The sequence below is a fragment of the Nomascus leucogenys genome, chromosome 6, assembly GCF_006542625.1.
Source record: "Nomascus leucogenys isolate Asia chromosome 6, Asia_NLE_v1, whole genome shotgun sequence".
Taxonomy (NCBI): domain Eukaryota; kingdom Metazoa; phylum Chordata; class Mammalia; order Primates; family Hylobatidae; genus Nomascus; species Nomascus leucogenys.
In genome coordinates, this window is record NC_044386.1 from 114,268,642 (window position 1) to 114,412,820 (window position 144,179).

Below are 144,179 nucleotides of genomic sequence, written 5' to 3' on the forward strand. Positions count from 1 at the left end.
CATTCCTTTAATTTTTTCACTTCAAGAAAATTGCATTTTATTTACTTTTTAATAAGTATCACATTCACTTATTTTTTGAATAAGTATCACAGTCATTTGATTCAGATTTCAAAAGCTAGTACAATAAAAATTACCCTTTTAGCCCGTGTTCATTTCATTCTTTTCTCATCCTATAAATATTTTTGTGAATCTTCTAGAGATATTTTTACTCAGATGCAATAACCAAATGTATATATGTATATGTAGAGTATATGTGTGTATATGTATATTGGATACATTGTTTTGCTTTAACAACACATATTTAAAATTATTTTGTATCAGTAATAAAGAGGCCTATTATGCTCTTAATTAGCCATATAATAGTTTACCTAGTTTTCTTTCAGTCCTCCGTGGTATAAAGGGGAAAGTATTGGTGCAGTGTCAGTATTTCTGAAGTGACTTTTTAACATGTCCCAATCTCTCTTTCTTTTATACAAAAGTAAAGAAAGATGAAAAGAAAAGAGACGGCAGAGATGTACATAATCTTAAGAAAATTAAGGCAAAGCTCTGCCATAGTGAGATAAGTAGCAGCCATGAAATTCAGTAACATAAGATGTGGGGTTATGTTATGGGGAGGATGTTGAAGAGATCCAGGCCAGCATGCAGAGTGATTCAGCCAGGAAGTCTCAGAGTGTCACTGTGGGATTCCCATCCACCCACGTTCCAGATGCACTTTGGTACCACCTGATCGCACTTGGCTACTCTGGCTTAAATATCAGTGAGGATCCTCCATCCTTCAGCTGGCTGGAATTTCCAAGACAGTGGCCATGATTCCAAGACCCTCCCACTTAATTGGTATCCATATTATTCACCTGATCCAGAGAAATTAAGTCAGAAGACTCCTAGGAGAGCTGCTCTCTGTGTCTTAGCTTCCCAAGACCAGATAATTTGCTGTTTATCTTCCCTGTCTTGCCCTTGGCAGCATATTTCACTACCCACATCTTTGAGGTAAGAACTGTTCAAATTGCATAGGTCCACCATGAACAGCAGCCCTGCACAAAACTATATTCTCCATACAAATTGATTGTGCATGCTCTGTTGATCAAATATTCTGGCGTAACTATCTGTGTTACTACCTTCCTTAGGCCTGTCTAGAGGACACCTTGAATGAGGACTATAAGACATGGAGATGTGGTGGTGTTTACAGATGAGATGCTACTAGATTCAGGGTACCCAGACTCCCTGTGCCATTGCCTTTCGATCCCCATCTTTTTTAACATTGTTAGGTGTCTTTCCTCAACCAGATGAGGAGTTCAATGTGATTATATCTTCTGTTTCTTCTGTAACCATATCCTAATGAGCTTGACCTAAACATATTTTTTAAATGCTTATCTAATGCATCACATATAGTTGGTACCAAATAAATGTGTGCCTCCTGTGTGACTTACTCCCTTCCTTCAAAGCATAGGTTCTGAAGCTAAAATCACTCTTACTAGATAAACAGTCTCCTCGTTGGCATGCACCAGTGCCTGACACACAACAAGCACTCAATACATGTTTGTGGAACCCAATGATTTGAAAGTGAATCCAGAGTTTACTGGTCTTTACTAAGACTCTGAATCTCAATCTCTCACACTATGAAAGGGGTATTATAAATACTTTGGGAAGGGAGGAGAGGGAAGGGAAAGGGAGGGAAGAGGAAGACACAGGAGGGGAGTGGAGGGGAGGGGATGGGATACAAAAGGAGAGGAGGGAAGGTAAGAGGAAGAAGAAAATCTCTTACAGTAACTGATATATATAGTAGGTGCTTAACTAAATGGGATTCACATTTTCACTTTCTTCAATATCCCCTCTATGTGTTAAGCCATCTCCCTTTTTTCTCTACTCTTTTATTCATAAGTATGAATGATTATCCTAAGAAAGCCCCAGGGGCTCATGAAGTCCTACAATTAACTAAATTCAGCATTTAGTAAGCTCAAATATGTTCCTAGGTAGCAACAGGGCAGTCAACGAAAAACCCCAAGCTCAGGGGAAACTACATTTTTAGTCATACCCATGAACCCCATTTATATCTTCACTACTACTCAAGGGATCCCAAAATCTGGCATAACATTTTGGTTTGTAATAGTCAACAACACTGAAACTCATAATCACCAACAGTAGAACATCTGCTTGCCTAGTCTGTCTTCTATAAATTAGAATTTTAAAACTGTTATTGTCAACACTGATTACAAATGAAGATATAGGAAAGTCAGGAGTTAGGAAAGTTGGTTCCCTGGGTCACAGTGGGTGGACTAGAATTTTCTGTTATCCACAATGAACAAAAGTTACCGCTACTACCAGCTTTTTATTTTGGAAATGTTCAAGTCTATGAAAGTCGTGAAAGATTAGTACAATGAACACCTAAATACCTAGCAGCTGGATTCACCGATGATTAATTTTGCTGAATCATGTGAAAGTAAGCTGCAGATATCAAATTCTGCACATCTAAACACTTCATGGAGCATCTCTTCAAGTGCAGAGCCATTCACTACATCAAGTAGTTATCCCACCCAAGAAAGTTAACATTGATGAAAATGCCTTCCAACTGCATTTTTAAACCACATTCCTGTGTGTGCTTGCCCTGGGGGATTTTACTCTTGGAGAATTCTGCTCTATTAACTCTGATGATAGGTGCTCAGAATCCCACCCCTTAATAGAAACAGAAGGGCAGGGAATTCAGAGGAAAGAACAGTCTTTGAAGGTGCATCAACTTTGATCTGAATTCTAGCTTTGCCATATGGTATCCATGAACTTGACCAAATTTAACCACAACTAGCCTCCCATAATAAAAGACAGGGATAAGAACACCTACGTCATTTGACTGCTAGGAGATTACATGAGACAAGGGTTAAAAAGAGGCTGACCCATCGCTGATCCTCAATAAATATTGGTTATTTTCTTATGTGGTCCATACGAACAACAACAAAAGATGACCACACCTTGGAATTTTCATAGAAAAAGATATCAAAAAGACAAAGGCAAAAACAGAAAAAAAACAACAACAATAAAGCAAATTCTTCCTGAAGTTTCAGACAGATCACAGGAAAGGGGCTGAATGAGAGAGAATACTTGGGAATTCTCCATTGACGTTCTCCAGCTTGTCTGAAACAAAATGACAGCAATTGTGCCGGATCTCCCCAGTTGGAGAATGTGTCAGGATTTTAGGAATAACTACATATATATATATATATATATATATTTTTTTATTTTCCTTAAGGAGTTTATCTAAATTTTTAAAACTTTTATTTTAGGTTCGGGGTACATGTATAGGTTTGTTATATAGGTAAACTCGTGTGTGTCATGGAGGTATGTTGTACAGATTATTTTCTCACCCAGGTACCAAGTCTAGCACCCAATAGTTATTTTTTTCTAATCCTCTCTCTTCTCCCACCCTCCATCCCCCAGTAGGCCTCAGTGTCTGTTGTTCTCCTCTTTGTATCCGGGAGTTCTCAACTTTTAGCTCCCATTTATAAGTGAGAACATGTAGTATTTGGTTTTCTGTTCCTGCATTCGTTTTTTTAAGGATGATGACCTCCAGCTCCACCATGTTCCTGCAAAGGACACAGTCTCATTCTATGCCTGCATAGTATTCCATGATGTATATGTACCACATTTTCTTTATCCAGTCTACCATTGATGGGTGTTTAGGTTGATTCCATATCTTTGCTATTGTGGATAGTGCCACATATGTTCATACATATGTGTGCATCTAAATTTAATAAAACAATAATGTAAGTAGTGGTGGTAGAAATTAGCAAGAAAACCTACCTTCTACCTATTCTATTTCAGTCTGAATCTTGCCAGACAACAGAATGAGCTCCAGCTTAGGTAGTGTTTTATTGATGTCTCTAAAAATCCCAGTTTGTTAAAAAGTATCAGGCCTACATTCTGAGGTGAGTAACCAAAAAGAAAAAGGCATCGATAAAGGGGTTCACATTTTCTAACGCATTTTCGGGACCAGCCACCATCTAAACACTCCATACATATTTTCAATTAACCCTAATTAGACAACCTGTACACAAAGGAACCACAAATAAGGAAAGTGAAGCTGAGTATTAAGTATTTCTTTTAGAATGCCTTAAAAACACACAAGGTCAAGAATTCATCTTTAAGCTTTTTGAGAAGACTGAGTTATCTATTTCTTCCTTCTTCCTTTGTTTAAATACATTACGTTCATCAGAGAAGTTATAAGACATTGGGTTTTATATGGGCACAAGAAGTAACTGAAGCCAGTGGTAATGACTAATGTTGTTTTAATTAAGCCCTCAATTAAGAATTTTAAAAGTTCCAACCTCAGGTCTCTCTGTGGTTGGGTACCTGACCTTGGGCAATCTTTTCCCATGTAACAGGGATCCTATTCTTTTAAATAAAAATGTATCTTGAATAAGGAACTGAAGTAGTAGCATAGTTTTAAGTAGATAATAGCTGATATGGACTTTTTTTCCCCTTTAGGACCACCAGAAAATTAAATATTTTTGAAAGTCAAAACAATGTTGCTGTGACTTTCAACGAGTTTCCATTTCCATGCTGCCTCCAAACTTCCTGATTCCAGCTGGGATTGTGATCAAAAATGCAAAAACATATGTAGAGAAGTTATTCTTCTGGAACATCTGACCGGAAGCAGGAAATGCAAGATATCTCATGGGACTGCCTGTTATCAAAATATACCCAGTCCAGCACTGCAAAGACAAGAGAAGTTTGTTTGTTCAACACCCAGATAAAGAGAATTATAGAACATTCTGCTATAGATGCAGCACTGGGAAATGATATGGGACACAAATGCCCCTTGTAAGTTCTAGTCCCTGACCCACATGCTGTATCATTATGTGATCTTTCAAAGTCCCCCTTAACCTCTGCCTGCCTCATTAAACACGTCTACACAACAGATTTTTACAATAATAACTTTAAAGCACATCCCCTTTAACACATCTTGTAAATGGGAAAATCCTATTATTATCCATGGATAAAATGGAGATTTACACTCATAGTAACTGCTAAAGGTTACCGTACACTCCATCCCAATGCTCAAAAAGCAAACTGATTTTGCTATTTGAATTTAAAATTACACATTTTGTTTTTCCTGTAAGTCTTGAAAATATTTACTTGAGCTTTTCCAATAAAATCAATTTTCATGAAAACATGTATTTTAACTACATGGTAACTAAGTTTTATTCTCTTTTTAAAAAATAGAAGAAATTGAAGGGAAATATTCTTCGAGAATTCTAGCCAGGTATTCTAAACCCATCCATCATAAAATCATTGGCACACAGCAGGCAACTGGAAAAAGGATACCTTTTAACCTCAACTGGCATAAACGTGTGTATTTATTTTTAAGAAGTGAAATATAAACAGACATGCTGAGAGCCAAGTGTTTTATGAATAAAAAAGAGATTTCACACACACACACAAACACACACACACTCACACACATACATATAAAACTTTCCCCAGTGGGCCACCGAGGATTTATGTGGATGTGAACTCTATTTACTGTTAGTATTAAGGAAATAGTGGCTTTTTAACAAGTTACTCATGCCTGGAAAAAATCCCAGTTTTGCAAGTTATCCAAGATTCTTTGCCAACTGTCCGTGGGAATCACTGGGATGGGAAAAGTTCAAATTTGTTTTAAAAGAATTTGCTTAATGGAAAATTTAAAAAAAAAGTAGAAGAAAACCAGTAACCCACTGTGCTAATCTTTTGGTTAAATAAGAATAAAATATGGTCTAGTTACTTTATTTTTCTTCGGCATTATTTTAAGAAAACGAAAAAAAATAAAAATTTTCCATTTTTATGTTATCTCATAAAGTCACATTTAGGACTTTATTTCAGTTATCCAAGGGTCTGATGACTTGTTGGCTTTGATTAGCCTAAGATTATACCAAAAGGGTCCTGGGGACTCTGGTCAGAGGCATTAAATCAGATGACTTGACATGGCTTTTCTTATGTCATTTTCTTTAAGATTTTTTTTTCTGTTCCAATCAAACAGCACAGTCTAGTTACATTATTGCTGTCAATTTAAAAACTACAAAAGACTAAAAAAGCCAACATTAAAAGTTGTGTCATTTACAATTAGAAAACAGGAATAATTGTATCTTTTCTGGAACTTAAAAGGTGCCCAGCAGTGTTCCAAGTTCTTTTATATATATAAACGCCTTTCAAGTTTCCTTCCAACCTTATGGTTTTACTCTCCTTTCACAGGTGTGGAAACTGAGGCCCAGAGAGGTTAAATAACTTCCCCATGCCACACAAACAGTAAATGGCAAAGCTAGGGCAGAAACCCAGGTGGTCAGGTTCCAGAGTGCTTGCTTTAACCTCGTAAATTATACCACTTCTGAGAAAATATAATGCACAATTTTTTTAACCAAGAGATTTTATTAGAATATATCACAAGTTAATGTGATTTTAATTTGATATGACAGAATCCATTTTTTATAGAGTAAGAAATGATAAAATGGAAACTTTGCTTTTCCACTTATGATACAACAGATGTGAAATAGATTCTCTTGCAGCCATCCACGCAATGGGTGTACTTGTTCTAGTTTTACTCTGCAAAAGGACCCTTGGGCAGAAGCATCAAATATAACTGTGCTCATGTAGAGAGACAGTTCTCAACTAAGTAAACAAACAAAGAAACCCTTCTTCCTCCCCCCAAAAAATCATAGTTTCCTATCCAGAAAAGCAAAATGGTAAAGGAAAAATTCTACATATTTTCTATTTCAAAAATAGTGTTAAGAAAGGCGGCTCTCCTGGGTAGACATTTGATTAAAAAGAGTTTTCCACTCTCTTAATATTTATATTTTTCAAAGATACGGTTGAGCATATTCTAGAGATTCTGTCCATCATTTATTTTTAGCATTCATGCTCTTAGAAAGAAATAGTGCTTCGGGTTCTTTTTTTCCGTGCATTTATATTCTTTGATTTTTTTCAGAATTTAATATCTAGGTGATTGCTTTTACTTGGCACGATTGGGAAACACTGCCAGTCCAGATCTAAATATTTTCACACACAATAATAACAACAAAACTGTACTCTGCTGAGCTCTGCTGATTTATAGAGCTTCAAAAAATGGGTTTCAGATGTGATTTTGCCAAGTTGTAAACCAAGAAGTCTTAATTTAAATTTTTCCTGACAGGAAGCTAATTCTTCATCTGAGATAAAGTATTTTAGTATTTTCACACACATAAAATAAGGTTTATAAATTGCATTCAAGCTGGTATTATTCGCACTATGGCTTTTTTAATACCTTGATATGCAACATAAGTGTACAATATTTTCACTGGGTAGAGTCCCATTGGAATGACTAGGACAAGGTTTATGCTACTGATTCTAGATATAATTTTTACAGTAAAAATACTAGTCAGCATTATTTTATATTATTCGGTTGAAATTTACACACACTTGAGAGTTGAGATTGCAACTTAAGTTATAAAAGAAAGCCTAAGTTTCTAATTAATATCCATGAACTTCTCTAAGAACCATACTATTAATGGAAGTAATAACCATGTACGCATATTTTTAAAAATTAAAATTAACAATATTGTCTTCACAAGTCACAGAAGAATGTCTGTGTGCCACAATTATTTTGCATTTTGCTGTTAAAATATGCATAATAAAGGTGGCATTCCAAATCCAATTTTGAAAAATTGAATTATTCACCAAATCCTGTTTTATTGGCTATCACTGGGCAAAAAATAAAGTTAGATTCCTTCTTTACGTAATTTACCAAAATAAAATATTAAAATTTAACTAAAAAGAAGAAAAAGCGAAGAAAAAATAAATGAATAATTATTTTCACTCAGTGAACATGTCTCTTGGCACGTAGTAAACTTTCAATAAATGCTATTATAATTATTGCAAAAGTAAATTCTTTCTAAGCAGAAAACCAAAGGAACAATGATTGATAGATTTCACTACACTAGCAAAACAAATTTTGAATTAAAAGATCACTGTAAGAAAATGTAAGGCAAATAAAAACCTAGGTGCAGTGTTCAAAATATTTGACCCACCAAAAGATAACATCCTTTATAAATAAAATGGTATTACAACTTAATAAGAAAATGATCAGCACTTGGTCAGTACAAGTCCTGGTCAGTACTCGGCAAGTACTCAGTCAGTACATTTATGAATGTAGATAAAATTTCATAAGTCAAAAAAGGTAAATTAATTTGTTACAATTTCTACTTTTTCAGATTGGCATTAGCGTAAGACAGTGAGGTTTTGTGTGTGGTGATACAAAGTGATAGAAGCTTTTCAGAGCACAACATGCTTTAACCTAGAAATTTCACTTTTAGGAATTTCTATATTTAGGAATATCCTATAGAAAAAAAATGGGGGGTATTCACTAAAACGTAGATCCAAGAATGATCATTGCAATAGTACGTATAACAGCAAAAGTTTGAAAGCAACTTAGGTTTGCAGAAATATTAGATTACATGCAGAAAATACAGAAAGCATACAATAAAGTATTATCTAAACAAAAATAATATTTAGAAATATATTAAATGGCATAAAAATTTATTCACATAATAATGTAAACTGAAAGATCTGGTTGCAAAACAATATGAACATGATTTTATGTGCAGGTGTATACGTGTGTGTAGGAGAAGATAATCCCTCCTCTAACCACACCCAACTATGTATGAGAAACAAAGTAGAATGGCTGAATTCTCTTCCTCTTCTTTCTCCTTTGTTCTTTCATGTTTCTGCACTTTCAGTTTTTCCTCAATTGATCATATATTGCCTTTGTGATTTTAATGCAAGATCTTAAGGCTATTGCTTTATTAACTCAGTTTAAAACACTCCCCAATTGTTTACTATTTTATAAAAACGAGTACCTGAATACTTTGAAAACTCAACAGGTATGAAAAGTTTTAATTACATTAAGAGTCAGAGTCTTACAAAAACTTTATATTACATGAATTAACAATTTAAGACACACGAAGGTGCAAATCCAGGAGTCTACCTTTAGTCTTCTTGTTTCTCAGCTCTTAGAAATTAGAAGCCAATGGTATTTTTAATGTTGAAAGCGACATGTTTATGGAAACCCAGGGTAACCTTTAAGTTATGAACTACTACTTTTTTTGTGTTTTCTTTAGAGGGTCACAGTATTATTTTAACCAAGGTTAGTTGGGTTTTTGTTTTTGTTTTTAGTATTTTTTTCCTGGTCTTACTTTGTTGATGTGGAAAGTAATTTAAACTTTACGGCCCATTTGAAACAAGATTATTTATATCTGTGTGGCAATGTCTGCGTGTGCATGTAATTTATACGCCACTGCTATTGCTTCTCAAATTCCTCCTACTTGGTTGGATTTATTTCCATTGTAAGCTTGTTATTTTTCACTTTAGTTAGTTAGAAATTAGAAAGTCGGAAGAAAAGTTTCCTTAACTAAGGATGCACAATTGTTTTTTTTTTTTGTGTGTGTGTGTGTGTGTGTGTACTAGTTTCCTGCTTAACTTTTCTCTTTTTCTTTAGTGTTTGAAACTTAGCTTTTCTTAGGTGAGAACTGAAAACTCCAGAGTGAGTATTATGATGTTAAAGATGGCTTTAATTCATCTACTTAAACATTAGTTTAGAAAATTCTGCCAAGAATATTATGATGGAGAATACACCAGCAAAATATTCCCTTGAAAAATTATCTATTTAATCAACAAGGCAGCAGAATATTTATAAATCAAATCGGGGCTTTGTATCTTTAGTACAAATGAGAAGTCCTTCATATTAATTTTAATTCCAGAACCTTGAGTTCTACGATTCTAACTTATCATACTACAACATAGAGACATTTTCCCCCAGGAATTAAAATGTCATGCTTAAATAGAGTCATATTTCCAAACATAAGAGCATTAAAGATGGCCTGATACTACATTTGAGAAAAGAGAGGTTTGTGATGAAATGTTCACCGTGGTCACTGCATTTTTCGATGCTTCCTGACAAAATTGTTTGTCATTTCCTTTGAGCTGGTATGCGTGATCATGAACCATTTTTTAAACGTTTTTCTATTTTTGGTGTCTGTCATTACACAACACGGTTGTCTGAGGAAGAAATTTAACTGAGCCTCTAGGCCTTTAGGGATGCACACCATGACCTAAAACCCTTTTCACACTTTCTTCCTCCCTACATCTTAAATGTATCAAACCAAGTGTCTCCAAATGGTGTCTCCAAATGGTGGCCTCAATATAGGAAACGTGAACACTGATAAGAGTAGGCCTTTATTTCTTCAATTTTATGTCTCCAAATGGTGGCCTCCATAGAGCAAACATGAATATTGATCAGGGTAGGCCTTTATTTCTTTAATTTTCACATTCCTAACTTTTCCATAATTTGAAAATTTCATATTCGGTTTCTCCATGCCCCTCTCTGATCAGGCCTGAGATTCCAATTTCACGGAATTATAAAGTTTCCATTACAAGCACCCTCTAATCTTTTTTGTTCATGAAACATAAAGAAAAAGGGTTAACTGTTCAAAAGGAAAGTTGAGATAAATTCCAATATTCAAAAAAACGTTAGAGGAACGACCAAAAAAATAAATGGCTTTTTCTCCTCCCACATCCCCCACTAAACCTTGAATAAAATGGGATTATTCAAAGGTCTAGAGATTTCCATCTAAAGGCATCTCTCCTCCCATTAGGAAGAAGAACATGAGTTTCAGTGGCTTGTAGAGAAGAACAACTCCAAGAGTTGGCTGCAGCATGGGGTATTGGAAAAAACATTCCTTCTGCAGAAATACTAAAGGGCCCCACTGTGTGGTTTTAAATCAAACTTATTATGGAAGAAATCTCTTTTGTTCTTCTAAGTGGCACCTGATCCATTTAAGAGAACAGCTTGATCTAAACAAGTTCATTGAGCGTGGCATTAATTATTGGCCTTCATTTTTCTATAAACTTACATAAAACTTGTAGCTTTATGTGTTTTGTTCCTATTGACGACTGAATCAGGCTAAACTTCTAAAGAAAAGATGAAGAACAAAAATAGAACACAGAATATAAAACAGTGAACATTCATCTTTTTGCTGTAGAGAAGCTGTTGCTTCCAAGTTCTGTGACTGCATTTTACATAAGTGTTCATGGTTTAGGGTTGTAATCTTGGATTTCAAATGAGAAAATTCCTTCCTAAATCTGATTCAACCCCTCAACTGCTTTCATTATTATTATTTGCTGAAAAGCTGAACACTTGGCTTCTCCTCCTCCCTACTGCTTAGAACTGTGCAATAACATTTCCACAGGATGAATTAATAAATAAAACCATACAGTATTCTGTTTTCCAAAATAAGGTATAGCAGCCATTTTAGTATTTAGAGAGAGACAGGTTCCCAAAATAAACTCAACGGGGGAGAAAAAAAGCTCTCACTCTACAAATGCATTTGCGAGGCATTACGATTAATATTGATATAATGCCTCTATATATCTACTTGGCACCTGTTGAATTGTTGTACTTACCCATTAGCCCTCCATTTAATACCAGAAGGCAGTTAATAAATTCTTCCTTCCTGTGCAGGAAATTGACTAAAAGACACAAAATTAGCTTTTAAATTTTAAAGAATTAAGATCTCTACTGCTGACTTTTTCCTTTATTCAGTTACCTTGAGAAGGAGCGTTCAACTTTATTCTTTGTGTAGCTAGAACCTGTTAGATCCTCAGACCTCAGACTTTGCTTCTAAAAGGCACAATTTGTGTCCTTTCTCAGATCTTCCCTGCATCAGTTTGCAGGAAAGATCTAGGCTTGGACGATTGTCTAGGCCTTAGGCCCCAGAGGCCAGAGAGGTCAGGCTTTTGTACTGAGAAGTTGCCTGGATTTCTTTACATTCTTTGATAAAAGATAGTAATGGCTTTTTGTACCATGCACACTCCACCCCCAACTGTAAGCACAACGGCATGCCAACCAAAAAGGGGATAAGCCAAAGAGGTACATCTTTATGGCTTCCATGGAGATTTTATATGGCTATTTTAAATTTCAGAAACAAAAAGGCAAACTGTCAAAAAATTAGACTGCAAGAGTTTTGATTCTTTACAACAAAGTCTCAATATAAGAAAAATGCATATTTTGAAGGGTAAAAGTAGCTCCTCCTAATTAATAACATTCTTGTAGAGAACAGCTTATACATTTTTTAAAAATATAAGATCCACATAAATCTCTTGAAATGGTATTACAGACACTAACAGGAAAAACTGCTGGTATCGGAAGGATGATGTTAGAACAGTAGTGGGTTCTCATTTTTGTTTGTTGTTTAACAGTTTAAGTGTTTATTTGTTTATGATGTCTGTTTCGTTAGCAAAAAGAGATATTTATTATTCTTTTATGCATTTAGAGGAAAGTCTGAATTATTTTCCTCCACCATCTCAACATTCTTCAAAACTTTGGAAAAAATGCTTATGTTTAGAAAATCCAAAAGAATTCATCGCTTTTTTTCCTCCAACGTCAGGAGTCTTACCATCTTTCCCAGTGTTCTTCGATGGTAGTAAAAATCTACAGGAAAAAAAAAAATAAAAAAAAAAACAGCCTCTACTTTAGAACAGGAGAATTTATATCTTCCAAACAAGAATGCCCCCATTATTATCGGAAACACCCATAAATTGTGAGGGTGCCACAGAAAAGAAGGGCAGGTGTTTACGTTAAGCCTTCCTCAAGGCCGCCTTTGCCCATCTGTTGAATATTTGTCTATTTTGCTTTTGAAAAAACAAATCCGTGTAGAGACTAGAGATAGATGGGGATAAAATAACAAATAAATCCGTCTTTATTCTTACATTTTAGCTTCATCTATCCTTTCTATTTTAAAAGTACTATAACAGAAAACCAATTCTCTTTTTAAGACTATCTCCCAGAAATTACTGATTGCTACCTCTATGACTCTGGAAATTTCCTTTCACATCATAGTGATGCATACATTAAAAAAATAAATTTCTCTTCAGTAGTGATAAAAGATTTTTCAAATATTTAAGAATGATCAATTACCATTAACTGCCCGAAAATCCTTGGCCTTATTGCATTAGACAGGATTTGAGCATTCAGTCATTCCTTGCATCTTATTTCTTTAGCTTATTTTTTTTGTTTTATTTTATTTTATATTTATTTATTTGTTTAGAGATGGAGTCTCACTCTGATGCCCAGGCTGGAGTGCAGTGGAGTGATCTTGGCTTACTGCAGCCACTGTCTCCCAGGTTCAAGCGATTCTCCTGCCTCAGCCCCCCGAGTGGCTGGGACCACAGGCATGCACTACCATGCCTGGCGAATTTTTGTATTTTAGTAGAGACAGGGTTTCACTGTTTTGGCCAGGCTGGTCTCGAATTGCTGGCCTCAAGTGGCTCGCCCACCTCAGTCTCCTAAAGTGCTGGGATTACAGGTGTGAGCCACAGCACCGGCCAAGCTTTTTAAATCCCATTCCTCCAAGTTGGTTTTTATAAGGTAAGGGAAGCACTATTTTCCAAAGCTAGAACCACTTAACAACCCTGCAGTAAGCATACACTACAAGAATTTTCCCGAAGATTTTGGGGAAGCTTACCAAGGTGCCTATGCCATTGGGCAGCATTTCCCAAGTAACTATCTGAGCAGGAATGAACAAAGGTGGGGCAAAACCAAATCTTCAAGGATGGCCCTTCGGAGGGTGGTGCAGAGCTTTCAGCGGCTGCCACGAATGCCTGGCATTTACCAATAACACTGAGCTCTCTGTGGACTTTCTGTCTGAGGCCTTAAAGCAAATGGACTGTCCAACACTGAAATATTGCCTTGTACTGATCCTAACTACAGCCAGGGAGTTGTCACGTAACGCATACCATGCCATCTAAAGGAAATTCTGGTCTTTTCTTGGGCAACAGCCTAAATGTTTCTGGGTCATGTTCACAACTGCTCATATGCATCCATCATCAGGGTTTCCAATGTGCCATGGCTCTCTTGCCCTGGCCTGAGGAATCTCAACCATTCACCCATTTGACAAACATAGTAAGTTCCTACTTTATTCCAGGTACTGTGCTAAATGATAAACCTACAGTACTTAACAAAACTGATGTGTGTGTTACACCAATACATAAGTAATACATATCAATCATATGCCTAGGAGTGTGATAGATACAAGAGAATCCAAAGGATTCCTCTGCCTTTGTGGATTTTATAGTCTGATTGAGAAAAAAAGATGTTTACATTAGAAACCATTATGAGACAACACAGGATGGTATTATTTTCCCCATTCTACAAATGTTCGCTTCCTTCCACATGTTACAAGAAAAATCCTATTCCATTTTTGTGAAATTATACATTTCTAGGACAATGCAGAAAATTAATGTGTCATAGATCCAAGGAGATTTTAGAGCATTGTCTTTTCTCTGAATCCCAAGCTTCCTTGTGCAGCTAAGAGACCGAAAAACCTGCTCTTACTCCGGCTGTTTATTCCCTAAATGTTAAGCCAAAAGTGTAAATTACCATCTTCCTAGTTCACGAATATGCTTTCAGATTCTTTTAAAAAGCATAGCTTTTGTGGATTGAGCAAGTTTTAGAAGAGCCCTCAAAATTCAGATTAGCTTAGTTTGTGGCCAAGAAAGAGGGTATCCTAAATAGTATGAGTTCTTTGCTAACAGACAAGCTCTGGCTTGCCACTGGACTAGAGGCAGCATTTGTATCTTTATGAAATGTTTTATGTTGTCCTCAGATTTAACAGACATACTATTTTTGGGCTTATCTTGGACTTGTTTTCACTCTCTCCTCAGAACCTACCCCTTACTTTCATCTGTGCATCTCACAGGAGTTTCATATTCTCTTCAATTCCCTTGCATTTTGGAAATAGTTACTATGGCCAGTCTACAATGAAAAGCTGGAAGCTCTAACTCCCAAGGCCTCTTTAAGTCAAAGCTTATTGGACAATGTTATTCCACTTGATCATCATTTTCCTGGACATGGAGGAGAGGAGATCAGGAATGTTCATCTGGCTACCATATATACACACACACACACACACACACACAAACACACACATACATATATTACACATATGTGTATGTGTATATGTATGTATATATACACACATATGTGTATGTATATGTATACAGATATATACACATATGTGTATGTATATGTACATATGTATACATATACATACACATATGTGTATATATCCCTAGATATATATATATATATGCGTGTGTGTACATATATCCCTATATATATTCGTGTTTGTGTGTGTGTGTGTGTGTGTGTGTGTGTGTATATATATCCCCTTCTATATATATAGATAGATAGATGGGGATTTCTTGCTTTCTTGTTTTTAACCACTAAACTCCTGCCCACAGTCCACTCTGAGACTTAGGGCAAATTTGAATCCAGAAAACATTGATTTCCTCACTGCCATGTTGTTGAAATCATAAAACTACATAACAAGAGTGCAGAAAGCCATATTTTATAAACACCCTAATGTATGGCACATGACTAAAGTCATAAATCTTGACACGTTTACCAAAGTACAAATCTTCATTTGTCTTACAGAAAGAGAAGTACTCCCATGTGTTTGGACATCTGCACAGTCAACATGTGGCAATTATTGTGCGAAAAATAGAATCACTGTAATTGCTGTTGCAAATTACGGCCTCATTGATTAGTATCTTACTCCCTCTCAAACTCTCCACCTCATCACAAATAAGGAGACACACACACTCAAGGCCTTTGAGGAGATTTTCCCCAAACCGTTTTAGAATAGATTTACTCTCAGCAGGCTCTCCTACACCATTACACAGTCTTTGCTTTTTGTTTAAGGATATCTTCAGAATTTCTTACATACCCTTCCTGTATGTTTACTTAGGCACTAAAATTAAGTACACATAATGAAGCCATCTGCAGCAAACAGAATTAATAAATGGAATACCATATTGCTGTGAAGATGTATATTCAACAAATATGTAACACACCGTTCTCTGCGGAACTTGGCATTTCTCATGTGTTACTGAGAATATTTGAAAGGGTCCCAAGTTATTTTGGTGTCTGGGGATTGCATACTGAGGCTGGAAACCTCACCAATAAGTTCATCCTATAAAAAGTTTCTGACTCCTCGTACCAGACTTTCTATCAGGAAACTAATGTGATATACACATATCATAAAGTTTGGGGGATTGAGCAAATGAATATTATAAAATGCCAATCGTTACTTACTCTAAAGATGTTTCTTCTTAGATTTCCACGCTGTTTTTCCTTCATACTCACCAGATCTGATTTGGGGCTGATTATTTTTCAAGATATCCATGAGGGACACATCCAGATGATGTCGAACTGCCCCACTACATCCATCAGAATTTCTTGGAAAAGCAAAGAAATAAAGTATGAAGCAATCATCCACAAGCTGCTCTTGGCTTCTATATAAATATACCAAGGATTGATTATGCCATTTCTGTCAAGCTTGTGTTTGTCTTTATTTCACAAGCAAATTTTGTATTGTGCTGGAGATGCTACAAGACCTAGCTAAGGTAGGGAAATGGAATTTAGCCTTTGAACCAATTGCAGGGGGGAGTCAAACTGAAGTTCAGATTCATTTCCTTCATCCCACCCTTAGATAAAAGAGAGCACAAGCTGAGATGTGTTCAACAGTGCTCCTGGTCTTGGAAGGGGAGGATATCTCTGACAAGGAAGATGCACGCTATGGACCAGCTCTCAATAAGCTAATTTGTGCTAACCAGGGCTGACTTTCTCTCTGCTTGCACAGTACAGCCGTCCTGTCATGGCAGCTCCACCGGAAGATTTGGTTGGGGGAGAAGGGGAGATGTCACTAGGACATTTGCCATTGTCGTGCAAATTTTTTCATCAAGCCATCCTTTGACTTGCAGAGCAGATTCCTTAAGTCCATAAATACAGATTCTATAAATAACACACAAAAGGGAAACCCTGGGCTAAATATTTGCAACCTTAACCAGAATATGGCACACTTATTTTCTAAATTGCATAAGGATCTAGCCCAAAATCAGCATTTCCTTGGGACAAGGCTTCAGGTTATGTTTTGTTGTTGTTGTTGTTGTTGTTGTTTTTATATCCATCTTCTTTCAGACACTTGGGTAAAAATCCCAGCCTGCAGCCACCTGCTTTTTCCGCACCACAGAAGAATTCCCATGGACACAACAAGTGACACCAGTTGAAAGGCCGGCCTGCTCTAGAAACTGACCCCACCTGCCTTCCTTCCCCTCCCACCCTTGAAGCTTCAGCCCAGCTGGCCAAGTTCCAGGGGAAGTTTCCCAATGGCTTCTTAACAGTGTGGGTCTCACTATAGGAAACACTGGAAGACAATTTCTCTCTAGAGGTGACTGAGGTGAAGAACTTAAAGTCTTCATACTTACCATCTATTATTACAAGATGGAAGGATAAAGAGGAGGAAGCAGTCACTTGTTGAACACTCACTTGTACTACACTGAGCTAGGCACTTAGAGAGAGTCCTCATTTAATCCCCTATTACCCTGTGGGGAGAATGTTAAATTTACAGATGTTAAAACTGAGGCTCATAGAGACAGCCAGTGAAAAATCTTGAACTTGAATTTTATGTTTTTCTAAATCCAAAGCTTGTATTTTGTTTGTTTGTGTGTGTGTGTGTGTTTTCTTTTTTCCTTTTTTTTTTTTTTTGCTTCAGATGGCTTCTTAGTGTTTTAAATTATTTTTTAAATAGCGCTACCTAGACCTCATCATTGGAGAGTCTTACAGTACATTTGAAGGTTAATTATGTGAAAAATCTGCTGTGTTATGACAAAATGCCCTAATGCCAGAAGAGAGGTTGGCATTCAACACGCTAGTGAAAGATCAACCCAGCTGGCAAAGAGGTATACAAATTGCTCCATAACTGACCTTCTCCATGGCTTGCTCTTGTATGATCTAAATGTGATAAACTGTATAAAGGGCTAAGCTCAGTGCTTGGCAACCAGAAGATGCTTCCTTGTAGTTAGGGTCCTAGATGTAGCAAATGAAAATTCAGGACAGCCAGTGAAATTCTAATTTCAGATCAAAAAGTGAATAACATTTTATTGTAAGTATGTTCCATGCAACCTCTGGGATAGGCTTATACTAAAATCTCATTTAATGTTTTAAATCTGAGATTCAATTTGAATGAGGCATCCTCTAGTTTACTGTCAAGACATTCTATAGTTTACCATACCAGTAGCGAGATGGGTATTAAAGCCCAGTGTGGTAATCATATTCTCTCTAGAGAAAGATAACTTCCTTAAGTAATGGGGATAATAGTGCCTACTTCACAGGTAAATGGAAAGATTATAGGTGAACCTATACATAAAACACTGAATATATAGTTGGGATTTAGCACAGAAAACTAAATTGTTTATTTACCCTTTGTTCAGGGAGTTTAAATATCTGAGGTCCTCTGAAGCTGCACCTAATTTGGGATTCCTAGGGGAGAAAAAGGAGAGCTGGCTGCCCCCCCCAGGGTCATCTCTGGTATACTATGTAAATCTCAGAATCTCTGTAGCAGTTCAAGACCACAACTTTTAATAACGGAAACCTAGTAAAATCTGTCTCCGATGCTGTTCTAAATGAATTACCTGTATCAAATTATTTAGTCCTCTCAACAACACTATACGTTTACCATCTTTAGTTTTACAAATTGGGCTTGAGACACAGGGTGGTAAAGTAACTGGCTTAGGGAATCCCTGACTGTACAGAACCAAGGCAGCCTGGTTCCAGAGTATAAGCTCTTAGGCCTGCACTAAGACCCAGGACACTGACCGATGCACATGAATTGGGACTTTCTCATGCTTGACTGCCTGGGGTTCTGTGGTGGTCTGGCATCTGCTGCTTCCCACAACATCTGAAGACAAGAGTTGAAAAAAGGTGAGTGGGGTGTGTGCAATTGTGGAATTGCCCTTGGATGACATCTTAAATCTCCTCTTGTAGAGACTTGTCTTAAGGGATTAGCTGGGGACCTATTTTCTGTGTGCTGAAGAGAATATTGGTTGTGTGCCTGGGAAACCTGTTCTTGGACACGGGACACCATTGTGGTGGTAGAGCCAGCACCACTACTGGTGATTCGCTACATCTCATGCTGAAACATGTGTGTTTCAGTTGGTTCTTCCGGCTGCTGAGAACATCCTGACATAGCGAGGGCCACAGCATTGCCAAGTGGGCATCTGCTCAATGAGACATAGCCATTCAGAGGCCACTCTGCAAGAGAGCAGTCGCAATCCACTGTGCCAATGATCGGCTGATTAGCTAAGCATTAGGGGTCTGAAGAGCCTCCCTGAATCCAAATGGATTTCAATTAGGCCCCATTTTAAATACTGTTAAAAAAAATGTTTACTTAAAAGCACCATTAAACTACAAATGCTGCAAGAAAATCAAATCAACTCTTTAAACAACCACAATACCCAGAGGATAGCTGATGGATCACTGAGGCACTGTACTAGGCGCTAGGAGAAACATCCTAGCGTAACCTTCCAGTTACGCTTCAGGGTGGAAGGGTGATGTTAAGTGCTTTCTTTGCCATGGGACCAAAGGTAAATCAGGAAGGAATGGGAACTGATGAGTGCCAAAGTGACTTCATCATGAGCCTCCAATAGAGTTTACACTTCCTGATGGAAAGATTCCAAGATTTTTAGTTGGAAAAGCTGCATTTAGAAAACAAATATGCGTAAGCTACCACATAGATGTATCTTGAGCACATTGTCATTTAACAATTACAGAAAGTCCATCGGGGAACGTTTAGAGAACACACAGCTTTCATTCTCCCCAAATTCTATATTATATCTATCCTTTGGTCAAGCCAAATAAGGTGACCACTGGTAATTAAATTACACCATCTTTCTCTCTTCCCTAAGATAAATTCTCTCAACCATCAGTGCACACTGGGAATCTCAGAGAAAGCAGCCCAGCATTGCTCTTGCCTCATCCGTCAAAAGGTTGCCTTGAATATTGTTCACTCAAGTGTACAGCTTTCCCCCATGAGACTCCCAGGGAGAAACACCTGTCTGAAATTAGTACCAATAATAGTTGAAAATCGCCAAAGCTACTGGTGATTACTTATTTCATGGATGCTGTAAACTATGTATCTGAGAATATTTCTCTTCACTTCGGCTTCTAGGAAGCTGAAAGCTAACACTTAAATCTGCCCAGAGGAGCAGTAAATACATTGTGGCCAATCTTACTGGTATCACTTTTTCACTATACTTTTTTTTCAAGTTAATTTTAATTCATTTACTCATATTATTTTAAGTACCCTTTAAGGCAGACACAATACTTTTCAAAAGACAACAAAAAAGGTAGGAAGGGAAAGGGAGAATAGGCGATAGTAACTTCAGAATGGTGATGTGTGTGAGAGAGTATGGTGTCAATTGTAGACTGTTGTGCAAAAATAATATATTTACACTCTTAGTAGTAGAAGTCATATCTAACAATAATGGTGTTAATACTATTATCAGCATTAGTATCCCTATTTTGGTAAGACAGTGACGAGTGGCAGGAAACAGAAGAAGAGAACTGGCATTAAACCAAACTTGGTGCTAGCTGCTGAAGGCAGATGATAGCATCCATTCCTCAAGAACAGCCCACGAGAGGAGGGTGTTCACATGCTCACTGTATAACTGAGGAAAGGGAGGCTGGTGGAGCACCAGCATTAGTGGGGCTCAGGACACACCGCTAATGCTGAGGCTGCTGTTGCTGTCCAGGTCTATCTTCTTCCGCCTTTGTGCTCTTCATAGCACCCTATGGACAATAAGGCCAACATTCAGCCCTGTTTGTCTGCATACCTCATTTGTCTCAGAAAATATTTCAGAGGGCAGCACCTGTTACTGATTTTACGCTGAAAGCTCCAGAAAAGATTTCCTTCCTTGCAGAAGTCTTTCCTGGCTCAGTCACTTCCCTTCCATGTTCTCCCACTGTCACCGCACACATCATGGTGTGTTCTTACCTTGACTGCCCACTGGCTGGGAGCCTCCCAAGGACAGGATGGCTGTCCTCTCCAGCACTGTATTTGTGGGCCCCTAGCAGACTACCTGGCTGATGGCTAGTGCTACTCAATAAATGTTAAATAAACGAGTGAGTGGCGACTGGAAAGTCTGAGGCTGCCAAGGGGTGTGTGTCTCACAATGTCTTCTTTGTGTCATCTTCTCGTCCATTGCAGATGAAGAGCCATCTTCTTTCTTTTTATGACTAGACCACCCACCTTCCCATTGACTGACTGTTATGTTTTCTGCCTCTTTAAATATTTGTTACTTTCCCACCAAACTTTTCAACCTCTCACCCCTTTATACTAGGCCCTCTACCAGTGACGAAGTATTCCTGGGTATCTCGTGTCCAGTTGTCCCTCACCCTAGCTGATCATCCAGACTACCTGGAGAAATGTTGAAATCTGAGCCTCACCTTGGATTACTAAATTGGTATTTCCAGGATTAGGCCTAGGTATTAGTCTTTTTTTTTTTTTTAAAGTAAAACAAACCCCACCAACAATCCTTTACTCCCATAAATAAACCTCCTTTGTGGATGTAGAATCAATACTCGATAGCAATAGCTCACTCCAGATAACACTACTCATGTTCTGCTGTGAATAATTTTCTCTTGCTATTATTTCCTTCCAGATTGAAGCTTGAAGACACAGTTTTTCTTTTTCACATAAACAGTGAGTTTATCATCTGGTCCCATCCCATTCTTCTGAATGTGCATAGACAAAGGTGTCTAAAAAGGTAGAATGCTGAATACTTTCTCAACTGGCAATCTGAGAGAAAGAGAAACAGGCAGAAAGGGAGACAGGGCAAAAAGGAAGGGCTCATGCTACACAGATGAGCACATTTATGCCCCATATTTCCCAACCTCTTCAGGGAAGGTTGAAGTATGAGATTCTTGCCAATAGTGAGTAAAAATAAGAGTTTCACTTTCAGTTGGAGGTTTATAAGCAAGGGTGTGAGTTCTCCATACCCATCCTTCTCCCACCACAGAGACCTTGAAAGATGTGTATCCCAGAAGCTACATAACCAGGTATAAGGCGAATGAGTCCCTCAATCCTCACGGAGAAGTGTTCCACCCTGGAGAGCTGCTTCTCTTCTAGAGGACTTTGAACAAGCAAGAAACTATCTTTCATGTGATAGGCCACTGAGAGCTGGAAGTTTATTACCACAGTACAGCCTTTCCTGTTCTGATTAATATAGAAATTGGAAACAGAAGTGAGACTTGCTCACAACAAAAACTAAGAATAATTGCCATTGGCGGAGCAGTGGGGCAAGAAGGTGAGACAATGAATATCATATTTGGGAAATATTAAAATATGGAGCTGCTTGTCATGCAATGCTCAATATATTATACATTTCAAAACTGCTTAAAGAGTGGATTTTAAGTGTTCTCAACACAAAAGATAAGTGAAGTGACTGATATGTTAATTTGCTTGATTTAATAATTTCTAAATGTACACATATATCAAAATATCACATCATACCTTAAAATGTATACAATTACTGTCAGTTAAAAATAAAATAATAAAAAAGAAGTAACTTTAAACATTTCAAAACATATGTATAGAAAGCCTGTTACCCATGTTCATTTGGGAGAGGGACGCTACCTATTGAAATAGGAGAAGACTTTGAGAAACAGAATATTTCGCTGCTCTTAATTGAATTTGGCAAGATATTATAAGAATGAGATGAGCTCAAGAGAAAAACCATGCCAGTTTGAAGGTAGCAATGCAAAGGAATAGGGTGATTTCAGATATTCCAGGCCCTATAATGTTGGAGAATATGAGGACTTGTAGAGATGAGGTTAACAAGATTTGGAGGGACAAGTGCTAGGTGAACATTTCATTTGATAAAAAAAGTTCCAGGGCAAAGGTCAAATTAGGTGTATGGAACCCTCTTCATTGATTAAAGTACCTGATGGCAAAAGTCATACTATAGTTATGTCCTCCTCTGTGAAATCAAAAGGCCACCAAGTAGTCACCATAGAGTAGAAAGAGGAAGGCCTAGGAGAGAGGCAGATGAACAGGAAAAGAAAGAAAACTGTGAAGATGCTTTGGAGAAAACTTTGGGTATGATTTGGGCACAAAAAACAGTGGAGGCAGGCTGGGCATGGTGGCTCACACCTGTAATCCCAGCACTTTGGGAGGCCAAAACAGGTGGATCACCTGAGGTCAGGAGTTCAAAACCAGCCTGGCCAACATGGTGAAACTCCATCTCTACTAAAAATACAAAATTAGCTGGGCATGGTGGTGCATGCCTGTAATCTCAGCTACTTGGGAGGCTGAGGCAGAAGAATCACTTGAACCTGGGAGGCAGAGATTGCAGTGAGCTGAGATCGTGCCATTGCACTCCAGCCTGGGTGACAAGAGTGAAACTCTGTCTCAAGAAAAAGAAAAAAGAAAGCGGTGAAGGCACCACTGGGTACCTTGGCAGGCCAGGAACTCAGCAATGAGATACACGGTAGAATAAAGCACATGGTAGATCCCTTGGGATCCATCCAGACATGGACATAGAATACTAAGAATTACTAATGTATATTAAGGGCTTACTAAGTCGCAGGACCTGGACTAACTGTATGTATTTATCCTCATTTTATCCCTGTGAGATAAGCATAATTATTCTCATTTTAGAGGTGGACAAAATGAAGGCTTAGAGGAATTAATTTCCTGAAGACCTGTTAACTATGAAGCAGCAGACCTAAGATTCCAATCTTATTGAAGACAGACAGCACCAGTCATGTATTAAAGGAGGCAAGACAGATTTTATCCAGACTACTGCAATAGGAGAGAGAGAGTCCAGTATAAGCTGAGCTCAATGTCAACTAAGATAAAGATGACGAAGGTTATTAAAGGGAAAACAAAAAGAAAACAAAAAAAGGTTACGAGGAAATTTTAAAAAGAGAAACAAAAAAGAGACGGGGAGCCAGGTGTAGGGGGAATGGAAAATGATAGAAGATGTGCTTTGCATGTTTTGGCAGCATGTATTTCCACGAGCAAAGACTCAGCATGGGGTTTGGGAATCTCTGTTATGGACATAGTCTAGTGCAGGTGGAAGCCAGGTGAAATTTGGTCCAGTCTCTTAGAACAGTGTTAGGGCAAGACCTTTGTGCCATGTGGGAGTGCACAGTTCACACTCTTGCCTGGATGACTTCAAAAACCGTGCTTTTAACCTTAATTACATACCATCTGTGGACAAATGGATAGTTGCCAAACAATTTGAAAAATGATGCAATGCTACAGTAAGGTAATACTGGATTGCAGGAGAGCATCAGAGGGCGAGGCACGGAAGTAGAATCTAAAAAAAATGCATAGTTGGTGTCCAGTGGTTTAATATGTGGCTCGAGATGAGTTTGGCACAATAAGCAGAAACTAGAGCTAAAAGGTACTTGAAAGTCAGGCCACAACATTTGAGTTTTCTCCTCAAGATCATGGAAACTGCTGTTCTCTAAAATGAATGAAGATTAATTAATTACATCAGCCAAAATTAGGTACCATGTTGATCTAAAATTGCCATCCCAAAGTAGAAGTTGCCACTGACCAGAGGCCATAAAGAACTCACACCACTGTAGGAATCTTAGATAACTGTAGAGGTTAATGGAGAAGGCAGAATTCTGTTCAGAACGATTTTTGCACACCTCAAAAGATTTGCCCGTGAATCTCACATACACATTTCAGGCTGGAAAGTGATTTTCTTTTTAGACCCATTCGTCACACCAATTAATCAAGTCAAAGAATATGAGATTGATCATTATCGGTCCCTTTGTCTCAAATCCAGAGGCTGGCTCTCATTTTATTCCTCAGGCCACCCATCAAGCCAGAGAGGAAGCAGGAATCATAACGCTCAGGATCTCCTGATGCTAACCTCTATCCTGAGACCACCAGGCTAGGCTGCCTCACCCTGAAAGAGCTATTTTATCCAGAGGAGGCCAAGCCTCAAAAAATTCTATGCTGATCTGTTTTCTATGAAGTTCCCAACATCGTGGATGCTTATCTGAATGCTATCTGAACTATTCACGTCTCCAGGGAGAGCGTAATTGGACTGGAAATTTCCTAAAAACAAACTTTCTTGTAAACGTTTCAGGCTGCCCTGGGTTGGGTCAGGCCAGAAATATCCCTTCTCTAGCCCTCTGGCCTGAATCTGCACCTCTGAGGGTGAGGACAGTTGAGACAGAAGAAGGAAGGCCCTGGTGAAAAATGACAGGGTGGCCTCAAGTCCCCCAACACTCCTACAACGTTTTGATAGTGGGTCCTATCAAGATCTGGAAGTTTTCTCATCATCTGAAACAGAAGTCCCAGGTCCTTTGGGCACATCTCCAGGTGGCCTCATTAATGGTAAATTAAGTAAAAGCATTTTCTTACTTTTCCCCACAGAAAGTAATGATATTTTAATAATGCTATGCCATTACTTTCTTGGGATAACAACAGCGAGGAGAATAGTGAGGAACATTAGGCCTGGAAAATTGCCCAGAATATAGCATTAGGTGGTTAAGCCACAGAAGAACCAGAGAAGGAAAAAGAAGGCAAAGAAATACTTCAAACACCAAGACAGGAGCTGAAGAACAGCTATGCGTATGTCACAGTGTTAAGTGTTAAGTCATTATTTCTCAACATTGGCTATTTGATGAATGATTGCTGTTGGGCCATTACGAACACACACCTAAGATACCTTCACTTGATTTTTTTTTTTCTTTTTCTTATTTAACTACAGACAAACAGAAACGGCTTCTCAGGGAGCCATTCTCCTCTTAAAATGTAGATGTCAATTTTTGTTTTATACAAGGTTTATTGATCACTTTCTAAACAAAGATAATTCAGAGAAAATTGAGTCAGCCTCATTTCACTAATAGTTGATATTTTCTTTGCGGTGGTGGCATGCAGCTGGAAAGTGTGTGGAGGTATGAATTTTCACATTATTGCATCTGACTGTTGAGTGAAGTCTGCTGGGATTGTTGGTGATTTGTGACAAGCTAAGGAATTCCTTTCTCAGCCTGCAGTAAGCGTGAAGCACATTATTTAAAACCAACCCAGATCATTGATATATTGTCATCTTATGCTTTTAAGAGGGTCCTTTCCCCCAGAACATATAATTTTCTGTATGGCCTTTAGCTTTTCTGTTTCAAATCTTACTCTTTGGTGTTATGTTGCTGTTATCAAGATAAAGGGCCTATTTAAAATAGCTATCTATTTAATAATTTGATTATAGGTGACTTTTTGCTTTCTGTTGTTGTCTACTTTATTTCAATAAGCATTTACTTAACTTTAATAATGAAAGTAACAAGTATATAAGTATTATAAATGACTCTTTCATCTCTTTTGCCTTGTCTTACAGGTGAAGACTTCTAAAAATGTAGCTCACACTGATTCTATTCTTCTTTGAACTCTACAGTCCTTATTTGTGTTTTTTCATTTTAGCTATTTTGTATACCAGTGACACCCCCTGGGAGAGTAATCATGCTTTCAAGTGTTCCTGGCCTTGTACAGTAGCCTCCTGCACCAAATGGAAGCTGAGCCTTCAATTAGTGTGAATCAGTAGTGAGAGGTGCTTAACTAGTCTTGAGTCAGTGGACAAGGCCAGGCAGATTTGGCTGCTGCACTTTTGGGGGACTTGAGAATTGAAATCTGGCTATGCTGTGGCTATTTTAAAAAACTAAGTTTTGAGATTACTGCTCACGTAGCAATGGATGCATTCATAGATGCCAAACTTTCATGTCCTTATGTTTTGTCTGAACGTCAGTGACTTTTTTGTCCATTTCTGTATGTTAGTACACAGCTGAGTACCACACACATAACAAGTTGTAAGTAAATATCAGAAAAACAGATGATCTAATGAGCATATAAATGATTGAATACTATCGGAAAAAGAAGTCAATCACAGAGTGACAGGCGGTTTTATTTGAAATATCTAAACACATCGTTCAAGTTCAAATCTTATTTTATCATTGTGAATCCAATCCAATAAGAATAATGTAACTTTTACCTCCAAGGTATCAGTCTCAACTCCTATTATTCGCACTATGGTAGGGGATTCAAAGCTTCCGCATCATCTGGGACCTGAGGAAAACTGCGGAATCTCAGGCCCCACCCCAGATCTGCTTAATCAGAATCTGCATTTTAGTAAGACCTCAGGTAACCTGTGTGCTCATTAAAGTTTGAGAAGTGGGCCTCTAAGGCACCTACTTTTCTGTGTTGTTTGTGAGTCAGTCAAATGAACATGCTAAATAAATGCTTAAAAACATATGACAATAAATATGATTCTTTGAGGAAGGTATCATTTGTGATTGACCGTGTTTCACAAACAAGTGCATTCTGATGTCAACAACATCCACATTCTCTAAAGCCTCCCAGCGCAGCCACAGTGTCACCCAGCTGTGACAGCCTGAGTGATTTCAAACACTACTGATTGACATCTTAAACGTTGCCTGGAAATGCCGCGCTCTGCAAAATCCTTCATCACAAGAACACATCTGCCTTAAAGTCGGCTGTCCAAATGGAGGGGCATTTCCTCCAGAAAGCAAAACACCAGGCTTTCATCTCTTCAAAGCAAATCCTCGTTTTTGGTACAAAGAGGAGTTTTCCCACCTCTTTCCAGTCACTTGAGTGCCCCTCCCGGGTGAGCACCAGCCCTTTGCTTTGGGCCCTGACCTAAGAACAGCTCCACCATGCAGATGATAAATCTCAGAGCTACCAAGCAGTTGCCATATTTCCCGGGATCATGTTGTGTGAATGGCCGACGGGAAAAACCCAGGGGTATCGCGTTACAGGAAAGAGCTGCGATTTATTTATTTATTTTCTTCCTTCTGTAACTAATTCCAAAAACAGACCCCTGCTTGGGAGCCAGAGTACAAGAGAACAAGATAAATTCTGCAAAATTCTAATTGGGGAACAGTTGACTTAATTGGTGTCCGTTTGGCAGACAATGGGAAAGGGTCCCCAGCTGGGCTGGGAAAGGACTCTGGGGGAATATAGCCTTGCGAGAAGACTCAAAGCTCTGGGGACCGATTGTTTCCTGAGGTGAAACCTGGAGACCAGAGCTTGGATTAACTCTACAACTGTCAAGCCCCATTAGGGGCAATCAGAGGAGACAGAGCATGGGTTAAACACAGGAAACGGAGCTGACAATAGAGGCATATGTCTCTAAGAGCAGGGAAGGGAGGCAGGCATATCTCCGTCTAATAACAAACATAAACATTTTTCTTTCAGGTTCAGATGTAGCACTGATGGGTCAAAGATATTCCTCAGCATGGGTGTTAAATGTCAAATATTCAGAACCTAAGCAGTTCAGTTGCACGTGCTTATTTTGTGCAATCTGATGGTGGTGAAGACCTTTCCTGAGCATCTCAAGTCTATGGAGAATTAGAGTGGGTTGCTGAGTGTTAAGAGCTGAGGGTTGGCTGGAGGAGGACACAGGAGGACCCCAGGTTCCACTCCCTGCATTGTCTTTATCCTTCTGTCAGCCACTGGATGAGTTTTCTGAGTCCTCTAATGCTGGTTTGGTCATTTTAAAAATCGGGGGACTATTATCCATCATTTCTGAGGACCCTTCCACCAGTAACATTTCATTAATTTATATCTTGCTTGATTTCAAGAAACACAGAATCATTTTCTCTTTGTGTGTGTGGGGGTGTGGTTATGTAACAAGCATGTACCATGTGTCTTTTAATATATTGCATATTGATAATACAGCCTAAAAGCTTGTGTGTTGTTATTCTGTAATATTTTAAGTATTACGTATAATTGTAATACATCACAAAAAAATCACAAAATACGCCATATTAATGTATATATTATGTAAATACTTCAAACATCGTAACTAAGAGTTAAAACTCACATTAAATGCTAGCATAAAGAGAGCATCTATAGAACAATTAGGTCAAAATTCAAACAACCCTTATCTATGAAGGATCTGAATGTACTTAGATTCTGTGCTTATGAAAGGTGTACTTTTTATAACTTTACACAAATGATTCATATCCCCCAAAGCCCCAAAGACAGGAGACCTAAACTCATCTTTTTTTTTTTTTTTTTTTTTTTTTTTTTTGAGACAGAGTCTCACTGTCTTCCAGGCTGGAGTGCAGTGGCGCCATCTCTGCTCACTGCAATCTCCGCCTCCCGGGTTCAGGCCATTCTCCTGCCTCAGCCTCCTGAGTAGCTGGTGGGACTACAAGCGCCCGCCAACACGCCCGGCTAATTTTTTGTATTTTTAGTAGAGACGGGGTTTTACCATGTTAGCCAGGATGGTCTCGATCTCCTGACCTCGTGATCCACCCGCTTCGGCCTCCCAAAGTGCTGGGATTACAGGCGTGAGCCACCCCGCGCTCGGCCTAAACTCATCTTTTTACAAGGAATCCTCCTAATCGGCCATGCACTCCTCAAGAGCAAGAACTGTGCAGAATTCTCATTGTATGGCCAGGATGCAGGGTGTGAACAGAGCCAGGCCAGGTATGTGCACATCAGTTCAAGACGGCAGAGGCAACACCTTGGTTCATGAGACAACACAGAAACTTTTCACTTGATCTTTAAAGCACTCCAAGAACAAACCAGAGTGAGTACATGGTTTGACAGGTGAAAGCAAGAAGGTGGGAGCTGAATTTTACCAGAAGGTGAATGTATAATCACTGAATGCAATGGACCATTGCAACCCAGAACAACATAGAAAGGAAGGGCGCCATTTTTTTCAGAATTGTCCGAAATTCATGGATTAAATTAAACATCTTTGCTCCACCTCTAGAAGAATAGAACACATGATAGAAAGTCATTTGACTGTCCTGCACTCAAGGCATCCACCCACATATATTTGAAGTCCCAGAGAGAGCAGGGGAAGAATTCTCTTCCTTTTTTTCTCATGGGCATTTCCTGGATGTTGGAAATGAAGTCGGGAGCGTTAGACGGAAGACGCAATGCTAGTCTGCAACAACCTTGACCTTTAAAATGGAAGGTTGGCAAAATCCATTTTGATCTCACTTCAACTGTCTGCCTTCCCTCCTCTTCTGAAATGTCAATCTTACAGAAGAATTTGTTTTTGAGAGATATGAAAAATCTTTATAGGCAAAATGGATATTTCAATGCAAGACTTTTTTCCCCTTTCCTATTAGATTGACCAGCAAAAGAGAGCTGTGAAATTGTTTTATTTTTATTTTTGTTTTTATTTTTCTTTTTATCCTGCAAGTCTAACTTTGAATTAAGGAAAGTACCTTCACTGTCCCATGAGGAGTAATTAATTCAAAAGAGGCTTTTCTTATTTGGGTCAAGATATTTTTAAAACAGGTGAGCTTTTACTGGTGCTGATATGAGATGAAGAAAAAGGAAGAAAACCTTTGTGACTGTAGATGGATTAAACTGAAATAGAAAAGCAACAGTAAAGTGAAAGTATAGCATTCTGTGGACCAATTAAGTCTTGATTATGCAATAGAATCATCTCGATTTTCCTCCTAATATTGGAAGGAAAGGCTGATTTCTTGTTCTCTCCAGTTCAAGCACTTTTTTCTTTCCATTTTGTATTTCGATTTTGCATTCTAAGTACAGCATTCTGCCTCGCTCCTCCCATTCAACAGCTACTTCTGTTTATCTTTCATTCTCCGTGTCCTGTGTACCTGTTATGCACCTTTATCTTTGTCCTTTGCATCTCTTAGACCAGGCCCATGCCAGCCCCAGGGTTTGTCAATTTTATGATTCATAGCTATATTTTTCCCAGCTTCCTACAAAGAAGGTCTTGGAGTAATTTAAAAACAGATATTTCCATTGGCAAGCTGGACTGGGAAAAAAAAAATCCCTTATTGACTGATCTTATCTCGTATAATGTAATCTAATAATAAACCTGTTATCAGAGGAAATATTCAATAGATATTATACTGTTAAAGCAGATTTTAGACAGTGTGCTCAAACACATTAAATACAATAGAGCTGTCCAGTTAGTTTCTATTTATCAAACTGCTTAAAAAGAAAAGTTGTGAATATATTTTTCTCAAAGTCTAAGGGAGTCCCCCCATATGTTAACATTCCACAAGTCTTTAATCCTAGGACATGCATTATCTTTACACACACTTTTAGACCATAGTCAAATGGCCACTCATATAGAAAGTTCTCGGCAGTTGTTCCAGTAGTTAAATGCAGAATAGCAACCCAATTTATGTATAGCAAATGGGTAAGAGCGGCTTCCTTCATCTGCCAGTAAGTTCTTTCATCAACACCATTTTCTGAGTGCTTAACATTTTGAAAAGCACTATGCAAGCATGATTTCCTTCAACCGTGCTACCCTATGAACTGGCACCATGGCTATCTCCATGTTACAGCGGATAATAGAAAGGAAAGCATGTAGTTGGTGCAGGTACATGGTTGATAGGTAATAAGACTCAGGTTACGTTTTATGCATTCAGGCTCCATAGTTTATGCTCTTAATGTCACCCTATCCTGGCAAGAATCTTAGACCTTCAGTCTTTCATTAAATTCTTTTTTCTTTTTTGGCTGCTTTTAAAAATTTTTTTAATTTCTTATTTTATGGGTACATAGCAGGTGTATATATTTATGGGATACATAAGATATTTTGATACAGGTATACAATGTGTAATAATCACATCAGAGTACATGGGGTATCAAGCATTTATCATTTCTTTGTGTTACAAACAATCCAATTATACTCTTTCTGTTATTTTAAAATGTTCACTAAATTATTTTTGACTGTAGTCACTCTGTTGCACTATCAAAGACTACATCTCATTCTAACTATATTTTTGTACCCATTAACCATCCCTACTTTCTCCTCCCCTCCCCACTACTTTTCTCAGCCTCTAGTAACCACCATTCTACTCTCTAGCTCCATAAGTTCAATTGTTTTAATTTTTAGCTCTCACAAATGAGTGAGACATGCAAAGATTATCTTTGTGTTTTCACTTAACATAATGGCCTCCACTTCCATTCATGTTGTCGCAAATGACAGGATCTCATTCTTTTTCATGGCTGAATAGTACTCCATTGTGTATATGTACCACATCTTCTTCATTGATTTATCTGTTGATGAACACTTAAATTGATTTCAAAGCTTGACTACTGTGAATAGTGCTGCAATAAACATAGGAGTGCAGATATCTCTTCAGTATACTGATTTTCATTCTTTGGGGTATACACCTAGCAGTGGGATTGCTGGATCATATGGTAGTTTTACTTTTAGTTTTTTGAAGAAACCTTCATACTGTTCTCCATAGTGGTTGTACTAATAATTTACATTCCCCCAACAGTGTACAAAGGTCTCATTTTATCCACATCTTCACTAACATATGTTATTGTCTGTCTTTTGGATAAAAGCCATTTTAATTGGAGTAAGAGGATATCTAATTGTAGTTTTGATCCACATTTCTCTGATGAACAATGATGTTGAGCACCTTTTCATATACCTGTTTGCCATTTGTATGTTTTCTTTTAAGAAATGTATCTTCAGAGATTTGACCATATTTTAATCAAATTATTAGATTTGTTTTCCTATTGTGTTGTTTGATCTTATATAATCTGGATATTAATCTCTTGACAAATGGATAGTTTGCAGATATTTTCTCCTATTCAGTGGGTTTTCTCTTCCGCTTTTTTTTTTTTTTTTTTGGCGTTATAATTTCCTTTGCTATAGACTGATTTTCAACTTGACATGATCCCATTTGCCCATTTTTGCTTCGGTTGGCTATGTTTTTGGCATATTACTCAAGAAATCTTTGACCAAATCAATGTTCTGCAGGGTTTTCCCAATGATTTCTTATAGTAGTTTTATAATTTGAGGTCATTTAATTCAGTCTTTAATCCATTTTGATTTGATTTTTGTATACAGTGAGAGACAGGGGTCTGGTTTTATTCTTCTGCTATGGATATTCAGTTTTGCTAGCGCTATTCACTGAAGAGACTGTCCTTTCTTCAATGTATGTTCTTGGCACCTTTGTGAAAAATGAGTTCACTGTATACATATAGATTTATTTCTGGGTTCTCTGTTCAGTTCCATTGGTCCATGTGCCTGTTTTTATGACAGTACTATGCTGTTTTGGTTACTGTAGCTCTGTAGCATATTTTAAAGTCCAGTAGTGTGAATCTTCCAGTTTTGTTCTTTTGGCTCAGGATGGCTTTGGCTACTTCTTTTCTGGTTCAATATAAATTTTAGGAATATTTTTTCTATTTCTGTGAAGAATGTTATTGGTATTTTGATAGGAATTTCATTGCATCTGTAATTTGCTTTGGGTACTATGAACATTTATAACAATACTGATTCTTTCAATCCATGAACAAGGATTTTTTTCCCATTTATTTATATCCTTTTCAATTTCCTGCATCAGTGTCTTATAGTTTATATTTAAGAGATCTTTCACTTCTTTGGTCAAGTTTATTCTTAGATATTTTATTTTATTTGGAGCTATTGTAATTGAAATTACTTTCTTAATTTTTTTGATTATTTGTTGTTGACATATGGAAATGCTACTGATTTTCGTATATTGATTTTGTATCCTGTGACTTTACTAAATTTGTTTGTTAGTTCTTTTAGATTTTTGGTTGAATCTTCTGGATTTTCCAAATATAAAGTCATATTATCTGCAAACAGGATAATTTGACTTTGACTTTTTCCTTTCCAATTTGGATGCCCTTTATCTCTTTCCCTTGTCTGATTGTTCTAGCTAGGACTTCCAGTACTATGTTGAATAACTGTAATGAAAGTGAGCATCCTGTCTTGTACCAGATCTTAGAGGAAAGGGTTTTGCTTTTTCATTTAGTATGATACCAGCTGTGAATGTGTTGTGTATGGCTTTCATGTGTTGAGGCATGTTTTTTTCTATACCCAGTTTTTTGAGGATTTTTATAATGAAAGGATGTTGAATTTTATCTAATCCTTTTTCAGTATTAATTGAAATAATCATGTGGTTTTTGTTCTCCATTCTATCGATATCACATTTAATTGACTTGCATATGTTGAATCATCCTTTCATCCCTGAAATAAATCCTACTTGGTCATGATGAATATTTTTTAAGGTTTAGTTGAATTTGGTTTGCTAGTATTTCTGTTGAGGATTTCTGTATCAATGTTCTTCAAAGGTATCGACCTGTAGTTTTCTCTTTTTGACATGTCTTTGGTTTTGGTATCAGGATAATACTGGCCTTGTAGAATGAGTTTGGAAGCATTCCTTCCTCCTCTATTTTTCAGAATATTTTGAGTAGTATTGGTATTGTTTCTTTAAATGTTTGGTAAGATTCAGGAGTGAAGCTATTGAATCCTGGGCTTTTCTTTGCTGGAAGAGTTTTTATTCAGCTTTGATCACATTACTTGTTATTGGTCTCTTCAGGTTTTGGATTTCTTCATGGTTCGATCTCATTAAATTCTAAACCTGAATATTTATCCTAGAACTGGTACTTGGAAGTAAAAGAGAGAAATGTAGCATTTACTGAATATGCACCGTACACCTGACACTGTGCTCAGCACTTTATGTGTTACCTTGTTTAATTCGTACACAAAATGTCTAATTTTATACATTTCACAAGCAACAAAACTCAGACATAAAGAGCTAAAGAACTTGCTCCAAATAAAACAAAATTATTTATTAATCATTAAGATTTAAACCTAGAAATATTTGTCTCTAGATCTCATTCTCTGTCCACGAGATCCTCATGCGCCCACCTGCTTTAGTCTTCTCCAATTTGATTTCATGAAATAAATCCTTGTTTGTAGGGATATTATCTTACTCTATGACCAATATTCTTAATTGATTCTCTTGTTTTTATTATTTATTTCTTTCATTCAGTATGTCTTTCCTTGGTCCACTTACTGTGAACCACGCGTATATGTTTGCCAAAACAGAGATGGTGGCCATTTTCAGAAATCCAAGAAAACTATTCTGTGCTGTTGATTAAAGAGAAGACTTTTTTAAGTTAATTATCTCCCACCATACTGAAAGGTAGTCAGTTTGTAGGTATTAATCAAGACCCCACAGTGTATGAACTGCTGTGCACAGAGCTTTCATTAGTTATAAACAGAGGTTGTTCTCATTCTCCCAGACATACATATTTTCTAGACACTGTGTGCCTGCCATAATGATCTTTAAAGAAGTCCCAAAAGCTGATACAGGCTTGTGTCAGGGGATGAATGGTTTTCTTCTTCCCATTCCCTTACAGACCATGATCCAGGTACATTAGTAACTACTTAGTAAAAGCTGAATTCCCAGCCTCCCAATCTAGAAACCTTGAGGTATTTGAACCTCGAAACTTTAAACTACCATTTTTCATACTTTTGTTGTCAAGTCCAAAAATGTTTCTCTTTGAAAGCTGGTTAAATCTATCCCTCCTTTTTCTTTCCTTACACTACTGTTTAGTCCCTACCATCACTGAGCTCACACTCCAGCTTTCTAACTTATCTTCTGATGAAGGTGGTACCCTCCATCATCCATCCCTCCAGATAGATTGAGCTATACCTTTTGATATTTTATCCAAGAAGCCACAATTTCCCACTGGCGAACTTGTGAGGATATGTCTATTTCCTCACAGTACAAAATGGCAGTCATAGAATGGTAGTTAGGTGAAGAATCACTTATGATTCTAAAATAATGGAAACAAAGCATAATACCCATCAACAAGAGACTATTGGATAAATTATGGTACATTCTTACAATGAAATAGTGTCCAGCAATTAAAAAGAATGAAGCTGTATCATAAATGAAGAATTTCCAAGATTTCTTTTATGAAGCAGGAACCTCCACAGACTTAAATGTCCTTGTCTGACTGACAGCTTTGAAGAGAGTAGTGGTTCTCCCAGCACGCAGCTGGAGATCTGAGAACGGACAGACTGCCTCCTAAAGTGGGTCCCTCACCCCTGAGCAGCCTAACTGGGAGGCACCCCCCCCAGTAGGGACAGACTGACACCTCACTCGGCCGGGTACTCCTCTGAGACAAAACTTCCAGAGGAACTATCAGACAGCTGAATTTGTGGTCTCATGAAAATCTGCTGTTCTGCAGCCACCGCTGCTGACACTCAGCCAAACAGGGTCTGGAATGGACCTCTAGTAAACTCCAACAGACCTGCAGCTGAGGGTCCTGTCTGGTAGAAGGAAAACTAACAAACAGAAAGGACATCCACACCAAAAACCCATCTGTACATCACCATCATCAAAGACCAAAAGTAGATAAAACCACAAAGATGGGGAAAAAACAGAGCAGAAAAACTGGAAACTCTAAAAAGCAGAGCACCTCTCCTCCTCCAAAGGAACGCAGTTCCTCACCAGCAACGGAACAAAGCTGGATGGAGGATGACTTTGACGAGTTGAGAGAAGAAGGCTTCAGACGATCAAACTACTCTGAGCTACGAGAGGAAATTCAAAACAATAGCAAAGAAGTTAAAAACTTTGAAAAAAAAATTAGAAGAATGGATAACTAGAATAACCAATGGAGAGAAGGGCTTAAAGGAGCTGATGGAGCTGAAAGCCAAGTTTCGAGAACTACACAAAGATTGCAGAAGTCTCAGTAGCAGATGCGATCAACTGGAAGAAAGGGTATCGCTGATGGAAGATGAAATGAATGAAATGAAGCAAGAAGGGAAGTTTAGAGAAAAAAGAACAAAAAGAAATGAACAAAGTCTCCAAGAAATTTGGGACTATGTGAAAAGACCAAACTTACATCTGATTGGTGTACCTGAAAATGACGGGGAGAATGGAACCAAGTTGGAAAACACTCTGCAAGATATTATCCAGGAGAACGTCCCCAATCTAGCAAGGCAGGCCAACATTCAGATTCAGGAAATACAGAGAACGCCACAAAGATACTCCTCGAGAAGAGCAACTCCAAGACACATAATTGTCAGATTCACCAAAGTTGAAATGAAGGAAAAAATGTTAAGGGCAGCCAGAGAGAAAGGTCAGGTTACCCACAAAGGGAAGCCCATCAGACTAACAGCTGATCTCTCAGCAGAAACTCTACAAGCCAGAAGAGAGTGGGGGCCGATACTCAACATTCTTAAAGAAAAGAATTTTCAACCCAGAATTTCCTATCCAGCCAAACTAAGCTTCATAAGTGAAGGAGAAATAAAATACTTTACAGACAAGCAAACGATGAGTGATTTTGTCACCACCAGGCCTGCCCTAAAAGAGCTCCTGAAGGAAGCACTAAACATGGAAAGGAACAACCACTACCAGCCACTGTAAAAACATGCCAAATTGTAAACACCATTGAGGCTAGGAAGAAACTGCATCAACTAACGAGCAAAATAACCAACTAACATCATAATGACAGGATCAGATTCACACATAACAATATTAACGTTAAATGTAAATGGGCTAAATGCTCCAATTAAAAGACACAGACTGGCAAACTGGATAAGGAGTCAGGACCCATCAGTGTGCTGTATTCAGGAAACCCATCTCACGTGCAGAGACACACATAGACTCAAAATAAAGGGATGGAGGAAGATCTATCAAGCAAATGGAAAACAAAAAAGGCAGGGGTTGCAATCCTAGTCTCTGATAAAATAGACTTTAAACAAACTAAGATCAAAAGAGACAAAGAAGGCCATTACATAATGGTAAAGGGATCAATTCAACGAGAAGAGCTAACTATCCTAAATATATATGCGCCCAACACAGGAGCACCCAGATTCATAAAGCAAGTCCTGAGTGACCTACAAATGGACTTAAACTCCCACACAATAATAATGGGAGATTTTAACACCCCACTGTCAACATTAGACAGATCAACGAGACAGAAAGTTAACAAGGATATCCAGGAATTGAACTCAGATCTGCACAAAGTGGACCTAATAGACATCTGCAGAACTCTCCACCCCGAATCAACAGAATATACTTTTTTTTTCAGCACCACATCACACCTATTCCAAAATTGACCACATAGTTGGAAGTAAAGCTCTCCTCAGCAAATGTAAAAGAACAGAAATTATAACAAACTGTCTCTCAGACCACAGTGCAATCAAACTAGAACTCAGGATTAAGAAACTCACTCAAAACCGCTCAACTACATGGAAACTGAACAACCTGCTCCTGAATGACTATTGGGTACATAATGAAATAAAGACAGAAATAAAGATGTTCTTTGAAACCAACGAGAACAAAGACACAACATACCAGAATCTCTGGGACACGTTCAAAGCAGTGTGTAGAGGGAAATTTATGGCACTAAATGCCCACAAGAGAAAGCAGGAAAGATCCAAAATTGACACCCTAACATCACAATTAAAAGAACTAGAAAAGCAAAAGCAAACACATTCAAAAGCTAGAAGAAGGCTAGAAATAACTAAAATCAGAGCAGAACTGAAGGAAATAGAGACACAAAAAACCCTTCAAAAAATTAATGCATCCAGGAGCTGGTTTTTTGAAAAGATCAACAAAATTGATAGACTGCTAGCAAGACTAATAAATAAGAAAAGAGAGAAGAATCAAACAGATGCAATAAAAAATGAAAAAGGGGATATCACCACCGATCCCACAGAAATACAATCTACCATCAGAGAATACTACAAACACCTCTATGCAAATAAACTAGAAAATCTAGAAGAAATGGATAAATTCCTCGACAAATACACCCTCCCAAGACTAAACCAGGAAGAAGTTGAATCTCTGAATAGACCAACAACAGGTTCTGAAATTGTGGCAATAATCAATAGCTTACCAACCAAAAAGAGTCCAGGACCTGATGGATTCACAGCCAAATTCTACCAGAGGTACAAGGAGGAACTAGTACCATTCCTTCTGAAACTATTCCAATCGATAGAAAAAGAGGGAATCCTCTCTAACACATTTTATGAAGCCAGCATCGCCCTGATACCAAAGCCTGGCAGAGACATAACCAAAAAAGAGAATTTCAGACCAATATCCTTGAGGAACATTGATGCAAAAATCCTCAATAAAATACTGGCAAACCGAATCCAGCAGCACATCAAAAAGCTTATCCACCATGATCAAGTGGGCTTCATCCCTGGGATGCAAGGCTGGTTCAACATACGCAAATCAATAAATGTAATCCAGCATATAAACAGAACCAAAGACAAAAACCACATGATTATCTCAATAGATGCAGAAAAGGCCTTTGACAAAATTCAAGAACCCTTCATGCTAAAAACTCTCAATAAATTAGGTATTGATGGGACGTATCTCAAAATAATAAGAGCTGTCTACGACAAACCCACAGCCAATATCATACTGAATGGGCAAAAACTGGAAGCATTCCCTCTGAACACTGGCACAAGACAGGGATGCCCTCTCTCACCACTCCTATTCAACACAGTGCTGGAAGTTCTGGCCAGAGCAATCAGGCAGGAGAGGGAAATAAAGGGTATTCAATTAGGAAAAGAGGAAGTCAAATTGTCCCTGTTTGCAGATGACATGATTGTATATCTAGAAAACCCCATTGTCTCAGCCCAAAATCTCCTTAAGCTGATTAGCAACTTCAGCAAAGTCTCAGGATACAAAATCAATGTACAAAAATCACAAGCATTCTTGTACACCAATCACAGACAAACAGAGAGCCAAATCATCAGTGAACTCCCATTCACAATTGCTTCAAAAAGAATAAAATACCTAGGAATCCAACTTACAAGGGATGTGAAGGACCTCTTCAAGGAGAACTACAAACCACTGCTCAATGAAATAAAAGAGGATACAAACAAATGGAAGAACATTCCATGCTCATGGGTTGGAAGAATCAATATCGTGAAAATGGCCATACTGCACAAGGTAATTTATAGATTCAATGCCATCCCCATCAAGCTACCAATGACTTTCTTCACAGAATTGGAAAAAACTACTTTAAAGTTCATATGGAACCAAAAAAGAGCCCGCATGGCCAAGTCAATCCTAAGCCAAAAGAACAAAGCTGGAGGCATCACGCTACCTGACTTCAAACTATACTACAAGGCTACGGTAACCAAAACAGCATTGTACTGGTACCACAACAGAGACATAGATCAACGGAACAGAACAGAGCCCTCAGAAATGATGCCGCATATCTACAACTATCTGATCTTTGACAAACCTGACAAAAACAAGAAATGGGGAAAGGATTCCCTATTTAATAAATGGTGCTGGGAAAACTGGCTAGCCATATGCAGAAACCTGAAACTGGATCCCTTCCTTACACCTTATATAAAAATTAATTCAAGATGGATTCAAGACTTAAATGTTAGACCTAAAACCATTAAAATCCTACAAGAAAACCTAGGCAATACCATTCAGGACATAGGCGTGGGCAAGGACTTCATGTCTAAAACACCAAAAGCAATGGCAATAAAAGCCAAAATTGACAAATGGGATCTAACTAAACTAAAGAGCTTCTGCACAGCAAAAGAAACTACCATCAGAGTGAACAGGCAACCTACAGAATGGGAGAAAATTTTTGCAACCTACTCATCTGACAAAGGGCTAATATCCAGAATCTACAATGAACTCAAACAAATTGACAAGAAAAAAACAAACAACCCCATCAAAAAGTGGGCAAAGGACATGAACAGACACTTCTCAAAAGAAGACATTTATGCAGCCAAAAAACACATGAAGAAATGCTCATCATCACTGGCCATCAGAGAAATGCAAATCAAAACCACAGTGAGATATCATCTCACACCAGTAAGAATGGCCATCATTAAAAAATCAGGAAACAACAGGTGCTGGAGAGGATGTGGAGAAATAGGAACACTTTTACACTGTTGGTGGGACTGTAAACTAGTTCAACCATTGTGGAAGTCAGTGTGGCGATTCCTCAGGGATCTAGAACTAGAAATATCATTTGACCCAGCCATCCCATTACTGGGTATATACCCAAAGGACTATAAATCATGCTGCTATAAAGACACATGCACACGTATGTTTATTGCGGCACTATTCACAATAGCAAAGACTTGGAACCAACCCAAATGTCCAACAACGATAGACTGGATTAAGAAAATGTGGCAAATATACACCATGGAATACTATGCAGCCATAGAAAATGATGAGTTCATGTCCTTTGTAGGGACATGGGTGAAATTGGAAATCATCATTCTCAGTAAACTATCGCAAGGACAAAAAACCAAACACCGCATGTTCTCACTCATAGGTGGGAATTGAACAATGAGAACTCATGGACACAGGAAGGGGAACATCACACTCCGGGGACTGTTGTGGGGTTGGGGGAGGGGGGAGGGACAGCATTAGGAGACATACCTAATGCTAAATGACGAGTTAATGGGTGTAGGAAATCAACATGGCACATGTATACATATGTAACAAACCTGCACATTGTGCACATGTACCCTAAAACCTAAAGTATAATAATAAAAATAAAAATAAGAAAGAAAGAAAGAAAAAGAAAGAAAGAAAGACTACCATTTGTGTTAAAGGAAAACAAATACTTGTTTAAATACTTGAATGTCTTGGAAGGCTCTACCAAAAACTGCTAATGATGCTGCCTCCAATGAATAGAGAACTAGGAAGAGAGAGAGGCTTAAGTTTCACCACGTACCCTGGGGGAAAATTTGCATTTTTTATTATATGCATGTATTACCCATTCAAAAATATGGTAGTTTTTTTTTTGTAAAAAAGAAATATTTTGCATAGCTTTTAAAACTTTTCTTGCTTTGCCTCTATCCTAACTTGTTCTTACTAGCAAATGTATCAGTGAAGAATTTACCAGAGCATACATTTCTTCAACTGAAAATTAGCTACTTTTTATTGTGACAAAATATATAACACAAATGTTATCATTTTCATCCTTTTTAAGTGTACTGTTCTATGGCATTAAGTATGTTAACATTATTGTGCAGTCATCATTTGCATCTACCTCCCAAAATGTTTCATCTTCCCCAATTGAAGCTCTGCACTCATTAAACAACAATTCCACATTCTCCCCACGCCCCAGCTCTAGGCAATCACCACCACCCTACTTTCTGTCTCTACGAATTTGACCACTCTAGGTATCTTATACGAGTAGAATCATACAGCATTTGTCCTTTTGTGTCTGGCTTATTTCTTTTAGCATCATGTCTTCCAGTTTCAACCATGTCATATAATTCCCTTCCTTTTCAGGGTTGCATAGCCTTCCATTCTATGTATATGCCACATTCTGTTTATCCATTTATCCATCAGTGAACATTTGTGTTGAGCATCTGTTTTACCATAGAGCATCTTTTTGATTAACTACGTTTCTAGGTGGAACCCTTTTAAAAAGTTGGAAGGTTATGAGATCCAGATAGGTGTCAATGTTGTGCTGGTATGATTCTTTCCTGGCCACATCTAAAACATCCATTAGCATTGTGTGAGTGAACACCCTGAGAATGATTATTTTTAATCTTGTTCATAATTAACATTATCATCAAATTAAGAAAACCTTTCTGAATGTGAACACTAACTACAATAGTTAAAAACATTAGCTTAAAATATTTAACACAAAATACGAAATATAATTGAAACAGTGCTTTAAACTCACAATTTAGATACCTTATGGGCCTTATAAGCAGAAGTATTTTAACCTGTGAAATATTTAAGTACCAATCTTAATAACTGACCAAGAGTTTAATGTGAAAATGCAGCTCTTCCAACATAAACATATTTTTATTATATTGTACTTTTAAATTGCCAAAATTTAGTTACGGCATTTTATAAATGTACTGTGCATATAAAAATTATGCCATTAATTTAAATGAAGCTCCTTTTGGAAACTTACTTTCTTCATTACCGTAATTATTATCACGATTATACATATTTTACCTGGAAAAATTCTGACATGTTTAACCTATTTGGGTCAAAAAATTTAAATAGAATAGGTCTTGATATTTTAAAAATATGTATTTGGAGACTAACTAAATTACAGAGGCATTGGACATCAGAAAGAATCCAGCCTTTGGCCAGACATGCTGTTGGATATGAAACAAATGAGGAATTCTTTAGCTATTTTGTTTGTCCACCAATTTCTATTAATCATTTCAGTCCGTAGTTATCACTCCTGGTTTTAATAATTAGTTATATGTCATATACGTGTTGTTTCATACATGTAGCTTCTTGAATAGGAGCTCTGCTGGCTAATTTTACATTTTTAAATTGCTGCACGTGTGAAATGAAATCAGCTTTAAGTGAAATCTTGGTATAGGAGAAAAAGCACAAGCTCTTGCATCAGAGAAATTGGTATTTCAAGCACAGCTCTAATACTGATCAGCTATGTGCTTGGGAAAATCACATAAGCTCTGATTCTTTGTAAGCTGGGAATAAAATCAGAAAAAGTAAAACGGTCCACACAGAATGGTTGTAAAATGAGATGAGGCATGCAATGTGTCTACCACCCGGTGAAGGTAAGAACACAGCAGGCATTCAATAAATGTTGCTTCTCTTCACTTGCTTATTGTTATTTTCATGTAATTTTATAGTAGATCCCCTTAAAGAGTTACTTTTATTAAAGTCCAGGATATTTAAGGGCCTGGAAGTGCCCCTTGTTTCACCAAATTCAGTTCTTTGCAGTGGAAGTTTCTGAAATTTTCTACATTGATTTATAACCTTAGAGGGAAAAAAAAAATCTTAATTCTCCATGGTTTCTGATCACTTAGGCTTTTCTGGACTGGGGTAACACAGCATGCCACATGTTTTCCTAACAAATTGCATTCGGACACTTTCCGACACTTTCATTATTTTAACTCAGGTAATAATTAGTCACTGTCAGAGGAAGGACTTAGGTTGTGCAAATCAGAATAAATTTACCTTGCCATAGCAGCAGTCACAAATGAAGCAATAAATTAGAAATAGCAAATTGTTACGGACTTAAGAGATCACAAATCAAAATTGCTCCCTGAAATCCAGGAAAAGGTAGAAGACTGCCAAGATTTCTTTGAGAGCTTAATTTTTCCAGATAAACTTTTGAGTTGGATCAGTTTGTGACAAATCGCAGAGAGGTTTCCAACACTGATCACAGACCACAACATCCTGGGATTCCACCACGTCACATAAGCTATATTATAATGTTGCAAATTAAAGAAATAAAGATTTTAAAAACATTTTATAATATTAGGAAATTATTAATCTTTATAGAAACATATGTGTATATATATATATATAAATATATGCACACACATACATACACACACAGCCCTATACACACGTGCAGACACTAACACACACACAGACTTACAGAAAAATTAAGAACTCTTCTTAAAAGTCCCTTTGAGGATACAAAGTGTTTTCTGGTTTACCCGTGATCAAAATGACAAAATTTGAGATCATGAGAGAGTTCTGGACTTAGCAGAACATCTGTCACCAGAGGTGGCTAATTAGTGAATTGCGGCCACCGAGGGGATACAGTTCTCAGGGATGTCATGCATATTGTGTGCTCAGCCTTGTCTTGCTTCACATTTTTATCCAGGATCAGAAGACAGTATAGAAGGTGTACTGATGAAATTTTCTTACATGGAACCAGAAAGGAGCTGGAGTGAGTGCAGTGAATGATAGAATGTGAGTGGATATGAATGATGAGCAGAAATCTACAGTAATGTCAGTGGAGCAAATGTAAGGCCCTGCACTTTCATTCAAAGAAGTAAAAGGCCTAAAATGGTTGGAAGAGAAACCTGCAGCTTAATCAAAGTCTCTCTGAAAAAGATTAGTGGTTAAGATTTTTAAAAAAGAGCAGTATGTGGGTGGGGCATGGTGGCTCACACCTGTAATCCCAGCACTTTGGGAAGCCGAGGCGGGCGGATCACGAGGTCAGGAGATCGAAATCATCCTGGCTAACACGGTGAAACCCCATCTCTACTAAAAATACAAAAAAAAAAAAAAAAAATTAGCTGGGCATGGTGGCGGGCGCCTGTAGTCCCAGCTATTCCGGAGGCTGAGGCAGGAGAATGGCATGAACCCGGGAGGCGGAGCTTGCAGGGAGCCGAACTCGCACCACCACCACAGACTGGGCAACAGAACAAGACTCGTCTCACAAAAAAAAAAAAAAAAAAAAGACAAAAGAGCAGTATGTGTCAGCTATATGATGTGACACCCAGTAAGCTAATATAGTCTTGCTGCTGATTACAGAAAGAGAGATACTATCTTTAAGGAGGTGATGATCTTACATAAGCCCTGGTCAGGAAATGACCAGAGTGTTGGAGTCATTTATGAGCGTTACATCCTAAGAAACCCACATAGAAATGCTGGAACAAGATACTAAATGGGAGAAAATTCCAGTGCATGCCATGAGCAGAGTATAAGCCTGTATCACACAAAGAAGCTCTGGGTCAGTGTAGAAATAAATGAAGGTTATCTTCCATTGCTGAAAGATTTACCATGTAAAGGAAAGAATGGGTTTGTTCTCTTTGGAGAAAAGATGAAGAACAGGTGTTGGCCCAGAAAGTTGTAACTAAAGCCCAAGGTTATATTTCTGGTTAAAATGACCACTTGATGTAGAATATCTAATTATTTCCCAGGCCTACTGCCCACTAAGGTTATTAGTAAAATTATCCAAAGTCTTTTCTAACTAGGGAAAAGCTTTCATCATCCATGGAAACAGAGGCAGCCGTAACAGAAATTTTGACAAATTCCTCTTATACAAGTTGACACATGTATGAAAACATACTAAAGGAGGACGTGGAGAGTCAATTCATGGTTCTCCTTCCTGAGAGAGTAGCACAGCATCATGATGAGTAAATAGATAAGCCCACTCACACTTCTTGTAGGAGATAGGCTAAAAGAACTATCAGAAGCTTGGGTGAACCCAGGAATCCGCTCAGTGCTGCTGCTGTTGTGAGAGGGTCTAGATAGCTGCATAGGGAAAGCTGGCAGGGTCTGCAGCTGGCAATCTGATGCGATAGATGGCTCCTTCCTGGTGCAATGGGAAGCCGCATCAGGGAGAAAGTTCCCATATGCGCATTGCATAGCTGGCACAGAGGGTAAGTTTATAGGAAAGGTAGACGTGGTTTTCTGTTCCCCAGATGCTATTCAACCAATCTTGAGTCCATTTGGGCTGATATAACAAAACACCACAAACCGGGTAACTTATAATAACAAAAGTGTATTTTTCACAGTTCTGGAGGCTGGGAAGTCCAAGATCAAGTCACCAGCAGATTTGGTGACTTGTGAGAATCCTCATCCTGATTTATAGATGACTCTCTTCTCACTCAACACTCACAAGGCTCCACCCTAATGAACAAATCACTTCCCAAAGCCTCACCATCCCCCCAATATCATTGCCATGGGCATTAGGATTCCAACATATGAATTTTGGGGAGACACAAACATTGAGACTATAGCATTATCAAATAAAACCTTCCAGAATTTCTCAGAGTTCTGACTCTTAGCATATTGCTCCCAGATTTCTGGATCAGGGAGCAGGTAATGCAAAGTAACTTTAACCTGCCCACTGGTCTACAATCTGAGAGGTTAATTCTAGATGAAAGTGGCTGGACATTATGAAATGAAAGGAGAACTCACCCGCCAGATTCATGGCTGATGTGGGCTTCTCATTGTAAGTTACTAAATCAAAAGTACATTATTTTTTAATGAGTAAAACATGACCGTTGAGAGATTCAGTAAGATATAAGAAGGGAAACAAAGCACTCACAGGGAGTATTAAAATAATATTTTAGGGGAAAGTTATTATAAGAAAAATAATTTTATGTAATATATATTTTATGTTTTTTTTTAAAAAAAAAAGAAAACAGAGCTATGAAATCGAAGGCTATAAAGAAAACAAACTGCCCAGAAAAGTAAGCTGGCTAAAAAAAAAAAAAAAAAAAAAGAGCAGACATAAAATGACAAAGACTCTGAGGGGACAAACAAAATGCAATATAAATACAAAAATTTTCACTAGGTCAATTAAAGTGAAACATTCATCACCAAGAAAATTGATCCTGTGGTGAAATTTTCACTCAGAATGCAGAAGACTGGCATGAAGAGTTGGAATTTATAAAAGAGGCCATCAGAGACCCAATCCCCTAATAATTGGCATTTATAAAAAAAAGAGATTAGAAAAATGGAATTAAAACAACCAAATAAAAGTTGTACAGAAAAAAAATAGAGATAATTATGTAAAAAGCAAAATTTGAAGGATAGAAGAAAGCTCTGAATAGAGTCAAAGGAGAGCTTGCATAGGAAGCGACTGATAAAAAGAGATAAATATCTATATAATTTGGCTAAAACATTAATGTAGAAGAATAAAAAAAAGTGGCACATATACACCATGGAATACTATGCAGCCATAAAAAACAATGAGTTCATGTCCTTTGTAGGGACATGGATGAAGCTGGAAACCATCATTCTCAGCAAACTATCACAAAGACAAAAAACTAAACACCACATGTTCTCATTCATAGGTGGGAATTGAACAGTGAGAACACTTGGACACAGGAAGTGGAACATCACACACTGGGGCCTGTTGTGGGGTGGGGGGAGGGGGAGGGATAGCATTAGGAGATACACCTAATGTAAATGACCAGTTAATGGGTGCAGCACATCAACATGGCGCATGTATACATATGTAACAAACCTGCACATTGTGCACATGTACCCTAGAACTTAAAGTATAATAATAATAAAAAAAGAATCCTACAAATACCCAGAAAGAAAATATAAATTAACTATTTTGGTATGTAATCCCCCAAAATCACTTTCGCTTCATACTTCTTCTCTGCAACTTTGAAAGTCAGAAGACAGTGGCATAGTTTATAAGATTTGAGAATATAAGAACTGTCACAAGAACCCTAAGTCAAGTTGTTGTTCGTTTTAGAAGGCAAAACAGCCAGCGTATAGAAACACATCTTAAAAATTCAAAACAGATAATGATTAGAAATATATTTTAAAAACTCGGAAAACACCACTTCCTACGTATCTTATTCCACAACTTTACATTTCACGTCTCAGATCAGTAAAATGCCTAACGAAACTTACTGAACAAACACACAAAAAAGCCTAAGTATGATTTAAAAGGAAATTGTCAATGTTGTTACTCATTCTTAAATGAAGATTTCTGAGGTAAAACTTTCTAATTCAACCATAATAACTAGGATGTAGAGTCGTACTTTATATTTTTAGACAAAGTGATTTCTTAGTTGCTTTAAGGGGTTCATGAACATGCTGAAGGGTGATTTGATCTCACAGGTAGTACTCAAGGATAATGACTTGGGAGGTCAAGGCCACTCCAATCTTCCCAACTGTATTTGATGTTTTTTTGCCTAGACCACTGTAAAATTGCATTAAAATTTTTCTTTTATAGCAATGAATATGTTTTGGCTTATATTTGTTTTACTTACTCTCAGTCATTTCTTGAAACTTCTACAAGCATTTAAGCTCCATGAAAGTAAAGTCTATATTCTGTTATTTCGTTTTGTCTTTTCTGTATTCTATCCCCCCTTACCCAGCATCTAAATGGCTCTAACATCTAGAAATTATGGATAAATACTCATTGATTTGTGTTCAACTATAGGTCTATGGAATATCCAGCAATGTGCTACTTATAGGAATACAAACTTCAGGAGGAGAGTTACAAAAGCTCATGGCATAATGAGAGAACAATATAATGTTATACAAAAGGAAATACTCTTTTGAATATAGATACTTGTCTTATTGTACAGAAAAGTTACAGTGTAATTTGGGTGCAATTTGACAGTGAGCATGGGACGATACTGTAGTTGGCTGGAGTTTTGATGGAAGGTATCACTGAGGAAGTAAAATTTGAGATAGAACTCAGAAAGTTAGTAAAGTTTCCCTGACAAAGAGATATGAAAATAATCTTTTAAGGGTGAGCTTTAAAATTGGAGGCTCTCTAGGGGAAACAAAAATTCATACTTCTAGCCATGCACTGTAATAAAAGTTACACATATTAGAAAAGGGAGGATAGATTCAAGGGGGAAGAAGTAGATAAGATTAGTAGCCACACTAGACTGGGTAAGGATACTCACGGGCCCTCAGCAGAGACAGAGCTCCCTTCCATTCTCATTTGCTTTCTTTGAAAATAAAAATACTCCACTCTATCCTCCTCTTACTTATGTCAGCCCAGCTTACTCAGAATCCTATTGGATGTGTTTCACCCCAGAGAGTTTCCTTTATAAATGATATTTCAATATTATATTTAATTTTTATTTTCTTATAGACAGAGTCTCACTCTGTCACCCAGGCTGGAGTACAGTGGTGCCATCACAGCTCGCTACAATCTCCAACCCCTGGGCTCAAGCGATCCTTCCACCTCAGCCTCCAGAGTAGCTGGAACTACAGGCGCACCACTACACAGGGCTATAAATGGTTATTTTTTTGACTCTCCATGTTAATTGACTAAATTACACCTATCTACATAAAGCATTCTTAAATAAACTATAGTGTTTCCCTAGGTACTCAGTTACTGTTCTATTTTTTGTTCTTACATACTTTATATTTAATTAGCATCCAAGCCTTGTTTGTCCCTTCCATCTTAGCTCAGACTGTCATGATTTTCCACAAAGATTTGCTGCCACAACCTCCAGCTTCCAGTGTCCACCTATCTAATCTATCCTATGTGTTACTGGTGGGTTATCTGCTTTCTAAAACATACTCTAAGACACAATAATTGAATTTTAAAGCTGCTGGAGACTTTAGACATCTACTCCACTGTTTTGTAAATTTTCACCCTTACAAGACAATACAGGTTGCTATAAATATTCTGCAGTAAAATGTTTCCCATAACATTCGGGAGCTGCTCTTCTCTACAGCGTATTAGCGCTCTACAGACCAACATGTGCTTTGCTAAAAAAAAAAAAAGCCACAGCTGAACTTTGTATAATCCAGTGACTTCCAAGTATGTTAAACCACACTCTGCGGAGGACCCTTTGGAAAATATTGCTATGGTCCAGTCACCTCATTTTGCAATTGTTCTCAGATCAAGTGAACTTAAGAAACTCAGTGTAGCTTTTCCTGACTAACACCATTACAGAATATTGTTGGACCTCTTTTGTTGCCTTCCCATAGCTCTTGGTAATTGCCCTTCTTCCCTGGTGGATTCTCGTTTCCTATGAGGACAGAGGCCGTGCCTCTGTTGTACGCTTCTTTCCAGCATGCAGTAGGTGCTCTATAATGTTGAATGACAGCCTGACCAATGGTGTTCCAGTGAGAGTTTATGGGCAGGGTCTACGTGGTACCAAGCTACTCCTTCAACTTTGCAGAATTATAGAACAGCTTTCCTCATCCAATTTGGATGCATTCATTTTAGAATGAAGTGACCTCTCATTGTGAGTGGTATATAGCCATAGAGAGGCCTCAGCTTAGAGAAGTCTCATTGTCATCTCAGCTACGGGGAGATGTAGCTATATCCAGGCTGGGCAGACCCTAGGATTAAATTCCTATGTGTTTCTTGAATAAACAAAAAAATGAACAAACAAATAAGGACCCTTAGACCACCAGCTCCACCTCACTTGGTAGCGACTCCAGATAATGAGAAAGAGAAGGCATAATTTGCACTGAGTGTTTTCATTCAACTGTTGAATCATTTGTTAGGCAGCACTGGTCCCATTGTTTCCCTTGTTTGAGGACAAACAGCCTTCCAAGATTTCATATAGATGTCTCTTTCCACTGATTTTTCCTCCATCTCCTTAAACCTATTACCTTGAGCCTCTCACTAACTTCTTGCACCTGTGGTCCCCTTCCTCCCCATTCCTTTTAGCTATGGCAGTGACGCTATTTGTGTACAGTAGGAAGATCCCTGCACATGGCGGCAGAGAATTTGCATGTAAGTCTCAGTTCTTCCTCTTAGGAAATCTGTGACAAGGCACCAGCTCCTCTGAACCTTTGCTTCCTTCTGCTAAAATGTTCACACTAATGTTTGCCTTACTCAGAGCATGAAATCCTTGAAGGGACCCACTGAAGCAATGTGTATCAAATGACGTTGTTAGCTAGACAGCCCTCCGTATATGAAAGTTTTCCAAAGTTGTCCCTAATCATTGTCTCTAATCATGGGAGAAGCTCTATGAAAGTCTCCAGTATGTTTAAAAAACCACACATGCTCTATCCTTGTTTAACATATCCATGATGCTCATGAGGAATTAGAGGTTTGAATGTCTGCAGCAAAAAACCTGTTTGACTCAGAGATTCCCCCCAAGTAATTTCATCGAGAATTCCTTCTTCATTTGGTTAATATAATAAATATTAACCTCTGGCAGACACTAGGGTTCCACAGAACACACTTTGGGAAATGTTGCCCCTGGCTGATGTAAGGTAATCTCATTGACAGTGTGTCCATGCATGCCTCAAAAAAAAACTCCTGTTTTTGTTTTGTTTTAAGGAGCTGTTGCTTCTTAATTAATTTGAGTGAGAAGCAGTGGGCTTGTCAGGTGTACTGGCAAAGGAGATGCTTGGGGAGAGGGAACCTTCTGCCACATTGGAGAAGGCAGACGGCTGACACCCTGTCTTGTCTAAAGGGCCAGTCCTGCAGAATCCAACACATGTCTGTTGGCTCCTTTCTATCCCTTCTACACAGCCTGAGCCCTCATTCCCTCTCCCACAGACGAGCTTAACAGTCTTCTTACTAGCTTCTATGTCATCTATGTTGCCCTTAGCTGTTATAGGTCATCCTTAAAAATTTGACCTTGTCCCTCACTTGATTAAGAATCCTGTGACCCACCTTCTTTATTTTTGTTTTTGTCTTATGGAATGGAGCCTAAACTCCTTAGCAAAGAAGTTATGACCTTTCATGATCTGACTGTAACCTATCATTGCAGGAGTGTCACCACTGTTCTGACCACACCTATATCTCAATTACTTTGACAGTCAACTGTTCCTTGAATGTGACCGTGGTACCAGGCCTTTGCACAGGCTGCATCTTCTGCCCAGAATACAACCTACCAAATTTCTTTTTTTAGTGCAAAACCTAACATAAATATTCACTAATTTATGCTGCTCCAAGCAGTTAGCCTGTCTCCTCTCCAGGGTTATTGTACTTACTACAGTGAACATGGCCAATATTATGGATCAGCCTCTGGCACTGAGATGAAGAGCACTTTAGAGTTTGTCCTTAGTCTGCTCAGGCTGCCATTAAAAAACACCAAAGGCTGAGTGGCTTAAATAATAGAAAAGCTTTCCTCACAGCTCTGGAGGCTGGAAATCCAACATCAGGCATCAGTGTGGTTGGGTCCTGGTGAGGACCCTCTTCCTGGCCTGCAGATGGCTGCCTTTTTGCAGTGTCCTCACATGGTGGGGAAAGAGAGCGAGCTCCCTAGTGCCTCTTCTTATAAGAACACTTATCAGGCCAGGCACAGTGGCTGGATGCCTGTATTCCCAGCACTTGGGGAGGCTGAAGTGGGATGATCACCTGAGGTCAGGAGTTCAAGACCAGCCTGGCCAACATGGAGAAACCCCTGTATTTTCTCTACTAAAAATACAAAAATTAGCCAGGCATGGCAGCGAGCACCTGTAATTCCAGCTACTCTGGAGGTTGATGTAGGAGAATTGCTTAAACCGAGAGGCAGAGATTGCAGTGAGCTGAGATGGCACCATTGCACTCCAGCCTGGGCAACAAGAGCAAAATTCAGTTTAAAAAAAAAAAAAAAAAAGGTTAGGTTAGGGCTTGAACATATGAATTTTTAGGGGACGGGAGGCACAAACATCCAGTCCATAACAGAGTTACTGATATTTCTACCCCAGTATGCAGCACAAAGTGCAGTGGCTGACACATGGCAGGCACCTGGTAACTTATCATGGATAAACACACGGACAAGCAAATGAGCAATATAATTCTAGTGAAGAAGGTGAAGTAACAGAATCACACCAAGGGGAGGGAAATGTCTCTATCAACCCAGTAGGCAACGGCAAGGAGTATTAAATTGGCAAAGAAATCCATTCAAGAGGTCTAGAGCAGAAGGAGGTTCGAAGACCAAGTGCTGGGGAACCTGAAAGTGACCAGAAATATATCTCTCCTGGATGTCGGAAGCGATGACACACAATGGCTTTATCGGACATCATGGATTTATCTATCGGTACAATGGGGTTGATACACTGTGTTGGCTTTATATACTTTTAGAATATCAGTGCAAATATTTTTGGCTTTCTCTCTCTTAAAAGGAAACAAAAAGATGTTAGGCAGTGAGCAAGTGTCTTCAAAGAAAGACATTTTCTACCATTCCAGTTTCAGAACTGAAATTTACTAAGTCTACCTAATAGATCAATTCTTTTTAAAGAATTCTTTGGGCTTGACAAATTCAAGAGATGTAGAAAATGTATTTCTTTTAAATCATTGAAGAAAAATATGTCTCCATAGGGCACTAGGGAGTGTGAGTTAAATGTCATTTATTTAATACGTATTAGTTGAGTGTTTAAAATATGACACTCTCTTTGATACTAGGCACTGGGAACAGGGCAATGAGCAAAGTCTCTGCTGCGGAATAAGCTGTTTGTCTCTCAGTAACTCCAGAGATGGTCCTTACCAATTAAAGAGGCTGGCGTCCATTTGTTACCTCCTTAAATGGCTGAAGGAGCTGTTGATTGCAGGCTGCTTTGCTCAGGGAACCACCATATTTGCAAACACAAATGCATATTTACACTCTGATGAATATTGAAGGTTATGTATTGCATGTACTTGAAATAATGGTTGATTTTAGAGTGCCATTCATAAAACCCACATCAAAAAGTGTGTTATGGCCTGACGTTTTCATTGCAGTTCAAGTAAAATAGTCCTTGGAAATTGTCTTGCTACCAAGTTGCAATCATAAAGGCAGGGGTTCAGACTGGGAGAATCACGTTATAGTATTGTGAACTTCTGGATAATATATAACATAACGAGTTTAATTGAATCATTCAGTTGGGTTTTTGCCCAGAAAAGTGAGAATTTAAATGCTGATACAGCTTCAGCTTCCAATGACACCAGTCAGCACTCCTTAGATTGGATGTAAATAATCCTATTTGCGGATATGCAATATGGTAAGGGGATGGTTGTCTGTAAACTTGCTAGCAAAGGTAATTAAATAATTCCATCATGTCTTAATACATATGAAAAAAAATCATTGGTCTCAAAGTTCTGAAATGCATTTTCCTTCTAACCACTACAGGAAAGAACACTGAAATTTTAGCAACCATTATCTTACTCTGGAACTGCAGAAGCAAGATAGAGAACATACCACATACACACACACACACACACACACACACGCATGCACACACAGACTAAAAGCTCAGAAGTTACCATAGCAACAGTAGCATCTGCTCCTGACCCATGTTTGGAGAAGTTGCAACAAACGCAGTCCAACTGGATTGGGCTGTGTAATTCTTCTTTCCTGGGATTAGAGATTCAAATTTGGTTCAAATTATACACTTTAATAAAGTTCATCTTGATTTATATTCTGAACTTCTCAAGTCCTGTTTCCTGAGCTCCAGCCTTATCACAGCATTTACAGGAAAATAAATCAGCTACAGGGTCACTTAGAACATTGTAATGGAGTCACGCACAACAGGAATGAAATGCATCTCCAAACAAGATTTTTGGTTAGCTATTTTTGGCTAGCTTGTGGAAAATAAGAGTTCTTGATGCGTTCACAATGGGCCCTGTCCATGTGGCTAAATGCAAAATCAATTTACAGACAAAAAATACTCATGGAAAGAAAAGAATAGTACCCTTTCCTCCGGGAATTCACCTCCCTGCTATCATACAGGATAGTAATATTAAGCATTGTATTTTGGTATCACAGTCGACCCTCACTCTTGATTCTTCATCTTCTCTTTGATTACTCCTTCTCAGTCTCTGTTTTTACCTTCCTCGTCTTCTCAATGTTTGTACACTGGTGTTCAAAGGAGCCCCATCTGGCCCCTTTCTCTTCTCACTGAGTATTCTTTTTCCCAAGTGAGCTTAGTCACCGTACAACTTACAATTCTCTGCCATCCATCTCACCCAATACCTTACCTCTAGCCAAGACTTTATCATCTCTAGAGCATTCTCCAATACCCCACGCTGTTTCAGAGTTGGTTACCTCCCCCCGACGTCTGCTCAACACATAAAAACTCACCATTGTTCTCCACAAATGGGCTTCTCCATCTCTGTTAGTTGCTCCTTATTCATTTCTGCACTTCAGCTAAGATATTTGAAGTTATATGAAACTTTTCCTTAACTGCCAGGTTTTCCTTACAATGCAGTATAAATTTGTATTTGTTCTACTTCACTAACATGTTCAGAACCCAGGGCCTCTTCATTGTCCCCTGATACTGCCTTTAGTCTATTCTTCATCACTCCTGAGGCTATTTTGAATCACTGCTTAGCCAGACACCCTGTCCCCTCTTCTACGCAATTCCCGAGTTGTATCATGCTTAGTCCTTCAGGAGTTCCCTTTACCAGCACCGTAAAGGCTTTTGCCCTGGTCTGTCATCCACTCACCCCCGTCACTAATCTCTCCACTACCCTCAAACATGGGGTCTCCCTGTCCTTCCTTTTCCCCATGTCTTATAGCAAGGATCATAACCCAGACTGTCTCCTGGGTGCGTGAGCAGTTTTAAGCTGATAGAGAGTCCTGGGGACTGTGACAAGCTAGAGAGCATGTACAATCTGAAGCAACTAAACATCGTTCTAAATATATTGCGCTAGGCAGTTAGAACTCTTCTCGGGGCTGGATGCAGCTTTTGCGAAGCCATTGCAACTCTGTATGTACTCTGACCACACTCAAATATTCTGAGAGTGAACAAAGATCTCTCAAGGCTGTGAGATTTTTCACACACAGTTTCCTCTAGAGTCTTTGCTGGGTATCTATAAAGGTACAATCTCCCTCCTGCAGAGGACTATTTCTCTCACCCTGTCCTTTAGATAAATTCATCAATGCAGGGGGCCAACCAAACTCTTTCCTACCCAAAGCCTCTGTCACTCTGGGGCCCTGACTATGCCAGGACAGAGATTAAGCAAGGTGGTTAAGGCAGTGTTTTGTTTCTTTATGAACTTGTAAATGATAACAATGAAGTTTAACATTTGTATGGAACTTGGCAGCTTCCTAAGCACCTTCATACTTTTGATATGTCTGGAAAGGAGAACTTTAAAAGGCATGAAGAAAGCAATGGGGGTGGGGGGAAGAAAACTTATTTGTAAGCCGTGGGCAGATCATTGTGTTGCTGGTAAGATTTTTCAAAAACAAAACAAAACAGAAATTAAACTATCAGTCTCTCATATGGAGGCTTTTGTAGAATCGCTTCCAACTTTCAAACACGTGAATGATTACCCAAAATCCACTTTACTGATCGACTGCGGGTACAATGTGCCCTCCATTGGTTTTTCAAAAGCACATACCAAGTTTTCTTTAATTATAGCTATATCATGCTTCTATGAAGGTTTCATATTTGAATTTATGGAATTGTTATATTGAAACGGAATTGTGCTACACCTTTAAACCTCAAATGGCTACTAATATTTTATTAAATACAGCTGCCACTAGGCAATAAAAATCTCCAAGGGGCAAAAAAAAAAAAAAAAAGAGTACAGTGTTTTTCATATCTGCTTTCTTCTTGCAGAAGCCATATGCTAGTAATACATATATGCTGTCTGGTATTCAATATATACTCCAGCTTTGTATATAGTTAGCCTAGAGCATTACACACCACCTGCATAATTTCAAAACACTGAACACTAGATGTCACAAAACAAAAACCCTGTGCTGTGCTCTCAAGCACAAATGCATTTACAGTTGGTTAATGAGATATACAGAAAGCTGCTGCAAAGCCAAAGAAGTTAATTTCATCATACAAGTTTAGGATATAATGGTGAACTTTTGAAGACAGATATTCCACAGCCATAATTAGCTTTAAGATAAATCCATTTGGTATGCATTTGGTTTTTCATTAGGACATGCATTTTCACTCCCATGTGCAATGTTTGAAAGGTTTACATTACATAAAATTAGGGCTGTATAAACTGTGTGCTTCATCTCTTTCTCTAATGTGATTGTGCCTTCCCTTGAACACAGCAGCCTGAGTGATAGCCCCCATTGTATGCAATGCACGTCAATAAATACCGAACATGAATGTGAATCAATACTGTGTTAGTATTGGGATTAAGCAAGCTCTTTTCTCCTTTTTTTTTTCTTCTGGGAAGATGAATATGAGTAAATAAAATGAGTGTTTGTCTGAAACTGTGTTGGGGGATTAGGTTTTGTGTTTTCCTTTTGAGGAGCAGCATGCCAACTGGCAAGCCTTGGCTGGCTACCTGGGCCGAGCACAGAAAACGAGATGCTCACCCTTGTGGCAGCGAGGCCTGCTGCTTTGAAGGACACAGGGAGGCGGGCCTCCTCTCACCCAGAAAAGCCAGGTGCAGTTTCTGCAGCGGAGAAAGGTTATGCTTCATATGACTTCGTTTTCTCTCTACAAATTAAGGGACAATTTATGAGTGTCTAGACAGGAATTAATCGGAATAATATTGGCTGCTTTTGACCCGAGAGTGCTATTACAATAAAGTATATACAACACAAATATAGGACAAAATCATTTATATAGCCTATTATCATGCCAGCATCCAGAGGCACCTTACAATAATAAAATGATTTACAAAAGAAAACACTAACAAAACATATCTCAGATAACAAATGGCTTTGAAAAGCAAACTTAATCTGTTCCTGAAGTTATAGTTAAGAGAGAGAGTCTCTAAGTGCTTATGAGATAAGGAGATTGTAAATGATGGTAAAATAATAAAACAGACGGCTGGTGGAGAACCACAGATCTAAGACAGAAGTAGTTTCTACGATTTATACGAAGTAAGTATGTGAGAATCTTCCAAAATCCCTGTAAGTATTAAACGTGGAGAATATATGTTCAAATCTAAATGTACTAAATGCCTGTCAAATGGAAACAGAAATCTCGTACATAAAACAAAACACAAGAAAATGCTAGCTTTCTCTATGAAAAAAATATGAAATTCAGAAAAATTTAAAAGTTGCCATTTCTATGCAAATAAAACATTATTTTTCAAAAATTTTTAAAAATAATGTTTGTAAATTCGCTGGCTGAGGGTAGGAAGTATTTACAGAATTAATTCTTAAAGACAACAATTTAAACCATCTGATTCATGATACATCACCTGATTTCCTGGTCTGTTTTCCGAATTTGGGTAGTTTATGGAATAAAAATAAATGGTTTTTCTTTAACCTGTTATTTGGTAGAATATAACTGTTTTTACTCAATAAGAAAAAAATACGATGTTGTACATTTTGTTATTTTAAAATAACTTTTCTCAATTATCAATTGTTTAAGTAACACAAATTCATTGCACAAAACTTTTAAAATACATAAAAGTATCAAGAAGAAAACAAAAATCACACATAATCTCCATTTCCAGAACTAACCACAGTTAATGACTTGGTGTATCTTTCCTAAAATGATAATTTTTCCAAATTAACTTGAAATTGATGCTAGCCACATTTTAAACTGGAAAAATGAGCTATTTCTGTAAAAACACCTGCCACATCAAGTAGAGGTAAGAATTATGGCCACGAATGGACCAATTTAATTCTCCCCAATATTTTTTCTACCTTGTTAATTATTGCATAACTATTTTAACTGGATTATCATAGCTTCCACATTGCAATTTAAAAAACGAAACAAAGCTACCTTTTAAAAATCAAATGCCAATATTATTTATATTTATAAAAAACTATAACTCTTAATTTGAAGCAGTAACATATTTATCCTTCTACTTTCTTTTTTGCTTTAATAATAAGTAAATTAATACACTTAATCTCTTATTGACACAAATATACATACATACATATATACAGGTATATATTACAGGGATCACACATATAATTTGGCTTCTTCCTATTTCCTTTCCTTATGGTAAGAGCAGAAATGTTTCTACTTTCTCAAAAAAGACACAACAGGACAGAAGACAGGGGTTTACATTTCTGTCTTTGTTCGGGTGGTCCATCTCTGAATGGGTTTAATCAGTTCAAAGCATGATGTAAAGGCAGGGTGCCCTGGCTCATGCCACTGAGGGTTGGCTCTCTGGCCTGGGTAGAGACACCCTGGGCCTTATTTTGATGTGGATTATTTCAAACAGTTCAACTGTGAATTGCTGTTCTAGCAAAAGAAATATCCAGAGCAAAATCTTCACAAACAAAATACAATGCAAATATAATGTGAATACTGTCAGATAAAGGGCTTTTAATTTGAACTTTTATCCATCCTTTACTGTTTTCTTGCCCCTTAAACTTGTGAATCCATCCTTCAAGATTGGAGAAAATCTCATCTCTCTACCCCCAGTACAGTTTTCCCTCTGTCTCATCTCCTTGACTATATGACTGCCAAACTGAATTCAATAGGCCTTCAAAATCATCTTGCTTTTTCTTTTCCTGTCCCATTCAGCCACAGACCCAAATGTAAGGGCAATTTTATTTTATAATGTATATTTTTCTTTCTTTATTTATTTCTTTATTTTGCTATTTCATTTCTCCTGATGGTAGTGATTTCCATATCATGGGCCTTTTAAGAAAATTAAATATAAAATTTGGTTCAGCATTTAAAGTCGTATTGGACAAACAGATATATTCACTCTCGTGATCATCTAAACCTTGATCTGATCTTTTGAGGACTTTAGGACTAGAAAGAAAACCTCACATCAGCTGATTCTGCTGGTAACGTCAACAGTTTTTCCACTTGAAGGAACTTCTAACACTTCCTAGTGACTTGGAAAACGTTATTTGCTTCTTCTTCCTGCAAACATGGCTAAACTTTTCTTAAGTTTATGAATTATTGTAAGTTCCTTATTACAGTATGCTTGCCCCTCCCCCAATACAGCTAGAAATTACAGGAAGGGCCACACGTGGTGGCTCATGTCTGTAATCCCAAAACTTTTCGAACCCTGAACAGGAGGATAGCTTGAGGCCAGGAGTTGGAGAGCAGCCCGGTCAACACAGTGATATTCCCATCTCTACAAAAAAATAGTAATTAAAGAAACTAGCTGGGTGTAGTGGCACACGCTGGTGGTCCTAGGGACTCCGGAGGCTGAGGTGGGAGCATTGCTTGCATCTAGGGGTTTGAGGCTGCAGTGAGCTATGATCACACCACTGCATTCTAGCCTGAGTGACAGAGTGAGACCCTGTCTCCAAAAACAAGGAAAGAAAAGAAATATACCAGCTTCACGCAGAATCCCAAAGAGTAGTTCTGAGGAGACAGTTCTAGCTAAAAGCTCTTGGAACTGAACTCCAATGGGAACCCTTAATACCTCAAAACTAAAAAAATGTGTCATTCTCTTCTTCCACCATTTCTGGCTATTGACAGTAAATTTTGAAAACATATAAGTGACTATGTTTCCTATTAGATGAGATAATTTAATTGAAAGAATTCTGTGTTTACTTATTGGTTTGTTCTAATGAACTATTCAATTGTTGGGGTTTTATGTGGTATTTTTCCCCCTCACTAACTTTTGTCTTTCTCAGCTCTTCCTAATATGGGTTCTCATTTCCTAATATGGGTTCTTTCCCAAAGGAGAGAGGCTGTCCTGCCCACATGCAGGTGCTGTGGAGTCGCTATACACATGCCTGGGGTATATTCTAAACAGGCTCCCAGGAGAACAGATAGTTGACTCTTCGGAGGCAGCATTGCGTGCTGGTTAATGGGCTGAGCCCTAGAGTCAGATGGTAATGCTATGCCACTGAGTGGAGCGCACCAGCTATGTGAGCTTGGCCATATGGTCTAATGGTGCCTTAACCCATAAAACAGGGACAATGTATAATAGCATCTATTATTAAGATGTCTACCTGTATTTAAAAAACTTCAGATTGTGCCTGTAGTTTGGTGCTCAACAAATCCTAGTACATATTAGTAATTGCACCTCAAGTTCATACTGGCTTAATTCTTTTAAAGCCACGTTCACACATTTCTTTACACAGGCTTTTCTATCATTGGGAAAAATGGACTGTTAACAGAGAAAAAAAAAAAAAAAAGGTCAGGTGCAGTGGCTCATGCCTGTAATCCCAGCACTTTGTGAGGCCGAGGCAGGTGGATCACCTGAGGTCAGGAGTTTGAGACTAGCCTGGCCAAAATGGTGAAACCCCGTCTCTACTAAAAATACAAAAAAAATTAACCAGGCATAGTGGTCACGCCTGTAGTCCCAGCTACTCGGGAGGCTGAGGCAGGAGAATGGCTTGTACCCAGGAGGCGGAGATTGCAGTGAGCTGAGATCGTGCCACTGCACTCCAGCCTGGACAAGAGCAAAACTCCATCAAAAAAAAAAAAAAACAAAACCTGGAATTATTGTCAGAACTACATGGACTGGAATCCCAGTTATGCCCTTGATTGAATATGATGTGATCTTGAACCCAGGAACTTAGCTCTTTGAGACAAGGAGTTGGAGACTAGCCTGGTCATCACAGTCACACCCCATCTCTACAAAAAATAACAAAAATTAGCTGGGCAGGGTGGCACACACTTGTGGTCCTAGCTACTTGGAAGGCTGATGCAGGAGGATTGCTTTGGAGCTAAGTTTTCTGATCTGTAGTAAAGCCTAACGCCTCCCTCTCCAGGATCTTGATAATTAAATGAGATGATGTAAGAAAAGCTCCTGGTAATTAATAAATCTTGATTTGAATTGAAATCTGCTTCGTGTTTGTCTGTATGTAAAGCTAAATGCTGTATGCGCTGTTTACATGCACACTTTTTTCAAGTTTATTTTTTGTTAACCTAGAAAATCAACAAAACATTGTATCCTCAAATGATCTCTAAACAAGTTTTATACACATTGCTAATTACACAAGCAACATCCAACATTCACTTCCTCTCCTGATCACTTTTTCCAGTATTATGCCCACAGTAAGTAGGCCATTGACAAGTGAACCTGACTCTATTACAACAATCTTGGTAATTTCTTTAATGTCACTTGCAGCTAGAGGTGGGCACGTATTAATACACAAGGGAAAACTCTGTTACAGTACTCCTGGGAAAGATTTTGCCCACTGATAAAAGAAAAAGAAGCTCTTTTTATGTGGCCCTCACATTCTGCCTTGAATGCGTTTGGAAAAGGTTGAGCTACCTGGATCTGTGGCAGCCACATTGCAAGCAAGAGGCAATACTGAGAAAGGTGGAACCAAGTACTGGAAAGTACTTGAAAACATCACAGAGCCACTGCACTAACAGTAGAACCATTTCTCTAGACTTTCTGGATGGAAAGATTATTAAGTATCTTTATTGTTCAAGCCACCATTAACCGGATATTCTGTTACTTTCAGCTGGTATGACAATACATCTGTAAGGCTCCTGTTTGCTTAATCTAGCTCTCTGACTTCTTATTCCTGCTGGCTAGATGATGCCACAAACACAGATCTAGACATAGATACGGATATGGATACAAATATAGATACAGGTATACATATCTGCTGTGTATATATTTGCACAGGGATTCTACACAACCAGCAAAAGGAGATAAGAGGAATTAAGTATAGGAGGATGTTTCCAGAGTCAGGCGAGAGATTACATGTACATAAATATTCCTTCAGCTTCCTAGGTGAGTAGGAATCATATTAATAATAATAAAAATGAAACCTACCAGTTATTGCATTTTCTCTCTTGCCATACTTGTTACTATGCATTATCTGCATTATTTCACATAACCCTCAAATTAGTCCTCAGAGGTAGACATTTTTATCTCCATTTTACAGATGAAAACCCTGAGCTTTACAAAATCAAAGCTGTCCAACTTATCCTACTAAATTCATATATTCCATTTCACCCTCTAACCTTCTTCGTGTTAGCCTCACAAATCCTTTCCCATCCTGCAGGTCTGAACTGAAACCTCACTTTCTTGGAAAAGCCTTTCATGACCCCAGGCTAGATTAGATTACTGGAGATAAACACACTGTTAGCATCGTGTACATCTTCCTCACAGTCTTTCACACATTTGCAATCATTTAATTGCCTGCAGTTATTACCTTCTTTTCCCCCCACTTATGTTTCTTGGGAGGCGTGTCCGTGTCTATCCTGTTCGTCATTGTAGCCGCGGGGTTTGGCCCTCTGCTTAACTTATAAAACAAGTCATTCACAATGTTTTTGTGTCCTTGGTACTGTTTAGAATTTTAGAACTTTTCACAGCACTTAAAAAGGAAAATAAAGATTCAAAGACTCTTGAGAATGTCTGATCACATCCATAAAGCATTCAGCATCATCCCTGTAGTTGCTCGTGTAACCTAACATCTGTGTACTTAGCTGCTCCAGGAAGCTCCCGTTGCTCCACTTACGGATTCACCAAGCGAAGTTCCACCATCAGCCTGACACATGAGTCCAAAGGTGGAACAATTGTGCCCAGCACACCTTGCACCACATGAGTCATTCAGCTCAGTACTACACCCTGTAGGCATCACTGTAACAGTACTGCGATTAAGGCTGCTAATTGTCATCCAGTCACTAGTCTTCCATTTTTCTTTTTAATAATAGAACCCTGCCCCCTAGCCCCTGAACTTTAGCTAGCAAGTAGTCATCCAGCTGAAAGCTGCCTTTCTCAGACTTACTTGCATCTTGTTTTGTCCATGTGCACCTTCTTGCCAAGGCAATGGAAGCAAAATGTGATGTGTGTAATTCCCTCTTTACTTCCTTGCTCTCCACGACTTTGATTTCCTCCTTCCTGTGGAACATGTGTAACACAGGCATGAATCTTGTGGGCCAAGTTTGGCCATGTATCCAAGAAAGCTCAACTTTAGGGAACTGCTGAGTTGAAAGAGTTCACTGCAGAAGCAGCTAGGGTTCTACAACCACTTGTAGCAGAGTCAACTACTGCCCCAGGCCTCCCGCATACTTTGGACTATTCTATGACTGATACTAACTTGTATCTCATCACTGTGTTTTTGTTTTCTTTTTATTAGCAAAGCTTAGACCAAACACCAACAAATGTGGATATGTACATGCGGTTATAAAGAAGAGAAACTTTACAAATCAAAAAAACCTGATGGTACTTCCTGAGAGTTTACAGTGTATCAGTGTGCCATATGTCATGGCCCAGGGCTCTAGAGCCAGTACTTTGCATTACCTAATATGGTAGAATATGTTGATCTTATCAGCTATCCTTTGGAACTATAACCCTCAAGTGACATGCCCACTGCTACTCCTAACCCTCCAAGGTAGCTGGATGAGAAAGCAACACACTTGAGCAAAGAGAGAGTTGAGGCACCCCCTCTAGCATTGGGCTGTATAAACGTTGGTGAGAATGGGTGGATTTGACTGTCAATTCTGCAATCATGTTCATTTTGTCTTGTGTCTGGATTTTCTGATAGATTCTGCTAACTCCTGGGGAAAGGTGGCAGCATTCACTGAAAAAATTGTAAAATAAATCTGTTGTAAAGTAACAAAGAGACAAGGTCCCTGATTGTTCTACGTAATAGTAAAGGTTGTATTTTGCTTGGTATTTTTCTCTGCCACAATGGTGATGGCCACATGGGTGACCAACTGCATGAAGATGACGGTAATGAAGGAGATAATCTCATGAGACCATGACTAGCCTTAGATTCAACCATGTCCTCAGCAGAGACCAGGAACAAATAGACAGAAAGTGAGAGTGCAAAGTAGATAATATAGAGAACAATTGTGGCCTCTGGAAATGAAAGAGGGAGGAACAGAACTAACCTGTAATGGACGAAGGATTCCAATCATTATGGTTAAGGACTCTGAACCTGGCTAGGCCTCTGCCTGAATCAGGGAAGTGCTTGAATTAGGGGTGAGAAGCCCAGCCCGGTTTCTTATGAGAGTCTCTCATTGACATTTTTCTTGTTATCCTCACCCATTTGATTATATTTCATGCAGAATGGTATGAGCTGAGAAACCTGGACCACATTTCTAAAATATAAATATCTACATGCAAAGCAAGTCTTCTTTATTTATCATAGAGATCTGCCTGGGAATCAAAATAAACAATTATATAGTTTGCAGTGGGGCTAGGCTCAAGACTGTCCCCCTCCAGCAACGAAGAAAAACACTCTGGGGTCAGGCCAAGCGCCTCTGGGGATCTTTTTCAGAGAATAACTAACTAGACAGACATACTTTAGTCTCAAAGTGTATTTCAGAATTACATGATGGTCCAAGTCAATTTTTAGGGATCTCAAGTTGATATAAATACACTGGTGTTTGTGTTCTCAACCTAGCATATGCAGAACATCAAGAGCTGGCTGTTTACCAAAGAAATAATTCAAATTGGTAGACAAAAAATTGGGAAAAGTGTCTCAGAATATGCAAAGCTATTAACCAAATCTGAGTGTGAAGCAAATAAAAGTCAGTAAGTCTAAGGAATTTGAACAGATAGGAACAGCTAGTCACAACATTCTTTCAAAAGGCAAATCGAGTGAGGAACACACACACAATGGTTATTTTTAAAGTATGGAAAACAATGTTATGCCCATTTGTGTTCCTTTACTTGCGGTTTTACGTATATGTTATCTTTATGTAAGTATCTTGTAAGCTCTTTGGAGACATAGATATGACTTACACATCTTTCACAGTTCATGGCCACCAGAGTGAAGCAGCATCTCAGAAGTGAGATGGACACTTAGAGGAATGTGTGGGGCATAAATGTGTATATGAGTTACACAAGAGAGTGAAATAAGGCTGAAGGGTGAGGGATGGTGGTCAATCATGAGAGACTCAAAGCATCTTTTTGTATAATTTTCTCAGGTTGTAGTCCAAGGATAGAAGGTTTGGCACGTCAGAATACTGAATGCATTGTTGTTTGTGTTCACTGTTCCTTAAATACTTGCCAATGGAGGTGTTTAATAATGATATGGGTAGCGGCCAGGTGCAGTGGCTCATGCCTGTAATCCCAGGAATTTGAGAGGGTGGGACGGATGGATCGCCTGCGGTCAGGATTTCAAGACCAGCCTGGTCAACATGGTGAACTCCCGTCTCTACCAAAAATACAAAAATTAGCTGGGCATGGTGGTGGGCACCTGTAATCCCAGCTACTTGGGAGGCTGAGGCAGGAGAATTGCTTGAACCCGGGAGGTGGAGGTTGCAGTGAGCCAAGATCGTGCCACTGCACTCCGGCCTGGGTGACAAGGGCGAAACTCCGTCTCAAAAAAAAAAAAAAAAAATTATATGAGTAGTTTTTCATGGAAATATGAAAAATATACTTGGTTATGAAGAACAGAGTAAGGGTACATATAGTTTGTTACATATTAGGGGCTCAATAACTAGTAATAAAGATAATCTACAGACTTGGAGCACAGTGGGTCTATCATCTGCCAGAGAACATTTACACATTGTTCACAAGTTATCTCTGTTAGTTTTCACAATTATTAACCCCTGTCACAGATGAAGAAACTAACACACAGACTTGCCAAGGTCACATGGATCATTAAGTGTCAGGGTGGAATTCAAACCATGTCCAGTTCCAGAATGTGGAACAGAATTCTATGTACAGCAGCATCTGCCTAGACTCTTTCAGCAGTCTTCTGAAACATTAGCAGGCTTCAAACACAAATGATGAATAAATAATTTAAATTTAACAAAAGGCTAACATTCCAGTAACATTCAACAACACTACAAAGTTTATTTATTTAAAAAAATTTTTTTAATCTTATTTTCTCATCTGAAAACAGAAGCTCATGCCACCTTTTAAAATTTATCATGAGATGACTATAAATTTTGATTTCACATAAGGTGAAATGTTGAATCTTTGAAAGAAATCCAGAAGCTTAGACTAACTTCCACGGTTTATAACAGTGAAAGGGAAGTTGAACTGTGGTTTAATCATCCAGGTGATCTTAACTTGAAGGTGTAAAGAAAACACATCATTCAAACTCACAATGCATGAATTAACATCTCTCTGTCACCAACCTCTTTTTTCCTTATTCATTGGGTCAAGGGCCCCATGGCCTCTCCTTTCTTCTCAGGGGAACAATGAAAAATACTTTTTTTGAAACATGACTCCTAAGCTGCTAGTACCTGTATTTTGTCTCAATCAAAATACGTTTGTTCAGAAAACAAATTTCTGTTTGTTCAGAAAATATTTCTTTAAGAAGTTGAGAATAATTTTGGTGTTCACCAGTTAAGAATATAAACTTGGTCAGGAGAAAACTGACCATGTAATTTATGGTCCAAACCTAGATTCTTTTGAGAATGAAAGGGGATGCTAATAAGAGTTACACTGTCACAACAGGCATAAACCTGTTGCAGGAAAGGGAAAACTATAAGCCTTATGGGCCAAGTTAGGAATTATTATCTTTATCTTCAGAATAATTGAAAGCCACTAAAATTTTTAAGTAAAGTAAAATAACCAAACATGTGTTTGGAAATATAGAACACAGACATCCCTAATGTGTGGAGAAGAGATATGAGAGGCCAAGAGTAACTACAGATTAAAACAGGTGGGCCGTGAGATACGATGATAGCCAAGACTACAGGGGATAATGGAAATGGATGAAAGAGTTAAGATCTGAGGGATCCATTGAGAATATCAATCCGGTGAACATAGAGATGTTTGGATGGGGCTCATGGATGAGGAGGAGAGATGATTCAAGGACCACTTTTTTATGATTCGCCTACCTAGGTTGGATAATCATGTCATTCATTGAGCACCAAGTGTTCAAGAGTGGCAGAGGGCTAAGATGCTGGGTGGAAATCTGCAAGATCGGCTCCTTCACTTTCTTCAGTTCTTTACGCACCTTCTTAGGAAGCTTCTCCCTAGCACCCTTTGAAAATATTACCACTTCCTGCACCCTTTCTCACCCCCTTTCAACACCCCCTACCCACATTCCCTATCATCTTGCTGTATATACATACATAGATATTTACTTAAAAGCTATCTTGCTTATACCCCTCACCAGAATATAAATTCTACTAGAAAGAGTTTTATTGTCATTCCTGTTGGAATCCCAGATTCTTGGAACTGCACTTCTACCTATAGTAGGAGACTGGTAAATATTTATTAAAATGAAAAAAATGTGGAGTGAATAAATAATCAACGAAAATACACCCTATTACCATGTCAGACATTTCAAGAATTTGTGTAACACAGCTTTGTGTTAAAAAAAAAAAAAAAAAAAAAACCTGTTTAGTATTTCCAGATTGAGGGTTGGGCAGGGGACAGTGTTATAAATCAAATTTTCTCTGGGGGACCAATTTCAAGCTACCCATGCAGTATGGCTAAGAACAGATGTTGGATTCTCTTGGCCACTTGTTTCTCCTGGTTCTGTGCACTCTGCCTACCCGACTCATGTCTGGACATTTGTCTTGTATCACCACCCCTGTCCTGTGCTAGGTCCCTCTAGTGACCACCATCCACAAATGTAATTTGGATGTGCAGCACACAGTAGACATCCTCTAGAGACATACCTTAACCCAACAAGAGCAGAAGGAGGGAAAAGAGAGAGAGAGAACACAGGAAACATGGCTACTGAGAGTTCGAGATTGAAAGAGGGAAGAGAGGATGACAACCAAAAGAGTGAAAGCAACCTCCATCTTCTGGATTTTCCTCCAGGGAGTGTTATATACTCCTGTGGTCTCTGTGAGTCTCTACAAAACCCAACAAGAGTCTCCTCTGGGTAGGTTTTCTCCATGTGACTTCCTCTCTAGGTATTTTTAGCTACTCCACTTCTTTGGCAGAAATATTTTAAAAATTGGGACACCAGAGTTCAATCTGCTTATTCATTTATTAATAATTTCAGAAGTATTTATGTAGCCCGTACCATATAGTACCTATATGATTGGTGTGGATGATTCACCAGTGAAAAAGCTGGACGTGATGCTGTGGCCTTAGAATTTATAGAGGTTTACATATGACCCATAAGGAAGATGCCATCCTTTTGGGCAAGACCCAAATACTCCTCGCCTGATTGTCCCTTCACAGCCGGGCCTCCTCACTTTAAAGCAAAGAAGAAAGTTTCCCCCATTCCTTCCCGCTTTTTCAGGGACACCTTCTCCTCTCTGTCTAGACAAAGCATCTGCCCATTAAGAATACGGATGTTTCACACATACCCAAATTACTCGGGACAGTGGCCAAGCCAGAACATCATTTGTGAACTTGCTTGAAAGGGCATAAACCCTTTTAAGCTGCTTAGGATATTATCTCTTTCTCTTAAGTGGTAATCAGGTGACCTGAAAAGGCACATTGGGCTTCCAAAAGGTGCTTAACAAAGAATGAGGAAAGTACTTCGGCCCTTAGAAACTCTGGATCATTAAATAATACTTGCCTTAAATGCATCAATAAAACATTGTACATTAAGGTTTGGCAATTGGAGGGCTGAGCCCAAAGACAGCTTGTTAAATTCCTTTTAGAGGAATTGGAACAGAGATTTACTTTGCTCATCTTCCTATCACAGGGGGTGATCTCCCCGAAGACTTTACTGGCAGCGCAGTTCTGCCAAAAGTGCTCACTGCCCTTGCTCTCCTCCCTGAGAACCAATGTCCCATGAGAAAGCACGTTCCCACTGCTCCGCTGTGGGAAACACCAGGAGAAGGACTTTTCCCAAATCTGTGCGAATTGAGCAACTGGAAGCGACACTCACAAGCTTCCTTGTTTATGTTATTCTCTGTAAAAACACTGAAAACCCAAAACAAGTCAGAAGCGTGTTGGCACTGAATTATGTCAGCACAAACATTCAATTCAAAAGAATGGCTGGATTTATTTTAATAGCTGAGAAACCTGGAGGCATGTGCAGTCTATTCTGGCTGTCAATTTATGATCTTTAAAAACATTTTTTTTAATTGACTGGTCCTTAAATACATCCCACCTCATCTTGTTCCAGCCAAGTTTTACAGATGCCATCTTAAAAATCAATTCAAAGAGCAGCCATAAACTCAAACGCTTCCTCCTTGAAATGTATATGGCAGAATGCAATTTTGTTTAATTTTAATTGACAGAGATGTCAGCTTAAGAGAATATTTTAGAATATTAGTAGGAACAGTAAACTTGTGCCTTGACATTTTTATGGTATAATGGTATAATTCCCTGGAAAAAAAAAATCACCACTGTCAGGATTTACACTAAAGCAATACATGGGTTACTCCCCTCCCCCCCGCCCTCCCTCCTGCCCCCCGCCACTCAGTAAAGGAGTGACAAATGTATTACTAGTTACACAATTGCTTTATTATGTGGAGCTGTAACTAAAATCTTTTCTGGATTTTCCAGCAAAATTGAGCTTCTTCTGAAACAATTAATTCTAGCAAATGGACTTGGGTAGAAAAAATTGATTCCAGCTGAAAGAAAGACTGGCTCCTTCCTCCCCTCAGTTGGAGAGTCAGGCATGGGTGACACAGACACTACTTAGGATGGACTTCCAAGACTGAAGACATACGGAATTTTGTCAAGGTAGAAGGCTTTCAACTAGACATGTGAGAAGCCAAACAATGATTTCTCTTAACTTTAGATAGACACATAGACAAGAATTCTTGGCTATAAGTCCTAAAATGTTAGAAACTAGGATTAATTGGGGCTTTTAAAGCTTTATCCTAGGGCACATGCCTCTTTTAGGACTTCCACAGCACCCAGAGTATATGTCAGCCTTAGAACTTAATACATTCTGTTAAAATAATGTCTTACCAATGTGTGTTACCCATTAGTGCACACTGAGATATCTTAACTAACTTTGTACCCATAGTGTCTTGCACAAGTCTTGGCACTCAGGAAAAGTGTACTGAACTGAAGTAGGAATCTTAATTCAGTTAATATAAGCCAAGTGATGACATCTCTGCTGCTTTTGGATGGAACAAAGAATGCCACTTTTTCAAAAACAGCTTCATGTAGCCCCAGGAATAACGCTTGGTCCAAAAAAAAAAATAGCCATGCTAGAGCATGGGATATTATCAGTCAGCATCTCATGATTTCTAAGGACGAAGAAGGCATCTAAGACAAAGCAAGATGTCATCAAACACAGCAAACATAGCAAGATACTAATGCAGGACATCTTTTGGACATTGTCCAAGGCAAAAGAAACTTGGAAAAATGGCATACTTTCATCAGAGACATTTAGTCTTAATCACCCAATTGAAATCAATTTTAGCACAATTCAGGGATTTCAAAAAACTTCACTAAGCCCCCATCATTGTTAAAGAGCGTGATTACATGGGGTTGCGGGTAGAGTACCTGTGTGGGGACAGATAGGTACTTATCATTGCATAGATTACACATTAATAAGATCATGTATGCAAAACTTAGCCCTATGACTGGCTCGGAATAAATGCATAGAGTAGGAATTAAAATAATAATAAGAGCTAAATATAATAGGAGGAATGTGTGCCCAGTAACTAGCAGTAGTACAAATTGCCAAGTAAGAACTAAAGAGGAAAAGATTATTTATAAGCAGATCAAAGGAAGCTTCTTAGCATTTGATGTGGTTCTTCAAGGATAAAAAGAATTTAAGAAGTGGCCATAAGGGTGAAAGGCTTTTTAGGTAGGAAACACTGTCTGAACCAAGGCAGGAGGGAAGACAGCACATGGTGGGTTTGACGTTACTAAAATTACATCACTTGGTCTCTGTGTAATGGGTGATCTAGTTTAAATGGCATATTGGGGTTTCCTTATGGCAGGCTATGAATACCACGTGGTGGCTCACGCCTGTAATCCCAGCACTCTGGGAGGCCGAGGCGGGCAGATCACAAGGTCAGGAGATCGAGACCATCCTGGCTAACACGGCGAAACCCCGTTTCAACTAAAAATACAAAAAATTAGCTGGGCTTGGTCGCGGGCGCCCGTGGTCCCAGCTACTTGGGAGGCTGATGCAGGAGAATGGCATGAACCCGGGAGGCGGAGCTTGCAGTGAGCCGAGATGGCACCACTGCACTCCAGCCTGGGTGACAGAGTGAGACTCTGTGACAAAATAAAATAAAATAAAATAAAATTTTTAAAAATTTAAGCCAAATAGCTTATAATGCATGCATCATCTTTCCTTACCACTTAAAATGGCTTATTAGTGAGGTTTTGGTCCTTTTCTACCAAGAAAGACAAGGTTATGTAAAAGTAACTAAGAGTAACCTAATAATCATCGTCCAAAGTTTGTAAACGTTATCTATTTAAAGCTACGTCTAAGAGTTACTGTTGGATTTCTACTTCTGTTTGTTTCCAACAGATTGGATTTATATCATTGTTTAACAAATTGTGTTCTGAGGTGTACTGGTTTAGTAAGGTATTAACTGCTATTTTCCTCCAGAGAGTTCTGTGGCCCTATAGGTTGTAAAGACAGTATGAAGGCCATCTTTCTCTAGAAGATTCATGGTGCGCATTTGCAGATAAAACTCTCAACATCCTGCCATTGAAAAACCAGTTTAACTGTATTTCAGCCCAAATCTCACAAACTTTTTAGTCATGAAAACTAACTCTGGGTGTGTGGACTAACCATTGATATCTCACTGACATAGTGTTGGGGAAACAGGTAACACGTTTTGGGAAATTTCCAGGTCAATTTCTGAGCCATCACAATTGTAACTCTAGGTTGAACCAATCAACTTTGAACTCCCTGGAAAGCCTCATAGAACAAGATACTTCTGAGTCTTTGCTGATCATTTTATCCTTGAAGTGTACGGAAACAGATTACTCCCACACAAATTACATTTAAAATAATTCTACAATATTACTAATGAATCTACCCAAGCTTATCATCTAAAATATTTTAATGAGTTCTATAGACTTTCTCTGCCCAAGTATTTCCACTTACTAACTGGAAGAGAAATATCTTGCCATGTCCTGTTCTCAGACTTTGTCAGATAAAATTAGTAAATCTTCCAGCCTCTTCCTAATGTCTTCAGCTCAGTGCTGCCTGGCTTGCTTACAGTCTTGATAATAGGATGTAAATGAATTATCATATGGGAGTTTAATAGCAGAACTCCCCAAAGGTAAGAGTGGTGAAGGTGAAGACTGCCTTAATCACTCCAAAGTTACATATGGAGAAAGTGAGCTTGCAGTGAAGTTAAATGTCTTGCGCAAGTCCTGCAGCTATATTCATGACAAAACACTGCACTGGAATCCATTCCAGTTTGCCTGTTTCCTCTCTTACTGTACTTTCCCAATACTGAAGATCTCCTCACTCCCAGCAAGAGGAAATTTCCATTGACTTAGAGATGAAGGCTTGAGCAAAACCATAGATGCTCCCTGTAAAAAATGTGTCTAAGAGGAATAACGAGGTCATAGCCAAGTCAAACTGTGATGAAGGCAACTTTGGAGAAGAGAGACAAGGTCTGTCTTCGCTTAACATGCCCATTGGTGAGTAGGTTTGCAGATATGCTGGTCAGGGAATGTAGCCAAACAGCCCGGTAGAGACGGACTGTACACAAAGTGACTCAATGTCGAAGTGAAAAATTCAATGCATTTTAAGGTTTATGTCTGATTTCGGAAGACATCAATGATCTTTCTCTCTGCATTCATTCTCTAGATTCCTCATTCATCATCAGCACATTTCCAGTTGTTTTATCCAGCAAGTGAAATGTGGTGGAGGTGGGGGAGGGGCAGGGGCGAGTTGAGGGCCAAGAAGGGGAAACCAAGGGCAGTGCAGCCGATGCTCTGTGATCTGGGAGTGCATGAATTTTAGGTCAGCTAAATCAGGACACAAAGCTACAGCTGCGAGACCACAAAGGCCTACATATAGCTTCCCTGGCTCAATTGCTTCCCAGCCTCAAATCTGCGGAAGAGAGACTTCCATAGGGGAACCTTCTTCTTCCCCAATTAGTGCCTTTTCACAGTGGCAGGATAGAAAAGGTTTTACTCGGCAACATTACTCAGTATCAGTAATATGCAAAAGATCTGTGAAATCAATTCCCATTATTTCAAAGGACGCTGCATAGTAAAAATAATGCATAGTAAAAACACTGTAATGAAACTACTGCTTAATCTGCTGTGATTATCTAAAACGAACAAGCAACTGTTTCATCCTTATTTTGCAGCATCTGCTCATTGGTACATAAACTGTGCGTGCTACAGCGAAGCTTCATGCGATGGCAGTTGAAACTGTGAATCTTGAGGTGTCATTGAGACAGAATTTTAGGGGGATTGAATATCTGGCTTAAGATCATTAAAGCTTTTCCAATCTCACCTCTCCTGTCTCATTTGTTTTCTGAATTCTTAGGTCTCTGAACTACCTTCTTTTTTTTTTTTTAACATGAACAAATAGCTAAAAAAACCACAAACAGAAACAAGCAAAGTGGTTTTCCTTTTCTAAAGCTAGTTTGATCATCATGCAAATGGCATACTGCCCACATTCTCTCCCTCCCCCCTCCCAGTTTGCTCTTCTGCCCCTTGCTAATAACAGTCAGCCTTGTTTGGCCTCAGCTTGGCAAAACTCTCCAACAATTTTGCCGCTCTATATTTCAGCCATGACTTTTGTCATATTTTGGAGAGAAACTTGCACCTGGCCAACCAACTTGCATGCCAAGTTCCAGCCCATTGAGATTTAAAATGGATTTGAATCGATTGCCCTATGAAATTGAGAATGTATAACAAAGACAGCAGTAAAAAGTCACAGTAGTTTCTTGCAGAGTTGAAAATAAAATAAAGGGTACTGTGATAGGTAGCATTCACCTTCCAGTACCTTTAAAAACACAAGTAGTATTTTTTTGCCCTATGCAAAGATAAGGAAAGAAAAGGCAGCTTACAAAATGCATCAAGAGAATAGAATGCATTTTTCTCTTGACATAGCTAATGTAAAAAAAAAGAATATCCATTTTTATTATTGTTATTGCAACTTAAAATTAACTTGGTGCACAGGTATTTGCTATTGGATGATCTATTATTGGTTACCTTTTGAGTCATACTTTTAGTGGGAAACGGAGACCTCCTTTTCCCTAGGGATTTCTGCTTCCACAAAAACTATCTTCCGACTTCTCTTTGATGCTTTCTGCTCAGCCAGGGGGAAATTAAGTAGAGAAAGGTTATGTGTTTCTCAACTCACCAAGGAAAACTATACTGTAGAGGTAGCAGGCAAATGAAATTGCCATGTAATTGAGAGCAGACTTGCCCTCTACTAAGGGATATGAAGCCCAAGAAAATGCCAAACTGCTTCTAGTTCAGTCCAGCTGGAATGTGCATAGGAATGACTTCAGATCTTGTGAAAATGCAGTTTTTGAGTGAGTGGGTCTGGGCTAAGACCAGAGCATCTGCACCAAGCTCCTGGTGTGCTGCTGGTCTGCCAGGGGACAGATGCTTCTGGTCCCGGGACCACAGCTTGAATACCGAGGTTTAAGTAGACTGGGCCCCTTCCATTCATGCAAGTGTTACCAATATTTTAGGATAATTTTCTGAATGCTATATAAAACTCAGTGGAAGCCTAGACAAATTGAATGTCATGGCCCTAGAACCACAGACATAATCTTATCTTATCACAGGAATGTATTGAGGTCACACAGCATGCTCCAAACATGAGGCAGTGAAGGCAAGGAGGTGGAGAGCTGAGGCAGGTAATAAAGATCAGATGGCCAGTAAGGAGTGATCCAGGGGCCGATCTCACACTGTTAAAAGTCACCAGCTCTAATGGCATCACTTTCAATATCTTCAATTCTATTTATAAATTTTTAAATCTAATTCTATGTAATATGCTTACATCTTTTACTGGGAGCAGATTCAAACCTATTTTTTAAAGAAGAAATGCAAAGATTTTAAAGAAGCAAAGTAAAAAAATAAAATTTCATTCTCACACATTGTATAACAAAAAGATAGTGATTATTTGTAATATTCTGTATAGTTAAGATGTGGCTGGGCAATTGATGATATACTATATCACTGGAAAATCCACCCTTAAGTCCTACAGACATCTTGGCCAATTATATGGATGCGTCTGGACAAAAGGAGCTAGTGGGAAGCTGAACTTTGACTTTTTAAAGATTTGTTTGAATGAGACATGGATTTAATATTTTCTGATCAATATTGTGTAAAATACATTCCAAATGATACCCATACTTTAGCCTACAAAAGAATCGAAAGGATGATGTTTATTTAAAATTATCAAAAATAATTGTGCAATGATATTCCTACGGGCTCATCTCTCAGCACTTGTTCCAGCCTATGTGAAAAGTCAGCCTTGGTGCACCCGGGCATGTCAGCCATGCTAGCAATGAGAGACTCCCTCTCTCTCACTTTCATCCTGGCTTCTGGGTCAAGATAGTCTAAGCCAGAGTGTCTAATCAATTTTAAACCTATGTTGTCTTCTGGCAAAAAAGGGAAAATGAAAACAAGAAAGAAGAAAAATAATAGATACATGCTTGAGTGTAATACTGCTGGTGAACATTCTTTTACTGTATGTACCAATGCTACTTTTTATAGCAGGAGTCCAATTTTTAAACAATCATTGTGAATATGAGCATGATAGAAAGGTAGTGATTTTATCTCAACTACACAGGGAGACACATGCGAGGTAAAAGCACACATGTGATCTTCAAATGTATACAGTAAGAGTGATGGGTCAGTTAAGTTATAATATATATACTGCATTTTTACTTCTATGTGGAATTGAGAAACTAAAATGGAATTTTTTCTTAGTTTATATGTGGCTTATCTATTTGGGATAATGTTTCTGTGCATATGAGTTGGTAGACGGGATAGCAAGAAGCTTATGGGGATAAACTTTAAGAACCTGAGGAAAGTATAAGAAATGTCCTAGCAAATAAAAGAATATAAATCTAGGTTGAATATCATCCACTCAAATAGAAGTCTGCATGTTTGGTAATAAGTGCATCTCAAAGTATCATGTTGACAATCAGGTTTTACTCCTTAAAAGAGAAATAAGCAAAAGAAATATGAGGGACATTATATAACATTTTCCCTCTTTCTAGATTTTAGAGAATTCCTTTCCAGGAAGGTAAAATTCTTAACTGACTTTGAGAACCTTTTTCTTATTCCACAGGTAAATTATTTTCAGTCCTCATTTTGCCAAAATTTTGTTTCCGTGCAATTTCAAATATATCTTCAACTTTAAAAGTAGATGATTTTGTAAATGCTGCGTTTTTCACGTTATGGTACTGCCAAAGAGTCAAAATCTGAAGAATGCTCCTTTTACAAACAGGGATAAACAACTAGATTTGGAAGTGTCGCTAGAAGCCTGCATTGAAGCTTGTGAATTGTTCCAGTGTTATTTTTACAAGTGATATGTTTATTTTTGTGATCAGTTAGAGATTTGGTCTATGAGTCCCAGCTGAGAATCCCAAGTACTTCCTCAATTCCCAAGAAATGGAGAACACCTGGAAAAGGATTCTTCAAATGAAACATACAGACTCCCCAGCCCCCCACCATCGCCACACACACACACACACACACACACATACATGCACACACACACACGAACAAGATGCATGAGAACGGCCGCTCCATTCTCAGTACAAAAACAAACAAAAATACTTATCAAACAGAAAAAAAAAAAATCTGTCTGATTATCCTTCACCTTGAGTCTTTGGTTTAAAGCAAGCAGATAAAGAAATAAACATTCCCCAAAAGCAGGCCTCACTCCATGCCATCAGGATCTCCAAAGTAAATAAAAAGTGGTACTGCCGAGAGTGAATTGCTGTGGCAATTCCAGGGAGAATCCTGATTTTAGCACCACTGTACCAAATTTGTCATTTAGGGAAGCTCTTGTTCCCTTTATTGAGTTTCGCTGTAGCAAACAATTTCTGCCTGCATCCCTCGTGTGTCCTTTCGGTTTATTATATTTCACTGTGAATTGAGCCTCTACAATCAGTTTCACGGGAAGCCTAATTTCACTCACTGCTTATACATATGAGGAGACACCCCTCCCTGCCTCCCCCTCTCCCAATGTTCTTATCAAATGAAGAATTGTGGATAAGGGTTAGGTGCAGATAAACATGAGTGTAGCACTTTCAGAAAGGTCGTGACCCGCCCCCATAAGGTGCTTCTTGTTATGCCTGACCTTCAGATTTTCATCATCAGCCCGCCTGACAACTTAATAATGCAGAGGAGCAGGATTCATTTCGCCCCTCTGAGAAAGCCAGCACGGGACGCCCTTTTCCCTGATTATTTCCCTGCACTCCCGGCTGCCCTTTATAAGCCAACCAGAACTCCATCAATCATGCCCCTCTCTTCCCTCGCCTCCTCAGCCCCCAGTTCTGAAGACTCTAAAGCTGCCCTGTTCCTTTTGTCTGGGGCTGGATTGTGTATACAAAGATCCCCAAAAGGGGGATGGAGAGGCACACCTTTGGCAAATAACCACTCCCCTTCCCAATCCCTGCATCTGGGTCTGAGGATGGTGCATTTCTTTTTCTTTCTTTTTTTCTGCTTGTTTAAAGAAATGCTTTTAAAGTTCTCATCCTTATTCGTGGGTAGCGTCGTCATGCACCATCTCTCTTAACGAGCTCCTGTAAATGCTGGGGTTTAAACAACCTGAATGTGAGCTAGAGGTTTTTTAGGGTTTTTTTGGCCCCGTTTCTTCGTTATGGTGAATATTGTTGTTATTAGTGGTTTAGCATTCTAGAAGCAGCTAAAAGCAATGAAGCCTGTTTCACATCTTCTTCCTCAGCCCTTTTTGCCTTTGGAATATGAGGACAGAGGGAGAGAGAGGACAGAAAAACAGATAAGGATGAAAGCATACAGAGGATAGGGAGGGAGGAGACTCGGGCTTGTGGAAGTAATCAGGCATTTATTTCACCTTGGTCAGAATAAAAGCAGCATGCAAAAGTTTTCAGGGAAAAACATGAGTGCTTTTAGAAGGTAATGATATAGATTGGAATTGGATTCTAATAGCTGTAATAAACTTGTTGTATAAAATATGCTTGGACTTCACTCTTTACCTTGCAAGTGTTTTCCTGCAAATAACGAAGTGGTTTTAGGGTACAATATAGACAGGGTGCCACCTAGGGTGTCCGTGTGTGTGCCTTTCTCCAGGCCCAGGTCCGTGGCCTCCAGCAGCTGCCTTCGCTGTCTTGAAAAAGGATACCATCTTCCCTAGGCTAGCAACTCAGCTGGCTGAGGGAACATGAGCCCAGCCAGCTAGCAGACTTGCATCCCAGGTTGCTGGGTGAGCAGGATGGAAACCTGTGCCCAATCGGATTGGATAGCAGGTCAGGCCAGCACACATGAGGCTACTGCACTCATGTTGTTTGTTTTGTTAGGTTTTTAAGAAAAAAGAAAGGAAAAGACTACACTGGGGAAAATACAATAGATTCACTTGATTGCCAAACAGTTGTTAAACAAATAAAACAGATCTCAAATCATCTTTGACGGTAACAAAGCCAAGAGGTAAGGGCAGAAAATCCATCACATAATGTTTAATCAAAGATACACACATATCCTTTACTTCGCAGCACAAATTCAAAACCTTTGGTTAAAATAGAAAACAAGTTACTCAGTTTCATTTTCATTCTCATTGTTTTGTTTCATTCTCAGTGACTGGCCAGCAGCAGCCTCAAGGTACAGGATCTCTAAGTAAACACAAGAGATAACAGACACATATTTATTAAAGGCCTAGTACATTCCTAGTTTTTAGTGAGATGCCATGATGTTCAGAGCCTGATATTAACTGGAAACTTGTAACATAGATGTGTGGGGAAATAGAAATCAAGATTTCTGATGTTAACATCTTATTGTAAATACCTATTTCCAGAAATGAATAGAATTAGTTGGGAACACCAGACTTAAACTTGACTTCCAAGGTTTCATCGTGCATGCATGTCCCTGAGGTTGCATTTATTTATCTACAAATTTTAGAATAAAGAAGTCACTGTACTTATAATGTGGATTGTTCTGGAAGACCAGAGATGAACACCAGTACTTTATTTTGGTACTCTGGGAAATTAGAGATACAGGAATGATGATCAATGATTTGCATTTTCCATGAGTATATAGTAGTTTTTAGGCTAGGGTAGACTTTTCATCTGAGAAGATCCCTCCTGAAGAAGCAAGTTGAAAGAAGATAACAAATTTATCTTGACATTTCTTAAATTTGATGCTTGCCAGACAATCAGGTGGAGATATCGGTGGATGGACAGTTGTATACATGAGTTCTGGGTGAGATCAAGACTAAACAGATTTGTTGAAACCATGAGAAAGGATAGAAAAGTGTGCATAATGAGAAGAAACAGTAAGAGGGAACCCTAGGAAACACTAAGATGAAATGATTGCCGGAAGAAAGAAGCCTATGTATGAAGTAGAGAAAGGTTAAGAAGCCTAAAATAAAATTGCTTTGTTTATATGTTTATTTGTTTCTTTAATATTCCTTTCACCAACCCCAACATGGAGGTTCCTTCAGGGCAAGGACTTTATCAATCTTGCTCACAGGCGTATCTGGAATATAATAGAAAGCCAAATAAATATTTATTTGCAAATAAAAAGGAGTGGATAGGTAAAAGGAAAACAGAGAGAGTGTAGTACCCTTTCCTATTCAACAGGAATATGGAAGCAAACCTAACAAAGGAGAATATTAAAAATGCAATATAACAGAGAGAAGTCATAATTCAAGGATGGGAAAAATATAAAGTAGATTTACCAATTAAGAGGTCGTTGGTGATTGGCTAAGAGATCTTTTGACACAACATTGGGAGCAGAAACTGGATTGCTAAACACTGAACAATGAAAGAAGGTGATAAATTTGGGCTGCTGAATGTAGAATTTATTTTCAAGGAGTGTTTAGATAACAAGAGCTTAGGCCAGGCGCGGTGGCTCTCGCCTGTAATCCCAGCACTTTGGGAGGCTTAGAAAGGTGGATCACTTGAGGTCAGGAGTTCAAGACCAGCCTGGCCAACATGGTGAAACCCCATCTCCACTAAAAGTACAAAAATTAGCCAGACGTGGGGGCATGTGCCTGTAATCCCAGCTACTCAGAATGCTGAGGCAGGAGAATCGCTTGAACCTGGGAGGTAGAGGTTGCAGTGAGCCGAGATCGCACCACTACACACTCCAACCTGAGCCACAGAGCAAGACTCTGTCTCAAAACAAAAACAAAAACAATAACAAAAAGCAAGGGCTTGCCAAGTAGGCATGTGGGTAGACCCACAATGAACAGTTTCCTTCCTTTTCAGCTATTTACTGGCTATGGATGGAGTTGAGCACCTCAGGTGATGCAACATCTAAGCACCTAAGATGCCTTGGCAGGCAAAGCATAGCAAATTACATTACACTCATGTAACGATAACTTATTAGTATCTATAATCCAACACATAAGAAATTAGAATTTTAATAGATACCCCTTATTATAAAATGTGTGGTAATTATACAAAACACAGAAACATTAAAGAAGATAAAAACTATGCCTTTTATCCATGTTTAATATTTTATGTCAACTTTTAAGTTCTTTTCCCCCACATATCTTTAAAAAATAGAAACATTCTTTATAGTTTTGTATGTATATGTTGTCATATATATTTTTTATCATGTGCCACACCAGTAAATGTTCTTAAAATATGACTTTTAGTTGACCCCATACTAAGCCATTCTTTGGATATAAATTTATGTAACTATTCTCCGATTGAGGTGGTATTTAGGTTTGTGCAGGGCATTTTTCATTCTTTCACTGACCTGCAACTTTTTAACATTCTTCCTCTATCAGAGGAATTTCCCATACTCATGTCCTAGCTCCCCAGGTAGGAAACCTTAACCTCCTCTCCCAGCCTCCCTTGCAAAGAAGGTAGAGTCATGTGATTAGGCTCTGTCAATCAGACACCCCCACAGGACCCTTCACCTAGGAAGAAAATGTGCTGGGAATGGGCAGATCCACATTTGTTAACAACAGCACGGCTGGTGTCTGGCTTTTTGGGATTGTGATGGCTGAAGTAATGGCAGTTAGAATCTAACCTAGGTGGTGTCAGAAGTGGGTTCTGTGACAAAAAACGGCAGCATAGGAGTCTTCACTGCAGTGGCCCCATCGTATGCCTGCAGAGCCCCTAAACCTGACTCTACGCTCCCTGGAATTCTGTGAGCCACTTGCAATAAATTTCTTTTTTGTTAAATCAGTTAAAGTGGGTTCTGTTTTTGTTTGTTTAATCTAAGAACCCTAAAGATCCAAAGTTGTTTTTCATGTTTCGCTGAAACGAATATCTTTGTATATCACTTTCTTTTTGCTTTTAAATTCCTTATATGATTTCTGAGTCAAATAATGGAAATATTTTTAAGTTTCTGATATAATTTAGCAGATTCTTGAAAGGCTTAGTATCAGAGTGGCACTATATGAAGAGTCATCTGAATGTTTTCTCACTAGCATTGAGTATTAACTCTGAAATGTTTTAATTAAATGGGCAAAAAAGCCTTTTATTTCAATTTGTCCTTTTTTATTACTGAAGATAGTTTCCTGTGTTTATCAGTTTTATTTTATTTGTTGTGATTTACCTGTCAATTTGCCTCATTTCTATTAGAATGATGTAATTTTCTTATTGCTGTATAAATGTACTTTACAATTTATGATATATGACCTTTTCATATATGTTGTCTTTTTTATTTTTTTTCAAGACTGGGTCTCACTCTGTCACACAGGCTGGAGTGCAGTGGCACAATCATAGCTCCTTGTAGCTTCAGCCTCCTGGGTTCAAGCAATCCTTCCACCTCAGCCTCCTGAGTTAGCTGGGACTACAGGAGTAACTGGGACTACAGGCACACGCCACCATGCCTGGCTAATTTCTGTATTTTTTGTAGAGTAAGGTATCACCATGTTTCTTAGGCTGGTCTTGAACTCCTGAGCTCAAGCAATCCACCCACCTTGGCTTCCCAAAGAGGTGGGATTACAGGCATGAGCTGCTGCATTTGGCCCTGTTGTCAAATATTTAATAATTTATTTTGGAATTTTAACTCCACTTACATTGGTTTCTGATGTGTAAAAGTTTGAAACATTTATGTGATCAAATCTATTGAATTTTCAACTGTTTTTTTCATATTCTTATGCTTGCAAAGTTTTTCCTACCGAGAGACCAATTAGATATGCATCTCTATTTTCTATTAGATTGATTCTTTACTTCTTCCTTTATAAGAAAGATGTATAAGAACACGTATACAAAAGTTGCTGGATGCAGGGAAGGCCACCAATGGGGGCTGGGGGTCACTGAGTGTTAGAAAGATCATTCATTAGGACCTGGAAATGCTTTCATAGCCTGAAGTTAATCATAAAAAGAAACCTGTCAGCTTTGATATCCCTTCAGTGAATTTCACTTCCAGGTATGTTTTCCAAAAATGCCATTTTATCATGCCCTTGACTTTCTCAAACACTTTCGGTCTTTCCCAAGACTCATGCAGATAAGAAGGACCCCCTAAAGCTCAAGCATAGAATAAAAAATCCTTCCATGATGACCCTATTTCATCTTCTCAACCTTCCATCCATTCCAACCTTCCTCAGCCCTCAGCAACATTATTCAACTATTGGTTGAGTCATATGAAATTGCTGGTATTAGGCCATTCTTTAACCTAAAAATAGTCATTTCATTTGGTTCAATCTAAATATCTGAGGAAAATGCATTCATCTCCCAATGTGATTTTCTGCATAAGTCTCGACATTGGAAAAGCTGTCTTTTTCTTCTTCATTTAGATAACTTGAAGCTGTATTCCCACTCCTGTAAACAAACTTTGCTGATCAGGACTACACTTGGCTCCTTCTTCACAAACCAACGTCTTTAGCATTGGATGTTAACTATTTTGTGACACCACTTGCATTGATGGATGTTATGGTTCCTGAAATCCTATTAAAAAAACCCTTACTTTGTAATTACGTATGTGAAAAGCCACCACTCTCGCTGCCCCCTCTGAAGTCCCTGTTATTGTTGCCAGATGAGCATTTTCCACTTTCCAGTGATGTGCTCCTACAAGCATGGGGCTGATGAAAGGCATTTGGGTGAAGGTCCTTAAACTGTCATCTCTCTGGACCTATCCTGAGGCCAATTTCTACAACGGAGAACTCAGCCATGCTGTGGGGCAGGTATCGAGCATGACAGTTCTCTGAGCGCTCTCAAAAGTAAACAGATTTTAGAAAACAAGATAAAACACCTGTGGAATGAAATACAGAAAACTATACTGTGAGGCAGACTCTTTCGCCAAACCAGTGGCCTTAGGCTAGGGCACAAGTGAAGGCCAGGAAGCAGAAAGAGAAGCCAGGGAGAGCTGGGAATTACAGGAGAAGGCCGTATGTGAAAGAGGGGATTCAGAACAAGGTGGGCTTCGAACACTAGGCACGATGTGCAAAGTTGCTTGTGGACAGAGCCCAGCATGGACTTTTCGGGTTAGGACTGGGGATGTGGATAGGTGAGGTGGAGCACACACCAGGTATACCAGGTGTGCCAGATGGGCTAGGGACGCTAAAGGATTAATAGAGAAGTAAAATGGAAGATGACAACAAAAACAGTAACAGCAATAAAATGGGCATCATACTTTAATGGAAATTGTGGATTTAGAAAGACAAAAGGAAAACTGACAATGAAAAGAAGAAATTTTCTCAAAAGTCAATACCAGTGGCCAATTTCTAGTAAGAGTTCATGTAACAGTGACACCTTTCTTTTTATTTTCATAACATTCCCCCACATAACCCATTGTTTAAAAACTAACTCAGTAGCATGTTAATAATTCCATTATCTGCAGAATCATTTTATTAACAAGAAGCCACTTGAAACAATTAAAGAACGTGCTGCTATTGACTATCAGTCATTCACACCATTATGGTTTAAGGAAATGCTTTTCTTCTCATATATATATGATTTTAAGCCTTTAAGGTAATCTGTGCTGTTTTGGGGGATCCCTGGAAAGAAATGGCGTTTAGAAAGGAGGGGGAAACTCTGGTCAAATTTTAGAGCTTCATGAGAATTTCATCTTTCTGGGAAAAAGAATTACTGGAATTTTGAAAGACAGGGTGTAGAATGGGACCAAAGTGTTGAGTTCAACTTAGTTTCTCATATTTCTTTTAAATTTTGTATTTTTTTCTGTTACTTGAAACTTAAAATATTCTATTTTTAATTTAGTTTTTAATTTTATTTTTCCATAAATTATTGGCTTACAGGTGATATTTAGTTACATAAGTAAATTCTTTGGTGGTGATTTGTGAGATTTTGGTGCACCCATGACCCAAGCATTGCATCATATTTGTAGTCTTTTATCCTTCACTGTCCTCCCACTCTCCCCGCCAAGCCCCCAAAGCCCATTGTATCATTCTTATGCCTTTGTGTCCTCATAGCTTAGCTCCCACATATCAGTGAGAACATATGATGTTTGGTTTCCATTCCTGAGTTACTTCACTTAGAGTAATAGTCTCCGATCTCATCCAGGTCACTGCAAATGCTGTTAATTCATTCTTTTTTGTGGCTGAGTAGTATTCCATCACATGGAATACACAGTTTCTTTATCTACTTGTTGATTGATGGGCATTTGGGTTGGTTCCATGATTTTGCAATTGCAAATTGTGCTGCTATAAACATGCGTGTGCAAGTATCTTTTTCTAATAATGACTTCTTCTCCTCTGGGTAGACACCCAGGAGTGGGATTGCTGGATCAAATGGTAGTTCTACTTTTAGTTATTTAAGGAATCTCCACACTGTTCTCCATTGCAGCTGTACTAGTTTACATTCCCACCAACAGTGTACAAGTGTTCCCTGACCACTGCATCCATGCCAACATCTACTGTTTTTTTATTTTTTTTTTATTATGACCATTCTTGTAGGAGTAATGTGGTATCATATTATGGTTTTGATTTACACTTCCCTGATCATTAGTGATGATATTGAGCATTTTTTCATGTTTGTTGGCCATTTGTACATCTTCTTTTAAAAATTGTTTATTCATGTACTTAGCCCACTTTTTGATGGGATCGTTTGTTTTTTTTCTTACTGATTTGTCTGAGTTCCTTTTAGATTCTGGATACTAGTCCTTTGTCAGATGTGTAGATTGTGAAGATTTTCTCCCACTCTGTGGGTTGTCTGTTTACTCTGATGACTGTTCCTTTTGCTGTGCAAAAGCTCTTTAGTTTAATTAGGTCAAGGATTTCATGACCAAGAACCCAAAAGCAAATGCAATAAAAACAAAGATAAATAACTGGGACCTAGTTTCTCATATTTCTTTAGGCTAAGTCTGACCAAAATAGAGAATATATGGATAGAGACCAGCGAAGGATTTTTAAATTTTTCTCTTTATCAGGCTTTCTCCAGAAAGAACTTAATTGCATTTGAGATGGGGAAGGAATTACAAAGTATTTTGGGAGTGAAATAGGACTTAGGACTTTATGGCCTAGCCGGGCAAATGAATCATGTCAGTATCAGAGGAACTCAATAAGGAAGCTGAGACCTCCTTGAGGCATCCTTTGAAGGGGGTGTTCAATCTGGCTATTACCATTGTTCCTTCCCACATTTATTTTTGAGTCAAGGTCTCACTCTTTTACCCACGCTGGAGTGCTCACTCCTCACTACAGCCTTGACCTCCCAGGCTCAAGCGGTCCTTCTGCCTCAGCCTCCCACCTTCTCACATTTTTACTTTCCTCTAATCTTCTTGCATCCCTCCACTTATCTTTCTACCTTCCCATAACCCTACTTCCATCTGATCAGTGCTTGCCAGAACTCTCAGAACAAAGATCCTCAAAAACACTTCTGACATCTAAGAAATTTACTTCCAGCACCCTCCTCAGCTCATGGCTCTGTTTCAAGGAAGAAGTCTTAACTCCAGCAAAGCTTAGGAACTCTTAACCATTGTTTCCATGAAAAACACATTTTTTTTGAGGAGTCTTGCTCTGTGGCCCAGGCTGGAGTGCACTGGCACGATCTCTGTTCACTGCAAACTCCACCTCCTGGGTTCAAGCAATTCTCTGCCTCAGCCTCCCAAGTAGCTGGGATTACAGGCACCCACCACCACACCCAGCTAATTTTCATATTTTTAGTAGAGACGGGGTTTCACCATCTTGGCCAGGCTGGTCTTGAACTCCTGACCCCGTGATCCACCCGCCTTGGCCTCCCAAAGTGCTGGGATTACAGGCGTGAGCCACCACGCCCGGCCGAAAAACACAATTTCAAGGCAAAATTGTTGACTTACATCTAGGCTGCTGGAGTATGATGCCTTCTTTCTTTGGATACAGCCTTCCTGTCTTGTTTCCAGGAAAGTATATATCTCATCTCCAATAATCTGATTAGATTGTAAACTATTGATAATATGTTCTCTGTGTGAGGACACAAATCCTTCCCTCCCTGACTCCCTCGTGTATGGACTGTGCCTTGCACATAAATATGGAATCAGTAAATACCTGTGTGTATCTCTGAAATGACTAGGATGGACCTAAAATCATGTGCAAATTGTACCCTAGCTTTATCATGAGCATTCCTTCTCTGAGTTTGCTTGATAAGTGTAAGAATTGAAAAAAAAAAAAAAGAAGCCCTCCATGAGGATAAAAAGCAGCATAACAACAAAGTATTAGTATAACTTGTAACTACTTTCTCCTGCCATTCTCCATGCTTTGATTTTGATTAAACCAAAAATCCCAAGCTTCAAAAAAACCCACTTGATTTGCAAAGGCCTATTATGTAAAAAAGGAAATCGAGGGCCAGGCGTGGTGGCTCACACTTGTAATCTCAGCACTTCGAGAGGCTGAGATGGGCGGATCACCTGCGGTCAGGAATTTGAGACCAGCCTGACCAACATGAAGAAACCCCATGTCTACTAAAAATACAAAATTAGCCAGGCGTGGTGGCGCGTGCCTGTAATCCCAGCTACTCGGGAGGCCGAGGGTGGAGAATCACTTGAACCCAGGAGGCGGAGGTTGCAGTGAGCCAAGGTCAAGCCTTTGCACTCCAGCCTGGGCAACAAGAGTGAAACTCCGCTAAAATCTTCATCCTCTCATTTTGAGAAATACAGGGCTTGTGTAGCTCTTACTTTTGGATGCTGCCAAAAGTAAAACAGTGTTGGGGGTTTGTCCCCTTCCTATCTGATTGGATCTTGGCTGCAGGGAGAATTACAAGGAAGGAGAAGGCTGATCTCAAACTGGCTCCCCAAAGACTGGTTTACCAGTACTCTCTAGGGTGTGAAGTGGAGTCCTGACCCCAATATCTCCATTCCTTGCCTTGGCAGCAGCTCTTCTTGGCTAAGAGTCAATCAGTAAGCCTGACTAGATTAGGATGCAAAATATTTAACTTGCATATATTAAAGAGAAGAGTTCTTTCATATTCTGAAATCCAAAGATGAGCCATTGATATTCATTTCTAAATAAATCCCATTCTCATTATTGGGGAGAGCAGGTTACTTTGGTAACTCAAGCAGGATGACCTAATTAAAACTTGATATAAAAATTCAGCATGCCATACAGTACTTTACCTGCCCAAAGTAAACACAGACAAGCATGATTTATTTTACTGGAGCATCCCTCATGCAAAATTACTAGTGAGTATATCACAACCAATTACAGGCCACCGTATATGCAAATTATTACTCTTTCAATTATTTATAGAGAACTGTGAGTGTACACAGCCCTTTATAGAGTATCAAACACAGAAGACAAGGGCTCTGAATGAGGAAATCGGAATAGCAGGGACTTTTAATAGAATGACATGGCTGGGTGACAGAAAAATCAAATGAAATTCATTCACAAACAGTTGAAGAAGAAAATGAAAAAATATATATATTACAAATTTGCTTTTCAGAAAAGTGAGTGGAAGCTAGTCACCAGAATAAGCATCAGCCCCATACAAATCTGGGACCATAGCAGATGTTTTTATTATGTCCTCTAGCTACCGTCCCCTGCACTTATCCTCCTACATTATTTTACTGTAAGTGATGTTCTGGACTTCGTTTTTAATTTAATTTTTTTTTACTCAAACTTATATTCAATAAACACCCCATAAGCAAAGTTAAGAGAAATGAAACAAACTGAAATACAATATTTGCAACACAGCTGGCAGTCAAGGATAAATGTCTAGAATTTTGGAAACCCTGAAAATCAACGAGAAAATGACAAACTACCCACCTCCAACTCATAGACAAGTTATCTGAAAAAGCAGTTACCATAAGAAGAAACACAAATGGTCAGTTCAGTCACACATATGAAAAGATGTTCATCATCATCAGTAACTGGTGGGAATGTCAATTGAAGTAAGATATCCTTTTTAAATTTCAAAATTTGGTTGTATGTTGGCAATGGCAAAGGAAATTAGAAACTCTCAAGCAGCTGAGTGTATATTGGTATGGCTATTTTAGAGAAAATTGGCAGGTTTTATTTAAATTGTTTTTTGTTTACATGCATCTCCAGTGTCCCAGCCATTGCATTTCTGTTTACCACCCAAGAATTATACTTACACTTTACTCAGGAGATAGGTTTAACAATGCTTTTAAAAAGATATTTAGAGGCCGCCTAAATATTGGGATTGCACCCCTGTAATCCCAGCACTTTGGGAGGCCGAGGTGGGCAGATCACCTGAGGTCAGGAGTTCGAGACCAGCCTGGCCAACATGGTGAAACCTCATCTCTACTAAAAATACAAAAAATTAGTCGGGCATGATGGCACACACCTGTAGTCCCAGCTATGAAAGAGGCTGAGGCACGAGAAATGCTTAAACTCAGGAAGTGGAAGTTGCAGTGAACCGAGATTGTGCCACTGCACTCCAGCCTGGGTGACAGAGTGAGACTCCATCTCAAAAAAATAAAATAAAATAAATAAATAATACGAAATAATACAAAGATATTTCGAGCAGTGAAAGTATTCTGTATGCTACTTTAATGATAGATACATGATATTAGCATTTGGCAAAACTCATAAAACTTTAGAACACAGAGTGACTCCCAAAGTAAATGAGGGTTTTTGCAACAATATATCAATACTCGTTCAACAATGGTAAGAAATGTACCATGCTAATGCAAGATACTAGTAATTGGAAGAAGGAGAAAATCCAAAGATGAGCCATTGATATTCATTTCTAAATAAATGAATGTTGTATATGGGAACTCTCTGTACTTTCTGCTCAGTTTTTCTGTAAAACTAAAAAACTGCTCTAAAAGATTATTTATTTTATTTTTTGAGACAGATTCTTGTAATATCACCTAGGTGGGAGAAGAGGGGCTCAATCATGGCTCAGTGCAGGCTCAATTTCCCAGGCTCAAGTGATCCTCCAGCCTCAGTCTCCCAAGCAGCAGAGACTACAGGCATGCACCACCACACTTGGCTAATTTTTAAATTTTTTGTAGAGATGTGGCCTCCCTGTGTTACCCAGGCTTATCTCAAACTCATGACCTCCAGTGCTGGGATTACAGGCATGAACCACCTTGCCTGGCCAATTATTAATTTTTCAAAAATATATAAATTAGAAGCCTTTAATGCTGTTTGAGATAAGGTGTTGCTGTTAACAATGACAATACTGACAATGGGATTACATAGAAAAAAAGAAGTGTGTGTATGTGTGTGTATGTGTGAGCCTACAGACAATGGTGGTAGTGAACATTTACTTGTTTGTGTTTTCCTCTCTTTTTTAATGTAGAAATGCCTTTTCTTCAATTAAAAATTAAGCTTCTTAAGAGCTGAAAAGCTTTTGTTAATGTAGTATTCCTTTATAGTCAGTGATATAGTTTGAATATGTGTCCCCTTCAGATCTCATGTTGAAATTTGATGCCCAGTGTTTAAAATGGGGCCTGATGGGAGGTGTTTGGGTCATAGGGTGAATTCCTCATGAATGGCTTGATGCCCTCCCCACAGTAGTGAGTGAGTTCTCACTCCAATCATTCATGATATTTTGTTTAAAGGATTATGGCATCCTTCCCCCCACCTCTGTCTGGATTGCTTTCTCATCATGTGATGCCTGCTTTCCCTTCCCCTTCCACTGTGACTGGACATTCCCTGAAGCCCTCCCCAGATGCAGATGCTGGTGTCATACTTCTTGTGCAGCCTGCAGAACCGTGAGCCAAATAAACCTCTTTTCCTTATGAATTACCCCACATCAGGTGTCTTTCATGGCAATGCAAATGGACGAAGAAAGTCATCCTGTGCCAGGTGGGGTGGCTCACACCTGTAATCCCAGGATTTTGGGAGGCTGAGACAGGCAGATTGCCTGAGGTCAGGAGTTCGAAACCAGCCTGGGCAACATGGTGAAACCCCATCTTTAGTAAAAATACAAAAAAATTAGCTGAGTGCGGTAGCATGCACCTGTAATCCCAGCTACTCAGGAGGCTGAGGCAGGGGAATAGCTTGAACCGGGGAGTTGGGGGTTCCAGTGAGCTGAGCATTCCAGCTTGGGTGACAGAGCAGGACTCCATCACAAAAAAAAAAAAAGAAAAGAAAGTCACCCTAAACAGAGAAATATTAATGCCATTAATGTTGTTATTATCCAGATAAATATTATAACTTACAATTAATCAGTTTCATTTTTATATAGAATAAACCAAACATCTGTCAGAAAAAATAAAATTGGCAGTAGGAAAGATTAACATAAAGATATTTTTTGTTTGTTTTTCTCTAAAAAGAACTTACATGTTAAAAAAGAAAAATTAAAGACAGATAAGAGACTTTTATAATTTATGAATTTTCTATAAAAAATTTATATTTCCTATATTCCTAGAACCACTTCCTTCTTCTGGCCTCCACATTTTGCCACCCCACACACCACCACATGCACACATTTATAACCAACTCTTCTACATTCATTTAACAGTTGAACTACAACAAGAGATGTGTTTCACTGTTGTTGTGTCTCTTGTTTGTTTGTTGTTTTTTGTTCCTGGCATCATACCTCTCTTGCTTTCACCTCTTTCCTGCCTTCTCACTTATAAATCTTAATTGGACATAGTAACATTGCCAGCTCTCTTCTGCCTCTCAGCTTCCAAGTCTTTGTGTCTATCCTTCTACAGGGCTATAAGCCAAAGCTTCCAGACAAATTGGATGGTATATTAGCAAGTTACCAAGTAATCCTCCCATGGAATCAAAGGACAGTAAGTAGACCCCCAAGATTAAAGTTCAAAAACTGAAAAACCTTCTTGGGTTTTAGGTGGGTCTTTGAGATATTGACTTTTACACAAAGAGGTCATCATCATCTGATATTTGAGAAGGACTCTGGAGTCGGACCAAAGGACTATTGAAAGATCCAAGCCACTGCAAATTGACTTGGCACAGGAAGATCCTTCTGAATAGTAAAGAAAACCAGCACAGTGTCACTTACAGCAGCAAACACCATATGCTTGACTCAGCATCCATTACTGGGGAGGTGACAGAGCCAGAGAAACACAAATCTGACAAGTAGGGCAATCCTTTGTCAATCGGAGCACAACATTTCTCTCTCTCAAATCAGTTTAAAGGACATATTCTTTGCCAAGAAGCTCCACAGAAACCTGAAAATGTATGCTTTTATTATGATGGGTTTTCATTTCAATTTTGAAATTCTGAGACAACTGCTTAAAAAAGAAAAGAAAAGATGTGATAGAAAGGAAAGCACATTCAGCTAAGACAGGTTTCTTGTCAAGATCTAAAATATGTCAAGACACACTTCTGTCTTTCTTGAGGATAGAAAGTAATTGGGAGGGGAAGGAATACACAGAACCCTTGAATGAGACTTGCTGTTCCTGGCTGCTTAGACTTTAGAGAATAATGAAAAATAAACTTACTGTTGGCTAAAATATTTGTGAAAATGGGCATTGTATTTCAGGGGATTTCAAAGCTGTAATGAATAAATAAGATTAGTTTCATCATGAAAGCAGTAGTTTTTAAGGGAATTTTGAATAAATCACATGAGCAAGAAAATAGAAGTATGATTTGAGAATTTAGTTCAAATTATACATTTTTTTGAATGAGTGCAGTAACAGAATAACACTGAAACAGCTTGAGAAAACTTTTTCTCCTCCTTTTCATAGCCCCTGAACCAAATGATAAAATAATAAATTGAAGTATATAGAAGTAAACTTAATAGTAAGTGGAAGTGGTTTTATAAAGATAAGGGAATTTCAGAAAATGAAAGATATATTTATCAAGAGAATACATGTTGCATATAACATTGTATTTGGTACTTTTCTGATTGATTACATTTGTTAAGTTATAAAATACCTTTTCATTGAAATAAATCAAAGTTGTATATAGGAAAATGACCATATTCCCCTCCTCACCTTTAACCCTACCCCTCTGGTAATCAGTACTAACAACATGGAGTGTATCCCTTCACATTTCATCTTGATAACCAATAAAAATGTTTTAATTATTCTTAGACAAAACTTGAAATTCATTGCAAACATGAATCATGTATGATTGAACTATGTACCTTAGTAAATAAATAATAAAATAAACAGATGAATTAATGAATGTTTACCACTGTTTGATGATTAAATGTCTTGAGGCAGGATATTGCATCTTATTCGTCTCTATATGCTAATTAACTATAACATCACCATGCAGTAGTGTGGCGTCTACTCGTTTTTCTTGAACTGTTGAATAAATACATGAAGAGTGATCTTCAATCCTAAATTGGCTAATTACAGGGGGAAGTAAAGAAGAAAAAGAAACAATAAAATGAGTAAAGAGCATAAGGAAAAGAGATAAAGTGCGAGAGAAATAGTGAGGAAAAAAGAAAGATGGAGGAGGAAGAAAAGAGAAGTAGAGGAAGATAAAGAACAAAAGAGACCTGAAGGGAAAGCCCCAGGGTTAGAAAATGCACGTGGTAGCAGGAAAGAGAGGAGAGCCTGGGAACAGAGTGCATTTTCCAAGTCTCAGTAGTCTAACTGTCAAAAGCCATTCTTAACTCATCTTACTTCCTTTTCCTCCAAATCTAACTAATCACTGAGAATATCTCTGACGTTTGGTCCATACTTCCCCTTTCTTTTTTTTTTTTTTTTTTTTTTTTTTTTGAGACGGAGTCTCGCTCTGTCGCCCAGGCTGGAGTGCAGTGGCGCGATCTCGGCTCACTGCAGGCTCCGCCCCCCGGGGTTCACGCCATTCTCCTGCCTCAGCCTCCCGCGTAGCTGGGACTACAGGCGCCCGCCACCACGCCCGGCTAATTTTTTGTATCTTTAGTAGAGATGGGGTTTCACCGTGTTAGCCAGGATGGTCTCGATCTCCTGACCTTGTGATCCGCCCACCTCGGCCTCCCAAAGTGCTGGGATTACAGGCCTGAGCCACCGCACCCGGCCGCATACTTTCCCTTTCTTAACCAGTCTTTTCACTCCATTTTCCTACTTAACCACAATTTATTATGTACACAGCCATTGAATTAATTCTCACTGCAATGCTGTTTAAATCTTAACATTTACTGCTAAAACTAGTTGTATGTATTTATCATGCTTAATAAATTCAAACTCATTATCCCCAAGTTTAAGACACTCTATAAGGTGGCCCTATTTACCTTCTGAGTCTTTTCACTGGTGTAGCCAACATAGCTAGGTTGTCATGTGTCTAACATAGTGTATAAGTTCCCATTTCAACTGCATCTTACCCAACACAGACTGTTCTTGCCCCAATCCATTCAATGCAATGCCAATCATTATTCTGCAGCTGTTAGTGAGTGCTTCTTTTGAATGCCGAGAATGTTAATAACACAAATTCTAAAGTACGATGACATGTAGCTAGCTATTACGGATGCATTCTCTTAAAACTTCATGAGTGTGTGATTGATCCCTTCATTACTTGAAAGATTATATGATGCACCTACACTGTGCCACGGAATAATGTTTAAAAAAAATAGTTCCTACCTTCACAGAGCCTGAAGTCTAGTGAAAATTATGAGTAAATACAATAATGCATTATGATTGCTAACAACAAGAGAAAAAAGGTGCCCCCAGAGAGAGACCAATACATATGGTATAATGGTAATAAACTAAAACAAACTTTACAAATTTTAAGATATTTTGGGAGGAATTTCTATTTGACTGTAAACCTAGTTGAGTTGTACTGAGAAATATAACCAGTGACTAATTCATGCTATGTCTTATGATAGAGGTCTTGAAAGAGGTCAAAGATATTTTTTATTATGCCACATCATCTACTTCTAATCTCAGGAACTCAGAGTTTGTTTCTTTTCTGCACAAAGAGTACTTTTTGAGGCTACTAGAGTATGTTTTCTCTTTTATCTTTTGAAATTACTTTCACAGTTCCAGAAAACAGCAGTCAAGGAAACAGCATTGCTGATTAAACATTAGATCATTGGAGTTACAGCACTCATGGTGCATGCCACTCTTCGCAAAAAACACCATGTACATGACTCAGCACCCCAGAGCAGCAAGGTGAGACAGTCAGAAAATATCCTGGCCCCAGAGATCTTCTTTCCAACCATTTTAATATCCACTGGCTATTCTTTGAGGAATCTTTCGTTACTATAGTCATTTTAAAATTATAGGTCTTGTTAATATTGGCCTTTCCGATGGATATGGACTCTTCATTTATTGTAATTTTCATTGGCATTTTCAGATTTCAGATTATATACAGCAAATTTTCATATAATTTTTGGTCATTTCAATAACCTTTTCTTTGAAATGCCTGTTTGAGATTTATGTCCATTTCTTTAAAAATGTTACTTATTTATGTTTTATTTCAAAAGCTTCAGGTGGTTTTGGTTACATGGATGGCTTGTATAGTGAAGAAGTCAGGGCTTTTAGTGTACCATCACCCAAATAGAGTACATTGAACCGAATAGGTAATTTTTCATCATCTCTTATGTCCTTTTTTTTTTTTTTTTTTTTTTTTTTGAGATGGAGTCTTACTCTGTCACCAGGCTGGAGTACAGTGGCGCTATCTCAGCTCACTGCAACCTCCGTCTCCTGGGTTCAAGCGATTTTCCTACCTCAGCCTCCCTACAGGCACAGGCCACCACGCCCAGCTAATTTTTCTATTTTTAGTAGAGACGGGGTTTCACCATGTTGACCAGGATGGTCTCAATCTCTTGACCTCATGATCTGCCCACCTTGGCCTCCCAAAGTGCTGGGATTACAGGCGTGAGCCAATATCAGATCATATATCTTTAAAAATATGATTCTTTAGTGAGTGATGTTTATTTTGAACAGTTTCTTCCTTTCTGCACTTTTTCTTTCTAGTGTTTACATTGATGAACAGAAATATACTGACATATTAACTTTTTTCATATCAATTTTTTCAAATTTTTGGTTAAGGCTTTTTGTGTCCTGTTTAGGAATTCCTTCCCATTATTCCTAATATTACATTTTTAAAGCTGTATTGTTTAATCTTTCATGCTAACATCTACAATAAATCTACAATGCTCAAGAAGGCTTAAAAAAAAAACCAATGCAGTAAACATTCACCTAAAGAAAATAGAAAAACCATAAACAACAAACTCAAATAGAGTATAATAAAGGCTATAATAAAATAGATAAATTAATTATATAGAAAGCTGAAATACAGTAGAGAAGATGAATAAAAACAAAAATTGATTATTTGAAGACAATAAAATAGAAAAGACAAGATAGGAAATATCAAGAATAAAAATAAGAACATCACCATAGATTCTGAGACATTAAAATGATTATAAAATGATATGAGCATGTCTATGTTAATAAATTTGAATTGACACAAGATGAAATAGACCATTGGCAAAGTCCTATAACTACTAAATTAAACAGATAATTTAAAACCTTTCCTGGTCTTCTTGTGCTCATTGAAACATCTTGACTACCTAATGTGGAACTCCAATTATTCTAAATGCCCAGTAAATATTTTATAAGTGGCTAACTGGCATTTTAGAACAATTGCATCTATAGTTATTGGGAGTGTAAGCAATATTGCGGAGGGAAATAGGACAATAAAGAATGAAACATTCAAAAATACTTGTATTATTTGATAAGGCAATTCCTTTCACAGGAATTTATCCAAAAGAGGTTGCCAAAAATGTACAAAATATGTGTCCCTTTAAAAATACCATTATAAAATGTAAGCGAGTTCAATGTCCAAAAACAGAATACAGTGTATTTTATATACTATTGATTAGAAAATATTAAATTTATGTCTCATTCAAACAAATCTTTAGAAAGTCAAAGTTCGGCTTGCCACTAGCTCCATCTGTCTGGATGCATCTGTATAATTGGCCAAGATGTCTCTCAGACTTAAGGGTGGATTTTCCAATGACATAGTATTTCATCAACTGCCCAGCCACATCTTAACTGTATAGATATTACAAATAATAACTACCTTTTTGTTACACAAGGAATGAGAATGAAATTTTATTTTATTTTTTAGTTTTCCCAATTAAAATCTATGTTTTTTTAAAAAAAAAAACTGGTTTGAATCTCCTCCAAATAAAAGAAGTATACATATTACATAGAATTAGACTTAAAAATTTATAAATAGAAATGAATATGTTGAAAGCGATACCATTAGAGCTGGTGACTTTAACAGTGTGAGATCCGCCCCTTGATCTCTCCCCACTAGACATCTGATTTTTATTACTTCCCTTAGCTCTCTACCTCCTTGCCTTCACTGTCTCATGTTTGGAGGGTGTTGTGTGAACTCAATACATTCCTGTGATAAGATTATGTCATATAAGTATGCATATGATACTTATATGATAGCAGATCATATGCATATAGTTGACTTATGTGCATATAATTTAATTATATGCATATAGGTAAGGGATAGATGCATTAAATACTTTTAGGCATTAAAATTCATCCTGTAGAATGCGTTGACATTAGAAAATGCAAAGTATTGTTGAATGAACAAAGACATTTACAAAACAGCAAATACAGCATGCTCTCAACCTTGTAATTTTGCCTAGAATTAGAGTAACTATATTTATAGGCAGAATATACGGCGGTACATATTGTGTGTTGTTAGCACAAAATATCTACTCCTTTGGCCTGCCTAAAATTTGTATTATTCAGATCAATATATTTTTTCAGAACACATTAGCACTGAAAAGGGTTTTTTCCTCCATTTTCTACAGCAAACAGATTTTGAAATGAACATGACACATTTCCAGAAATGGGGAGATGATGAGGACAGATGTTTTCCTAATTCCTGCCCCTTTGAACATGATCTGCCTCACATTCTGAGTTGTTATAAGTACAAAGCAGGTACTGAGTAATGAAAGCATATGTAACAAAAACAAGAAAGAGGAGGCAGGTTCCTAATCTGGAAAAGGACAGATCCAGGATGAGACACTGAAGCTAAAATTGACTCATTACAATTTTGCCTAGGATGGTCTTAAGTCAGAGCCAGCCACGCTGCCTCCATCTATGCACCTCTCTTTCACAGGTAATTCATGTTTAAATGTATCAATTCACCCAGGTTCTGGAAGGGACATATCTCCAGCTTGTTTAGGTATCCTCTAATGCCTCACTACATCAAAGTACAATCATATATAAGGAATAACTAAAGGATTTCCAACTTAGTAGTGCTGAGCAAGAAATAAGAGATTGTTGTAGAGCAAGGTCATGAAAAAGACTGAGCTACAGAAATTTAAAAATAAAGTATAACTAGGTATAAAGATTGTACTGATGTTAGGGGCCCTAAATCCTGAGAGACGCACATGATAAAAGATTAAAGGGCTACAAATCACTTACTTCTATCATAACACATGTATTTTAGTCTAATGGCCGATTTTTTGTGTGTCTGTTCATTAGTCTACGAATTTCTTGAATGCAGGGTCTATATCGTCTTCATCTGTGTACCCCCCACCAACACGCACACACTTAGTGAAGTGTTTGGCATAGAGAAGAAATTTAATAAATGAAAGTTGAGAATACAATTTTATGAATGAGAGCTAACGAGAGAGAAAGAAATAATAATATGCCATCCAAAAGAAGTAAAGGCAATCAAGTTATCTTTTATACAAATACTAGAGACTTACAAGTTTCAGGGCTAAGGAGTTCAACCCCATGGGTAGAAATGGTATTCCCATCTCTGGGGAAAAATGAACTTAAAAGCATATTTCATCCATGATTTAATCAAGGTATTATTGAGATCTATAAGAAGCAGCAATTTTCATCATTGGAAATGAATAAGAAACAATATATTTCTGCTGCAAGAGCAATTTAGATTAATGTTACTGAGAAAGAAAAGAATGAACAACTGTAATACTCAAATGCTGCCCAGTTTTTAAGAACACCAAAGTAGATTCACATTTTCATGTGCCTGAGGTGATTAGGTGAAATCCTGCATGAATACAGAGACAAATATATGAGGTAGACTGTTAACATTCATTAAAATTTTAAACCCTGATATTCTACAATTGCAACATAAATTCCTCATTTTAAAGGTAGTTGTATAATACACGCTACAGAATAGAAAATTAACAATTGGGAAAAGATGAAGTCCAGAGATTCCCGATTAAAGTTTGGTTTTTATATGGAGTCATATTTGCTTACCTGACGATTGTAAGGACATGATATTAAAATAGTTCTATTCATAGTTCTAATAATAGCTCTATTTTAGGTATTCAAAACAAAAATTTGGAGGAAAACGTATTTTCGAAAAGTTAAATATACACACTCATGGGCTCAATATCTCTTATAAATCTATCATGTAGGAATTTTACTAAACAAAATACATTTTATAGAAGTAATTTAATAAATATTATATTTGTTTTCATTTACTCATTAAACTTATCGAGTAATATGTCTTTCTCTCTGCCTAACTCTGTCCTATCAGTTTTGGGGTTACCTTGATGACAATATCATATCTGGCATGCATAATGCCATTTCCTCCTTCCACATACAATTCTCAGATTTTTAAAGTCTTTCTCATCAAGCCCAGACATGCCCCCAGCATTCTTCTCATCACAGGACTTTACACTACCATTTGGTGAAAAGTAGCACGCAAAGTGCATGTAATTTGCCATTTCTCATATGTGACATCAAAGAACTCAGTCTAGTTGAAGACAGTACACAGCTCACAAATGTTTGTGTGTTTTGATAAGGCAGGATTTTGATCATTAGTGTGGACTGTATAAGTTTCAGTGGAGGAAGAGGGCACTCCAGGCTGGGGCAGGAACAGAGGTGAGTTCAGGTAATTGGTCTGCCACTTGGCAGTGTTGAAATGTGGCTTCGAGTTTAAAGGGGGAGAATGATCAAACAGAACAAAACAGTAGGAACAAAAATGTAGGTAGAGGAGGAATGTGCAATGTATTCATCATTATGCAAGGCAATATTTCTTTTTTAAAATGTGCACTAATGTAATTTCTTAAATCCCCAAGGAAACATCCAAATCTAGCTTATTTTACTTGGTTTGTTAAATAAATATACCTTCTCCTATCCATGTGTTCAATGAATTTTAAACTTCTGACATGTTCCCCTTCAGCTTGTGTCTTTCTAGCTAGAGTTTAAATTTTCCAGTCTATCGCCTCTTATCCCCTTGAGCGTTTTATTTGTCATTCTCTGTACAAGTTGCAAGCACATGGACACTTTCTTGAAAAGAATAAAGGGCTGTGGTGACAATAACTTCTAATGTGCAGACTCATGTGAGTTTACGAAGTGCTGGTGCAAACACCCACTGTCCCAGGAAATCATCTTGCATGGGCTACTCCTGAGTTTCCCTTTCACACATCATCTATCATTAATCTCCTTCTTTTATTAAAAAAAAATTATCAGATGCCAACCGCTTTCAAGGTTTTGTCTAAAACATTGGGGTTAAAGGATTCATAAGAAATGGTCTTTGAGGGTAAAAGAAAATCCAATGAAGTCAACAGATGCATAAAAAGATATTCGTTTTAAAAAATGAGCAAAATGCAATGATGCCTATGTTCACAGAGTGTCTTGAGAGCAATAAGAAGTGATCTATAGCTTAGCTTGAGGAAGGGATAAATCAAGGAAGACTTCCTGGAGGCCAAAGTACCCAGTTTGTGTCCTGACGACTAAAATGATGTTGGTCAAAGAGAGAGGCTTCTGAGGAACACAGGGCTTATCCCATAAGCAAATGACATAAGCCATTTGGTATTATTGTGTTTCTGACCACAACGCACAACTAAGTTTTTGTTTCTAATTAACAGCCACCCGTGTTTCAAAACGGCAATACCATATCCTCAGTTCATAGCTGCGTGTTTCTGATTCAGCATGGAGAGTATTATATCGGCCTAGTCTATGATGGCTCACAGGTGATACAGAAGGAACCCACTACCCAGTGATGAGAAAATAAAGAGATTTACTCTAGATGAGTGCTTCTGAAAGTGTTGTCCCTAGATGTGTAGCATCAGCTTCACTTGAGACCGTGTTAGAAATGCACATTCTCAAGCCTCGCCTGGAACCTACTGAATCAGAAATTCTGTGGGTTTTGAATTAATTGTTCATACAGTGCTAAAGATTTTCCATCACATATTTCTTATGTTAATATTTATTTTTGCTAATGTAGACCAAAGGTTGTGCTAAGAACTAAGAACTAAAGGCCCAGTGATACATGTTTCAACCAGCGCTTCAGGTATTTCTGGTATGCTAAAAGTTTGAGAAAAACTTCCCTAGATGGGAGCTGAATCACACCAAAATGGCATTGGTTTTTCCAAAAGAAACCTGGAATGTTCTTATCTGAAAGGGAGAACAATGAATGATGGCCAGCTGTTCAATGTTATTCATAAATACAATATTTGGAAAAAATGTATAAGAAGACAGTCATAGGTCCAATGTGGTGGCACATGCCTTTAATTCCCATGCTTTGGGAGGCCGAAGCAGGAGAATCACTTGAGGCCAGGAGTTGAGACCAGCCTGGGCAACATATCAAGGGCCCCATTTCTAGAAAATATTTTAAAATTTACCAGCTGTGGTGGCACATGCCTGTAGTCCTAGCTACTCTGGAGACTGAGGTAGGAGGATCGGATGAGCCAAGGGATTCAAGGTTACAGTGAGCTATTATGGCACCACTACACTCCAGCCTGGGCGACAGAGCGAGACCCACTCTGTCTTAAAAAAGAAAAAAAAAGACAGAGAGAGAAAGATAGCAATAATATTTAGAAACTCTATTTAGTCACTTTAATTAATGAAAGAGTTAAAGGAATTTAAACTAGATCTTTTAAAAACTACATGGCCCTCCTTTTAAATCAAAGACTTCAATCCAGGTCTTTCTATTGTACTCCATTTGTACTTCCACATTAGAATTTCTCTATGCCAAAGAACTATGAAAATCTATATTTTTGCCATTGTACCACTTTAATATTCATTTTAATGACATAATATAAAAATTCCACTTTACTAAGAACACCCATAGCATAAATACTGTATAATAGGACATTTTAATTTTAGTAGCAAAGAAACTGTGCTCCTGCATCGCTCTAACATGATGGATAAAAGCATCCAAATTCAGTTCTTAGTACAACCTTTGGTCTACATTAGCAAAAATAAATATTAACATAAGAAATATATGATGGAAAATCTTTAGCACTGTATGAACAATTAATTCGAAATGGTATATTGATCTTTAAGCCCCTAAAATAAAATTTATTAAGCAATTCTAAATGTTTCTCTAGCAAAAGCCTTCAGTATTTCACACATTTTTAGATAACTTAAGTAGAAAGAACATACTAAACATTGAAGCAAATCTTGATGGTTTGGATGGGAAATTCGTGGGCCTCACTAGTAAGACAGAATTTCATAGTTAGGAATATATTGTTATAATAGCTTTGAAGGCAGCTTCTTTTAAGATAGGTAAATATGCTTCTTGCATTTTGATTCCCTACTAAAAAGAGAGTAAATATTCATATAAATTACTCTCATGACCTCATGTTCAATTGAATGGAATAGCTGGTTTAGAGGGAACCTAAAACACTGAGAGGAAACCCATCAATTTGGATACAGAACCAGGAAAGGGGGTCCGTGCTGTGTGGAGAACATGGGGGAAACATACATTCCTTTTCTCTTTCTTTTTATTGCGGCTTCTCCCCATTGGTATCAGTGCAGGGGAGAGAAAAACTGACCTTCTAGCTAGAGACTGGGAAAGGGGACTTTTAAAACTAGAGAATGTGTGGGAAATACTGAGAAGAAGATAGGAAGTACTCTATGTATATAAGTTGACTAAAATTCCTGCTTTTCCTCCCAAGCTCTTGCACAAGCAAGAGCAAATCCAAGAAGCATAGCAAACATTTTGAGAGCTGAATTAAAGTATAGGTACCACCCAAGTCCTAGCTGAAATTTTGATTGGTACATTCAGAATAGCAAAGCCTTTGAAAACTAAACTGATATTGGAACAGCTAGCCAAAGAGGGTGAAACAGAATTTGTGGTCAAGGCAGAATGGGTTAATTCACAGGTAAAGAACAATTTAAAATTATCCAGAAGATCTTAATGGGTTCCAACGTTGCATAACATATTATGCAAAATTATTAAGATACTATCAAAGTTCTTCAGTATACAAAGAACCAGGAAATCTGACCAATTAACAAAAAAAAGATCTATCACAGCTATTAAAGTTATAGTCTTACCTCAGGGATATTGCAGGCTCAGTTTAGACCAATGAAATAAAGTGAATATTACAATAAAGTGAGCTACACTTTTTTTGGTGTCCTAGTGCATATAAAAGTTGTTTATACTATACTATAGTCTGTTAAGTATGCAATAGTATTGTGTCTAAAAAATGCCTTAATTAAAAATGCTTTACTGCTGAAAATGCTAAGAATAATCTGAGCTTTCAGCAGGTTGTAATATTTTTGCTAGAGGAGGTTCTTGCCTTGATGTTGATGACTGCTGACTGATCAGAGCAGTGGTTGCTGAAGTCTGGGGTGGCTGTGGAAATTTATTAAAATCACACAATGAAGTTTGCTGCATCAATTGACATTCTTCATTAAAGATTTCCCTGTAGCATGTGATGCTCTCTGATAGCATTTTACTCACAGTAGAACTTCTTTTAAAATTGAAATCAATTGTCTCAAACCCCGTTGCTGCTTGATTAACTAAGTTTATCTGATAGTCAATTTTTTTGTTGTTACGTCAACAGTGTTACAGCATTTGTACCAGTTGTATGTTCCATCTCAGAAACGATGTTCTTTGCTCATCTATAAGAAGCAACTCATCATCCACTAAAGCTTTATCATGAGATTGCAGCAATTTAGTTGTGTCTTCAGACTCACTTATATTTGTATATATTTAACCTCATTTATATCATTTCTGGCATTTTTTTTGAATCCAAATATTCATTTAATATCTTGTCTATACAACTTCCTTTAGCATTTCTTGTAGTGCAGGCCTTTGGCAATAAATTTATCCCCTCCTGGTGTAAAAAAAGTATTTAACTTGTTTTCATTTATGGAAAACATTATGACGGTACACAGAGTTCTAATTCTTTCAGTACTTTAAAAATATGACTCCATTGCTTTCTGACTTGCATAATTTATAATGAGAAGTCTGCTGCATTGCTTATATATGTGACTCTGTATGTTTTATTTTATCTCTAATTGGGTAAGATTTTTACTTCATTTTTGGTTTTCATCACTTTGGCTTAAATGTCTATTTTTTTCTTCTATATTTATACTTCTTGGGCTTTTCTAGGATTCTTCAATCTGTGATCTAAATCTCTTCATTAATTTGAGGAAATTCTCAGTTATAACCTTTTAAAATATTTTCTCTGACCAGTATATCCCTCATTTTCTTTCAGAAAGACAATTATATATGTACGTGAGATCATTTTATATTTTCTCACAGCTTTCGGATAGTTTGCTTGTTTTTTTTGTCTGTTTTCTTTTTGTAATCCTGTTGAATAATTTCTATTGACCTATCATTAAGTTAACTCATCCTTTCCTCAGATGTGCCTAGTAAACTGGTATATTTGTCCAAAAAGTCTTCATTTCTGTTATCTATTTCTTTATTTCTAGGATTTTCATTTGATTTTAAATAGTTTTCTATTTCTATGAAAATACCCCACCTCTTCATTCACATTATCAACCATCATGCTAGACCCTTTAACATATTATTTACAGTTATTTTAAAGTCTCTGCTATCTCTAAGTTCGTTTCTGTTAATGCTTTATCTTTTAAAACGGGTAATTATAGTGTTTATTTGTTAATTTGGATGTATCATAGGTTTTATTGAAGAGCAGACATTCTCTATAAACACACAAAACATTAGAGACTGAGGTAAACAATAATTAAGACCATAATTTAGCACATCTTTTCTTTGGCTACTACTTTGAGATGTTGAGTAAATCTAGTAAGAGATTAAGCTGAATTTCACTTTTTTGCTGTAGTTACCCTCAAGACACTACAGATTTAAAGCCCTGAAATTGTGGAATGCTATTAGCAGTCTCCATATACAATTGTCACAGAGGAGTCTCTCTAAACCCTTGCCCCTCTTTCAGTAGTAGACAGCTGTTGCTCATGACTCCATTCTTGGCTCATTGTAGGGGACTAGAGGTGGTTATATATCCTCCTGCTTCAGACTCAGTCTTACGCAGGGCCAGTGTGCCTTGAGGGTAAGCCTTTTTCAGCATTTTTGCTTCTCTCCCATGGCCACCAAACTGTCCTGTATCTGTGGAGGTCTCAAGCCAGAGAATGTCCTCTCCATATCCAGTATTATTCCAACTCTAATTGTTATTTATGCAGAATTCTGGATTCAAGATGGCTTCCTGCCTTTCCCTCAGGGAAATATGGCTTTTATTTCTACTTCTCCACCAGAATCAATAGCTTTACCCATGCCCGGGGCTAGAAAGTAGGATTCCTGTTCCTCACTCAGTGACTTAAAAACTTTTGCTTCATATTAGATAATCATTCAAGGTATTGAAAGAGACTTTGTGCCTTCCATCAGCAGCAGTCAATAACCCCTAATGTACCAATAAGTGGGTCATTTGTATTTCCAGTCTCCTATTCTGCCCCCAGTACGTGTTGTGAGTACCCAGTACAGGCAGATGAAAAGGAACTTTAATGAGTACAGACTCCCCTGTGTCCAGTGTTACTAGTTATTCTAAACTGTAACATTAACCCACACTTATCCTTTAATAAATTATAAAAATTTCAACTACATTATTTTTACATGCTTTTATGGAGACTACTTCTTTTACCTGTGTTCATCCAAAGATAAAAGAGTGGTGTTTTCTCTCTCTTTGGAGAGTCTTCCTATTCTTTGGAATTCAATTCACTTGTTGGGCTAATGATCTCAGCCCTTTGATGGGATCAAAGTTGTGATTTTGAAGATTTGTCAGCTATTTTTCATGGTTAAGATGGGAATGACTTTCCAGTGTGCTGTTCTTATATCCTAAGTGGAAAAAAAACCCCAAAAAACTCCATCTCCAAGTTAGTTTTTAATTGTTTTACTTCCCTTCCTGGAAACCACAGAGAAAATGAAAAAAAATAAATAACAAGAACTAACAACTCAAACACCCATTATTGGGTGTATGTTAAGAATCTACAAATAGAGAAATTCCACACATTACAAAGTATAGGTAGTCCTCAGTCCAAAACCAATTAAATATGCAAAAGTAAATAATTAGGTTGTAAAAAGAAATATATGTCTGTAAATATATATACATGGGCATTCATAGATTAAAAATGAATAAGACACACAAAAGCAAAACCCAGTGTCTGAATATTGATTTTTAAAATGCTATAAAAGTTATTTTGGAGACAATTGAATATGGTTTGTGTTTAAAATAATATTGTTAATACTATTATCATAGTACTGTTATTACTGCTACATTTCTCCATTATTAGGGTGGTGCAAAAGTAATTGTGGGTTTTGCCATTGAAAGTAATGGCAATATTTAGAATATTAGGTATGTTTGCACCAACCTAATGTAAGGGTGCTGTCCTTATTTAAGGATAATGTATTTATTTTTAGAAGATGCATTCTGCATAACTGTGTTTTAGTTAATAATACATGTGACTTATTTTCAAATGCCTCATTTGCCCAATTGTATAGAGAGGATACATGATAATTTAAAACAGTAGATTAATCTATATAAAGGGTATTGAGGTGTTTATTGTACAAGTATTTCAAATTTGTGTAGGTTTAAATTTATTTGAAAAAATGCTTGGAGGGGGAATTTTTTCTTAATTTTTTGTAGACACATTGTAGACAATACAAAAGATTAATTATAATCTTTTATAGTTAATAGAATGTTTTCTAATGAATACGATGGTCATTTATTATCTATTTTTAAAAATCTGTAAAGCTTACAGGAGACATATTAGAAGGGCTACCATTCAGCCCAGAGAAATGACTACTTTGGAGAAACACGGCTTAAAGAGGTTGTAGATGGAAGTTCAGAGTTTAACACCGGGTTTCAGTAACTTCCATGAGAGTTAACACTGTGATATTTTTTTGCTGAAATACTCATAAGCAAAAGATAGGAAAGGAAAGATAACACAATTCAATTACGGGTTATAGTGGGTTAAAAAAATTCTAATCGCTGAGGCTAAAGTTAGAATTTGTATACCATAGAGTCATAGTAAAAATAAAATTATGCAGAACCTAACAAACAAACACTGACCTCTGAAACGACTTTCATAGGAATGTACATTATGTGGAAGAGATGTGTTCCATATAACCGTGAAGTGAAGGTAGATAAAGAACCTATGGGAAAAACAATCTTATCACATCATCACCCTGTTTAAAATTAATTAGTGACTCTATACTGCCAGGATAAAAATATAAATCCTTGAGCCTGCCTAACAGAATTTCCATAGCTTTTTCCCATTATACTCTCCATCTTCTTTCCTACTGACTTTCTCACTAGTATTTGCACTGCCTCCAACAAGCCAAACATTTGTGGACTTCAAGAAACTGCACGGATTTCCTTTTCAATGTCATGGACAAATCTGTCTAGCTGTCCAAGTCCTTTTCAGCTTTCTGAACTCTGCCCAATCACAGTCATCCCTTCCATAAAGCTTTCCATCACTCTCCCCTAACTAAGGTGACCACTTCCCCCTCAGAATATTCCACATATTTATCTCCCCAATTTAGTAACTGCATTAAAATTAGAGACAATGTCTTATTTGTCCAGTCTTATTAATATCTAATAGTGAGGTGCTAACTCTGAAATCAACAAGTGTCTACTTGATCCAGCATCTTGTGTTTTCCATATATAATTGTGGATGATAACATGTGAACTAAGGCAAAATGAAGAAACAAAACTAAAAGAGATTCTTGCCAATACAGAAAACAATGATCATCCTTCTGACAAATACAGTAGATTGCTTTTGGTATTCCAAATTTGATTCCCTGGAAAGGGACTCAAAATAGAATGTATTGCCCTCCAAAATACTCTGAGCCACCAAAACAGATTTTATCTACGTAGTATCTAAAGCTATCCAAATGTGATGTGAAAATGTAATTGTTAACTTTAGCATGTATCTACATAGCCAAAAATGCCAGTTAATATAAAGCAATAATTTATAACAATATATTATTAAGCTCCTCATGAATGCTTAGAGTGATGCTCTAACATCTTGCTATTTAAATACTGTCCTCAGAAGTGTACTCTCAAGATCACCTCAGAACTTGTTAGAAATGAAAATTATTGGACCCTACTCCAGACCTTTTGATTTGGAACATGCATTTTAACAAGATCACTAGATGATCATATAGATATTAAAGTTTGAAAAGCACTTGTCTAAAAGATATCTAAAATATCTAGAAGAAAACCTGAGTTTGACTAATCTTTCTTATGGAAGAAAACATTTTGTATTTGCTCTGGTGGTGTCAACTCAGCTGTTGTGGCCACATTCCTAATACACGAGATTGCTGATAGCATTTGTATCCATCTTGTATCCGTGTTATCAGGCACACACAGTTGTCTGCATCTGCTGTTCAAAGATAAAGCTCGCATTTTTGAAATGAGTAGCTATATCACCCTATTTGTGCTCAAATAATCACCTAGTGTTTATTTTCTTTCTGTGGAGGAATGTGCATGAGTCCACACACTACAACTTGACTTCATAATGCATTCAATATTTTTAAATTCAAAAATGAGAAATAGAAACGTGCATTGTTGGACTACTTTGAGTCTAGGAGATTAAAAATTAATAGTAAAGAAACAGCTTAGGTAAAACTGTAGTTTTCATGTTTAGTTTCTTTTTGTAGCTGTGCTTTCTGAAATTGACTTCAGTTTCTTCAGTTAAAATTTGAAATGCAATAATAAAGTTATTTAAATTTCTAGGGATTATGCTGAGATTTCTTTTTAAAAGAAATAAAGCATCTTTTGCTAAAAGAAATGCTTGAAATATAATGACCTATTTAGAAGATAATAAGTGTACTGAATAGAGTTATAAAAAACAGTACATTGCTGCATTTAAATAACCTATGATTTGACACTTTTTGTTTCCCTTTAAAAATAAATAAGACTTACATTAGCCAAGGAGAATTTTGGTAGCTTGACTAGAGATAAATTCTCCCACAGGTTAACAGACAAAACCCGTAAGAGAAGCACATCAATAGGATTCTGTATCTGCCATCTTTGTTTACTTAAAGACTTGATGAGTTGGTCTAAATAGGAACCATATGTTTCATTTGCATGCAATGGATTGAGGGCTGTATCATTTCTGTTTGGAAGGAATTTTTCAGGGATGATATCATAGTTCACTTACCCATGTTTTCTGGGAGAATCATACCAAATGACAAAATTACACTTGCAATTCATTAGATGTAATTAATGATTTAGGGAGGTCATTGTTCATATCAATAAAAAGATAAAATTTAGTATGGGGATGAAAGCACTTTCAGATATTTTATTTGGTTAACATTATAGTAATCACATTTCACACAGCACAGCTTTATAAATATAATTTAAAATCTTTAATGAACAGGGAATAATAGTCTAGGTTTTAATTTTTGCAGTGACTTAATCCTTAATGTTAGAGGTAAGATATTACTCCTAAATGCTTTCATATATACTGCATCTACTCACTTAAACCAATGTAATGGACTCTAGATGTTACAACTGATTGGTAGGTAGAGTTTAAGGAGATTGGCATTTGTGATTTTGATTTTTTAATTTCATAGCATACTAAGCTTAAAAATTTGAGCCTGGACAATTTACAAAACAAAGAGGTTTAATTGGACTGATAGTTCCACATGGCTGGGAAGGCCACACAATCACGGTGGAAGGCAAGGAGGAGCAAGTCACATCTTAACAAGGATGGCAGCAGGCAAAGAGAGCTTGTGCTGGAAAACTCCCATTTTTAAAACCATCAGATCTCGTGAGACCTATTCACTATCATGAAAACAGCACAGGAAAGACCCACCCCCATAATTCAACCACCTCCCACTGGGTTCCTCCCATGACACATGGAAATTATGGGAGTTCCAATTCAAGATGAAATTTGGTTGGAACACAGCCATACCATATCATTCTGCCCCTGACTCCTCCGAAATCTCATGCCCTCACATTTCTAAACCAATTATGCCCCCACAACAGTCCCTCCAATTCTTCACTCATGTCAGCATTATCTCAAAAGTCCAAAAAGTCCACAGTCCAGTGTCTTATCTGAGACAAGGCAAGTCCCTTACGCTTATGAGCCTGTAAAATCAAAAGCAAGTAGTTACTTCCCAGATACAGGTATTGGGTAAATACAGCCATTCCAAATGGGAGAAATTGGCCAAAACAGAGGAGTGACAGACCCCATGCAAGTCTGAAATCCAGAGGGGCGGTCAAATCTTAAAGCTCCAAAATGATCTCTTTTGACTGCATGTCTCACATCTGGGTCATTCTGATGCAAGAGGTGGGTTCCCATGTTTTTGGGCAGCTCCATCCCTGTGGCTCTGCAGGGTACAGCCTCTCTCTCTGCTGCTTTCAAGGGCTGGCATTGAGTGTCTTTGGCTTTTCTGGCACATGGTGAAAGCTGTCAGTGGATCTGCCATTCTGGGGTCTGGAGGACAGTGGTACTCTTCTCACAGCTTCACTAGGAAGTGGCTCAGTAGGGACACTGTGTGGGGGCACTGACCCCACATTTCCCTTCTGCACTGCCCTAGCAGAGGTTCTCCATGACAGCCCCACCCCCACAGCAATCCAGACATTTCCATACATCCTCTGAAATCTAGGCAGAGGTTCTCAAACCTCAGTTCTTGATTTCTGTGCACTTGCAGGCTCAACACCACATGGAAGCTACCAAGGCGTGAGGCTTGCACCCTCTGAAGCCATGGCCCAAGCTCTATGCTGGCTCCCTTCAGCCACAGCTGGAGTGGCTGGGATACAGGGCACCAAGTCCCTAGGCTGCACACAGCATAGGGACCCTTGGCCTGGCCCATAAAACCACTTTTTCCTCCTAGTCCTCTGGGCCTGTGATGGGAGGAGTTGCTGCAAAGGCCTCTGACATGCCCTGGAGACATTTTCTCCCATTTTCTTGGGGATTAATGTTGTGCTCCTCATTACTCATGCAAATTTCTGCAGCCTGCTTGAATTTCTCCTCAGAAAATGGGATTTTCTTTTCTATCACATTGCTAGGCTGCAAATTTTCTGAACTTTTATGCTCTGCTTCCCTTATGAAACTGAATGCTTTTAACAATACCCAACTGCCTCCAACAAGCCAAAGTCACCTCTTGAATGCTTTGCTTATCTTAGCAATTTCTCCTGTTAGATACCCTAAATCATCTCTTTCCAGTTCAAAGTTCCACAAATCTCTAGGGCAGGGGCAAAATGCCACCAGTCTTTTTGGTAAAACATAATGAGAGTCATCTTTCCTCCAGTTCCCCACAAGTTCCTCATCTCCATCTGAGACCACCTCAGCCTGGATTTCATTGTCCATGTCATTATCAGCATTTTTGTCAAAGCCATTTAACAAGTCTTTAGGGAGTTCCAAACATTCCCACATTTTCAGGTCTTCTTCTGAACCCTCAGAACTGTTCCAGCCTCGGCCTGTTGCCCAGTTCCAACATCACTTCTACATTTTCAAGTATCTTTTCAGCAACACCCCACTTCTGGTACCAATTTACTGTATTAGTCTGTTCCTGCACTGCTGATAAAGACATACCTAAGACTGGGCAATTTACAAAGGAAAGAGGTTTGATGAGATTTATAGTTCCACATGACAAGGGAGGCCTCACAATCATGGTGGAAGGAAAGGAGGAGCAAGTCACATCTTACATGTATGGCAGCAGGCAAAGAGAGCTTGTGTAGGGAAACTCCCATTGTTAAAACTGTCAGATTTCACGAGACTCATTCACTATCATGAGAACAGGGCAGGAAAGACCTGCCCCCATGATTCAATCACCTCCCACTGGGTTCCTCCCATGACCTATGAGAATTGTGGAAGTTACAATTAAAGATAAGATTTGGTGGGGACAGAGCCAAACCATATCAGTGCTCTATGCAAAATGCAAAGATTCTCCCCAAATTTCTAGTCTAAAAAGACTTTGATTTTGACCCAAAATTCTTGGTTGGCCATACTGGCTTCTGAGACTTAGCAACTTTCTTACGGAAAGGGAATAGGGAATGACTCAAAGCAAACATAATTTGTGGTGTCATAAATGTAAATAAGTCATGCTTTGCTAATACTTTAATTGAAACATAACATTTAAAAGGCTGTTCTAAGGCCAGGTGCAGTTGCAAATGTCTATAATCCCAATAATTTGGGAGTCCAAGGTGGGAGGATCACTTGAGAGCAAGAGTTCAAGACCAGACTGGGCAACATAGCAAGACCACATCTCCATGCAAAAAATAGTAAGAATTAAAAATTGCCTGGGCATGGTGGCATGCACCTGTAGTTCCAGCTAGTCCAGAGGCATAGGCAGGAGGATCACTTGAGCCCAGAAATTTGCAGCTGCAATGGGCTATTATTGCACCATTGCACTCCAGCCTAGGTGAAAGAACAAGCACCTGTCTCAAAAAAAAAAAAAAAAAAAAAAAAGATATCCTAGAGAGTTAAACTGTATTAAAGATTTTTTTACATGTCATATTAAAATTTATTCCAAAGGTTAAGGAATGTAATGTCCATGTCCTTGCATGAATGTAACTTCACTCTAGATTTTTTAAGGATATAATTTTTTAGGAGTGTAGCATTTGTTCATGTAGAAAAATCACTAATGGAAACAAAGTAGACTTTCAGATATTGGAATGGGAGAATGTGAAGGAACAAAAACAAAAGTAAAATACACCCTCAAGGTGCTTATGATCTAAAGTGAGAATATACTATGTCTCAATACATACTCCAATATCCTTAAGGATGTATTAAGTAAATAAATGAGAGAAGTGAGGTGGGAAAAAATATGCTAGAAATAGCAGGTGGTCTGGTTTTGATAAATTCAGTTGTAAATGAAGCAGAGAAAGATAAATCTTGGAAAAGAAATTTGTATAATTTCTTCTATTCACTAAATTGATTTTTCATGCTACTGGATGTAGTTTAACTTTCTGAATGTTCCATTCAAGCTGGAGAAGAATGGATAATCTGCTGCTGTTGGATGGGACACGCTATAAATGCCAATTAGATCAAGTTTATTTATAGTGCTGTTCAGGTCATCTATATTCTTACCGATTTTCTACCTACTGGATCTATCAGTTGCTGCCAGACAAGTATTCAAGTATCCAACATGATATTAGGGGATTTGTCTATTTCTCCTTTCAGTTCTATCAGTTTTCATCTCATTTAAGGCTCTGTTTTCAGTGCATACATGTTTAGATCTGTTATGCCTTTTTGCAATATTGGCCTCTTTATCATGTAATGTTTCTTTTTACCCTTGATGATTTACTTTGTTATGAAATCTGAAGTTAATATTCTCTGGCTTTCTCTTGATTAGTGTTAGCATGATATCCTTCTCTATCCCTTTAATTTTTAACATTTCTGCATATAAAATCTGTCTAGATGTTAAATATAAATGTTTAAAATGGGTTTCTTATAGACAACATATAGTTTGATTTTTTAATCTATTCTGACAATTAAACGGCATATTTAGACTACTCAGATTTAAAGTGAGTATTAATATCATTGGAATATTATCTACCATCTTTGTAGCTCTTTTCTGTTTGTTGAATTTACTGTTTGTTTCTTCACCCCTGGCAACTTTTCTTCCTTCTTTGGTCTTAATTGGGCATTTTATATGATTCCATTTTTATTCCTTGTCATGTCATTTATCTCTTTTTAAATTAATTAGTAATTATCCTAGAGTTTACAATGTACATTTTAAAGTAATCTGTACCTATCCTCTGATAACACTATACCACTTAATATATTGTACAGGTACTTTACAGCAGTGTATTCTCAATTCCTCTTTCCTGTTTCTTGTGATATTGATGGATGTTATTATTATTTATTATTTTCCTACAATTTCTTTAGATAGAGCCAAATTTCTGACCTCTATAGTTTTTCTTTTGCCTAAAAACTTCTTTAAAATTTTGTGCAGGGGAAGGTGTGCTCATAATGAACTCTTTCAGGTTTTATTTATCTGAGAAAGTCTATTTCTCCATCAATGCTGAAGGATAATTTGAAGGATATAAGATTCTATGTTTGTAGTATTTTTCTTTCAACATTTAAATATTTTACTGCTCTCTCTTATGATTACATATTTTCTGAAGAGAAGTCTGATATAATTCTAATCTTTATTCCTCTGCAGGAGAGATAATGTTTCCTTCTCCGACATTCTTCAAGATTTTCTATTTGTCTTTAATTATTTGAAATTTGAATATGATATGCATGTGTGTGCATGTGCGTGCGTGTGTGTGTGTGTGTGTGTGTGTGTATGTATTTGTTGTTTATTCTGTTTGGTGTTTTCTGAGCTCACCTGGACATGTAATTTGGTGTCTGTCATTAATTTAGAAAGGTCTTAGCCAATTATTACTTCAAATACTTCTGCTCCATTTTTTTCCCTCTTCTTCTGCTACTGCAATTGTGCACCTTTGGAAACTGTCCCTCAATTCTTAAATATTCTGTTGTTTTTTCATTATTTTTTTCTCCTTATATTTCTGTTTCAGTTGTTTCTATTGTCACATCTTCAATTATATTAATTTTCTCCTTGGCTATATCCACAGAATGATTCTACTAAATACATTATTCATTTATAGAACATTATTCATGTTCTAAGACAGTTCTTCATTCTTCATTCTTTGGTAGAAGAATATTTTCAGTAAACAATGACATACTTTATTCATTCTTTGATTTCTAGCATTTTAAAATGTTTTCTTGTAGTTTTTAATCTTTGATTTTTGTCAATTGTTTGTTTTTTCAGTTTTTTCTTTGCATGTTTTCTAATTTTTTCAAAACAGTTCTTAAGATATTGATCATAGTGATTTTAATTTTGCTGTCAGAAAATGCCAACATCTGTGTCATATCTGAATGTGTGCTCTGATTATATTTTATTCAGACTGTTTTTCTTTGCCTTTTAGTATGACTTAACATTTTTGCCTGAAAGCTGGACATGTATTGGGAAATACAAACTGAGGTAAATAGAGCTTTAATGTGAGAATTTATGTTAATCTGATTAGGAGTCAGGGCTGTGGATAATGTTTGTTATAGCTATAGGGACTAGGAGTTTCAATTTCCCCATTCCTTGTGTTTGTCTGCCCTCTTGCCTTTGGGAATTTCCTAAGTACTTCTCCTTGGAGAGAGTTTATGTCTTCCAGTTCTTTCAGCTGTAACCCACTGTGATTACACTGGAGCCCTGTTGAATGGTGGTAGAGCGAAGAGGAGGGTGATATTCTACAATCTTCTATTTAAGTCAGTCTTTTCTTAGGCCTCTGTCTAAGGGATGTGGCCTTCCTTTCTCTTTTGTGTTTGTGTCCCTCCTACAGTGTATAGCCCCCTCTCCCCACCCCTTCTTTCTGCAGCATTCCCGATCTATTTTACTTGAAACCCTCTTTCTCATTCATTGTGTTGCCCCTCTCCTCCCTCCCTGACCTTAGGTCAAATAGGAAGTCTATATAGGACTGGAATAGAGAGGAATTCCCTTCCTCCAGCTGGAATAAGTTTTCAGAATTATATTCTGGCAAAGTCATTTTCCCTGAAGAGCAAGACTTTGTTACGAAAAAGGCTCAGCACATGTATCAGAATGTTTATACCTCCCTTTCCCATGCCAAAGCCATGAAAGGGTCTTTCTTGGATCCCCATGATGAGAACCTGGTGGATTCTTGGAAGGCAGGTCAGAACAGCTAGAGGAACTTCTAAGACTGTAGCCTCCAGTAGCTTTCTCCCCCTCGCACTAATGCATGCTCAGCTGTGAGCAATTTATCAACATTACCATTTAAGTGTTCCCACCAGTTTAGGGCTCCAGGGCCTTCTGCTCCTGGTGAGTAGATCTCCATTGATGTAACTTTTTGGATGTCTCTGTGTCTTCACGTTTCAGGATGGCAGCTTGCTTTGCCACATCTGTTCTCTGATGAGTCTAAGATAAGTCGTTGGTTTTTAACTTGTCTGGCTTTTTCTTATTGTAAGTAAGGGAGTGACTCTTTCCAATCTCTTTACATGTCCGAGCTAAAAGTAATAGTTTTTAAAAAATAAGTGTGTTGGCTGGGCACAGTGGCTTATGCCTGTAATCCCAGCACTTTAGAAGGCAGAGGTGGGTGGATCGCCTGAGGTCAAGAGTTCAAGACGAGCCTGGCCAATATGGTGAAACCTCGTCTCTACTAAAAGTACAAAAATTAGCCAGGCGTAGTTGTGCACACCTGTAATCCCAGCTACTCGGGAGGCTGAGGCAGGAGAATTGCTTGAACCCAGGTGGTGGAGGTTGTGGTGACCTGAGATCGCACCACTACACTCTTGCCTGGGCGACAGAGTGAGACTCCATCTCAAAGAAAGAAAAAAAAGTGTGGAGACAAAATATAAAAGGGTTTATTCAAGAAGTTTGGATTTGAGGACAACTGAAGGTTTGAAACAAAATTCTTATAGCAAAAGTCTGCTAAAGGAAATATTAATTTGGCAGTAGTACCCAGGTGGACTAAGGTCAGGGGAGATGGTAGATGGAAAGAGCAACTGGGAAGTTATTGATGTCTCTGCAGTAAATACTGATAACTTAAATGCATGTCGCAAGAGTGCAAAGAGAAAGAGAAAAATGGAAATAAGAACTGCAAGGCAGAATAGCCTCAATGTGTAACTTATGGCACATGTAAGAAAAAGAAAGCAAAGGAGAAACCAATGGCCAATTCAAGGATTTCAAGGGAATAGTGAAGGCAGTGGTTGTAACTTTCACAAAAGTAAGGCACAGAAGACAAGCCAGAACCTTAGAACCTTGGAAAAGACATGCTTTGCTGGTCTAAGGCAGTTACATTCAAACGACTCATTAAAAAGATGGCAGCTGGAGATTTATATTTAGAAGTCTGCTGCATAGACACTCTAGTTGAAGTTATGGGTCTGATTACCTTAGAGAATAATGGCATTTTATAATATTTCATTAATCATATTTAACAATACTTATAAGGCATCCACTGAAAATGAGTTTATGCAAGTATTGCTTACTTATTTTCTTGTTCGAGCATAGGCAAAAGAGATTTAAAACAAGATACACCAAGCTGTCAATGAATAAAGTATTATCTAATGGATGCATCTAATGTGGGTCACATTTTTAATGGACCTCCAATGGTGTCACATTTATCAGGCTCAAACCTATAGCCAGAGGTATTAGAGAAGTCTAAATTTGTGGACACAATCCATTGGATGTGAAGTTGACCATAACACAGGGCTATTTTCATCCTGACGTCACTAACTATGGACCTGAAATGCATTTGGATCTTACCGGAAGCATCAAAGAAATTCCCATAAAATTGATATTCATAAGTACGTTATACAGGAAAAGAGATTTCTCTCGAGTTAGTGTGTTTGGGTACATTTAGATTCTACGTATTAAAAATATAAACAAACAGCTAATAACAGTGATTAGGAAATAGGAGTAAGCATACAGGGAAAACATCTCTCATGCTATATATTGAGGGGACTTACTGTTAGTTCTGAAGAAGAAACAAAAATATTGAACACACAGACGCTATTGCATTTGAGCCCACAAATTAATTTGAAAAATCAAAGAAAAAATTTGCTGGACCAAAGATTATTTACCAATTCTTTCCAAATCAGCTAATTTCTGAATTATTAGCATTGTGTCATGTGTACAAGTCAAATTACCCAGGAGTTTAGCCCAACGTCAATTTATAAATAGACAAATAATGAAAGACAGATCCAGCATGGCTCTGTTCTATTTCTGCAAATTCCTGCTTACCAGGTTTGTAATTAGTGCCTGGATTCCTTTGAAAGTCATGCTGGCTTTGCATATTCAGAGTTCTTTTAGCTTTTGGAGATGTGCAGGTGTTGTCATGTGGAAGATAAACTACTTCCTTTGGAGTGATACAACACATTTCTGTATGAACTGATGCAGCCATATGTCACAGGTACTAAATCCAGGTGCTCTGGAAGAGCAGCTGAAAGTTAAAATCATTCCAGGTGGGATGCAAAGGCATAGAACATCAGCCATTCTCACAAGAGGTTATGACTTCTGCACAATCGCAGTCTATATATAAATATTATAGATTTATATTTTAAAGCATATGGCCTTACTATAAAAATGCATTTACACTTATCATTTATTTTTAAGTATTTCTTGAGTTAGTGATGTACCCTATGCACTCGAAGATTTCCATGAAGCTGCTGAACAATCAGAAGTCGCTCACCGTAGGACTGGAAAATGTCTAGACTGTACCCATCTAGACAATGATAGGAAGTGCTAAAGCTAAGGAACTTTCTTTTAAAGGAGAGCTACATTGCGCAAAAGTGAAGAGTGAACTTTTCTAACTTACCATGAATAGTTAAACGGATTAGACAATTTTAGATGGTACGTGAATTTTTCAGGTTAGTTCTCTGTGTTTACAAGATAAATGCATTTGTTGTCCACATCACTTTCTGTTATGCTAGTGAGAGTACAAATATCTTTTAAAAGTCAAGAGAAAGCAAGGGGAGGAGTTAAACAGGAGAGGTATGGCTAATATATTCCTTAAAGTTACAGTAGAAACATCAGCACAAACACTTTAAAGGAAGCTTGTCCAACCTGCTGCCTCCGGGCAACGTGCTGTCCAGGATGGCTTGGAATGCAGCCGAATGGAAATTGTAAACTTTCTTAAAACATGAGATTTTTTTTTTTTTTTAGCTCATCAGCTATCGTTACTGTTAGTGTATTTAATATGTGGCCCAAGACAATTCTTCCAGTGTGACTCAGTGAAGCCAAAAGATTGGACACCTCTGCTTTAAAGAGTGTGAACAGATTTTATGCTGCTAAATGTATAATACATTGAGTTACACGTATTAATAATATCTGGGATTCTTCTGATAGCTACTAAATTATAAATTTTATTTGAAAGAATTTGAACCCATTTATGAGTAATAAGTGCATTGCAGCTTACTGTACTGAGGACTGGTGAAGTTTCTAAATAAATCATGTATTTTGTCACTTGGCCATGAAAAACACTATATATTTTTCTAAATGGTGTCTGGGGCGAACTTTTGCAGGTCTGCTAGTAGTATTTTTTCGGTATTGAACACGTTTAGAAGAGGCTTGCAAAGATGTTAAGTAGAATGTAGGATTGAAATAAAATTGGGAGCAATATGGATCGTACATATAAACAGCGTTAATATAGCAAATATTTTTAAGAAGCCCACATTTTCATGGTTATAAAATATACATGTTAATTTTAGAAATACAAAGTTAACCTATATTTAGAAATACCTAGGACAAAAATAGAAAGCACGAAATAGGAATCACATGAAATCTTCCAATCGAATGAACCACTTTCTTTCATCTTGGTTCATATTCTTCCAATCTGTTTTCAAGCACTTTAAAAAGAACAACAGTGACCATCAACAGCTTTTCTTTTGTACAAAAAAAAAATCAATTTGCTATGTACATAACAACAGTTTTATATTTTCATCACACTACAAATTCTAACTAAATAGGAAAAGTCAATTAGAAATGTTGGCTCTAAACGTTACTTTTTGGCTTTAGTTTTCTTTCTTTTTCCAATGTTACTTTGATTTTCTCGACCTAAATAATTGGATCACTGTCTTCGTGGCCAACTTTCTCTCACGTATTTGAAATGTATTTTGCACGTAATCGTTAAATAAATCCCATTCAGTAATTGAATCCCATAAGTAATTATGATAGAGAAAAATACTATTAGAATAAAGAATAAATAGTCAATGATTAGTGCTACATAGAGGACAGATATTGCTTTTGTACAGTGTCTAACAGATAGTCCTGGTACTCACCCATCTAAGAATGCACAGAGAATTAGAATATTCTCTGTTTTAATGCATGTTACAGCCATTGTTTAAATAACTTCTCATTTTTCCTTCCTGTACCCCAAAATACATGTCAACTAATATGAAAATTTTCATTTATGAGTTAACCTACTTTTTTTGTTATTGCAACCTCACTATTCACTCTTTTATCTCGCCCCTTCCAGACAGCAGCCAAAATGTTTAGATTCTATTTATTTTACACTTCTTGCCAAATTATCACTAGATTTGTGCTTTAAAATTACATTCACAGACAGCTCACGTTGGGTGCATAAACATGTTTAATTCATTTGTCATTAGGCCATGTGACACCTTGTTCCTTTAACTTTGCAGCCCTTGCAGCAGGCTAGCAAAAGTCCCTCTTTTCTGTGTGGGTTAGTTAAGATGTATCTGGCTGTTTTGCACTATCTTTAGTATGCAGGGAGCACAGAGATGAAGATAAAAGGCGAAATGTCTATCTTTGAGTCCTCTGCAATACCGAATAAGTTATCAACCCACTAACATGCATGTCTGAATAGACTCCTTTGGCAACAGTGAGATGTTATCTTCCATGACATGCGAATTCCTCCCTCATGTCAAGCCATGAAAGTACTAAAGAATGAACGCGCTAGTAAAATGAACGTGGCAATACCACTGGGGCCGTGAGAGCATCATATTCCCCCCCCCACCTCTCCTTTAAAAAAAATTTCTCCAGTTGAATTCTTGAAATACATATAAATTAGTTAGTTTGAAGAACTGCTTGAAAACCCATCTCTTTAATCTTGTAGAGTAGGCGGAGGGCTGCATATACTCTATTTAATGCTCAGGGGCCTTGTTTATTCCCCTCAACCTTGCCAGCCTCCTTCACACCCAGCCCACACAGATGTAACCAAGAAACAGGTAGCCTGGATGCTGCTCAGTTGTGCTGGCCAAATAAGCGTAAACTTGACTGTGTCTTGACCCAGAGTAGACTAACCCACAGCAAACGCAGACAGGCTGATTAATTCATAACAATGATCATAAGAAATGAGAGCTAACAGTGTGGGTATAAAAGCCACCATCTGCCAGATGCTACACAAGCACATTACATCCCTATGTCCTGGGTTGCTTCCACAAACCCTAAGAGGCTGCATTTATTTCCATTTTACAGGTGAGGAAACTGAGGCACGGAGAGCCTACATAACAACAAAGTGGTGGGTTGGTATTCAAACCAAATATTGTGGCTACTCAGTCGATATCTCTAACTCTCTTCTCTGCTGCTTGTTCACAGCCGCCTCATCTGTTTTTTTAAATATGCATTCTCCGCTTTCCTCACCGTAATCCAGTAAGGTAGGCTTTGTTATACCTGTGCTCAGATGTGCGTACACGATGTACCAAGAATCAAAGAACACGTGATGCTGCATAAATTATCCAACTGCATATTTTACTTAGTAGGGTGGAAATCAAGTCATTCATAAATCTGGCTAACAACAATGTGATTTAAACAATTTTTAATCTGTAAAAAATATTAACACTTTCAAGACTACAAATGAAGCGGTGTGCCTTCATTTTACTTCTTGAACCTGGATTGAGGTCTTGCTGGACATGATACATGATATGACAAGGAAGTGAAACTCGAAATCCTGGTAGTAAACTGCTCAAATTAGTTTACTTTAATAATACGTTACTTTGGGTCTATATGTGCCAGGATAATTAAACCCAAATTATAGGAGCAAGGATTACAGCAATTAAAAATTAACCTTTATTTCAAAAAGCACCATAATTATATAATTAAAAATACAGACAGATGACTAGAAATAAATTACATTCAGATAAATCAACTGATCAATCTATCCAGAGAAGAAAGACAGGAAAAGTGGAATTTATACAAAAAGAGTAGGAGTAGCTAATAAAGAACCTGTAGTCGCATTTAATTAATCATAACTGTATTCAAGAAGCAATTATTCAGAACTTTCATCATATATAAGGGACTCTGCTAGGTGGCATAATTAATACAAAATCCAACTTTCAACTTGTCATCTCTTGAAGAGTTTCCACTCAAGGTAGAAGAGAGAGAAAAACTGTAAGAAGTGGTTAGAAGAAAGGAATGCCAAAGACAGGAGTTCACCCATTCTGCATAAAAGTGAGAAAGCACAAAAGGCTGCCGCAATTTAAAGGAGGTGATTTTAGTTTAGGAAGAGTTGTTGGATGAAGAAAGGGGAACTGAATCTTGAGGAAAATGGCGGGTCCAAGATGGAATGCCAATGCCACAGAAAGGCCATACGTAAAAGTATGGAACTACCAAGCGATTTGAAGGAGCTGGTAATAAAGCACGGAATGGTGGAATCGTGCAATGACAGCACCGACAAATATTACAACAAATAGGATAATGGACACCAGATGATAATGAGAGGGTATAAATGGAAAGGGAGGAAGTTTATTGGCATCAAATAAGTGATAGGGAGTCAATATGGAGTCTGGAGTAGGCAATGTCCATGATACGTTGCAAGGGCTTGTTGGAGACATGGAGGTTTTGTAAATAAACTTTCTTAGAAGGAAAGGAACCGCTTTTAAAACTTACAGGGCCGTGAACCCAAACCTAAGGTAGAGTTTCAGGGATTTGTCAGGCCCACCTTAGCCGGACTTAACAGAACTGAGCAAAGTCTGCAAGACTGTCTCCATCCTTTATAAAATGTCTAATGTCTGTGGAGACGGCAGTGGCACCTAGAGAAGAAAGAAACGCTGTGCAATTTCATTGTCAGTTTCATAGTTTGAGTAACTCTAGTATGATTTTCTAGGTGTGGAAAATAAGGTTCTAAAAAGTTAAAGTAAAACAGGTCATCCAGCTAGAAAATAACGTAGATGACATTCAAATGCATGTGTGTCTCAATTTTCATACCCTCAAGATGGTTATACTCCACATAAGAAGACAGGATTTCTAATTCTCCCTCTTTTCCTTTTCTTTCTAAATATTTGCATAAAGTGCTTTTCCATTTAAAAATTATGTGCCAGGGCTCATAAATTGGTAGATGATAAAATGAATTCCCATTCTCCCCATTTCCCTGTGCCCTCTCTCTCCCCTTCTCTATTTGCATTGGCATGAGAACTTCTAGTTCCACTAAATGAGTCATTTGGGACAAGAAAATTAATTTATTTGAGCAGATGTATATAAACGTTACTCAGAATAGAATCACAAAACAGCCCAGTATTTACATAAGGTCCCTATAATTGATGACCTTTTACAGTTTTGTGTGAAGAATCCAAGGAGCTGACTAAGAAACTACATGGGAAATATCAACATGATTAGAAATACAGGCTCATCTCTTGAATTCCAATTCTGTGGTACGACATGCAGTGAACCTAGAGAAAAACAGCTACAGAATTTCTCTGCAGAACAATACATTCTTCACCCTAAGTGAGCCAAAACCCAGTGAATATCATAGTCTGAGAGTGTCACAATTGTGGTATTGAACATCGTTAATTACAAATATTTAATTCCACTCTTTTGCCAACAGTAGAAAATATCCAAGTTTTAAAACAAAACTGAGTTCTTGAGTTTGCCTTCAATGGCACCATTCTCTTTATATTAAAACTAATCATCTCTAGTGTGTGGCATTTTCAAACTTCTGACTGTAGATTTTTTGCACTAAACGAAGAATACCGTTTCAAAAAGCTCAGGACTAAGCATAACTCTTATTTTATGGATCAAAGGCTTTCCCTCAAGATTAAGACCTTTCATTTTGCAAGATTGCAGATTCTGTACTTCTCTCCCAAAATGAGAAAGAAAAGCCATGATTTGGATTTAGAATCCTTCCAGGCAGTGGGTGGAGTTTTCTAGGGGAAAAAAGAAACATGCTAGGTCAAAAACACCACAGATTTCGCCAAACACAGATGAGTACCCCTGATTGAATAGGAAAATACTTGAAAAAGCAAATAAAATTACTTGGAACTACTTCGAACAGGAATTAATAATCTGAAACTTTAATGTGCACATCATTATAGATGGTGCTTTATTTTGAAGAATTAAAAGTTGAAAGTACATTTCTCTAGAGAACTAAAGGCAAGAAGGACAACAAAGGCTAATAAAAATAAACTTAAAAATAAAAAAAAAGGTGGAGAAAGAGCAAATTCTATGTAGGAACCCCTAAACAGATAAGTTTCAACAGAAAAAGATGGGAGCTTGGCAAGTTTTTATCAGTTCATTCCTGGCAAGAATTTTATGAAAACTCAGAGGAATAAATTTGCTTACTGCCAAGAGTGATAACAAAACAAAGCTCCATGACGAATAAATGTGAGGCTGTTTAAAGGTGCATAAACGAGTCCTGGAAAACAATAATGATGATAGTTGTCTAGTAAATAGATACTTATTCATACATCTATAAATTCTTCAAAAGGATATTGAGTACCTCCTATGCAAAGCAAAGACCTCCCTCCAGGAGATATTAAAATGAGAACACCTCCTGGAGAAAAAGATGGGTCCTGGCCCTCAAGGAGCTCACTGTTTAATGGGCAAGATACGTGATTCCCAAATTAACAGAGCAGGTCCGTGCTGTGCCAGAACATAAGGCATTGTGAGAACATGGAAGAGGAACTCAATCTAGTACAAATAGCCTCACTCAGGCTCAGAGGCTAATCCTATGGGGTGTGAAGTGTCCACCTTTGCTCTTACAGGAGAATGAATTTTATTAACTATTAGTGGAAGGGTAGTGAAAAGGAAGTATTATCAGACCTTCTACACTAAGAAAAAAATTACAGAATGAAATGCAAGTAGTATACAATTCTAGGTAGCCATTAAGGATCTCCATTTTAAAAAACTATTTTTTAAATAATTTATTATTTAATAATAAATTAATATTTTATAATTATAAATTTTATAAAATTTTATAATTTATTTAAAAATTATCATGTATTAATAAAAAGTTGCATACACTCATTATGGATTATAGGAAAATGACATAAAAATAAAACTCATTTCTAATCCAGCCACTGCCCCATTCAACTTCTGATTGTGTATTTTCTCTGGGAATGTTTTTCTAAAAGATTCCTAATATTTAACTCTGTATTCTAAGCCTGTACTCTTCGATGTTCTTAGAAAGCATTTTATATTTCCTATGCAAACCCCAAATATTTTTCTACATTTCCACTGGGAAGAAACATGTGATTTCTTGAGTCTGTGTGTGGGATGCCAGTGCTTCCAGAATGAACAGTGTGATAAGTAATCCTGGAGACAACCTAGTTGATAAATCAGAACATATTTGTTTTTTTGCCACACTATTATGCACTATCTTATCAACGCATGCTTTATCTCTCCAAATAGATGGTAGTGTCTGTGTGGGCTGGGATCATCTCTTAGAATATTTGCATGTTCTATGACACGAGTACAGTGCTAGGCATATAGTCAGTGTCAAAAAATGCTTGCTAGATTGATCTGTCAGGTCTCAGACTTGGGTAAGAATTTAATCACACACCCTTGGCCTCACAAGCTCAGAGCTTGGCACTCAGTTTAACTGGCCTTAGATGAATAGGGATTTGAGGCAGAGCCACCTGGACCTTCACCCATCAAATCCTGGGACTTGCATGTTGTAAACCTTTTAGGCTCTTTCAATGTTAGAACCATAAATTACCTAATTCTTCTTAACACCAATTACCATTATTTGATCCCTGAAACACTTGCATTAGTTGACCTCGAACTTCAGTGAGCTCATATCTGAACCTGAGTTATTATCTCTGCTTTTTCATTTTTTCAATTTTCCAAAGAGAAAGTACCCTGAGGGTGGCCTTCCTCTGAGGTGACAGTATGATGTAATGGCATTCAGGTCACTGTGTCATGAGCCATTGTCCAGAAAGTGATAACCCCCATGTCCACCAATCCATCCTTGAATGCTGAGGTTGGATTCAGTCTGGCAAATGGAAAGTGACTGGCCAAGCTCAGATATTTGCCCCAAACTAACTGCACAGAACTATTTTAAGCAACCTGTAAACAGCAGGAAAAAAATCACAAAGCAGCAGAGAGAATTCAAGACGATGCTCTCCTGCAGAATCATTTGCTGTGGCAGTTAGGATTTGTTTGGTATCTTCTTCAGTTTGCTACTTAAAAAAAAAAATATATATATATATATATATATATATATATATAAATAACAGCTCTTTTTTTTTTCCTCTTCCCCTCTTCCCCTCCCTTAGGGCCTCAGCTTGTGTCTGTGCGTAAGTCTTGGGGTCTTGGGTGTCAAATGTCAGGCCTTGTACTGAGCTGTCAAAGAGAAGAATGGGCTGAGATGATTGATGACTGGGAGAACTGAAACTCAAACCTCCACTGCAAATGCTTCTTTTACAAAAAAGCTGGGGCTACCCACAGCGCCTATATTCAAGGTCACTTCGCATACCATTACACCCACCACTGTAGGCTCCTGACAAGCCAGGCCGTTCACACAGGGGCCGACTTCTTAGCCTGGCTCACTCCCTGTCTCTCCACCCCTCCTCTACTCCCCTCACAAACCCAGGCCCAAGTGTTGGAATACTTAATCCCAATCAAATAAAAAAGATGAACACAAAGATACGTATTTTTTCATCTTGTTTTGTTTTGTTTTTCTTCAGGCTACATTTGCTCTGAGAAGCCATGGGCTGGAGCTTTCTGGAGCACAAGTCAGATGACAAGATTATTAATGGGAGCAGGGCAATGTCATATCTGATTTCATGCATATTCATGAAAGGAGCCACACAGCTGGGACCATGCGCTGTGGAGAGGACAAATAAAGAGTGCTCTACCCCCCACCCCCAGCATAAAGAGTGTCATTGTGGCGATGAGGAGTCTGATTGGAAAAGTTAAAGTAATTGTAGCCTTTATTTTGAAAAACAAAAAGGGATAGAATTTGCAGAAACAACAACAAAACAAGGTTTGCTACTCTGGCCAAACTAAGTAAGTCAATACTAAGTTATATAGAAGTTTATATCTAAGGGTCACCCACCTAGAAGCTCTCTGGATCGAAGTATGCAGAGAGACAACTTTTGCACTTGGTGTCAACAAAAGAAGTAAATGTTTAGAGGCAAAAGGGAAGGAATGAAGGAAGGAGAAGAAAGAAAGAAAGAAAGAAAGAAAGAAAGAAAGAAAGAAAGAAAGAAAGAAAGAAAGAGAAAGAGAGAGAGAGAGAGAGAGAGAAAGAAAGAAAGAAAGAAAGAAAGAAAGAAAGAAAGAAAGAAAGAAAGAAAGAAAGAATCAGCTTCTAATGACAGTTAAAACATGGACTGTTCTCCCAGTGAAAGATAAAGTGTGGTTAGTTATGGATTAAACAATGTAAAATCCTAAGAGGGATAAAACTTCGTTGGTTACTAAGACCAGCATCCAATATCCTTTCAGTCCCAACAAAATAATTGCCAGGAAATTCCTTGCAACCTTAATTCCGTAGCCCAGACAAGCAACGAAGAAGTTGTCTGTACCCTAGGACTATTTCGGAAGTTCTACATGGTATTACAGAACCTGCTGATCACAGCTAAGAGACTGACCAGGAAAGAAAGTTACTCACAAAAGTGTATGTGCAACTAACTAGAACGAAAATAAGGCTCTCAAGAGGCACCAGTAAGAGAAGAACTGTTGGGAAGAATCTTCTTGGCCATCCACCTGGGCCCAAGCAACCACAGGGAACAGGGACCAATGAGAGGAGGCCAAACAGCTGTCTTCAAACAAGAAAGGTGGACACATCTAACGTTCCCCTCTTTCTTATTTATGTATTCACTCATTCATACATACATGTGTGCATGCATTCATTTTACTGTGCAAATCATTCTATTCTAGGACTGTTCTAGGACTGTTTCTTGGAATTATGTAAGTGATTATTTCAGAAATTTTCAGTTAAATATTAGCTATTAGCATAATGGAATTCATGCTGTATATTCATATATTTATTTAATTTGGAGATCAAATAAGAAATATGTTTCTACCCACTTAATATCTCCCGTATAATAATAAAATAGGTGATGGTAAGCAGAGTTGACAAGTCACTCCCTCCCGTATCTCCAGTTTCTGATTCTCAGTTAACTCCATTTGGGAAATATTGAGTAAGATGAAGGTGTGTGAGGCAAGTGGCAATTATTCATTTGTAGCTTTGTAGAACTTCTTAACTAGCTCTAGTTCGTATGAGAACATTGGCAGAACATATACAATATGATTTTGTGGGCTTGGAAAGTGACTTCTTCTCCCCTCCTTTTCTTCCTCGATCCATGTGTCAAATGCAGGAGTCTGTCTCAAACAATAAAGTGAATTGCAGGGACCCAAATTTCAATAAGCACAAATTCAAAATTTGCAGTTTTGTGTAGGTAATAGTTTTTTTCAATTTCATCGAAAATACAGGTAGTGTAGTTAGTTAAATCAAATGGTTTATATTAAATCCTTATTAATAAATATCAAATATTTTAAATAGAATGTTAATAAATTAAGTTTTATGAATACTAATGATATGTTAGGTTTAACATAAACTATATTAAATTTATATATTTATTTCTAATAAGAATGGAGAAATCATGGGGGAAGTATGTTCTGCAATCTCCCTTGTCTATCCTCTTTCTGTATTATTTTTTTTTTTTTAATGAAAGAAGAGCACTGAAGATGTCTGCAGAATCTCACTATGCATTGCTGAAAAGTTTCAGGATAAGTAAAAAGAAGAAAAGAGAGATTCAAGAAGTTCTAGGAAGCCAACCATTCTGTCTGTTGGCTCTGTGCTGAGGGTGCCCCTGGCGTGGAGAGGCCTCTGGGAAGGGTCCCTTCCAGGGCTAGGCGGGAGGTCTGAATTGTGGCAGGGAAGTGCTGAGGCCCTTCAGGCAGAGCAAGCTAGAGAGCAAAGGTGAAGGCCAAGTTTGCATTGCCAAGGGAGAGGCTGGAAAGTGAAGGCAGCCCGTGGCCTCAGCCAAGGAGCCACTGAGCTGCCGTTCTTATCTGGACTACATAACAAAAACACCTGGGGAACTTTTTTGATTTTATATTTTATTATTTTTAGTAGTTCTTAGACACAGGATCTCACTCTCTTGCCTGGGCTGGCGTGCAGTGATACAGTCATAGCTTGCTGTAACCTCGACCTCCTGGCTCAAGCACTCTTCCTGTCTCAGCCTCTCCAGTAGCTGGGACTATAGGCACGCGCCACCATGCCTGGTTAATTTTTTTATTTGTATTTTTTGTAGAGACAGGGGTCTCACTACGTTGCCCAGGCTGGTCTCAAACTCCTAGCCTCAAACAATATTTTTGTCGCCACCTCCCAAAATGTTAGGATTACAGGTGTGAGCCACCACACTGGGCCCATTCTTCTTTAAATAGTTGGAAGGATTCTTCTTTAAAGCTATCTTGGGTCTAGGCTTTTCTATTTAGAAAGATTTTTGATTATTAATACAATTTCCTTTTTAAAAAAGGAAAGATATTATAGTAAGATGATTTATTTCATCTTGAGTCAGTTTTCGTAATTCATTTCTTTCTATGAATTTTTCATTTCATGTATGTTCTAATTTGTTGGTGTAAAGTTGTTCATAATATTCCATAGCAATCCTTTTAATTTCTTTATAAAACAATCTTGATAGGCTGGGCTCAGGGGCTCACGCCTGCAATCCCAGCATTTTGGGAGGCCGACGCAGGCAGACCACCTGAGGTCAGGAGTTCAAGACCAGCCTGACCAACACGGAGAAATCCCATCTCTACTAAAAAAGCAAAATTAACTGGGCGTGGTAGCACATGCCTGTAATCCCAGCTACTTGGGAGGCTGAGGCAGGAGAATCGCTTGAACCTGGGAGGCAGAGGTTGCAGTGAGCCGAGATTGCACCATTGCACTCCAGCCTGGGCAACAAGAGCAAAACTCTGTCTCAAAAAAAAAAAAAATAATAATAATAAATAAAATAATTTTGTTACTGTCACTTTTTTCTTGGTCTAGCTAAAAGTTTTTCAATTGTGTTGATCTTTTCAAGCAACTAACTGTTCATTTCATTAATTTTCTCTACTTTTTGTGCTTTCTATTATATTGATTTTTATCTTTGCTATTTCTTCTTTCCTATTTGTTCTGGGTTGAATTTAATCTTTCTAATATTTTAACTTGGAAACTTAAAATATTGATTTGAAACCTTTACTTTTTTCTAATATAGGTGTTTTACAACTATAAAATTCCTGTAAACATTGTTTTAGCTGTACTCAATAAAGTTTTATGTTTTCTTTGTATTTATTTAAAAATATTTTGTATTTCCTTTGTGTTTTTCTTTTCCTCTATGGTTTATATAACTATGTTATTTAATTTCCTTATATCTGTGAATTCCCCAAATATTTTTCTGTTGTTGATTTTTAATTTAGTCTTTTTGTGATCAAAGAGCATAGTTTGTATCATTTTGATTCTTTTTTTTTTTTTTTTTTTTTTTTTTTTTGAGACGGAGTCTCGCTCTGTCGCCCAGGCTGGAGTGCAGTGGCGCAATCTCGGCTCACTGCAAGCTGCACCTCCTGGGTTCACGCCATTCTCCTGCCTCAGCCTCTCTGAGTAGCTGGGACTACAGGCGCCCGCCACCACGCCCGGCTAATTTTTTTTTGTATTTTTAGTAGAGATGGGGTTTCATCGTGGTCTCGATCTCCTGACCTTGTGATCCGCCCGCCTCGGCCTCCCAAAGTGCTGGGATTACAAGCGTGAGCCACATTTTGATTCTTTTAAGTTTAGGAAGATTATTTTATGGCCTAGTATATAGTGTATCCCTGAGAATGTTTCATGTGACCTTGAAAAGAAGTATATCGTGCTATTATTGGATGAAGTATAATATAAATGTCAGTGAGGTCAAAGTGGTTGATAATACAGTTCAAGTTTTTATATTATTTGAAGACTTCTATTTATTTTTGAGAGCAGGGCATTAAAATTTTATTGTCTAATTTTACTTTTCTAAGATTTTTCATTCATTTATTCTGCGGCTATGTTGTTAGATGCATGTATATTAATATTTACCCTATCTTCCAGATGTATTGACCTTTGTCAATATTTCCTGTCTTAAAGACTATGTTGTTTGATATTTATAGAGCCACTTTAGCTCTCTCAGCTACTGTTTTGATGGTATGTCATTTTCTATACTTTTATTCCTACTTGTTTGCATCTCTGAGTCTGAAGTGTTTCTTTACAGAGAGCTTATAGTTGAATCATGCTTTTTTATCCAGTCTGACAATCGCTGCCTTTTCATTGTAGGGAGAATTAATTCATTTATATGTAACCTAATTATTGATCTCATAGGATTTACATCTGCCATATTTCTAGTTGGTTTTAATGTCTCATGTCTTTTTTGTTACCCTGTTTCTTCTTTCCTGTTATCTTTTGTATTTATAGACATATACAATATAAATATTACTTCTATATTTAACATTAATATATTCTTATATTAATATAGGAATTATATTAATATAACAATATACTAAATACAATATATAATGTTAGCTATTTAATATTAATTATATATTTATGTATTCTAAAATATAAACATAATATATTTATATATTAGTGTAATCTATAATATATATCTAATATTAACATATAATATATTGTATCAAATATATACATGTCCAAAGTATAAAATGGTAGGAAAGGAGATATATAGCTATATTTAATGTACTACAATATGACCTATATATAATTCATATATTTTTATATATCGACATAATATATATATAAAATGCATGTGTATATGTACACATGCTACATTGCTATTTGGATTAAATGCTATATTTCTATTTGAATTAAATATGTCTCATGTCTTTTTGTATTTACATATACATGTATAATACACACACACACACATTTTAACTCCCCTTTGATTCTCATACACTTTTAGTTATTTTCTATGGCTCACACAATCGTTATTATAAACCCCTTTGGATTTACTACCTCAGTCTGTTTTTTGTTTCTATAACAGAATACCACAGAGTGAGTACTTTATAAAAAAAAGAAATGTATTTCTCATAGTTCCGGAAGTTGAGAAGTCCCACATCAAGGTGATTGCATCTTGCAAGGGCCTTCCTGCTGTGTTATCCCATGGCAGTGGCAAGAGGGTGAGGGAGGGCAAGAAAGAGAGAGAGAACCAAACTCACTTTTGTAACAAACTCATTCTCTCCATAAGAATCCAATTCCCCAATAATGACATTAATCCATTCATGACGGCAGAGACCTCATAGGTCCCACTCTCAACTCTGTTGCACTGGGGATTAAGATTCCAGCACATGAACTTTGGGGCACACATTCAAACCATAGCAAACAGTAACAAATTTTTTATAAAATATAGAAACCTTGTTCCACTATAACTTCATTCCTCCTCCTTATTTTTTCTGTCATATGTATTGTATCGATATATTTTATCAATCTGACAATACTGGGTGATAATTATTGCCTTATGCAATCTTGAGCCTTTTAAAGAAGTGAAGAGAAAACAAAAAAACTTATATAGTCATATATGTACACGCATGTTTACCATTTCAGGTCCTTTTTATTTCTTCCTGTGGATTTGAGTTAATGTCTGATGTTATTATTTCCAGCCTGAAGGAATTCCTATGGTATTTCTTGTAAAGTGGGTCTTTGTTTATCTGGCTTATTTTAGCTTACTAAGGTGGATGTTCTTTTTAAATATAAGCTGTGTGTTTCTCATTATACATTGTTTTAGATGTGCCCCACAAACTTTGATATGCTGTACTTTCACTGAAAATATTTTCTAGTTTTCCTTTTAATTTCATCTTTGTGATTTATTTAGAAGTGTGTTGAATTTCTGATATGAGGGTGTTTGTAGGTATTTTCTTATTATGATTGCCAGTTTAATCCTTTTGTGATCAGAGAATAATACCTTCATGATTTGATCCTTTAAAATATATTAACAATTGTTTTATATCCCATCATTTGGTCTATCTTAGTTTATCTACCATGTACTCTTGAAAAGAACGTGTGTTGTGCAGTTGTTGAATGATGATCTGAAACATGAGTTAGATCATGATACTTGATAGTGTTGCCCAGATCTTCTATTTTCTTATTAATTTTGTCTGTTTCTATCAATTCATGAGAAATCGCAATTGTTAAAATCTCCTACTCTGATTGTGGAATTTTCTATGACACTCTTTGTTATTTTTTTCTTTTTATAATTTGAGGCTATATTATTAAGTGCATGTACATTGATAATTTTTGTCTTTCTCATAAATTGTCCTTTTGTCATATTAAAATATATCTTTTCTTCTGTATTACCCTTTTTTCTTTGTCCTTATTGTATCTGATATTAAAACAGCCACTCCAGCCTTTGAGTGCTTATTTTTTCAAACATACATTTTTTTCTACCCATTTACTTTCAATATATCAATTTTACACACACACACAATATAAAAACAAATGTGTTTCTTATAGGCCACAGAGTAGGTTCTTGCTTTTTATCCACAGTGGCAAAATTTTCTGCATTTTTAAAAAATTGAAATGTTTGAACCATTAACATTTAATGTAATATTTAATATGGCTGGATTTAGAGTAATCATTTTACTACTTACAATTTTATGTAGCTTTTTTGTTCTTTCTTTTCTGTCTTTTAAAAAAATTTTGAGAATTTTCAAAATTTCTTATTTTAATATATTGATTGGTTATTAGTTTACATCTCCTTGAATTATTTTAAGTGGTTATTCTACCGATTTTAATATACATATTTAACATTTTACAGTTAATATTGCACCACTTTATGTAAAATGTAAATCTTTATAACCATATCACTTTGTTTCCCCACCACAGGGATCTTCGTTTTATAGATGTCATATACATTACATCTACATACATCAAAATCCTCACCAGACAATATCATAATTTTTGTTTTAACAATCATACATATTTTACGCTTAAGAAGACAAAGGCAACTTTTATCTTTACACTGCTATTTACCATTTATATTGCTTTTTTTAAATTCCTAAATATCTAACTTCCTCTTTGTAGGTTTTCCCCTCAGTGTGAAGGAACTCCTTTAGCATGTCTTGTAAAGCAGGTCTGTCGGATATACATTTTCTTAGTTTGCTTTTATCAGAAAATTTCTTTATTTCACCTTCATTTCTGAAGAATACTTTTACTGCAAATAGAGTTGAGTTGACAATTATTTCTTCAGTATTTCAAAGATAGTTGAAGATAAATCTACAAATCATTCAAATCATTTTTCCCCTACATGTAATGTGATTTATCTTTACTTGCTCTTAAAACATTTTCTTTATATTTGGTTTTAACCCAATTGTAATATATTTAAGCATGATTTACTCTGAATTTATTCAAGTTGGAATTTGCCAATCTTTAATCTATAAATATGTCTTTCACAGGATGTGATAAGTTTTTGAACATTATTGCTTCAAACATTTTTTTCTGCCCCAATCTCCCTTCCCTCTTCTTCTGAACTCAAACTACACGTAGAATGGGGCTCTGATACTGTTCAACATGATCTCAAGCTTCTGTCCATTTGTTAAAAATCTTTTCACTCTGTTCTTAGAGCAGCTCCTATTGATATATCTTCGAGTTAGTTTACCTTTTCTTCTGTTTTCATCATTCTGTTATTGAGCCCACTTTTTAATTACTTACATTTTTCAGTTTTAAGTTCACATTTAGTTCATTGTACAATTTCTATTTCTCTGTTGATATTCCCATTTTTATCAATCATTTCAAGTGTATATTTACATACATAATTATGAAAGCCTTGTTAAAGTATTTGTCTAATACCCCCAGCATTGAGATAATCTCAGGCTTGGCATACTTTTTTAGCCTTTGCAATTTTATCATTTTTTTGTTGTTGTTGCTGCTTGTTTCATTTACGTATTGATTAATTTTGGATTGTACCCCAGACGTCATGAATGACACACCCAGGGTACAATCCTGTTAAGATTCTCCAGAGAATGTTGATGTTTTATTTTTACCAAGTGCTCCACTTAGTTAGGATTAGATTGTAAGTTGTGCCTTCTCCCCCACAGGACATGGTTTAATCAGGTTAGTCCTCCAAATCTTTGCTATACTATTTAAGTTTGCCTCATGTGTGAACAGCTCAGAGGTTAGTCAGACTTTTGTGCAGGTGATTCAATTCAGTTCTCCAATCCTTTATCACTTTAGTTTGTATTTATTCCACATGCATACACCCCAGGGACTGGGCTGAAAGACTTACGTGTGCCATTCAAATCTCTTTCCAGTTCTCTAAGCCTTAGCTAAACTAGTATGTGTCTGTCCAACATGTGTAACTCAAGGCTTAGGATAAGACTTGTATGTTCTTATTCACAGAATTAGATGATCTTCTTCTCTCCCTTTCAGCATCCCCCTCAATAATCTATGACCTTCAGGGATCCCTTTCTCTGGTTCCTTTGGCCAGAAAGAGAGGGTTTCTCTCAGATTTTAGCTGAAGATTCCACCCCTGCTCCCACACTGCCCGTGACTGGGCATGAGAAAGGTATTGCATGACAGATAGAGAAAAAATAAATGCTAGGTAACTTAGCTCTGTGTAGTTGCTTCTCCAAATTTTGGCTCCGCTGTACCTGCTTTTGTTTACTTTTCAAAGTCCTCAGTTAGTTGTTTCTGCATTTTGTCCAGAGACTTTAGTTGTAATTAATTACTGGAAGGAATGGGCTAAAGTGGGCTACATCATCATGCTGGTGCTGGAGCACCTTTGACCCCCTTCCCCCACCACGACCACGTAGAAAGTTCCAAATAAGAGAAGTTAGTTGGTTGCTATGTGGGAAGTGATAAGACAACAGAGTTGTTGAATTATTTAATCTGAATTACAGCTAAAGGTGAACTGAACTAAGGGAGTGTTACTGGAATAGAAAACAAAAGTAGATTATGAGTAAGAATTGACAGAACGATAGGAATGACGGGATGTGATAGGTGGCAGAGAGGAGGAGTCACTGGTGAAGGCCTGGCTATGATTTAGTTTGCCATTTATTTGGCAGTGTTCTTCATTAAAATAGTGAGAATATGAGATAAAATTTAGGAGATGGGTGGGAAAAAAGATTTTCAATTAGGACATGTTAAGTTTGGGGTATCCATGGGATAGTGGAGATGTTTGTGAGCAGTTTATAGACTCACTAGCATAAAACGGTGCTCATACTCACAATGAACAAATTAAATTAAAATTTGCCTTTAACAGAAAGGTGCTATGGGACTATCTTTGAGTCTAAACTTAGGCTATTATGATAAGTTTCATTCTCCCTCTGCTTTACGTAGCAACAAGACTTTTGATGAACTACAGGAGTTATTGACATTTCAATTCTCCCCAGTACCATCAGTCATTGTTTAGAATTTAAGTATTACAAATGAAATCCCGAGATTAGTGAAGGCATTGCCATTTTTTGTTCCACTCAGATGTTTTGTTTTTTCTCAACTTTGAGACTTTGGGGATTTTATGGATGACATGATACAGAATGACTGCATACTTGTAGTTGTGTACAAAGTACTAAAATAATGCCTTTTGATTGATTCCAATTTACATTCACAATGGCCTGATAAAAGGAACTAGTTATTAAAGCTTCATCTGCACATCACAGAAAGTAAGGTAGCAACTAAAAATTGTCAATAATATATAGAGAGAGGCAAAGAGGGTTTACTAAGTGAAAAGGGCAGAAAAAAGGACTCATGTTTATTGTGTCTTTTGAAGTGCCAGCGCTTTCATATCTGTTATATAATAGCATTCAAAGTTCATAAAATCACTTGAGATAGATATTATTAGTTCTACTTTGAAAGTGAAGCAACTGAGACTGAGAAAATGGAAACATTTCCTTATTATCAAATGCCTAGTAATCAGTAAATTCTAGATTCAAACTCATGCTGGAGGGTCTTCAAATGAGATTTGGGAAGTTGTTGCTGTTCTGGCTATGCTAGACTACAACAGTGAGCAGCTCAATAAAAGATGTGGGAATATCAGATGATTTAGGTACTCTAACTCTGCTCACATAAAAACCTAGTGGCAAAGTAAGAATTTATGACTATAAGGTATTAAAGCAAAGCTTCTATCCGTTATTTATTATTGATCAGTTTCATAGCCCTTTTGGCTACAGGAAAAATTTTCTCCACTTAAATTTGTCCAAATGTATCAAAGGCTGTTTTTGGAAGGTCCTAGTAAAGACATCACACCAGGAAACTGTGAAATAAAGACTCAAATTAAGACTCATGTGATGTGCTGTCTCGGCATCTGAAGAAACTGGGAGGGCCTTGAATGGCCTAACTGTTAAGTTCTTCACCTGTCTCTGCTCCCACAGATATGATTCTCTAGCCAAACAACACTCCTTATCAAGTAGACCAGATACAGATCCTATGTATCTCATAGTAATAAGTTTCAGTTCCTTGCCAGCCTGTGGAATTATTCAAATAATCCTATCACATCTCTCTGTGGGAACCAGGGGTCACTGCACCCTTTTGCTGCCATAGATCACCTCCCACAGACCTGCCATTTCACTCTGGTCCTGGGTGCAACCCCTGTGTGTCTCCACATGACATGCAGTGTCCTTTTCCCCTGTGAGTGGGTTTATGTGACTAATAAACGGATGATGATCTCATCTTCCAGTGTCAGGTTGTGTGTTTGGCCATTCCCATCACCATAGGGTAGAAATCTCTCCCTCATTAATAGAGTGAATAGGAGGTGATTAAAACAACACTCATCAAGGAATAATAATGGTTAAGTGAGGATTTTGATCTTTTATTTCGTTGGCATAGGAACCATCCAGAGAGTCAGCGTATTAGTACGTTCTCACACTGCTATAAAGAAATACCTGAAACTGGGTAATGTATAATGAAAAGAGGTTTCACTGGCTCATGGTTCCACAGGCTGTACAGGAAGCATGGCTGGGGAGGCCTCAGAAAACTTACATTTATGGTGGAAAGTGAAGGGGAAGCAAGTATGTCTTACATGGCTGAAGCAGGAGGAAGAGAGGGAAGGGGGAGTTGCTACACACTTGTAAACAACCAAATCTCATGAGAACTCACTATCATGAGAACAGCAAGGGAGAAATCCACCTTCGTGATCCAATCACCTCCCACCAGGGCCCTCCTCCAACACTGGGCACTCCAATTCTACATGAGATTTGGATGGGGACACAGATCCAAACCCTATCAGTCAGAGAATCCCTGAAGCTAACCCCAAAAGTGACCTCTTACTTCATGGATGCTCTGAATAAGAGATCCGGGGAAGATGAATAAAAGACTTCAAGAAGCCTATCTTGTTTCACTGTTCCTTCCTTCTAAGAGTAAAGGGAGAAATACATAGGTGAAATCTGGAGTGTTAGATCCGGGAAAAATACAGCATAGTGACTAAAGGTGCAGACTCAGGACTCGGGAACTGGTTTCACTGAGTTCAAATCCTAGCTTCCATACATACTAGTTTCGTGGCCTTTGGCAAGTTTATTTACATCTCTATGACTTATTTTCAGCATCTGCATAAAAAGGAAACAATTATACCTAATAATATAATTGGTAAATGTGGTGAAGATCATAGAACTTTAAATAGCAAAGTACTTATTTCAGTGCCTTTTTGCTAAGTGTTATCTGATTAATAATGCTGGTGTTTCTGTCAGTAATAGTATTAGAAGTAGAATTATTAGGTAACCATTATGTTGAACCATATGAAATTAACACTTTTTAGGTAAAAATGAGATAAAACTTAGGCAATTTCTTCTGATCAGCTTCATTCATGTACATATTCTTGGTGTTAACCACTGAGAAGAGAAATCCTGAAACTTCAGGTTATTACTGATTTCTCACTCTGGAGAAGGGTATCTGATATGGTTTGGCCACACGTCCCCACCCAAATCTCATGTCACATTGTAATCCCCACGTGTCTGAGGTGGGACGAGGTGGGAGGTGATTAGATCACGGGGCTAGTTTCCCCATGCAGTTCTCATGACAGTGAGTGAGCTCTCATGATATCTGATGGTTTAAAAGTTCGTGGCAGCTCCCTACCCCCACCTGCAACCATGTAAGATGTGCCTTGCTTCCCCTTGACCTTCTGCCATGATTGCAAGTTTCCTGAGGCCTCTCCAGGCATGCAGAACTGTGAGCCAATTACACCTCTTTATAAATTACCCAGTCTCAGGTAGTTCTTTCTAGCAGTGTGAATACGGACAAATACACACAATCTCTAATAGTATCCATAATAGAAGTTCAGTGAACACAGTGCATGAAAGGCATGGTCAGGTTCCTGGGACTTGTATACAGATAGAAGTCTTATATCAGCCACTAGGTGATAAAAAGGCTGTAAGCTTTGTGAGATTCCAAGGGAAGAAAAGAGCTTTGCAGCAGACTCAGGCTGTGGTGTGAGCAGCCCTGCCACTGCCGTGTGACCTGGCAGATAAATGATATTAGATGCATCAGTGGTTGGAAAAGATGCCAAAGGGACAGCAAGTAAGAAAAGATATCTCTGCCCTCCTGGCAAAGGTAATTAACACTATCATCAGGAGGAGGTAAAACAGAGAACAAGTTCAGTAACCATCTGGGTGCCTCTTGCTATACTTCTGCCTAATTCATGGTAAATGAGCAAGTGCAGCTACCGTAGCCTGAGAAGTGCATAGTGACTGCAGGCATGCAACCCTTCAGAAATGAGAATCTTGGTCACTCTACCCTCCCAACACCCCCCCCCCACCCACCCACCCCGGCCAGGAAAGGTACCTAGACCTGCAAAGGGGCCAGCTTAGGATGAGGGAGATCTAGAATGGTTATTAGAAAAAGGGCATGATGAGTATTGTTAAAGCCTCGTGACCAGCAGTCATGGTGAGGACTGCAGTATGTCCTATCAACCTCTTCTTATGTTTCCTCAAGAAGTCACCAGAATTCTGAAGACGCTGAGCCCCAAACTTACATGAAGCCACTGGATTTAAGTACAGCAAGGGGTGGACTGTGATGGATGCTGTGAAATGCCCACCACACCCCCCAGGACTGAGGCCCCCATACTTTCCTGGCCACTGGGAGTGCTAGTGACTCACAGCCGGATTTGAGAGCCCCTCTCCTCCTCGTGAGTTTCCTAGATGGAAGTGTGTCACCTCACCCAAGCTCATGTGTCCTTCCTTGAGTAACCCACATTAAACACTTGGTCTATGTAAAAAGCCTAGTCCTTTACTCCACTAGGGGACAACTCAATGGGACCATTCCAGCCCAGCTCAGACCTAGGTTATGAATACATCACAATCTGATTTCTCCTTCTATCAAATTCTGATCCCTTCCATCCAAGGAAAGTATAGATCCTGAAAGCAAACCCCAGAAAATTCCCAGCCACAATCTCTGACTCAGTCAAGCCTCCTGGGGAACCTGACATGTGACATACTATTTGGCTCTGAATAAGTACTCAATTCTTCTTAGCTGTCATTTTCTAATTGATCAAGCTGGAGCCAATGTGGTCCAACCGGGAAATAACTTTATTCTCTCTAACCACTTGCTGTGAAGACTAATCAATGCCACTGCTAGACGAAATATCAGACAGGTCTTAGGTCTTCTAATTCTCTTTAGTAACATAAACCATCTTATAAACCGTAAGTAAAATGGCCATCCTTTCTCTGGGTCCTCTCACCTTCCTAGGTGGCCTTCTTTGGTGGGCTTTTTTTTTTTTTTCCAGAAAATTCCAGAAAACTTCTCCCAAAGGGCCTACACTTGGCGTTTGAGAAACCTGCGCTATCACAGTGTTCTGCAGAAGTCACAGAATATCCTTGTCTTTGCTTTCAGATGTCTCCAAGTGGTAGTGAGACATCATCAAATCCTAAGAAACAATATACTTGAAGATTTTTCACTCACTGCCTCAAAGATAAGAAAAATACTTCTCTCCACTCCCTGAAGATATGTTACTTCTTTGCCTCGTCAACCTGTTTTCTTACAGTCTGGAGATCCATCATGAATGATCCTGGCAGAATGAGTTTTATCACATCCTGATGTGGTAGTTCAGCTCTCCCACTTAGGCTGGTAGGGTTCTTAGAACATTATATTTTTCTCAACAACTGGGGCCCTGGCCCAAAAGGAGACAAAAAAATCCCTCATTAGCATCCCATTATAATTATTATTAACAGTACTTACATGTAAGGGCAAATGCCACTCTTGTTATTTACTTGAAAATTAATTATGTAAAAAAATTGTTAGCAAATAATTTCCCCATATGGCTTTTTGTACTGGTTGTGTAATAAAATGTAGATTGAAAGTGAACTATTTCTTACAACATAAAGAGTAGATAAAAATCTGCTTTCATGGTCTGATTGGCAGTTGTGGAATTTGAAATCTCTGTCTGTCTCTCTGTCTTTTCACACACATGTACACACACAAACACACAACTAGTTCATTTGTTTTATAAACATTATAATTTGCTTCTAAATTATGAGCTACTGGATGTTACTGGCAGACACATTTCTACAAACAAAATGTTGTGGGTGCAGATAGATTATTATATTATCGATAAATTAAAAGACAAAACATAATAAATGGAGTATTTTTTGCTATACTTTTCTTTTGTAACCTTGGGTTTTGAATCACTACCTACATCTCACTCTAGTTCATACAAACTATGATGAAATAAATACAGCTGGAACAGTCTATTGAAACTCATTGCACAATTATATTTTCACACTGCTGATTAACTTATATATTTACATCAATGTTTTACTCTTCCTTTCTTTAATCAATAGTATTTTATCTCATCAATAACTTATAGACATAAAGGAAATAAGTCTAAGAATAAAAATAATTTGCTTGCACACTATAACCACTGAAGTAAGACATGGAGGTGTGATTGACAGCCCATAAGAAGCATTATCTGATATCCACAAACTCCAGAAATATTTGACTTTCATGGTGCTGTTGTAGGTTCTCAAAACATTCCATTTTTAAAGAAGTAATATTTTGATATTATAGTTATTGATTTAAAGTAGACATTAAAAGAGAAACCCTGTCTCTACTAAAATACAAAAGAAATTAGCCAGGCGTGGCGGCATGCGCCTGTAGTCCCAGCTACTAGGGAGGCTGATGCAGAATTGCTAGAACACGGGAGGTGGAGGTTGCAGTGAGCCAAGATTGCACCACTGCACTCCAGCCTGTGTGAGAGCAAGACTCCGAGAGACTGGAGTGAGCAAGACTCCGTCTATAACCACAACAGCAACAATAACAACAAACAGACCTCACTACTGTTTTAAAGGCAAGAAGTGTTTGGAGACATTTGATGGACCCCTGGGACAAGGTGGTGAAGATGGAGGGGAACCACTGAAGGAATTTCCAACCAGAATGAGGTATTATCAGATTTGTCACAATGTGGTGAATGAATGAGAGATTAGGGTGGGAGGTGGGGTGGCCTGGAAGATGGAAGAAGAATTAAAAGTTTATTGCAACAATCTAAAAAAGAGATGGTAACAACCTGAACTAGGATGGTAACAGGATTTGGAGAACTGGATAGATTCTAAACAAAATGTGGAAGGAATACCTTTACCTTTGGTAATTGCTTGCTTGTGGGGGGTAGGGGTGAAGGAGAGGACAAAGATGACGTGAAAGTCTGGTTTGGGTCACAAATTAAATGTGGTGTCACTCACTGAGATAAGGATGACAGGAAGAAAATTAGGAATAGGTTTTTATAGGGAAAAAAAACTTCAGTTTGCAGTATTTTCAGTTTGGGTATTTGTGGTTAATTCAAGAAGCTATGTCACCTGAGGGCATTTCCACAGATTTCTGGAGAGAAGAGTAGGAATAATCGGAACTGATGATCTTGGTTAGTACTCTGTGAGGCATCACCATACAAGGGACTCACTATCAACTGCTGGTTACCACTCTCTGAACATAATACTCATTTTATAGATTAACTTAGGCATTTTGACTTAAGTATTAAATTCTGTCAGGATTACATGTGTTTATTATCTATCCCAAGTAATATACAAAACAATAGAAATTAAGACAAACCTTAAAAGTTCCATTACCTATATCTTCTTGCATCTCATGAAGTAAGATCTATATCACTAACCTCTGTTAAAATAACTTCTCAAAACTAACTTTTTAAGCTCTTTCATAAATTCTTTAAGCTAAGCTCTTTTAAAAATTCTCCATTTATTCTAAACTGAGCCAGTTAATAAAAATGAGAAAAAAAATGAGAATTTGGAGAAAATTTTGTGATGAGAACAGACTGTAGAGCTCAGTGGTATCTCACATTTTTCCAGCCCTTCCAAGTAAGGCTGATGCTCTTGCTAAATGTAAAATCCTATATTAATTTCCCATATTTTACCCTACTGCATCATTTCTACAATCAGTAAAGTACTGGATAATTTAAAACACTAAAATATGCCATTTTTCTCATGCCAATAAACCAAAGAAAAATCCACTGATAGAGATGATAACAGTGTGAAGAACATGACAGGGAGATCAGAACAGAGGAAATAGCATGCTAATGACATTCAATATTCTCCCTGTGTCAAGTCATCAGCATTTTTATTGCCACTATTTCTCAGCATACACTATTAGAATTTATTGAGTCAATCTGTCTCCATCACCTGTGATATAATATATTTTATTCAATAAGATATGAAATAATATTTATCTTTCAACTCCAATGACTGGCTTTCAGGACAATAACTGCTTATCAACCAAGCATTACAAGAGTAGGAGAAGTTGTACATTTTAATATCTGACCTGAGAGTTGTCATTTTAGCATCTACACATTTGGTATTAAGAAGGGTGCAGACTTCAATCCAAGAAATCACTCCGATTCAACAGTTATGGCAAATGATGGCATCAAATTATGTTTTAAATCAGTAGCACAGTGAAGCATACTGCGTGAAGTTGGGGAAGGAAAAGACTCGACTCTGAAGTTAACTCTACAAGACAGTTGTACTAGAATCTCTACACCAGAAATAAGAATTAAGCTCACGACTGAGCTCATTCATCTCGTAAAAAAAAAAAAATGGGAAGGGAAAAATTTTTTTTTAATGTCTCAAATAGCCCTCATTTAAAATTGAGACAGAAATGAATCTGTAAGTTATGTTTTCAAGTTGTCTGTCTGAATCTGGGGCATTCAGGGAAGCACATTGTGTCTGATTTTCCATGTCAGCCACTTGGAAGGAAAACTAGACTGTTGATGGCTGCGTAGTTCTTTGGAGGGCGGCGTGTAGGTTTCAGCCACGTGATAGAATTAACCAAGTTCCCAACTTTCTGCACTGTTCAGCTCCCTGGTGGTCTGTCAACTCAGGTAATTTTGAGAAAAGAAAGAATTGAGTCTTTTATTCCCCTATGTGCTTTGATAAACATTTATTTCATATCCGCTTTTTTCCAGCTTTCCCCTCAGAAACCCCATGTCAACGTGTGACAAAGAGGTGTCACAGCACTGACATGATTGAGTTGGTATTTGGTGGTTTCACCTCAGAAACGAAGGGGTCCACAACTCCTGCTGGTAAAAAGCACTAATTCATCTGCTGTTAGCTTTACTCACCAGGAAGTCCCCTCTCCCAGTCAGAGAGCATAGAAGTGCACGGAAGCTACTTCCTGTCAGGCAGTTTATTGCTTCATTGTGTCAACTTTTGCCGGCCTGCACGAGTGGGTCAGGCTGCAGGTAAAATATCTGCCTTCCAACAAGCTGTTGAGATGTCATCTCAAAACGTGTCCTGGTGACATCATGTGTGCCCAAGGCAGC